General features: G+C 46.9%; 1 protein-coding gene across 3 annotated transcripts; it reads left to right on the top strand.

Moving 5' to 3' along the window:
* Nucleotides 1-535: 535 nt before the first annotated feature.
* Nucleotides 536-67,311, top strand: GAPVD1 (GTPase activating protein and VPS9 domains 1). Of its 3 annotated transcripts, none has more exons than XM_054007352.1 (26): nt 536-772; nt 23,911-24,126; nt 26,360-27,203; nt 34,242-34,328; nt 35,520-35,654; nt 35,787-35,976; nt 40,321-40,481; nt 44,989-45,055; nt 46,014-46,139; nt 46,902-47,075; nt 47,580-47,720; nt 48,686-48,820; nt 49,500-49,619; nt 50,221-50,298; nt 51,473-51,846; nt 52,403-52,490; nt 53,557-53,637; nt 53,920-54,042; nt 54,635-54,764; nt 56,929-57,038; nt 57,665-57,824; nt 58,640-58,827; nt 59,923-60,136; nt 60,847-60,919; nt 62,334-62,531; nt 63,266-67,311. In XM_054007352.1, exons 1-26 carry the CDS (start codon nt 588-590, stop codon nt 63,404-63,406), a joined length of 4,539 nt encoding a protein of 1,512 aa, XP_053863327.1. In that variant the 5' UTR covers nt 536-587; the 3' UTR covers nt 63,407-67,311. The 3 variants fall into 3 exon arrangements, with proteins under 3 accessions (XP_053863327.1, XP_053863326.1, XP_053863328.1); XM_054007351.1 differs by having other exon boundaries at nt 44,989-45,118; XM_054007353.1 differs by lacking the exon at nt 536-772 and adding an exon at nt 19,862-19,928 and having other exon boundaries at nt 44,989-45,118.
* The last annotated feature ends 54,585 nt before the right edge of the window (nt 67,312-121,896 follow it).

Genomic DNA, 121,896 nt, shown 5'->3' with positions numbered 1-121,896 from the left:
GCAAATTTGACTAAAACAACTCTCTTCTTTTGTGGTATCTACAAAAAAAAATCAATCGTGGTTAAGTAGATGGTTTGCCATTGAACATTGTTTTTGATGCTGACCAATACAATTTGTTCCCTTGAGCTTCCCACGCCAGTGCATTTTACTCACCTGTTTTCTGTAGTTTTACACTTAGATTGCAAGCTCTTTGGGACAAGGGCTGTCCTTTTTCTAAATGGGGGCACACTGACTAGCACAAAGGAGCCCTGGCCCCTAGGTGCTAATATGAATAAACAATAAAAGTAACATAATAAATGCTCCTTATGCAAGCAAGAGCTTTATTTAGTTTAGTACACGTGGCAGGTCCAGCATCTACACCCCATGCAATACAATAATACGAAGCATTACAAGTAGAAATACAGTGTAGACAGTCTGACTGCCCTGCCTACCCGTGCCTGTGGGCTAAGGCAAAGTGGGGTTCTGTGTCAGGCCCCCCTCCATGTATGACAGTATATTTCTGAGCTGGTAGCGGCTGTCTGCAATTTCTGTTCCCATTGCTTCCAAAGGCAGACCTAGATGTTCCTTTTCTCTCGCCTCCTCTTTCCATGCCCGGACCCCCGCCCGTCTCTCTCCTCCTGGAACTACATCTCCCAGAAGGCCTGGCGCCCCGCCCCGCATGCGCAGTGACGGGCCTGTTCGTTCTCGCTGAGGGAGAAAGACGCAAGCAGCCGCGGGGTCTCGGTGGAGCGGCGGCGGCTGGAGACGGAGAGCGACGGCGCCACATGCATAGGTTGGGCCCCCTCCCCTCCCCTCCCCTCCCCGACGTGCTCCCTCCTCCGGCGGCTGCTGGCCCCGGCCCGGCGCTGCCGCCGGAGCCTGGCGCGAGCGAGGAGCGCGCGCCGCGGGGCCCGGCCGGGGGAGCCCAGGGGCCGGAGGCCGAGTCCTCGCGCCCCCTGCTGGGGCGGCGCCGGGGGCCGCGGGGCCTTTGCCGGCTCTTCCCCGCCACTCCCTGGGCTCGCGGGCGGGCGGGCGGGCGGCCTGCTGCTGGGGCGGGGCCAGGGCCCCGCTGGGCCGGGCAGCCCCTGCCCCACGGAGCCTGCACCGGCGCGAGCGGGGGGTCCCGTCCCCCTCCCCCTCCCCCTCCCCCTCCCCCTCCTGTCCCCGGCACGCGCGGGAAGTGGGCAGAGACCAAGTGCCCAAGGTCATGCAGGGGGCTAGTGGGGGAGCTGGGAGCAGAGCCCGGGGGGGGCTGTCCGGTGTTCTCAGCGCAGACCCATAACCGGCCTGCTGCCCCCCTCGGGATTCCTGGGCTGGGGGGTGGGCGAGAGAGAGGGAGAGAGGAACAATGGCAAAGCAACTTGCACTCCCTTCAGAGCAGTGCCAGGGCTGCTGGAGAGGGGAGTGGGGGAGCAAAGAGAAAACTGGAGCAAGAGCCAGCTTTTCTTGACAAGTAGTGCCCTGGGCTACTGGGAGGACAGGTTTAGACATGGGGGAAAAAGAGGGATGGAAAAACAGAAATGATAACAATGTGTTTATTGTGATGTATGTTACATTGAATCTTAGTAGCTACTTTTGTTTCTAGACAGATGAATGTAGCTCTCAAAAACATTCAGCATTTGTAGTGCAGAACCATTCAAGGTCCCATTTGCCTTCTCAGGAGCCATTGTTACCTGGCATGTCAATATTTAGCAAACTGCAGTCATTGAAGTATTAATGAATCTTTTCCTCCCATGGCATTCCAAAGAGAAGTACTGCAGGACCAGAGCCCTGTCTGAGCTAAGTCACTGTGACAGTACCAAGGTGTTTTAGAATCAATTTGGTTAGCTTTTATTGTAGAAGTTTTGGGTGTATTCATAGATTAAAAAGCTTTACATGGAAGAGCATTTTGACTTTCCCACTTCTTGGTTACTGCTGGAATGTATCTGCTCAAATTGAATGCTTTTTTCTTTGCTAAGTCATGAAATTGAGTTCTTCTTTATAGGACCAGCTTTTATGGCATTAAGGAAAACGCCACTGTAAAAATTGCTTATCTTTATAACTGAACAGATGACCCTTTGTTTACTAATGGGTTGGTCACTTTTTCTTCTTGAAGGCTAAAACTGGCCTGCCATGTGTAAAAGAGACAATCTGAAGATGATAGGGAATGAATTAATTATGGGACAAGTATGAAAGTTTTGAGAGTGAACCTCAGTATACTAGGTAAGAAGTTGGGCAGGAGTCTTCAGAAAAGAGACTTGTATATTGTAAACTGCTGTTACTTCACAGAGAACTTTAAAATATTCTGCCTAGGCATCTTTTTACACATCCCATTTTCATTATTTTATTTGCTCTTTGCTATATTTTCATACAAAGAAACTAATAAAATGTCTTAAGAGTTTTTCTGTTCCCTAATTGAAATTAGTTTTCACTTCATCTTTGGTTATAGTACCAATCATTTCTAGAGACTTCAGATAGGAAATCAATAGGTGAATTCTTAAGACAGCCATCTTAATTCTTTAAAAACCAGCATCTCAAACTTTCAAACCTCAACTTTAATAGATAGTGTGGGACAGACACACAAATTTGTTTCAAATAGCATGTTTTTCAAAGTTTTCTGTGAGGCATGGGTCTCTAACAATGATCGTGATTTTTTCAAACTGTACAAATGTGCTAGATATCAAGCTCATGTGTCATATATGCATTATTGTCAAAAAGTACCATGGGAAAAGACTGCCCAGTCGTATTTTGATGGAATCTGAGGCTATGTCTACACTACGCACCTCTTAGCGACACAGCTAAATGATGGGGTCTAAATTAGCTGTTACCACTCAAGAAAGAGATCTTGGAGTCATTGTGGATAGTTGTCTGAAAAACATCCACTCAATGTGCAGGGGCAGTCAAAAAAGCGTACAGAATGTTGGGAATCATTAAGAAAGGGACAGATAATAAGACAGAAAATATCAGATTGCCTCTATATAAATCCATGATACGCTCACATCTTGAATACTGTGTGCAAATGTGGTTGCCCCATCTCAGAAAAGATATATTGGGAAAAGATTCAAAAAAGGGTAACAAAAATGATTGGGGACATGGAACTGCTGCCATATGAGGAGAGATTAATAAGACTGGGACTTTTCAGCTTGCAAAAGAGATGACTAAGGGGGATATGATAGAGGTCTATAAAATCATGACTGATGTGGAGAGAGTAAATAAGGAAGTGTTATTTATGCCTTCTCATAACACAAGAACTAGGGGTCACCAAATGAAATTAATAGGCAACAGATTTAAAACAAACAAAAAAGTATTTTTTTCACACAACGCACAGTCAACCTGTGGAACTCTTTGCCAGAGGATGTTGTGAAGGCCAAGACACTAGATAAGTTCATGGATAGGTCAATCAATGGCTATTGTCCAGGATGGACAGAGATAGTATCCCTAACCTTTGTTTGGCAGAAGCTGGGAGTGGGTGACAGGGGTTGGTTCACTTGATGATTACCTGTTCTGTTCATTCCCTCCTGGGCACCTGGTATTGGCCACTGTCAGAAGACAGGATACTAGGCTAGATGGACCTTTGGCTGTACTGCATCAGACCATGGTTATGTTACAGCCACAGGTGCACAGTGTAGGCTCTCTTTGTCGGCAGGAGAGAGCTCTGCTGCTGACAAAGTATTGTTAAATTAAATAAATAAAATAAATTAATGGAGATATCCCATCTCTTAGAACTGGAAGGGACCTTGAAAAAAGGTCATCAAATCGAATCCAGCCCCCTGCCTTCACTAGCAGGACCAAGTACTGATTTTGCCCAGATCCCTAAGTGGCCCCTTTAAGGATTGAACTCATAACTCTGGGTTTAGCAGGCCAGTGCTCAAATCACTGAGCTATCCCTCTGTCCCTGTTAACACTGGTGCTTTTTGTCTGTAAAGCTTTTGTCGTTTGGGGGGAGGGGTGTGGTGTGTTTTGTTTTTTTCCACACCCCTGAACGACAAACGTTTTACTGACAAAAGTCCAGTGTAGACAAAGCATGATAATCTGGCTCTCCCCTTTATCTGCATCTTCTTTAATCGGACTGTGACAACTGCCTGTCTGTCTAGCCAGCCTGCCTGCATCAGTCTCCTTAAAGGGGACTCCTGATTCAGACCTGTACCTCTTTATATAGCTACAGGCTTTCTTACTAATTTTAATTTGAAGCATGCCATCAGAACTTGTCTCTCACTGAATGCTTTCTTAAAGAAACTTTGCCCACTTAAGATCTCCCTGCTTTTTGCCCTGCATCTTGGTAGGACTGCAGGATGGTACTCATTTGTACATCTTCCTGTTCCTAGTTCCAAACTTCTTCAAGAAGATCTCATGATTCAACATTTTTAATACTTAGATCCAGTTTCTACTGTACAAGGCTGTCACAATACTTCTATTTTCCTATTTCATAGTCCTTAAGTATTTCAGCCTAATTGGATATTTTAAATCACCCTTTACTTGCAATTCTCAAAATGCAATACAAAACTCCTGAAGGGGTGTGTGATGGGGTGGACTAGGCCCAGAGGCCCCTGCTGGAGGCCTCAGGGTTCTGCCACATCCATCCCAGGGAAGGAGCAGTGGAGAGGTCCTCCAAGCAGGGTAGAGTGGCTGCAGAGGAAGCAGCCAAAGAGGGCCCAGGAGGGCCATATAAAAGGAGTTGCAGAGCAGTAGTCAGTTGCTACTTGGAGAAGAAAGAACTGCAGGCCTGGCAGCCTGGAAGAGCCACAGGGCCACGGACAGTTTGCTAGCAGGAACCGGGGGAGCTCCTGGCTGGTTGCTAGGAATGAATAAGAACTGAGCCTGGGGAGGGCTGTAGGAGGATAGTGTCTCCAGGGAGGAAGCCCTGGCAGTACAGCCCCATACCAGGGCTGGACTACTTAAAGACCAAAGCCCCGGGAGGGCTAAAGAGAGAGAGACACCACCAGAGGGGTACTGAGATTGGCCCCAGTGGACCATATACCCGGAAGGGGTTTGTGCTGGTTAATATGCAGACAGTGTGACTCAGCCAGAGCGCTGTGTCACTGACAAACCCGCATGAGAAGCACCCAAAGGGTCACCAGCACTAAAGAACGCAGATGCCCAACCAGAAGGGGGCACTGGGGGTGGGTGCCAACCCCATTACAGGGGGTTAATCTTAACAGTGTTGCTGGGAAAATAGATCACTTTTATTGGGTGTGTCTGAGGGTATAGTCACATTAATTAACAGTGATCCTGCATGCTGTTCCACACGAGCAGACCCCAGTGCTCAGAGTTCCACACTGACTTCAGTGGGGCCACCCATGCAAAACAGCTTACAGGATAGGGCCCTAAATTTGCATGATATGAAAAATGATTTTAACATTTTGTTGTATACAGCCTATTTGCAAATACACACTTTTAAATAGATTGTCTATAAATATAGTTTCTGTTTCCAACAGATGCTGAATCCTGCTAATGTGAAATAAGCCCTTCTTTGCTTAATAACTTTAAGAACCTCCCAATCTCTTATATTTTTGGGGGAGAGTGTCACTTAGTAAAATGTTCTAAAAATATAATCATGTATACACATTAGAAATATATTAGCAAGGAAGATATTGCTGACCCTTTATTAATGGGCCATTTTTAGCATCTGTTGTCTTTGTTATTACTTAAGACACAAACAATTGTAGTGGTTATTTTTTTGTTTTTGCTTATGTCATGACAAATTTAAATGTGGTATGTGGTATTCACAGAGTTATAAAGTTTGACGTGGTTTAAGTAAACAGAGTTTTGTAATGTTTGTCTAAAACAGGGGTGGGCAAACTTTTTGGCCCTAGGGCCACATCGGGTACAGAAATTGTATGGAGGGAATGGTAGGGAAGGCCAGGAGAGGCTATGCCTCCCCAAACAGTGAGGTGTGGCCTGGCCCTTTCCCTCTATCCAGCCCCCCGGAACCTCCACTCAACCCGCCCCCCCCCCGCTCCCCACCCCTGACTGCCCCCGGTGACTGCCGCATCCTATCCAAACATCCCTGCTCTCTGCCCCCAACCATCCCCCCGGGACACTCATCCCCTATCCAACCTCCCCTGCGCCCCACCCCTTGACCACCCCCCTATCCAACCCTCCCAACTCTCCCCACCCCACGTTACCTGTGGGGTGGGGGAAAGGGGGGCTCAGTCCTTTCCCTGTGTGTTTCACCTGCTCGTTTGGCTGCTCTCCCTGGCAGTCGGGCAGGGCTCGCTCCTTGTCTGGGGTTGGCTGCTGGGGACAAGGGCCAAGCTTGCTCTGCCCCTGTTTCCAGCAACAGGGCCCAGGCCCCTTGACCGCCCCCCTGCTCCTCACCTCTCCCCCTCCCCCCGAAACTCCCTCTGACCATGCCACCCGAAGCACCAGGTCTGGCAGCCCGGCCGGAGCTGCAGCCATGTTGCCCAGGCACTGGGGGAACTGTGACTGCAAGGGAGGGGAGCAGAAGAGGAGTTGCCAGGGGCTAGCCTCCGCCCTGCTCATCACGCTGCCGGGAGTTGGGTTGGCTCCTCCGCAAGCCTGTCCTGTCCCCGCTCCCTGGCCCGAGTTCGGGGGCCAGAGGGAAGGGTCCTGCGTGCTGGATGTGGCCCGCGGGCTGTAGTTTGCCCCCCTCTGGTTTAAAAGTTCACCTGGCTTCCCCTTGTCAAATATTTCTTGTGAACTTATGTTTTTCTCTGTAAATTTAAGTACTGTAGCCTGTGAAAATGGCATCTTTACAAATGTAGTTTTGGGGTGGGGTTTTTATTCTTTTATTGTGTTTGGTTTTTTGAGTAGGTGAAAGTGATCTTCTGGAATTAAGCTAGCAATTGTGGAGTCTGAAAGTTTGGGTTCTGTCTTGTAAATATAGACAATTTTAAGTTTATCTGTTCTTAAGTGTTATCAAACCGAAAGCCTTCATGCTGTTTATTTACGTTTCGCAGATACTGTTTATTTATTAATAAGTATAAAAAAAAAAAATGGTTGTAGCAAGGGACTAATTCCCCACAACTACGTAGTTGTGTGTGATGACAGCATTTCCACAGACTTTCAAAGCTGACTTTCTTTGAAGCTGAGATGATAGAAAATAAATTGGAACTGTGCTACAATGTACTTTGGGACTAAGATCCGAGTACAGGGCTTTACATCTGTAAATGAGAGAGAGATAGTAATTGCAATGAGTCTTACTGGTAATCATATCAATATTTATTTAAATTTATAAAATATAAAAAGATGCCATTCTTAAAACAGTGGGTGTGTTTGACATAAATTAGAGGCAAATAATGCTAGCAACTAATAACCCTGAACTCCCAACCATCACACCATCCTCAACCCCTATCAAGTTCCTCTTACTCCAAAGGTCTTGGCAAATAGATATGCTTTGCAATGTGTCCTGGTGGTCAACAGACCTGGGATGCTTTGGACCAGGGAAAGGAGGTTGCAAGCTGCTCATGGAGAACAACCTATTGCCTCCTTTCTCTTAAATCCAAGGGATTCCAACTTGTGCATATCTGCTGTTGCAAGTGTGGTAGGATGGTATAAGAAGAGAGACAATGCCTTAAGTAAGAATGTTCAAGCTGTTGGGTGAATGATCATTTTCTAGTAGTATCTCCACTTTTTATTTTTTGCAGCACAAAATGAGTCATCTGAAAAATAGCTATGTCTACACTGCCCATCAGTGTCAGCAGTGGGTAGGGTTAGTGTAGAATCATGCAGCAATGAAAAGCAAGTTGCATCCACACTGGAGAGTGTAGCTACCCATGTCAATGAAAGGCTCCATCAACTGGAGGCAGCTGTTAAAAATAGAGTAGATGTGGAAGGTGCTGCTTGGGCTGCAGAGAGTGATGTAGGATATATACCCACAGGCTTCAGGCGTACCTTTATTTGCCCAAGCCGTGCCTCACTCTCTGCCCTGGTCTTTATCCCCTTCATAGGGGGGCTAACAGTGTATGTACTTTACATGCCGCCGTAAATGGTGTGCTGTGTAGACATATCTTTAGACACTGCATAAGTCCATCCATCAAATGATTGATGTACTCTGTAAAGGGATCCTGAAAATTAAGGGACTTCCTACCCCGCACAAAAAAAATCCCACCTCGTACTTTAAACTATAAATCATTACACCTCTACCCCAATATCCCAATATCACGCCACCTGATATAACACGAATTCGGATATCGTGGTAAAGCAGTGCTTTGGGGGACGGGCTGTGCACTCCGGCAGATCAAAGCAAGTTCGATATAACGCGGTTTCAACTATAACGCGGTAAGATATCTTGGCTCCCGAGGACAGCATTATATCGGGGTAGAGGTCTGTTATCCTAGATTTCAAGATGGGTTGAGGCTTCCACCGAAGACAATACTTGGGGAAAAACAAAGCATCTATTCTGTAGGAAAAACCCTGGAGATACATTCACGTCTAAGCACCATGTATAGACATTTAGTCTTCTGTTAAAGAAAATATGCTATCTGGATTTAAAAACATTGTTTAGATAGATATGTTGTTCTCGTTGTTTGTTTTTTTTAAAGTAACTCCTGAGGTAGGGTGATGAAACTAAACTAAAAATTTGTTACACTGTGTGGTTAGTAAAGGAGGAAAACATTTGCCTTTTTGCCTATAGGAAATGTATGCAAAAGGTCACCAGATTAAAAAAAAAAAAAAAAAAATTCTGTTTCATCACACTAATGTGGACACACTTGATTACAAACACCACTGTATTCTGATACTAGTTGTGTTCGCTAATCTTCTTTCCCACTCCAGTTGTGCTAAATTGTGCCCAGGAATAGTAATCCTGTTGAATAGACAATACATTCAGTGTTGCAGTGCAGCCAGTGGGCACAAGTAAATTTATAATGCAAAGTTGGGTTAGTCTGCTATTAAAGTTGAGGTTTGAAAGTTTGAGATGCTGGTTTTTAAAGTTGAGAACTCAGTTCATATAATTTATTTAGCTATCTTTTATTTACAAGTGAAATTTTCAGCTTTTAACTTTTTAGCTAGCTCTTTGAGACACATGGCATTTATTTAAATCCAAATTCTGTTGCTTTTTAGCTGTTACTGTAAATGTTAATGAGACAGGAAACATTTTATGTTTTGATATGGGACAAGTTAACAGGGAAACCAAGCAAGCTTGCTTAGGAGATATTTTGCAGTTTGACGGAATGGTTCCAATTTTGTCTTGGTTTGCCCTGCCTAGATTTGACCTGTCCAAACTTGCTATGGAAGCTGAATCCTGTGTGAGTGCCATGCTAAAAAAATAACCTGAAGCAAGAAATGTTCCAAGTGAGAAGAAAAGAAAAAAATAAAACTTACTAATGATCTTTACCACTTTGGTAAATAATCCTTATCAATTTTGTTGAATGTTTTTTTTTTTTTAGTGAAGCACGTAAGTATTTTATAGAGCTGGTGGTTTCTTTACATTGCAATACAAAATCAGACATGTATTTTGTATTAAGCATTAGTTAAATTTTCAGTCATCTATTTCAGTATAATGGTTTTTAGGATTTTATTGCTTTTAATCTGTCTGTCCTAGGTATTTCTAAGTCATTTATCACCTTGGTATCTAAGCACCATATCCCCTTTTTCTTATGTTGTGCTATGTTGTGACAACAGTTGTCAAATGTCATGTCAGACAGGTATGTCAAAACATTTCAGCTCATGCTATCCAAGAGCATCCTGATGTGTTGTATATTATTAACATTAATCATTGTATTACAGTACATTTTTGTGGCTTGTCATTCTTTTTTAGTAGTGTTTAAGCAGCCTCATAATAATTTACAGCTGCAATACCAAAAAACCACTTCAGCGTATCTACATTGAAATTATGGAGATAGCAGGAATTTAATATGAAAAATCCAGATACTTGCTTAAATTCTATTGTTTCTGCAGCCACATGGAATTTAAAAAGCAACAGAGGGTCCTGTGGCACCTTTAAGACTAACAGAAGTATTGGGAGCATAAGCTTTCGTGGGTAAGAACCTCACTTCTTCAGATGCAAGGGTTGATGCAAGAAGTGAGGTTCTTACCCACGAAAGCTTATGCTCCCAATACTTCTGTTAGTCTCAAAGTTGCCACAGGACCCTCTGTTGCTTTTTACAGATTCAGACTAACACGGCTACCCCTCTGATACATGGAATTTAAACTTCTGTTTGTCACAGAAGTGATTTAGATATTTGGATTTTATAAACCTTTGTCCTTTGGACAACTGTAAATAATCTCTCACCTCTCCAAGTTGGTAAGTTCTTTGTCTGGGACCATAAGTTGATTTCATGAGCACTTACAAGCTAACACAGTTGGGCAATTATGACTTTTTGTATTCCATAGTAGTTAATAAGAACATTCTTTAAAATTCTTGTCCTGAATGCTGGAGTGAATTGAACTGCTCTGCAGTACAGGAAGGCTACAGCCCATACAATTGTTTGCTTATCATGATTTCTTTAGATAAATAAAGTTCCTCCCTTCTTACTTGATTTGTCTCTTTTTCCAAGTAGCTGGGTGTGACAGGTTGGACCCCTTAAGGTGCCACCTGATGTGCTGGGATATCACTGAACCTGCCTGTTCTGCCAGCCAGGGCACCCTTTTTACCTGTCTTGCTGAGCCAGGCTATTATGCCTCCTCCAGCATACACACCGGCAGGGCCACACCCAACTGCAGAATGAGGCAGACACTGAGATCAGCTCTGGGAAGCCTCAGCTTAAGGGATTTACCCCAGCAGTCAGGTGTCCACCTCCCTTGAAGTGCAGACCCAAAGGTATATTATGAAATCCGCCCCCTCCCTCAGTGTGGAGGAAGGTATGCATAGCCGCTTACCCCCCCCCCCCCCGCCCCCATTGTGAATTGCTCAAATGGAGTTTATATTCTAAACAGGAAATACATTTATTAACTACGAACGGTGAATTTTAAGTGGTTAAAGAGATAGCAAACGGAACAAAGCAGATTACTAAGCAGATAAAACAACACACACATACTAAGCTTGTTTCACTAAAGAAATTGGTTACAGATAGTCATTTCTCACCCTAAATATTGTCACAGGTAGATTGCAGAAAGTCTTGAAATGCAGCTACACTGGCCTGCAGCTTGAGACTTCAGGTATTTCCACTCACAGACTGGACACCCGCTCAGCTTGGGTTCAACCTTTCTCCCCTCAGTTCAGTTCTTGCTTCCAGGTGTTTTTCAGTGTTTCTTTGGGTGGGGAGGCAGAGGAGAACCATGATGGTGTCACTCCCCTGCCTTATATAGCTCTTGTGTATGGCGGGAACTCTTTGTCTCCCAGTGGCATTCCAAGGGTGGGTCCAGTACCAGGTGACTCAGACCCATGTCTCTGCAGGGCTGTGGCAGCCGTTACTCGTAGGCTGTCTGGAGCGTCCACAGGAAGACTACGCTCTTTCACATCCATTGTCTTTGCTAATGGGCCATTAGACCTGTCTGGATTTTCCATTGTTGTACCTGAAGGGCTAGTTGGGGGGTGACACCCAACGTGACACATTTGAAATACAGATACATAGTCAATATTCCTAACTTCAGATACAGAAATGGTACAGGCACACACATTGGATAATCACATTCAGTAAATCCTAACCTTTCCAATTATATCTCACATGAGCCATCTTGCATAAAGTATATATCAGTTATGTCGTATTCATTTCATAAGCATATTTTCATAAAGAATATGGAGTGAAACATCACACTGGGTGTTTCAGAGCAGGCTGTATTCCTAATATTTGTATTTAGAGCAGTGAGACTGAGCACAGTCATTTATTGACATTGTTTTTCATGTGCTTCTCTTTTTGCTGAATTGGAGTCCGTTATTTTGGTCACTTACGGAATTTAGTAATGTTTTTTTATGCAGTAGTTTGAAGCCTTCCAACATGCCATACCTATCAGATGCATTCCTTTACTTTCGTAAGGACATGTCTATGCTACAAAATTAAGTCGACCTACCTTATGCTGGCATACAGCTGCTGCAGTAATTACATCGCTTGGCCTGTCTACACTTTGCTCCTTGGATCAGCGATGTGCTTCCTCACCAGCAGCGTTTGTATCGATTGTACTGTCAGTGTGGGACATTGTGAGATGGCTCCTGAAAGCCAGTAACAGTCGGTGGAAGCAATGCAGTGTTTACACTGACACTGTGTTGACCTAATTACGTCGACCTTGACTGTACGCCACTCGTGGAGGTGGAATTATAATGTCAGAGTAGCAGGGCAGTTACATCAGCGGGAGCAAAATTTAAGTGTGAAGACTTCCTTAGTTAGGTTGACGTAAGCTGTCTTGTGTCGACCTAACTCTGTAATGTAGACCAGAGCCAAGGTTCACAAGCTATACCTTAGGGCTAATCTACAGTGGCAACGCTAAAGCGGTGCTGCGGCAGTGCTTTAACGTGGCTTGTGTGGTTGTGGCAGAGCACTCCCAGCGCTCTAAAAAAACCACCTCCACGAGTGGTGTAGCTATCAGCGCTGGTGCACTGTCTACACTGGTGCTTTACAGTGCTGAAACTTGCTGCACTTGAGGGTGGCGGGGTGTTTTTTCACACCCCTGAGCGAGAAAGTTGCAGTGCTGTAAATTGCCAGTGTAGATAAGCCCTGAGTCTTCCTCTTCAGTTTCCAGTCAGTTTGCCCTGTTACTCCAGACTTCCACATGACTTGAGAAGCATTGTTGAAAACTGGTGAGTGGGAGCAGTGCCTCTCATTGGCACAGTGCTTTTTCCAGAGGCTGAGTTCAATAGCAGTCATTAGCAGGCCAATCAGCTTAATTTATGGAGGACTATAAAACCATAAAAGCTTCTGATTCTGCTTTCTAGATGAAATAAGATTGACTGCACCATGTGAAAACCCAAATGAATTAAAACTTTTTGTCAACACAGTTGTAGTGACTGGCAACCGACTCACCAGTTCACAGCTTAAGGCTTGTACACACTAGTGCTTACTTTGATATAACTCAAGTCACTTAGGGGTGTGGAAAAGCTACCCCCGAGCGACGTGAGTTATACCAACCTAAGCACCGGGGTGGACAGCGCTTTGTCGGCGGGAGAAGCTTTCCCACGACACAGCTACTGCCGCTTGGAGCGATGACAGGAGAGCTCTCTCCCATCGGAATAGAGCGTCTGCATTGGGAGCGTTACAGCAGCGCAGCTACGTCGGTACAGCTGCACGACTGTAGCGATTCTAGTGTAGACTAGCCCTTAGGGCATGGTTACACTGAAAGCACTGTCGTGGGAACGCTCCCGCAGCAGCGCTCTGAAGTGCAAGTGTGGTTGCGTGCGAGCGCTGGGAGAAAGGTCTCCCAGCGCTCCTGGTAATCTACCTCCACGAGGGGTTTAGCTCTGAGCGCTCGGAGCCTGTCTATGCTAGCGCTTTAAAGCGCTCTGACTTGCTGCGCTCAGGGGGGTGATTTTCCACCCCCTTGAGCCAGCAAGTTAGAGCGCTATAAAATGTAAGTGTAGCCAAGGCCTGAGTCTCACGCATCTTGACCTTGAATGGTCTTTTATTGTGTTTGAATTTCCACCACAAAGAGACAGATACTTTTTGCATGTTCATTTCAGGAATCATAATGCTAGAGCCCATGGGCCGTAGTTTGCCCACCCCTGGGCTAGAGTATTTATCAATACAGATGCTCATAAGTGTCATTATTCAAAGTTTATATTGTTTTAGTATTGAAGTTCACAATAGTAATAGCTTAAAAAGCTGCATGACAGTGGAGAACCTCTCAACTATTCTGTGCCTAGATGGTCTGTCTCTTGATTTGATGGGTATAATACAAGTGATGCAGACATCTGCTGATGAATGTAGTATGTTAGGGAAACGACAATTTTTGTATATTTATAAATATCTTTTTTTTTCTCTTGACAGCATAATACAGTTTAAAAGATTATATTGAGGTAACCTGATACGTTCTGCCATGTTGTGGCACTCTAACTTGTCAACTTATTTTTAGATATACTGCACTCATGTGTCAAGATATTAAAAATGTGTGTGGGAGTATTAATTTGGATTCTGAGCATCACCTGATATTGAGTCACTCCTTTGTGGAGCCTTCTTGGAGTAAAAACATGCTGTGCTTTTATTCTGATAATCAGAATTAACTCTAAATTGTCTCTAACCGAAGCCTGTCCTGTATTTTCAAATGAATATATAAATGCACCAATGTCACTTGTAAAGCCTTACGTCCGTAATAAACTTCCCATCCAAATCCTCTCCATAGTCACCAATGATGAATCCTACAAGTAAGAAAGCAGACTGATTCGGGGCTTAAGTATATTGAATCTTCTTTCTAGCCACACAAGAAAAACTTCTACAAGATCACCTGTAGGACCATGGCTGGCAAAGTTTGAATTCGTATTTTCAAATCCAAATCTCCCAAGTCATATTTGCTGCAGTATGTCAGATGATTTACTTGAGTTCTGAGAGTGAATCTCCACAGGCGGGTTAGTCTGAAGCTTTTCTGATGCACGTCAGGTGACTCTCAGTATGCAAGTTGCACCAATAGTATGGACATGGAACACCTATTCCATTTTCAGTTTGCATCATGTGAACATAGCATAGCATTCTCCAGGAGTATCCCTTGGTCCTTTGCTTCCTTGCTCAGCAGTGTGCATCCTGGGATTGTTTTCACTGGGAATTGTGGGAATTTTAAAATAAAAAGAAACATTTTAACTATTGCCGGAGTAGTTGAGTGTGCGTGTGGTCATTGAAAGGCAGATAATGTTTGTTTAGGATACAGTTTGGAAGCAGAAGAAAAAAAATGGTTCAGTCATTCTAACTGCATGTTGTTTTGCATAATATTTGTGAGGGGGATGGGGAAAGCCTTGCTGATGGGTGGGAGGCTGAGGTCCAGACACTTGCTCAAAGGTTCAAACAGCCAGCAAGACATCCCACGGAGAACACAAACACCCAGGGGAATGCTGTCTGGGATGCCTCTTGTTTGTGTTTTGAATTTTATGCCTGAACATGTTGCCCATGTAGGGGTAGAGGGGTGTTGGGATGCAGACATTTTGAGCACGGGGGTATTTTGTGTGGGTGATTGACGTTTAACATTCCCTATGTGCTTTTGTAAAAGCTTATGAATGTTCAGCTCTATTTAAAGGATTTTCTGTGTTAAAATCAATGATTTCTCATAATGGATGCATTGTAAACTGTTTTATTAGGAAATAACAATAAAAAACAAAGTTTTAATGAAACCAATGGAAAAATATCTGTATTTGGAAATGCCTTGAACTAATCTTCTTAAGTAACTAGATGCACACACACTTTTAACTACTGCAACGGGGCAAACAAAACTCCAAGTGCAATAGTAAGGACATTTCAAATACAACAATTTGGAGCGTTGGGGGGGGGGGTGCATAAAGTTAAAGACAAGTATACACCTTGTTGCTGGTGGTTCTTGTCCGCATGGGTTCTGGGATTGAGTGTCGTGGCTCAAAATTCTCATGGGCATTGCAAGGCTCAAAAGAGCTGGACACAAGTGCAAGTGTTCTTAGTGTCTACAGCAGTGGTTCTCAACCTATTGACCGTTGTGGGTCACATATGCATCTTGTGGGCTGCATCCACACAATCTATATACTACCTGTATGGCCCTGAGGATGTCACGTGAGCTGCAGCTGTGGGCTTATTGGGCCGCTAGCAGGCCGTAGGTTGATAACCACTGGTCTAGAGCTTGCAGCTGAGAGGTGAATGGGAGCCGCTGGGAGCATTGCTGCAGCAATGCGGAGGTTAGGAGTTGCTGCTTGTCCCAGTAGCCAGCATTGTCCAGGGCCAGAAGGACCTGACTGGATCCCAAGTTAAGGGACTGCTGGCCTAGCAGGCGCATGTTTTCCAGGAGGGCATTCTGGCTCGGGATAACATCTATTAGTTGCCTCTGCATTTCTGTCTTTCCATGCTCTACTTTGTCACGGTGATGCCACTGCATCGCTGTCTTTGGTCACTGCCACAATCTCCTAGGAGAGCTGCATTCCTCGTTTGCAGCCTCCACATCTCACTAGCCTGCCTTTCCTCTGTGACTGTGCCAGGAGTTCTACAAACATCTCATCCTGAGCTTTGCTTTTTCTCCCCTTCAGGTTGGCCAGCCTACTGGAAGTAAATAGAGGCCCAGGCCTTGATGGTCTGGCTGCTGCAGGCATTGTGGTTGTGGGAGTAGGAGATGGAAAGAGTCACTTGTTCGTATCCCAGACAAGTCATGGTAGCTTTTTTTTTTTCTCAGTATGTATATGTGGCTTTACCTCTCTGAGCTTCCTCCAAAGAATGGGAAGTGATCTGCATGTATAAAGGGTAGTAGGTACATTTGGCTTTGTCTATCATATCTGCTTTCAAGCTGTTTGGGGTGGGGTGTTTGGAGCTATGTTCCAGGTTTGTTTTTGTGGTTTGTGTGCTGGTGATGCTTCTATGGCATTGGAGCTGTAAAGGGCAGAGGTTATGGAAGGTGAGCTGGATAGTAATCTCCTTTGGGCTATCCTCCTTCTCGATGATGTTACACAGAGGCTGGTGACTAGGAGGAGAGAATGATCTTATTCAAAAAGACAAAGAGCAGACCAGTGAGAGAAGCTCAAAAGTTAGTCACCAGGACATTTCCCCAAGAAGTGCTGCAAGAGTGGAAGGAGCTTGCAGTCCACAAGGGTGGGGGTCATGGACATGAGGCTATTCCCTATAATGTGCAAAACAAAATCAAGGTATTACTTAGTCTTAAGTTCTGCTGTATCTCCCTTGCAGACATGGAGAGAGTGCAGAGAAAAATAGAAGGTATCCTATAATAATTGTCAGCTACAATGCATTTTACAGGGCATTTGTTCCTCAGGGGGGAGCAATATTGTTTGTGCCTTGACCGGGCAGGCAGCGTGCATTTATATCTCATGTAAACTAACCAAATTTCTTTTCCTATAAGCACTGTCTCAATAAACTGAATTTTGCACAAATGAATACTTTCGTTATTCAAATCTGCTGCAGAAGTGGGAGTTGAGAACACATTGTAATTCTGCCATGCGGGCAGGCACCATTTTGAAGTAACAGAAGGAGGGGGGAAGGAGGCAGAGGCTCTTAGCTAACATCTGTCAACAATAATAATGAATAATAAATTGTAAAGATAGGTACTTACATGCTGAAGTTCCCACCAGGAGTCTGACTTCCTACCTGGCCTGAGTTTCTGGTGGGGATTCAGTCTCATCCAACACAGGGCAGAAATCGTGGTCCCATTGTGACAGGGCAGAACTGGGGCTGGCTTTCCAGGTGGCCGTTGTCAGGCTACTGAGTCCCAAAAGGATCCTGGCTCTCAGGGGACAGCTCATCTTCTGATGTGTCGAGCTGGTCATCCTTGCTGTGGGGGACAGTGCGGCAGCAGCTCCAGATAGTGCCTGGGTTGGGTTGTACTATAGCAGAATAGGCAACCTATGGCACGCGTACCAAAGGTGGCATGCGAGCTGATTTTCAGTGGCACTCACACTGCCCAGAATCCTGGCCACCGGTCCAGGGGGCTCTGCATTTTAATTTAATTTTAAATGAAGCTTCTTAAACATTTTAAAAACCTTATTTACTTTACATACAACAATAGTTTAGTTATATATTATAGACTTATAGAAAGAGACCTTCTAAAAACATTAAAATGTATTACTGGCACGCGAAACCTTAAATTAGAGTGAATAAATGAAGACTCGGCACACCACTTTTGAAAGGTTGCCAACCCCTGTACTATAAGTAGAATCTTGTCCAGTTAATAAAATAAAATTAAAAAAAAAATGGACAGATCACATTCCCCTACCGGATTGTCTCCTTTTATCCCTGTCAACATACTTTCTTGTGAGCGTCTAAGTCTTTATCCAGCACTGGCATCTTGGCATCTTGTGGATAGCTGCTTTGCAATGTCCATGAAAAGGTCCTTATGTGTGTGGCTGGCCACAAGAGTTTCCTGAATTTATGCTTCACTCCAGATGGTGAGGAAGTCCAAAGTGTCAGCACAGCTCCCAGTAGCTGCATGCAGCATGTTGTGGGGCTTTTGGAGTGCTATTGTGGGTGGATCACCAGTATAATGGTACAATGGGATCCAAGAGCAAATTGGAAACATCGGGCTCTGCACCATCTTTTCAAGGGGAGAAAGGTCACCCTGGAAACTTGGTATCAGGAAAGGGAGGGCACACAAGTAAATTGACAGGTCAGCAATGGTCGACCTGCAAAGCATTGTGGGGTAGCCTTTGAAAGCGTGCAAAAAGTAGTGCACAACAATTGTGTGCGCATAAAACACCAAACAAAATCCATTTAAAGTAATCCTAGTCCACTATGCAAGAGGGTTCCAGTGTTCCTGATAAATGCAGAGGTAGTGCTCAGTGATGGGTTGTGTCATTTGTATGCAAGCATTTTCAAACTGGATTAACTAGATTGGATCCAGTTTAAAACTCCAGTGTTAAACAAGCCCTCTGAGAAGGCAGTAGCTATTATCTGAAAGACTTTTGTTGGCTGATCTTGTTGGCCTGATTTTTACTGGGAAAAGAAATGTTAATGTAAGTGAGCTAACTTGAGGTGAAAACTAAATGAAGATAAGACCGTTTATATGTGTGTGTGTATGTGTGTGTGTATATATATATACCTGCCTGGGTTTTACCTATAGAACTCCAGTGTCTTCAAATGGTACTGTACATCAGGAGTAACTTAGGTCAGAAGTTGATCTTGAAATTGGAATTTAGTTTAATAAGTCATGAATGTATGAGCCAGAATGAAATTCAACTTTCTCTCCCATTGCTGTATTGGCTCTGAAGAGCTAACCGGAGTTGAAAAAATGATTCCCAAATGACTTCATATTAAGTGATAATATGGACATCACTGGAAAGAAAAAGCGGGCAATCTAGAGAAACATTATGTAGAACAGTAGAAAAAGAAGCCGGAGCCATGAATATGGCACTCAGAAGCCTGACTGACCAGCACAAGACCAAAATAAATAGTGGAAACTGGTAGAAATCCTATGTATCTGAGGGTGCAGGAGGATAAAGAAAGGAGGAGATAAATTTTCCTGTTTTCTGAAGTATCCACCTCGCTCCTTCACCCCTCCCCCCCAATCAAATAAATAAGATATGACCTGTTTCATATTGATTAACTTGCAGTCCTGGCTTTCAAGCTGTGGACAATGAACTTTGGTAAATGCTTTCTTTTCCTGCCCCATAACTAAGCTAGTGGGGTTGGAAATATGCTGTCTATCTTTTATGGAAAGTATGTTTGAAAGCTCTTACCCTTGAAAGCATTCTGGGTCCAAATTCTGCCTTCCTGTATGACATGCAACTCCAGAGTGAATAATTGGAATTGGGCCTTAAGTCCAAAATATTATTTGTTTCCTATATTTTTGCTGTTTATTTTCCAAAGAATTTACACTTCCATCTTGCTGTCTGCTTCAGCTTTCAGACACCCTGGGCCAAATTCTGTGCTGACTTGCATCCAGTTCAGGAAATCAAGTTGGCACTGAATTTGGCCAGGTATGTTTCTGGAGAAAATGTGGTTAAATAGTCAATTGGAACTCCAGCTCGCCTTGTGCTTGAGTTAATTAAAATTCTGTTGTCACTTTGAACTCCAAGTAGGTCCTCTGTTCTATATCAAGGGATCCCAGGAATCTAGGACTGTCAGAAGATTTTTGTATTGTATGCAAATTCTCAGAGTTGCCTTAAAGTTATTTAACTGCTTTGAAATCCTTACTCACCTTTCTAAAGCTAGTTTAAGGATATTTCTTGCTTTTTTTTAATACAGTTTTGTGAAGGAAAGATGAGTGCACTGATCTTTTAGCTTTTTAGAGAGCTATCATTGGCAGTCTTTTCTTCATAAATAACTTTCTGGTTATACTTTCTCATTTCCTCCACAGTTGAAGGTAATGTTATGACTAGCAAACAAGAGGAGCGTGTGAAGAAATAGCTGGCTTCCTTCTTACCAAAGCTGAATTTGCATTGTCTCCAACTACTAAATCTAACTGCTGCAGGGATTTTATCATATAAAAAAATCGTATGTTTTAGTCACAAAAATAAAACTCTTATTCAAAAGGTGAGCAAATTAAGTCCTTAGAATAATGAATAGCTTTCCAAATAACATAGCAAAAATGTTTAGTTTAATAAAAAACATTTTAAAAGTGTTTTGACCTACTCCAGGTTCCAAATAGTATGTCTTTACATAATTGAAAATGCAACTTTCAAATGGATCTCTTTATCCTACAGTCTTTAATACTAAGTAAAAGCATACCAGCCCCGTTTTTAAATTATACCAACTATTAATTAGTGGTGAAAAGCATTGAATAGTCTTCCTGTATTTCAGTTGCCATTGTGAAAGAGGTTGCCTTTGCAAAGTAAAACTTCTCCCTAGTAACAACTTGTAAAATCTAATGAAAATGTTCCTTATTCTTTAATGCGTGCACACACACACTCTTGCTGTACAGTCCCCTTTGAACAAAAAAAACTTTTGTAGTGCATGTGCAAGGTTAAAATGTACAAGCTCAACAAGAGATTGTTTTCACTATTAAAAACAGAGACTTTGTGAAACCCTATGCAAGTATTTGAGATGTAATTTTACTTTAGGGATCTGAAACTCATCAGATGCAGGTTAATTATAAAATGTCATGTATAATAGGGGAACTTTGCAAAACTAGGAACTTGCCTCCCCTCAAAACGTACACAGTGCATTGTCTCTCATCCAAAATGAGTTAAAATGAATTAATAATTCTACGCCATGGTGCCTGGGTACTGTAGTGATGAGGGCCATAAAAGTACCTAGGCAGCTCTTTAACTCATCCTGATGTGGTTATATATATCAAAATTTGTATGTTATAGCTAACTTGTTTTAGGTCCATAGATGCAATATTTTGTATTTTAGATGCAATATCTTGTAAAAACTGAGGAATACAATCACGTATGTCACTATATACATCATTTTTTCTGGTCACCTGGAAGTTGCTTTAACATAGGTATTTATAATCTATTTCTTGATTTTTATTGTAAGAATAATTTGTTGCAAGAAATCATTTGTTAGAAACCTTATGTTGCTGGCACAGTTCTGTCACATTAATAGAACTTCTCCATTCGTTTAAAGAGGCAGTCACTTTTAAAACTTTTTGTAAAGGTACCATGTATTCTTCTTGAAGTCTTTTTTTTATTTATTTTTTTTTGGTTTAATATATCAGAGGAGTAGCCATGTTAGTCTGTATCCACAAAAACAATGAGGAGTCCGGTGGCACCTTAAAGACTAACAAATTTATATTGGCATAAAAAACCCCCACTTCTTCAGATGCAACTGAAGAAATGGTTTTTTTTTACCCACAAAAGCTTATGCCCAAAGAAATCTTAGTCTTTAAGGTGCCACCGGACTCCTCGTTCTTTTGATTTAATATCACCTTCAAGTGGAGAGATGATCTCAGCATGAACTACAGCCTTTGGATTGATTTTTGTTAAGGATACTCTGAGTCTCCTTTGCAAGCTTAGAAAATGCTTTGTAAGTTGAGGTGTTCCGACATTTCTATATATAAAGATTCTATATGACAGCTATTTATGGCTTATCTTCCTTTGGATGATAGGGTTTTGCTTGTCAAGTTGAACCAATAGGTGAGGGAACTTGGGTAAGGAGTTGTTGGTGAGCCATGCTTTTGAACCATCAGGGTTTCTTTTAAAAATTCTGTGCCCAGTTAGGGAAGCTAATAAATATTATTTGGAGAGGATCCTGTGGTTTAGTGCCTGGTGTGGCCGGAAAGATCTTTAAAGGAGTACAAAGAGGAGAGTGATATGCCTGCAAATCATAAATCATATTCGCGTTCCCCGAGTGTGGGAGCAAGGAGCATTGCGAGATCAGGCTTCACTGAAGGTGCTAGAGCTGATAGGGAACAGACAGGCATTCCATTTATTATTGTATTTAAGTACCCATCACCATAGTATTTGGGTGCTCTACCATATACAGGGTGGTGGAGCTGGTCATAATTCTTCCTACCATACTAACACTCAAGAAGGCCTACATCTGATGGTGAGGAAATGCGTGGTCAGCTAAGGTAATTTTCTTTGTAAGAAATCAGGTGAGGTTAATGGCTGCTCAGTTTTCTTCTCTGTAATTGTGCTTACACAAATTATATTGTCCATGTTAATATGGTTTTCACAAATGATTCTTTAACATCTTAATTTAAATAAATAGAGGAAAAAGGGAAATTTCTTTTGAATAACTTGACCATTTTATCACAGGTCAACTGCAATATGCCTTATCTATCTAGATGTTTTAATTGGATAGTTATGACATGTTAGTTAACAGGTGCAAAGATCACACCTTTAAATCCTAAACTAGACAAGTTGCATCTGATTAATATTGCAATATCTGATTATATCATCATATAGTTACATATTTGGCAAACACTTCTGACCAACCTTCATTTTTAATTAATGGAGATATCCCATCTCCTAGAACTGGAAGGGACCTTGAAAGGTCATGGAGTCCAGCCCCCTGCCTTCACTAGCAGGACCAAGTACTGATTTTGCCCCAGATCCCCAAGTGGCCCCCTCAAGGATTGAACTCTCAACCCTGGGTTTAGCAGGCCAACGCTAAAACCACTGAGCTATCCCTTCCCCCCTTTATATTTCTAACATAATGAAAGATTTTAAATACTATGATACTTTTTTGGTTTATTTAGCCATTAAGAAGCAAGTAAGTCGTTCACTAAATACTTAGCTGCTGTTGTACTGTAATGGACTGTGCAGATTTCCTTTCCAACTTGAGGTTTCTTCAGTTTGTTTTGTCATTTAGAGAATTTCTGGATCATGGTCTGCAAGTACATTCCTGTGAGTTGGGATGTTCGAGGAGACATTGTTGAATGAGTTCTACTATTGAATAGCAATGCATTCTGTGCATGTTTATGTATGGGTGGTGCTAGTTATGAGAGTCTCTTTAGCAGAAAAGGCAAATTGAATAGTGTAGAAGACAGAATCCTCTTTATTTCGCATAAAAGCAGGAATTTCTGTCGGTCATGGGGCTACTAGACCCAAACACTTATTTTAAACTGCAGCATAGCTTAGTATGTGTTCTGATAAATCTTATTCACATGTACTCCTTTGCTCACTGAGCACTGACCTGACCATATAATATGTCAAAATGGGACTCCTTTCCCCCTTCTACCTCCCTGAGTCTGAGTGTCATCATGCTGGCCTCCACCATTAGAAATTAGAAGGGTAATCCTGAGGGTGTTCTCCCTCCCCCACGTCCCCTCACCCCAGTATGGCACTTTGGGGGAGAGCTTTACTGTTATTAGTGAAAATAGAGTAATGTTTAAGTTACCAGAGCTGAGGGCAGCTTTAATGTATGTGGAACTGGCCAATATGATGTCACTGAACCCTGCAAGTGCATGTGAGAAATTTTGAAGATGACATTATCAATTTGAAGTGTTTTACAGTGATGAAGGATGGCCCAATAACTAGGCATGTTGCCTGGGGTTTGGGAGGTGGGGCTAGATTTAAAATTTTTATTAAAAGCTAATGTTAAAAAAAATTATAGAATACAAAGGTTCAGAAAAGAGTATCTGTACATCTGGGTATAGTGTTTAGATTGTCCACAAATACAAAGTTTGTTTTTAAAGTCATGAGATACATAGAGTACATAATCAGCAATAACCCAACTTGAGGTGAATAGATTTAACAATACAGTTTAGATATTAGAATCCGAGTACTCGGGTACATCCCTCATGAAAAGTTGTACAGAGATTTGGTTGTGGAAAGCAAAATATATCAATGAGTGGAGATTGTCCTTCAGTAACTGAGAATTAGGTTGGTTGTCCATTTAGAAAATACAGTCCAGGAAGAAAGTAGGGATCCATGAGGAAAATAGGGATCAAAGATAGGTACTGTAAATACAGTAAGTCATAAACTTACAATTATCACTCGTTCTTAAATTTTATCAAGAAGTTTTTGATAACTTTTCAGTATTCAAATTCTTTTTGTCAGTTGGAGTTTTAAAAAATAGCAGCTCTATATAATGTGAAATTCTTCATGTATTTTTCCTTTTGCAGTGAGTACTGTGTAGTCCTCTCACCCTCAAAGATGGTGAAGCTGGATATTCACACTCTGGCTCATCACCTCAAGCAGGAACGGCTCTATGTAAACTCAGAAAAGCAACTTATTCAGAGATTAAATGCAGATGTATTGAAGACAGCTGAGAAACTGTACCACACAGCGTGGATTTCCAAGCAGCAAAGGATTAACTTGGACAGACTTATCATAACAAGGTGATAAATGCTTTGTGGGAAATTGAACTCCTAAACTCTTGTGATTTAAAAGAATTCCGTGACTCTTTTCATACTGTATATAGAACACAGCAGGTGATTCTAATGATAAAATTTTAATGGCTATAAAACCATTCTAAAAATTATTCTAAAACAGGAAGTCTGAGTTGTCAGATTTGCTCTTAAATATGATGTGACTACTGGTAGTTCAAACACTCTACCTTTTAAAAAAATTTTTATTTATTTTTGGCCTTTGTGTGTGTGTGTGTGTATATATGTTGCATCTCTTCTGATTGGTAGTTCGTAGTAAGAAATTATGTTTTTATTATTAAACACTCAAATTTGTTGTTGTAATGAAGCTCATACATTGACTAATGTTCAAAATTTTTTTTTTAAACTTACAATAAAGATTGTAGATGTTAACTGCTATCATTTTTTTTTTAAAGGAAAAATTCTTGCAGTGTATTTTTCACTCTATTGTCTAGAGCAGCATTTTTCAAAGTTCGGGTCGCAACCCAGTACTGGGTTGCGGCATGTAAGGGACTGGGTCGCTCTGGTCAGCACAGCTGAATGGGACGTTAAAAGTCCCGTTGGTGGTGCTGCCCAGCTAAGGCAGGCTAGTTCCTACCTGTTCCGAACCGCGCTGCGCCCTGGAAGCGGCCAGCAGCAGGTCCGGCTTCTAGGTGGGAGGGCCACGGGGCTCCGTGCGCTGCCCCCGCCCCCAAGCGCTGGCTCCAAACTCCCACTGGCCAGTTACCAGCCAGTGGGAGCTTGGGGGGGGGGAGGGCACGGTGCCTGCGGGCGAGAGCCGCTTGCGCACCTCTGCGTAGGAGCCGGACCTGCTGCTGACTACTTCAGGTGCAGCGTGGCCTATGGTGCCAGGACAGGTCGGAAGCCTGCATCTGCACCCCAGCTGTGCCGCTGACCAGGAGCCGCCAGAGGTAACCCCATGCCCCAACCTTGCGCCCCAATCCCCTGCCCCAGCCGTGAGCGCCCCCCGAAACCCCTTCCTGTACCCCAAGCCCCTCATCCTGAGCCTGCACCCCCAGAGCCCTGACCCGCTCCTGCACCCTGCCCCACCCCGGAGCCCCTGCTGCACCCCAAAACCCTCATCCCTGGCCCTACCCCAGAGCCTGCACTCCCAGCCCAGAGCCCTGATCCCCTCCTGCACCCCAATCCCCTGCCCCATCCTGGAGCCCCCTCCCACACTCCGAGCGCCTCATCCCCAGCTCCGTTGGGTCGCAGGCATCAACAGTTTTCTTCAGTTGGGTCCCCAGAAAAAAGTTTGAAAACCATTGGTCTAGAGCTCCTGGTAATGGATTCAGAATGCTGCTGCTTTTAGATTTAATTGTCTATTAAAAATTAGGGCTGTCGATTAATCGCAGTTACTGCATGCAGTTAACTCAAAACAAATTAACAGGTTATTTTTTTAAATGAGCCTTAATCTTACATCTCTGGAGATGGGATGCGGCGGTGGCGGGAAGGTAGGCACTGCCTGTGCCAGTGGGCAGAAGGCAGACAGGGAGAAGAGACTGCTGGCAATTTGGGAGAGCTGGTTAAACACCTTCCGGGGGAGGAGGAGAGAAGAGCCCGGCCTTAGGAGTGTGCAAGGGAGGCTACCACCCAGGGCGCTGTGCTGAAAGGGGTTAGGGAGGAAGCTGCTACATGCCTCTGGGACAGGGATACCTGTGCTCCACTGCTGCTCTTGGCCAACCTGCTCCGGACCGGGAGCCTGCCTCCTGTCTGCTGCACAAAGTGGGGGTGAAGGGCCTATGTTGGGGTATCCCCCTCCTCCTGCCCGTGTACCCAGTCGCCACTGAGCTGAGGTGGGGGATCAGAGAGAGCCTGTCTGCTGCTGGCTCAGGGGTGAGCGCTGCCAACAGCAACTGCAGCTGGCTGAAAAAAGCATTAAAGTTTCTGAGTGCTCCGTTTAAAGAGAGAGTGCTCCCCCAACACACACACACGCAAATATTTTTAATAAAAAATAATACAAAGTGAGCACCGTACACTTTGTATTCTGTATTGTAATTTAAATCAGTATATTTGAAAATATAGAAAACATCCAAAAATATTTAAATAAATGGTATCCTATTCTATTCTATTATTGTTTAACAGTCTGATTAAAACTACAATTAATCAGGACTTTTTTTGTCTTGTGATTAATCGCAATTAATTTTTTATAGTTTGACAGCCCTGTTACAAATAATTGAATTATTTCACTGTTTTTTCTCTGAAGTGCCGAAGCTTCTCCTGCTGAATGCTGCCAGCATGCCAAAGTCTTGGAGGACACACAGTTTGTTGATGGGTACAAGCAGTTGGGATTTCAAGAGACTGCTTATGGAGAATTCCTCAACAGGTTGAGAGAGAACCCTAGGCTTATTGCTTCCTCTCTGGTTGCTGGAGAGAAACTCAACCAGGACAACACACAAAGTGTTATTTACACAGTCTTTACCTCCATCTATGGCAATTGCATCATGCAGGAAGATGAGAGCTACCTCCTTCAAGTTTTGCGTTACTTGATAGAATTTGAACTAAAGGAAAGCGACAATCCCAGACGGCTTTTGAGGAGAGGCACCTGTGCATTCAGCATTTTATTCAAACTTTTTTCTGAAGGACTCTTTTCTGCAAAACTCTTCCTCACTGCAACATTGCATGAGCCAATCATGCAGCTGCTGGTGGAAGATGAAGACCACCTAGAAACAGATGCAAACAAATTGATCGAGAGGTTCTCTCCCGCACAACAGGAAAAACTCTTTGGGGAGAAAGGCACTGAAAGGTTCAAACAAAAAGTCCAAGAAATGGTGGATTCCAATGAGGCTAAGTTAGTGGCTTTGGTGAACAAATTCATTGGTTATCTCAAGCAGAATACATACTGCTTTCCGCATAGCTTGAGATGGATTTTATCACAAATGTACAAAACACTCTCCTGTGTAGACCGGCTGGAGGGTGGGGAGGTGCGAGCAATGTGCACAGATCTTCTGCTTGCATGTTTCATTTGTCCTGCAGTTGTCAACCCAGAACAGTATGGAATAATTTCCGATGCCCCAATAAACGAGGTGGCAAGATTTAATCTGATGCAGGTATGACTTTCTTTTTTATGTTACTCTAAACAAATGAGACCAGATAAGAACGGCCGTACTGGGTCAGACCAGTGGTCCATCTAGCCCAGTTTTTTGTCTTCCATCAGTGTCCAATGACAGAAGCTTGAGAGGGAATGAACAGGGCAATTTTGAATGATGTATCCTGTCATCCAGTCCCAGCTTTTAGCAGTTGGAGGTTTAGGGACACCAGGAACATAGAGTTGTGTCCCTGATCATCTTGGCTAATAGCCATTGATGGACCTATTCTCCATTAATTTGTCTCATTCTTTTTTAAGCCACCCAGCAGGCTATCAATTGCCGGGCAGTTCAGCTGTTCCTCCCCCCACTGTCGTGTGCTGCTCCTGCCCTCTGCCTTGGAGCTGGTCCCAGGAGTCTCCTGCTTGCTGTGCGGGGGCAGGGGGAGGAGAAGAGGGGTGCTAATGTCAAGGTGTCCGCCCACTCCTGCCCCCCATCTTCACAGAGCGGGGGGGACATGACAGGGCTCAGGACTGAGGGAGCTGGCTGGCAGCAGCTGCTGTCTCAACTTGTTGATCTACTTAAAAAGGTAGAGTACTTAGAGTGGGGTCAGCGTACTTAAAGGGGCAGTGCGTGTGTGTCTCTCACACAGTCACTCACTCACTCTGTGTCTCTCTCTGCCATGCTGTTTCTTCTCCCTCCATTCCTGCTGCCTTGTAGAGTGTGAGGCTACATTAACAACAATGTGTTGTTAACCCTTGTGGGCTCAGACGAGTGCTAGTTCATCATTTAGCAGTAAGGCATTCCCTGGGAAATATCCCACTCTCTGATTCCACCATCTCAACCAAGCAAAATTTCCCTCCCCCCCCTTACATTAATTCTTATGGGGAAATTGGATTCACTTAACATCGTTTTGCTTAAAGTAGCATTTTTCAGGAACATAACTACAATGTTAAGTGGGGAATTACTGTACTTTTAGCCTTCAGAGCATCCCATGGCAAAGAGTTCCATATGTTGACTGTGCGTTGTGTGAAGAAATACTTCCTTTTGTTTGTTTTAAACCTGCTGCCTATTAATTTCATCACGTGACCCCTAATTCGTGTGTTCTGCGAAGGTGTAAATAAAACACTTCCCTGTTCACTTTCTCCATGCCTTTCGCAATTTTATAGACCTCTATCATATTCCCTCTTGGTTGTTTCTTTGTTCAATTTAGAAATCTGGAAGATGTTGGATACCCCAGTCATTTTGGTTGCCCTACTCAGTACTTTTCACAATTCTAGTATGTTTTTTGAGATGGGGCGACTAGAACTGCACCTAGTATTCAAGATATGGGCGTACCATGGATTTATAGGATCTATATTCTGTCTTACATTTCCTAACATTGTTAGTTGTGTTGTTTTTTACTGGCGCTGCACACTGAGTGGATGTTTTCAGAGAACTATCCATGATGACTCCAAGATCTTTCTTGAGTGGTAACAGCTAATTTAGACCCCATCATTTTAATGTATAGTTGGGATTATTTTTTCCCGTGTGCATTACTTTTCACTTAGCAACATCAAGTTTCATCTGCTATTTTGTTGCCCAGGCACCCAGTTTTGTGAGATCCCTTTGTAATTCTTCACAATTGGCTTGGACTTCACTATCTTGAGTAATTTTGTATCATCTGCAAATTTTCCAACCCCACGATTCACCCCCTTTTCCGCAGTATAGGTCCCAGTACAGATCCCTGGGGGACCCCACTATTTACTTCACACTATTGTGAAAACTGACTGTTTTTTTTCCTACCCTTTGTTTCCTATCTTTTAATGACTTACTGATCCATGAGAGAACCCTTCCCTCTTATTCCTTAACTAGTTTGATTAAGAGCTTTTGGTGAGGGTTATTATCAAAGGCTTTCTCAAAGTCCAAGTATGCTTATCAGCTGGATCCCCCTTGTCCACATGCTTGTTGACCCCGTCTGGTTGTTCTAATAGAATGGTGAGGCATGATTTCCCTTTACAAAAGCATCCATGTGTCCAGGGCTTTGGAGCGGAGCCCGGAGCTGGAGCGCAGAGCAGCTCCGGAGCAGTGGAGCTGCAGGTTTTTGCCTGGAGCTGGAGCGGAGCCGGAGCACAGCTCCAAAGCTCCTGCATATGTCTGATAATTCTGTTCTTTACTATAGTTTCAAGCAGTTTGCCTGGTACTGAAGTTAGACTTATTGGCCTGTAATTGCCAGGATCGCCTCTGGAGCTTTTTAAAAAATTGATATTACGTTAGCTACCCTCCAGTCATCTGGTTCAGAGACTGATTTTAAGTAATGAGTTATGTACCACAGTTAGTAGTTCTTCAGTTTCGTATTGGACTTCCTTCAGAACTCTTTGATAAAATGAATAGTAATAAGTCACCAGGACCAGATGGTATTCATCTGTTTGTTCCAGCCTCCTCTATTGACAACTGAATCTGGGACAGTTCCTCAGATTTGTTACCTGAAAAGAATGGCTTGTGTGTGGGGATCTCCCCCATATCCTCTGCAGTTAAGACAATGCAAAGAATTAATTAGCTTTGCTGCAATAGCCTTGTCTTCCTGGTGCGCTCTTTTAGCATTTCAGTCATACAGTGGCCCTACTGATTGTTTTGGCAGGCTTCCTACTTCTGATGTAGTTAACTTTTTTTGTTGTCTTGAGTTAGTTGCTCTTCATATTCTTTCGTGGCCTGCTTTATAATTGACTTGCCAGAGTCTATGCTCCTTTCTATTTTCCTCACTAGGATTTGACTTCCAGTTTTTAAAGGATACCTTTTTTGCCTCTTATTTCTTTTTACTTTGCTATTTAGCTATGGTGGCATTTTTTGTTATTACTGTTCTATTCTTTGTTTTTCAAATTTGGGGTATACATTTTGTTTGAGCCTCCTATTATGGTGTTTTTAAATAGTTTCCCTGTAGTTTGCCGGTGTTTCACTCTTGTGACTGTTCCTTTTAATTTCTGTTTAACTATCTTCCTCATTATTGTACAGTTCCCCTTTTTGAAGTTAAATTCGATTGTGGTGGGTGTTTTTGGCATTTTTTCCTCTACAAGAATGTTAAATTTAACTACATTATGGTCTCTATTATTGAGCAGTTCAACTATATTTAACTGCTGTCCATATCCTATTCTCCACTTACGACTAAATCAAGACTTGCCTCTCCCCTCGTAGGTACCAGGACAAGCTACTCCTTGGTGTCTAGAAATTTTTCTCTCCATTCCTTCCTGAGGTGACATGTACCATGTCAATATGAGAATAATTGAAATCCCCCATTATTATTGTGTTTTCTGCCTTTATAGCCTCTTTGTAACATCTCCCTGAGCATTTCACAATCACCATCCTGATCAGGTGGTTGGTAGAATATTCCTACAGCTATACACTTATTGTTCAACCATGGAATTTCTATTCAGAGAGATTCTATGGGGCAGTGTTATTCATTTAAGATTTTTACTTTGAGTCTGTGCTTTCTTTCTTTCAGATAGAGTGCCCCACTGGTATGACCTACTGTCATTCCTGTATATTTTGAATCCAGGTATTACCATGTCCCGTCAGTTATCCTCCTTCCACTAAGTTTTTGTGATGCCTATTTATATCAATATCCTCATTTAATACCAGGCATTGTAGTTCACCCATCTTTGTATTTAGATATCTAGCAGTTGTATATAAACACTTGTACATTTTGTATTTAAATGGGGCTCTTTTGCATTTGACTGTTCCTTACTAGCTCCTGTCTATACTTTACCAAATTCTTTCCTATTGTCTTTACTAGGACGTAGAGATCCCCCTTTAATAAATTCATTCCAAAGGAATTTTTCTGCCTGAACTACTTTCTGCTTCACACCTGTCAGCTTTCCTCCAAACCTTAGTTTAAAAAATCCTTTACAGTCCTTTGCAATCTATCCTCATATCTGAGATCTTCTAAGCATTTATTGGGGCTATTGTTAAAGTATTTTTACTGGTTTTACTAGGAATAAGATGATGAATACTGATATAAAAATATTTCTGCTATTATGATTCTGAAGAGGCAAATTTTAAAGCTTGAATACCCATTTGTTTTAAAATGTTGAGTTTTAAAAGACATTTATTGATGTTTTTGATTGCTGCTGTTGAAGTTGAGAAATATATAGCAAACATCTAAACTCTGCTTTAAAAGGCAATACACCTGCTTTTATAAGGGTGAGAGCTGTAAAGTATAAATATTTGTAAGACTGGTCTAGCAGCGCTTGTGAATTTTAATACCCTTCCACTTTTGCTAGCATATTTGTATTTTTTGCTAATCTGGACTAACTGAAATAATAGAATTTCATACAGCTGTAGGACTGGAAGAGACCTCGAGAGGTCTTCTAGTCCAGTCCCCTCTATTCCAGGCAGGACTAAGTCTTATCTAGAACATCCCTGACAGGTGTTTGTCTAACGGGCTCTTAAAAATCTCCAATGATAGAGATTCCACAACATCCCTAGACAATTTATTTCAGTGCTTAACTACCCTGACAGTTAGGAAGTTTTCCTAATGTCTAACCTAAACAGCCCTTTCTGCATTTTAAGACCACTGCTTCTTGTCCTATTCAATCTCTCCTCATAGGTCATGTTTTCTAGACCTTTAATCTTTTTTGTTGTTGTTGTTCTCTGGACTCTCTAATTTGTCCACGTATTTCCCAAAATGTGGCACCCAGAACTGGACACAATACTCCAGTTGAAGCTGTATCAGCGCAGAGTAGAACGGAAGAATTACTTCTCACATCTTGCTTACAACACTCCTGGTAATACATCCCAGAATATTATTTGCACCCCCCACCCCCCCTTTTTTTTTTTTTTTTTTTTTTTTTTTTGCAACAGTCAACACTGTTGACTCATATTTAGCTTGTTATCCACTATGACCCCCAGATCTTTTTCCACAGTACTCTTTCTTAGGCAGTCATTTCCCATTTTGTTGTGTGCAACTGATAGTTCCTTCTAAGAGGAGTACTTTGCATTTGTCCTTATTGAACTTCATCTGATTTACTTCAGACAGTTTCTCCAATTTGTCCAGATCGTTTTGAATTTTAATCCTATCCTCCAAAGCACTTGCAACCCCTCTCAGCTTGGTATTGTCTGCAACTTTATAAGTGTACTCTCTGTGCCATTATCTAAATCATTGATGAAGATATTGAACAGAACTAGACCCAGAACTGATCCCTGTGCGACCCCACTCAATATGCCCTTCCAGCTTCACTGTGAACCCCTGATAACTACCCTCTGGGAATGGTTTTCCAATCAGTTATTCACCCACCCTTATAGTAGCTCCATCTAGGTTGTGTTTCCCTACTTTGTTTATGAGAAGGTCATGCGAGACAGTATCAGAAGCCTTACTTAAAGTCAAGATATACCACATCTACTACTTTCCCCCCATCCACAAGGCTTGTTACCCTGAAGAAAGCTATTAGGTTAGTTTGACATGATTTGTTCTTAACAAATCCATGCTGACTGTTACTTATCACCTTCTAGGTGTCTGCAAATTGTTTGCTTGATTATTTGCTTAATTATCTTTCTGGGTACTGAAGTTAAGCTGACTGGTCTGTAATTCCCCAGGTTGTCTTTATTCCCCCTTTTTAGCTTGGCACTATATTTGCCTTTTTCCAGTCCTCTGGAATCTCTCCCATCTTCCATGACTTTTCAAAGATAATTGCTAATGGCTCAGATATCCCTTCAGACCGCTCCGTGAGTATTCTAAGATGTATTTCATTAGGCCCTGGTGACTTGAAGACGTCTAACTTGTCTAAGTAATTTTTAACTTGTTCTTTCCCTATTTTAGCCTCTGATCCTACCTAATCTTCACTGGCATTCACTATGTTAGATGTCCAATTGCTACTAAACTTTTTGGTGAAAACTGAAACAAAGTCATTTAGCACTTCTGCCAAATGTCTGTCTCCTTTATCCTCTGAATGGATGTACACCATGTTGCTTATTGGGCAACTACTCGCTGTATTAACACTTTAAAATATGCCTTGAGGTGACAGAATTTATTGTCTTTGTGCAAATGTTTTGGGAACTTAATATTCATTAGTGGTATTAAATAGCATCCACTTGACTAAAAAACTACTGCATGCTCCTTGTACATGAGGCAAAATATGGCATCAATGTATGTAAGTGTAACTGGTATACTGACTGATGAAATTTATTTCAGTAAGTTTTGTAGAGCAGGGAGATTGTTTTATTATGTTTGCACAATGCATAGCAGAAGGGGGCCTTAATCCTGACTGGGTTCTTTAGATGCTGCTGTAAAACAAGGGATCACTTATACACCTGCGATATCATTTTTTGTATATTTTTATAGGACTCACAATTTTATAAACCTCTTGGTGACAGGTTATGGAGGGTTATTTTTCAGGAAAAAGATGTTAAACAGTGTACAAACTGAGTCAGAGGTTTGTGTTTTTTTCCATGTGTGTCTAGCAAAATTTACATGGCCTTTAAAAATCTTCAGGTCTAAGACCTCTAGGCTCAACCCTCATCCCTTCCATATTTGCTGGGAAGAATCAGAGCCTAATACTCCAGCATAGGCTTAAAAACATATGGAAAATAACGGCTTCGCGTGCAATATTCAAACAACTGGCTAGGATTTCTTTTACAAATAATGAAATAATTTCAAATAAGGTACTATTATACATTCATTGAATGAAAGATGGAATTAAAACAAAGCAGCCTTTGAGTTGGGAGCAAAAAAAGTACACAGTTTTCTTAATAGAAGAAAATACTCTTCCTGTTTAGATAACTCAAATAGCTTTTAGTTAAACTTTCATACAATCATAGGACCGGAAGGAACCTCGAGAGGTCATCTAGTCTAGTCCCCTGCACTCATGGCAGGACTGAGTATATTTCCACATAGAACATTTTACTTCGGGCCTAAGAACAAGTGTGAGAAATTTTAGCCCCAAAAGTAACCCTGGGAAAGTTTATATGTAAATTAAAAATAGTAGTTTAAAATGGAAGAGCTTTCTCATTTGATTCCTGTATTACGATCTATCTTGTTGTTCTGTTATGGTTTCTGAAATATTTGCCCAAAGTGTTCTTTTTCCATTTTAGGTCGGGAGACTTTTGCAGCAGTTGGCAATGACAGGCTCTGAAGAGGGAGATCCGCACATGAAGAGCAACCTTGGCAAATTCGACAAAGTAAGAGTCACAAAACAGTACATCTGTCATATTTGACACTTCGCCTTTCTGTAGCCCCTCTCATCTGAGAATCTCAAAGCACTTCACAAACAAATAAGCTTCACAGCCCTCTTATGAGGTAGGTGAGCAGTACATCTAAATTATGGGTAGGCAAACTGAGGTACAGGTTAAGTGACATCTGTATGGTCACATACAGTCAGGGTCAGAGCTGGGAATAGAACTTGGAGTCATGCTTCCTGACTACTAGATGCACACTACCTTGTTGCTTAAATGACAACATTAACAAAACGTCAAAATATGGCACTTTCTAAAACAGATACGAAGTGATTTTTTTTTTTATATATAATTTTCTCTGCTGAATTTAGCATAAACTACTTTCATTTAAGGGGACACCATGTAGTCAATTTAAAAAAAAAAAAAGGCACACCTGCCCATGGATCTTCCTGTCAGTTTTTTGCCTCATTTCCTCTCTCTTCCTCCTCACCCCCCCACCCCCTGCCCTTTTTAGTAAATTGTTTACTCTCCTTTCTTAATGTATGAAGGATGCACACACAATAGGGGAACTGACTCTACGGAGGAAACAGTGATACTAACTATACGCAATGTGCTGTCAAATGCAAAAAGCAAACTAACAAACTTTTTTGCTCATTTCTTTCAATCTCTCTTGCTACTTGTAATGAAACCTAGGTAAACATTGAGCCAGATGTGACTTTTAAATTGACAGTTCCCTTACTTGCCTATCCTTGTCCCCTATAATTTTGTTTCACTTGTAAGCTATGCTCAGCTGGTTCCCGAGGAAGGAACAATTTAAATACAAGTTCATTACCGTGAGCTAGTTTAAGTCATCTAGTGCCATTGCATGACAGCATTTTTAAAACTGTACTTAAATATTGAGGACTACAGAATCTATTTAAACAAGTGAGACTTTCAAATGCAGACATGGAGTGAAGGGAACTCCTAAATTTTTTGCATAATTTTGTACTTATTCTTCATTGGCTAAAAGATGTTTGATTTGCTGTGTGTGTGTGTGTGTGTGTGTATAATATATATATATATATATATATATATATATAGCAGCAAAACTGATATTCCCATGTAAATTATGTATATACCTCTTGTACCTTTGTGTTCTTCTGTAGCTCTAAAATTTGAAACCATTCACTAAAAAAAACCTACGTCTTCTCCTTGCAGAGCTGTGTTGCTGCTTTCCTGGATGTTGTTATTAGTGGGCGTGCTGTGGAAACCCCTCCGATGTCTTCAGTTAACCTTCTAGAAGGGTTGAGTAGGACTGTGGTTTATATGACATACAGCCAACTTATTAATCTGGTAATATCCTGGTTCTTCAATAGGAGTAATATTTTCCTGCACATACTTGCAGGAGAGAGAGATAAGTGGGTGTAGTAAGTTACTATGTAGCTTCATGCTCCCTTCTTAATTATACAAACTCTAATTTTGTAGGTTGGTTTTATGCGAAATGTAATGTCAAGTGACCAACTGAAGGAAGATCGGATGGCTCTGGAAAACTTGTTGGCAAACTTACCCCAGAACAAACCCGGGAAAAGTAGCAGCCTTGAAATGACTCCTTACAATACCCCACAACTCTCCCCTGCAACTACCCCAGCTAACAAAAAAAATCGACTGCCTATAGGTGAGGAAGATTGAGAGAAATTCTTACTGCAAAAGCTTTTTGTTCATAGGCTTTCCTGCACCCTGTATACACTTCTTCAGCATTTCGTCAGTCCTCTTGTAGTATATGCTTAAGTTTTCTTCACACCACTTCCACTGTGTGTGAGTTTGTGTGTAGCATAGTTGTCATTGAATCAGACTTTATGTAATGAAAAAATCTGTTGGATCATCTTTCTGGTGTAACCACTCTAGCAGGACTGTTCTTTTATCATATTTTTTTTCTAGTACCTTGTCTAGTCAAGTTTGAAATTTCCCAAATGATTTTTCCACCACTTTCCTTGGAAGAATATTCGATAATCTAATAGTTCTAATTCATAGTGTAATTTTTCCTTTACTCCTACTTACACCTCTCAGACCAGACTGAATTTTAGTGTATTCATCTAGGAAATGAAGTTGTAGGGTTCCTAGTTCACATGTAATGTAGACTTAATCTAATCTAATCAGCATATGTTAGTGAAATGGTGCAGGCCAGTGGATAGGAGAGAATGAGTGGTGGTGAGGATAGTGCAGATGTCAACATTGATACAGAGAGCATTTGGATATGAGGAGAAAGTAAAAGGAAAAGACGGATGTTCAGATTTTGCAATATTTAGAGAAGTGGCAGAATCTTTGCAATAAAATGCTGGAGAGACAGGAAGAGATGGGAATCTGGTCAGTTGGGGAGAGGTTAGGCATGGGGAGGTAGATTTAAATCATCACCGTGGAGGTGATGAGAGTGGAGATGATCACTCAAGCGATGAGAGTGGAGTGGGGAAGAAAGTCAGGGTGCAGACATTTGGCAACACCAATATGGAAAATGGGAGGAGGGGGGATCCATTGAAGATAATGCTAAAAAAGTGCGAAGCAGTGTAAGAGGGGAGATTGCCTTGTAATTATGCTGTCTTAAATCTGGCTACTGATATAATGTAGCGCATTCTCTTCTGAAGCATAGAATTTCATGATCTTATACCTTTTCAGCTCAAAAATATCCCATCTCAAAATGTGACACTTTTTCCCTCTAGATCCTAAAGTATTGCACTCTGTTCTAGTGTTTACTTATATGATTGGAATATTGGTATTCAGTAGAAAAAGAGCTTGGTATTTATCATAGGGCAAAAATATTTATACTTAAAATAGTAAATTAAAGGTAGCAATTACTAAAACCTCATTTTGGTACCCTGAGTTATCCTTACCTCTCTGTGCACAACTGCTATTCTAAGTTTACATTAGTGAAGTAACAACTTGTTTGTATTTATTTTACAGTTTAAAATATTTTTGTTGTTCAAAGGCTTGATTTTGTTTCTATTTAATGCTGTCGAAACCCAGGACAACAGTTGGCAGCCATTACTGCCTGGGATACTTCTACCACCAATCTCTCAGCTCACATTAATCTAGTAACCCCATTTGGTGGGTAATGGACTCTTTCCCTTCTTCATCTATGCAACACTTCTATTCACTTCATAAAACCATGCTTCTCATGCTTGTCTTTAATTTGCTTTGTGCCAGGCTTCTTTGTTTGTTCCATTACGAAGGCCAATTCCTACTTCAATAGCTAGAAAAATGTAGTAACCTAAAAAACCTACTCTCCCTTTGATGCATGATAATTGAAGGTAAAAATTTAACTCTCAAGTTTCACATTTGGCCTCAGCTCCCATGTTTCAACTGAGGAAATTGATGCCATGCTGCCAGCCCCTAGATAAGATAAGGAACTTCAGGTCCTTGACTCTTTCTCCAAGGTGTCCAGAATGAGGAGAGGAAGAGAAGATTATATTAAAAGGAGTTAGAGAACCACAAAGTAATCAGGATGGTGTTATGAGTTTGCTTTGCCATGTGTTTGTCAGTTCCTGATGATGTAACGTCGGGTCTTCAGGTTTGTGATTTTTTTGTGTGTGGCTTCCTGCAGTTCTTCTTGCTGAGTGGCTCTCCAGTGCAAGGTGTGGCATACCACTGTTCTGAATGACTTATTTCTGTTACCAACACCTGCTCTGAACAGGGGAGAACCATCCTAGGCCAGGCTTAGAGTGGCATTTTCCATTTTCTTTATGCTATCACAAAAATTATAAATTAGCATGCCCAAGAGGTAAAAAGAATAAGGGCTTACCAGCTTTTGCTTATAAGTGTTTGACACATTCCATCTAGTGTACACTGAAAAGGACTTGCCCAATAAAGTCCAAAACTGCTTTAAAAGGTTCACTCTACAAAACATTGAAAGCCTTCAGTAATGCTGCTTTAGAAGCTAGTCGTGCAAGGGGCTATGTGCCTCTTGCTTCTGTTGACTGTATTGGCAAGTGCTTAGCAACTCACGGGATGCAGGGCCTTAATTCTTTTGTAGAGCTGTACATTTGGCTAGAAAGTTTTATTTGTTGGTTTGTTTTTAAGTAAGAGTTCAGGTAGCTGCTCTAAACAGCACTGTCTGAATTGCTGCCTGTGTGCCTTCCCTTACAGTGGGAGTTGTGCGTCTCCTATGAATTCTTTACCTATTCTTGCAGGCATTCCGGGATGGGCACCAGTTAACATATGTTGAGTAACTATCACTGATGTCTGGATGTAGTCCAGAGAGTTTGCTGGTGAATGCTGAAGGAATACGCTTTATTTATTTATTTATTTATATGGTGTCCCTAGCCTCCGTTTGGCAGAAGCTGGGAATGGGCAACAGGGGATGGATCACTTGATGATTATCTGTTCCCTCTGGGGCACCTGGCATTGGCCACTATCGGAAAACCGGATACTGGGCTAAATGGACCTTTGATCTGACCCAGTATGGCCGTTCTTATTAAAGTAGTGCTCTAACCGTTCTTATTAAGGATCTGGGCTTTAGGCACTATACAAACATGTTGTAGCAGATGATGCCCCAAAAAGCTTAATTTGTAATCTAATAGTTACTTCATGGCCTAGTGCAGGGGTTCTCAAACTGGGGGGTCAGGACCCCTCATGGGGTCATAAGGTTATTAGGTGGGGGGTTGTGAGCTGTCAGCCTCCACCCCAAACCCCGCTTTGCCTCCAACATTTATTATGGTGTTAAATATATAAAAAGTGTTTTTAATTTATGGGGGGGGGAGGGGGCGGCGCACTCAGAGGCATGCTATGTGAAAGGGGTCACCAGAACAAAAGTTTGAGAACCACTGGCCTAGTGCATAGCATTAAATAATCAATCTTGTCAGAGGTCTTGGAGATTAGAATTTTAAATGGGGAGCTGTTTTTTAGACCTTCAAGTTTAATAAATAAATAAATAAAAATTTCTCTCTCCATTTCATCTTTCTCCTTCCTGCCCCCATATCTACCCTCTACATCAGTGGTCCCCAACGCAGTGTGCCCACGGGGGCATTTATGTGCGCCCGCCTACTGAGAAGGACAACCAGCCGCCGAAATGCCGCGAGAAGCAGCAACGCCAAGAAGCGTTGCCACCGAGAACAGTGACATTTCGGTGGCATTTCGGTGGCGGCGCTTCTCGATGTCACCGCTTTTCGGCGGCTGGTCGTCCAGAGCCCGCCACACTCTTCTGGGAACATGAATGTGCTATTACAACAGAAAGGTTGGGGACCACTGCTCTACATTGTTTCTGAACAGACCTCTTAGCCATAAGAAGCTTGATGCCCTTCTAGCTGGTAACAATAGGTTCTTTAAGTTTCCATGCCTGTTGAATTCAGCAAGGGTCCAGGCAGAACCCATAAATGGTTCATTGTACAAATGCAAAAAATTGCTTTTCCAGGTGTTCTTCATTTGTTTGTCTTGGTCTCCTGGTGCTTTTTGATGAGCATTTTCCTATTATTTAATGCAATGAAGATCTCTTATCAATGTAAGGTGCCTTTAGGTCATGAGGCTGTGAGGTTGGCATGACTGCAGTTGGTAGGAAAAAAACCCACCACTACTTAAAAGGTATTTTAAACATGGGAACTAAAGTGCCTTTGTGGTGGTGCTCTGTTTTTGCAATGGTACAGAAGCAGAGGGGAGCCTCTCTTGCAAAGGAAGAATGTGTGCAGAGAACCTAAAGGGAACGCTGTCCTGCCCATCTCGGGCAGGAATATCTGGGGGTTAATGGAGAAGCATGGTACATTATATGCTTCTTAAGCCACTATGCTACAAGTCTGATATTTTCACAGTAGTGCAATATTTAAATAATTACATAGCCCCAGTGTCAGTTTTGCACATCCCCAGTATCAATTTCCACCTTTCCAGAAAGTTGTAAATTGTACTTTGCATTTTGCCCATTCTTTGATATGCATGCGCTAACATCACACTTGTGTATTTGTATAGCATTTGTAGATACTCTGAGAGTTTAAATATTGAAAACCTTCATAACACTCTGTATTTTAACATGCATCATTAGCTACCCGTAGCAGAAACAGATCAAATATTCCGATGGACCAGCATGGAGACCATGAAGGATCCTCCCAGGATTCTATACAGGAAGTTCAGCCAGAAGAAGTACTGGTTATTTCTTTGGGAACAGGTCCGCAGCTTACTCCGGGGATGATGTCAGAAAATGAGGTATGAACAAGGTGTCAAATATAAATCACATGCTTTGAGAAATGAAGAATGTATATTCAGACCATGAAATAATACTAAGTTTGTGACAAACTAAGACAAGGTTTAAATTGGAGAATTAGGGCTAAAACCCTTTATTTGTTTCGCTGTATTTAGGTGTTGCAAAGGTTCTCCAAACCACAACTGATTTCTATTTGTAATGATTAATACAGCATCCAGATTAAACAGGTAGGTGGGTGTGCCAGAGCCTTCCATTCAGATTCCAAGGCCAGAAGGGGCCATTGTGATGTAGATTGACCTCCTGTATACAGGCCATAGAACTTCCTCAAAATAATTCCTAGAACATTTTAGAATAACATCTGATCTTGGTTTAAAAATTGCCAGTGATGGAGAATGTACACCCGTTGGTAAATTGTTCCAATGGTTAATTACTCTTACTGTGAAAAATTTTATGCCTTGTTTTCAGTCTGAATTTGTCTAGTTTCAACATCTAGCCACTAGATCATGTTACATCTTTCTCTGCTAGATTGAAGAGCCCATTTTTAAATATTTGTTCTGCATATAGATATTTAGAGATTGTAATCAAGTAACCCTTTAATCTTGGCTGTGTTAATCTAAATAGATTGCTCTCTTTGAGGCCATCGCTATAAGGCATATTTTCTAACCCTGTAATCCTTCTCATGGCTCTTCTCTGAACCCTCTCCAATTTATCACCATCCTTGAATTGTGAGCATCAGAACTGGACACAGTACTCCAGCAGCAGTCACACCAGTGCCAAATACAGAGGTAAAATAACCTCTGTCTTCCTAATCAAGATTCCCCTGTTTATCCATCCCAGGATCCCATTAGCTCCTTTGCTCACAGCATCACATTGGAGCTCATATTCAGCTGATTATCTACCATGACCCCCAAATCTTTTTTCCATCTCTGCTTCCCAGGATAGTCCCCCATTTTGTAAGTATGGCCTACATCCTTTGTTTCTAGATGTATACATTTACATTTAGCTGTTTTAAAACACGAATTGTTTTCATGCACCTAGTTTACCAAGCAATCCAGATAATCTGACTCAGTACCTATCTTCATTATTTACCACTCCCACAATTTTTGTGTCATCTGCAAACTTTATCTGTGATGGTTTATGTTTTCTTCTGGGTCATTGATAAAAATGTTAAATAGCATAGGGCCAAGAACTGATCCCTACAGGACCACACTGGAAACACAGCCTCTCAATGAAAATTCTCAGTTTACAGTTACATTTTGAGAGAGCCATTTTTAATCCATTTAACATGTGCCATATATCGTTCTAGTTTTTTATTAAAATGTTGTGGGGTGCCAAGTCAAACACCTTTCAGAAGTCTAAGTATATTACATCAACGCTATTACTTTTATCAACCAGATTTGTAAATTCATCAAAAAAAATATAAATTTAGTTTGACACAATCTATTTTCCATGAACCCATGTTGACTTGCATTAATTACATTGCCCTCCTTTAAGTCTCAATTGAGACTAGGATCAGTGTCTGGCTGGCAGGCCTGTAATTGCCCAGGTCATCCTGTTTATTTTTTTTTTTTTAATTGGCATAACATTACCTATCTTACGGCCCTTTGGAGAACTGGGGAGGTTTCAGGACATATTGAAAATAATCATTAATGGTCCAGCAAGCTCCTCAGCCAGCTCTTTCAAAACTCTTGCATCAAAGAATTATCTGGACTTGCTGATTTAAAAATGTCTGACTTTCGTAGCTTCTGTTTAACATCCTGCAGAGATACTAGTGGAATGGAAGGAGTCATATCGTGACCATATGATGAGACCAGGGCTTTAGAGCTGTGCTCCGGCTCTGCTCCAGCTCCAGGCAAAAACCTGCAGCTCCTCTGCTCCGGAGCTGCTCCGCACTCCAGCTCCGCTCTAAAGCCCTGGATGAGACTATATCATCTTCTTTTTCACCAAATAAAGAACAGAAATATTTATTAAACTATCTTGTCTGTTTTTTTTGCATTATTATTGACGATTCTACCATTTCCATCTAGTAATGGACCAATACTTTTGTCAGGATTCTTTTTGTTCCTAATATGCTTTAAATACTCCTTATTGTCCTTAATGCTGTTTGCCATATATTTATTCTTGGGTTCCTTTACTTCCCTTATCAGTTTTTTACAATTCTAATTTCTGATGTATATTCATTTCTGTCAACTTCCCTTTCCTTCCATTGGTTATATATTATTATTAATTATTTTTTTTATAGCTGCCTTCACTTCCCCTCTGAACAAGCTCACTTGTTTAACTAGTGTGGTGTTCTTCCTTAATTGTGAGTTTTTGGGCGTCCAGTAAGATGTTCTTAAATGATTCCCAATTATCATTCACACTTTTCTGATTAAATTCTTCCTCCTAGCTGATTTGGCTCATAATTGTTTTCAGCTTTGTAATTTGGCCCTAGTAAAGCACCAAGTATATATATTGCTGGTTTGGACTTTATTCTGTACATTATAAATGTGATCAAGGAATGATCACTTGTCTCGAAGCTACCATTAATTTTAGTTCTGTGGTCACGTCCTCTTTATCTATTAAGACAAGATCTAATAAAGAATTCCCACGTCTTTCTTTTAAGTTAAGAAATTGTCATCTATAATGTTTAGAAATTCCAAGGATGTTTTAGTACTGGCAGCATGAGACCTTCAGCATATGACACTCAAATTGAAATCCCCCCTGATCATACACGGTTTTTTGCCTGCAATTTATAGATAGGCATGTAAGGAGGCCGTCATCCTGTTCCCTAGTGTGATTTGGTGGTCTGTAGCAGACACCAACTAATACCCCATCGTATGCTTTATATCTTAGGACATTGGTCCATAATCATTCAACATCACTTTCTTCCGAGTTATCTGTGACTCGGAAACAGGTAATGCCATTTTTGACATAAAATACCGCTCCCTCTCCCTTTTTGCCTACTCGATCCTTCCTAAATAGGTTATAACCATTGATTTTAACATTCCAATAGTATGGTACATCCCACCAGGTTTCAGTAATACCAAATAGATTGAATTTATGCTCACAAATGAGCAATTCCAATTCTTTTTGTTTGTTACAGGCTCCTAGCATTGGTGTATAGGCAATTCAGGAATTTCGTCTCTTCGTGTCCTTTGGTTCCTTGATTAATTTTGTACTCAACATCTTGATTTTGTGATGAGTTCTTCCCTCTTTTTACTATCCCCTTTTGCTGTTAGTTTAATGACCTCCTGATTACTCTAACCAGGCTGTCCCCAAGGAGATTTGTTTCCTTTTTATTGAGGTGGAGGCCATCCAAACTATATGGATCCCTCTCCCAAAAGAAGTTAGACTAATGTTTAAGAAAACTAAAACCTTCCACCACTTACCTAGCCAATGGTTCACTTCCTGAATCTTCTGCCTTTCTGCTGTTGTGGGACAGGAAGGATCTCAGAGAAGGTTGCTTGGACATTTTAAGTACTTAAGTAGTAAATTAAGAGTATTTATCCATCTTTCCTCCCTGATGGTGGGTGGGTGTGGGTGTGCGTGCGCATAAGGTGACACCTGGTCAATTTTAATGACTCTGAAGAAGCCTTGGAGGACAACGGTAAAGAAAGTATTGTGTTTTATATGGCTTTGGTGTGTCTCTGCTGCCAGGTAAACGTGTGATGTCTGCAGTTGGATTTTGAAAGCATATAAACACCACCTTCATTAAGCCATCCCTGCCTTGTCATTCTGTGCAGAGACATACCTCATCTTTCTTAGTAGGGTAAAACCTTCTGATTCATAGATCCAAGAGATATTAGTGTTTCCAAAGGAACTGGTTTGTTCTGTGCTTTGCAAGCATATTAAGTCTTATGCTAATCCTCTAGAAACTTTTGTATACTGAAGTTACTGTGCATGCCCAAGTTATAAACTCTTGAAACATAGTATTTAGAATGAAAGTGATGAAACAGACTTAACTACTGCAGCATAATAAATCATGAAGAATTAATTATGCCAAACCTGTGGAGATGTTACTTCATGATGCATTGCTTGGGAGCAAACCTGAGCTGCCATATCAGAGCTTGTAAAGGCTGAATATCCAAGTATTGCGTTATCCATCTGCAGCTGTTGGCATAATGTGTCCTTTGAATAAGAGGACAACATACTTCCTTAGTGTCTTGCCCAATAGTTCAGATTCCCTCCTCTTGGAGTGCTGTAATTATCGATTGCTATGTGATATTAAGGTGCCATTAGAGTAAAAAGTTAGTTGAGGTTCCATTTTCATGATATACTGCATGTCTAAATCTTGGCTCTTTTAAAATCGCACCAGGCTGTTACTTTGCAGAAATGTGCTCAGTATTGATTCAAATGACCTTTCCTCAAATGTGAAATGTTAGATATTGACGATGCCATTAAAGATCTAGAAAAGTTGGGAAAAAAATCTGGTTTCAGTTGTTAGACTGATTTGTAAATAAAATTAATTTATTTTTCTGGGTCAATTTAAACATGTTGATTCTCTCTCCCCCCCCCCCCCCCCCATAGGTCTTAAACATGCAGCTTGCCGATGGAGGACAAGGAGATGTCCCTGTTGATGAAACCAAACTCCACGGTAAACCTGATAAAACCTTGCGCTTTTCCCTCTGCAGTGATAATCTGGAAGGAATATCTGAAGGTGAAGGGTTACTTAAGTATTCAAAAAGTTTTGTGTGTCAGATTTTAATTCTAAAGGAAGCTTCTGTTATATACAGCATGTCATATCTGTCTTTGCAAAGGCTGTCTCATTTTCCCTTGAAAGCCTGCCTTCATGTTTGAACAAAACATGACTGTAGTTGATAAAAGGATTTTCAACTTGGTGCATGTTATTGGCATAACTGCAATCTAAATTGTCCGTAAATTTCTAGTTCACATACTGACTTTTAATCTTATTTTCATCAATATTTTTGTATGCCAAAATGTTAGGAGGCTAGAACAACAGCTCTTTTATATGAGTATCACACACAGCAAAGAGGGGATTCCCTGGGATATTGAATAGGCTTCTACAGGCCGTTCAAATGTTCCAGGTAATATGTTATTTTATTTAACTTTCCATGATTAGTTTTTTCTCTTCTTCTTGTTTTTCAAGATTAAACAAAATCAAGTTATTAGAGAAAACTAATAATTACAAAAGTTTGTATTTGAATTTTGGCTAAAAGCTAGTACACTAATATTGATGTCCTAACCATGTGTGGCAAGGTATCTGAAGATTAGTAAATGTTGTTGTGTGGCACTACAAAGTTGTAAAGTGTTAATTACTGGAGTGCTAAGTGTTCCAGTTTACATTTCTACAAGATAATTGAGATGTTGGTATTTAACACACTTTCTAAATAGTTCACCATATTGAGGAGAATTTTTGAGTTCCTCAGTTCAGTATTTCACATAAATTGCTAATTTGTATTGAAAATGACAGGCTTCAGCTCATTTTTTTGCAGTCTTGCTAGTAAGTTGCATCTTGTACTGTTTATGCTACGAGTTCAGAAAACAAATAGTCTGATCTGAACAAATCTAACAGGAAAATCAATTTTCATCAGGTCCTTCAAATCGCTCCAATTCTGTGTCCTCTTTGGATTTAGAAGGAGAGTCTGTGTCAGAGCTTGGTGCAGGGCCTTCTGGGAGCAATGGTGTTGAAGCCCTGCAGCTGTTAGAACATGAACAAGGTAGGTGCAGATACACAGTTCAAAGCAAGTAGACTGTTACAATTTCTCTAAGTCCATCAGTTTTGAATCTCTAAATTGGGTATGTCTGAGATGAATAAAGGGGCTTTCTACATCGTTTAATTACTTTCACACTTTTTTGAATATCTCACATTTTCATTTATTTTTTCATTAGCAAGCTATTGTTGTCCACTAAAACAATGTTAACATCATTCTTAGAACATTGACCTTATATTGTATTTTGAAATCTTAGTCATTATAATAAAATATTTTTAAATTTTTGTTTTATGATGCCTTCCTCTTCAAGAGGGAAAAGAATGATTTGAATTGTAGCAATTGGAAATGTTAGACCGTAGATATTTTTGTAGTTACCGACACCTGAACTAGAGAGGGCAAAGTGTTCCAACTGATAGGAATTCAACCTCTTCCCTTCCACAAACTAATCTCCCTTCCAGTCAGTTTTCACCATAATTTACTCACTCCTTGATGTCTGTCATTCATAGTTGTAGACAGTTATGATAGCTCTATGTTTGGCAAATATATACACTTTTTTTAAACGGTCTCTCATAAGTAAATCTCTAGTGTTTCTCAAATATGAGTAAAGAATGTTGTCACATTGCATCTATTTGAATATACAAATTATTGTGATTATTATTAAAGTGCTGTACAGATCCTTGTTATTTAAAACTGCATTTTACTTGACAGAATTAGTTTCCTGTCATATAGCATATTGAAGAATTTTTGAGACCTTTTATTTTTACGTAGCTACGACTCAGGATAATCTTGATGACAAGCTCCGTAAATTTGAAATTCGTGATATGATGGGATTGACTGATGATAGGGACATATCAGAAACTGTGAGTGAGACCTGGAGCACAGATGTCTTGGGCAGTGACTTTGATCCAAATATTGATGAAGACCGTTTGCAAGAAATTGCAGGTAACTGACAGCACATCCAACATGAAAACTACTTTAAGCTTGCTGCAAAGCAAGGAGGCTTTTAATCATAGATTATTAGGGTTGGAAGGGACCTCAGGAGGTCGTCTAGTCCAACCCCCTGCTCAAAGCAGGACCAATCCCCAACTAAATCCCCAGATAGCCCCCTCAAGGATTGAACTCACAACCCTGGGTTTAGCAGGCCAATGCTCAAACCACTGAGCTCTCGTTCCCTCCCCCCCCCCCCCCCTCCCCGAATGAGCTCTTATTCAGTCTCTGTGTAGTTAGGAATAAATGTGTTGTTAAATCTAAGTTTCTTTGTAGGAAAACTTTAGACATCTGTCCTGCCTTTGTTATGATACTTTCTTCTGTTGTTTCTCCCCTCCCCCGTAGATGTTGTGTGTCTTTTATAATTACTTAATACTGGACACCCAGTTTATGGTGTCTGTCTTACCAGAATCCTCTCATCTTTCCTACCTGATCCTTTCTTCCCTCTTGGTTGTGCAGGTGCAGCTGCAGAGAACATGCTTGGCAGCTTGCTGTGTTTGCCAGGTTCAGGATCTGTGCTGCTGGACCCCTGCACAGGGTCAACCATCTCCGAAACCACCAGTGAAGCTTGGAGTGTGGAGGTATTGCCAAGTGATTCAGGTCAGAATCCTGCAACTCATCTTTAGTTTGGTCTTTGACATGAACTGCAGAGCATTATTTCATAAATATTTTTGGATAAGTGCTTCACTTGAAACCATTACTTTGAGAGGGAATATTACCTGCCCAAAGACCACAAGCTATTTCAGAGGGCAGGTAATAATCATAGTGGTCCTTTTTCAAACAAAGATGATTTCTTATTATTCCAAAATAAAACTATGAGAATTATGGAAGTCTTTAAGATTGACATATTGTGAATACAAATACCCATATAGCACTCAGGATACACAAAATAAGCTGGTTTGTAGCCGTTCCCTTTGGCTGGGTAGCATGCTGTGAGGTGGGGAAAGGGTGTATGATGAGCAATGACTAGGAAGATGGTAGATGTGCTGTGGTATATGTCTTGTTTTTAATTCGTTTGGGTGAGTTACGTGTAGTGCACAAAGATTTCTAATGCACAGGAGGGGCTAACCTTTGTGACTCCATTAATCTTACCAGGATGGACAGAAGAATAAATTATAATGTGAGAGCAGATCTAGCATGGCTTGGTGACTGTTTGCAGTGTTCTGGAAAAACTAAGAATAAAAGGAGCACCGTAGAACTATGGGAATCTTTCTAGGCAGAATTTTTACATACTCTCAATGTTTTCATGAGCATTTAATATATCATTCCATAGTCTCTGACTAGGAAACTCAATAATTCAAATTTTGATTTTTGTTAGAGTAAAAATAGATGTAGCAAAATGCCCCTGCAGATATAAAGGACTATCTGCATTGTTTTGCTTGCAGTACAGCAAAGTAGAATCGGCTGAAATAGCTCAAATTATTTGTTGCCATTTCAGAGTACATTTCACAAAGTTAGCTAGACTCTCTTTACATTAATCTAAATCCCTACACCGTCTTTTTGCATGTGAATTGTAAGAGACTATAACATCAGGCAGTAATGCATGCACACCATTTCCTATTTAGAGGCCCCAGACCTAAAGCAGGAGGAAAGACTGCAGGAGCTGGAAAGCTGTTCTGGGCTGGGCAGCACCTCTGATGACACAGATGTGAGGGAGGTCAGTTCTCGTCCCAGTACACCAGGCCTCAGCGTCGTGTCAGGTGTGTTTTTATTTTCAGGAACAAGTTTTGCTTTATTAGATGGTAACCAGTATGTTTTGCCATGTGCTTAGTTTCATCATATTTATTCTCATCCATAAAAGGATTTTTTTGGTCTGGTGCTCATACTCTGATTTCCAGAGTAGTAGTACCATGCTCTTCATCCTACTAAAAATAGAGTGAAAGCCAAAGAATCTGTTGTTCAGAAGCAGAGACTTGCAATAGGGTGTTTTGAATCTAAGAAATCACCTAATATTTCCTTACATCTCACTATGGACACCTGCCTTCAGCTTCTCTTCATCCCATTTTGTGTAGCATACCTCTGTCGTCTCTGTCTCTGTATCTTACTTACATTTCCTGTCATAGGTTGGTGCAAATTATTTGTCTGTCTTAAGGTCCTTTATATTGCCAGTCATAGCATCAAAGCATATATATATGCGTATATTAAATAGCGGAATAAACAGATGGAACCCGAAGGTTACAAAACCTTATACCAGGACAGATTCTAAAGTCATGGCTCTCAGAATGTCAAGCTGCCATTTCTCTTGAATTCAGTGTTAGGGAGTTGGCAGCAAGAACACCCCAGCTCATTGCAGCTGTCACAAAAAAGTTTAACATTTTTGATTTCTGTGTCCTTTTTGTCTCAAAGACCCTCACAGATCCTTCTTTTGTTATTTGTAAGGTATTAGTGCAACCTCTGAGGATATTCCTAATAAGATCGAGGACCTTAGGTCTGAGTGTAGCTCTGACTTTGGAGGGAAAGATTCAGTGACAAGTCCTGATATGGATGAAACAGCTCATGGTAAGTAAAGCCCTTGGATAGTAAGTGAAAAATAAACTGCATCTTAGATGAAAGCTCATCAGGAATTGTTAAACTTGTGACTGTAAAACCTTTTAACACTGTACATCCCAGCAAGAATAAGTGGGTTAAACGCTGCGTAGAAAAAAAGTTCACTTCTATTTAGAAAATGTATTTTCTGGTTTTTGAGAAACCGCTTACAATCATTCTCTCCATATTTGTTCAGCAGATGTGTTTATGCTTATGAATAGAAAGAGGAGGTGATGAAATACTGCAGAGTCTGAGATTTAAGTCTTTATTCTATCTAATTCTACCAAGTTAGGTTGACTGCTCTTTTGCACTTGAGATTTACTCCCCTCACTGTGCTCTGTGTGGTGTTTTACAGTTTTTATAATAATTTAACTGTTTAGTCCTGTGAGTGCTTTTCAGGTGCCTTCCTGTCAGTACGTTTTGAAGTGTGTTAAGCACTTATTAACATTGTAAAAGGATCTAAATGCTGCCTGTTTCATAAGCTCTGTGAATACATTTGTATGGTGCAGCTGTCTAGCTAAGAAGCAGTGAATAGTGCATGGCACATGCAGACCCACTTTCTGTATTGTTTCAGGAGCCAGTCAGTTGACTTCTCCCCCTTCTCAGTCGGACTCTTTGCTTGCATTGTTTGACCCTTTGTCATCACACGAAGGTAAATTGTAAAGAATGAGCTATTCTTGTTTTTAAGATCAATACAGTAACTCCTCGCTTAACGTTGTAGTTATGTTCCTGAAAAATGCAACTTTAAGCTAAATGATGTTAAGCGAATCCAATTTCCCTATAAGAATTAATGTAAATAGGGGGGAGTTAGGTTCCAGGGAAATTATTTATATTTAAGTTATAAGTTTTTTAAAGTTTAAAATTTAAACAAACAATTTAATACTGTACATAGCAATGATGATTGTGAAGCTTGGTTGAGGTGGTGAAGTTAGAGGGTGGAAGAGGGTGGGATATTTCCCAGGGAATGCCTTACCACTAAATGATGAACTAGCACTCGGCTGAGCCCTCAAGGGTTAACACGTTGTTAATGTAGCCTCACGCTCTACAAGGCAGCACAAATGGAGGGAGGGGAGACAGCATGGCAGACAGAGACACACACCCTGTGTGTGTGTGAGAGAGAGAGAAGCATTGTCCCTTTAAGTACGCTGGCCCCACTCTGAGTACATTGCATTTTTAAATACATCAGGAAGTTGAGAGAGCAGCTGCGGCCAGCAAGCTCCCTCCATCCTGAGCCCTGTCGTATCTCCCCCCGTTCTATTGATGGGGTAAGTGGGGGACAGGAGCAAGGGGGGAGGGGGACACCCTAACATTAGCCCCCCTCTCTCCCACCCCTGCACAGCAAGCAGGAGGCTCCCGGGAGCAGCTCCAAGGCAGAGGGCAGGAGCAGCACATGGCAGTGTGGGGAGGGACCGCTGAACTGCTGGCAGTTGATAGCCTGCAGGGAGGCTGCTGCACAGGGAACTTAGGAGAGCGGGAAGCTGATAGGGGGGCTGCCGATCCACCCTGGTTCCAAGCGCCCCCCACCAGCTAGGTGCAACGGGCTGCTCTTCCTGCAAGCAGTGGACAAGGCAGGTGGCTGCCAAACAATGTTATAAGGGAGCATTGCACAATTTTAAATGAGCATGTTCTCCAATTGATCAGCAACGTAACAACAAAACAACGTTAACCGGGATGACTTTAAGTGAGGAGTTACTGTACAACAAAGGCTGCTGTCCATTTTAGTTGGGGAAAAAAATCTTACCCATTTGAGAAATGCACGTACACACATAACCACCACGGTATAATCCTAATGTTTGGTTCAATGATGTAATATTTCATTGCTTCAGGTGTATCAGCAGTGGTTAGGCCTAAAGTGCACTATGCAAGACCCGCTCATCCGCCGCCAGATCCCCCAATCTTGGAAGGAGCGATGGGAGGTAATGAGGCCAGATTACCAAATTTTGGCTCCCACATCTTAATCCCAACTGATTTGGAGGCGTTCAAACAAAGGCATTCCTACCCAGAAAGGCTGGTCCGCAGCAGGAGCTCTGACATAGTGTCATCAGTTCGGAGACCTATGAGTGACCCTGGCTGGAATAGGCGGCCTGGTAATGAAGAAAGGGAGCTTCCTACACAAACACCCAACGTTGGGGCAGCTGCTTCAGTGCCTGCTCCTCAGTCCTCTTCGTCATCCCCCAGTAAAGACTCCTCTAGAGGAGAGGTAAGACATTCGTTGTGAAGCTGAACTGATTTTGTATCTTTGTTCTTTTTCTCACATGTCATTTTTGAGTAGAAATGTGTCTCTAGTGTTGTTAGCATTAAATATATTAACTAGGGAAGCCTCGTGCAATTCTGGCACCTTCTGAAAGGTGGCGTGTAGTATGACTTATAAAAGTCAAAGCTTAAGATGTGGTGAATGGCCCAAATAGACAAGGTCCCTTTTCCAATTTGTGACATGCTTTAGTTGTAGGACCCCCAAAATGAATCTCTAACCATAAAGTCTTGTAGTGGTAAATGCGTCAACATAATGAAAACAAACATTGCCTTTTTTTTGAGAGATTTTCTTGGATTGTTGTACACTAACTTTTAGTCCAGAACAAATGGTTACACTCAAACTTACAAACACCCCTCCAAGGGAGGACTTAAACTTTCAAGAGCAGGTTATTTTACTTTGTTGTAGTGCTGTTTTGCGGGTAATGTGATATGATCTGTTACTGGTAATCAAGAAAATATTTTTCAGTCTTCCATTTTACAAAATCATGTCACTTTCCCTATAGATTGAGGAACGAAAAGATAGTGATGATGAGAAATCTGACAGGAACAAACCCTGGTGGAGAAAGCGTTTCGTTTCTGCCATGCCCAAAGGTAACAGAGTCTCACGTTTACACGTTCTTGGCGCCTTTAGAAATGCTGTACATTGCTTTCAATAAATCTGCACTTTGATAGGAAAACTTCTGTGACTAACTCTCCAGTTACTGTGAGATCATATATTAAATGGTCAGTCTGGATAGTTGACTACATGAAGGTTGCAACCAGTCCAGGCTCACAGTACTATCTGCCCTTTCTATATTGTTTTAATCTGAGGTTGTTATGCTAATTACTTAACAAAATCAGATAGTGCAGAGTCAGAGGTCTTGTAAATGATGACATCTGGCCGGTAGCTCACAAAAGAGTCTTTGAATTTATGGGTATTGGTACCATTTTAGAAGTAAAGGAGATTAGGTATACATTCAGTCTAAAAGATAATCTCTAGAATTTAAGACTTTGCATATGTGAGGTATTATCTAAATGTTAAATGTCACAACACCCGTGTGAAAATAGAACAGTATTGTCCCCAGTTTGCAGAGGGGTAACTCTTCTTAGATGAATTGGACTTAAATTCAGTTGTATAAAAATATTTTGTTTTTCTACATATTTTAGTATTGCACAGTGGATTGTGACTTTTATCAGGAACCATTAATTGGAAGTAGTTTCCAGAAACAGCTGACAGCACTATAATCAGTGCATGACTCTGGATCTGTGGACATATGTCTAGAGTAAATTTGTGAAGCCAGCCAGTTTCAATTCCTAATCCAGTAAATGAAAATACTGAATTCAGAAGGCACTGTGCTTCAAGGCTTTTTGGGGGTGCTGATTGTCTGGCTTAGCTTAGTAGCTGTTAAGGACATAATTTGTAATATGATCACAATAGGCTGCCTGTTTCACCCCACAGGCTTGGGTATCATTAATTTTTGTATTTAAAGAGGACTTGTGTTACTGAGAAGCTTCAGACGTCACCTTTGCAGTTTCTTACACATCTAAATACCCTTCATGGAGACTTTATTTGATGTTAAACTTACTGTTTCTTACAGTTTCTAAATGTAGTTTGTAATTCCATGCTTTATTGTCTCCATGTATAATGTGTCTTATACAGACTTTCTGTAATTTCCAGCTCCTATACCATTTAGAAAAAAAGAAAAACAAGAAAAAGACAAAGATGACTTTGTGTCTGAGAGATTCTCAACACTTCAAGGTTTGTATATTGCCCTTGCAGCGCCTTTACTAAGCATATGCATCCCAAATGCTCTCCTGGGACAGCCAAAACGTTACCTTTTACAGGAATATATATACTAGTATAGAGAGAAAATTTTGAATATTAAAAATTAGCTTCCTAACTGGGAGGTTATTGTGGTTAGTCAGTACCTGCCCTGAAGACTTAATGAGTTTTAAACTTGTTATGCAGTGTTGTTTGCTCTTAGCATTGAACTCAGCACCACATGGAGCTAATTCCTGTTATATTTTCCTCATTGTTCAGATGATCCCAATCCCAGACTAAGTGCACAGGCACAGGCTGCAGAGGATATCCTGGACAAATATAGGAATGCTATTAAGCGAACCAGCCCAAGTGAAGGAGCTATAGTAAATTATGAAAGTGCAGGTAAGAACTTTTGTAGCGCTACTGCCACAACATTAGAAAATGGGCAGCAGAAAACCTCTTGGTGATAAAGTTGAACACCCCTTAAATATTCTAGTCAAATGATAGTACTAACATCTGAACTGTATTAACACTCTCTCTAGTGCAAGAAACAAGGAGGTTTCTCTTTGTTTAATTTATAATTGCATCTGCGCTGATAGTGGGAGCTAAACAATAATCTCCAAGGCCAGAACTCCTTGATTGAATCAATTGGGAGTTCTCAGTGTTGTTAGTTTATGCATCTCATTAGTTTATGCATCTCATATTAGCAATTTTTTTAGAAGAATTGGAAAACAATAAAAGGAAATTGAGACCTAAAACAGAATTATACAGTTCCTTTTAAAAGCAAATTGTACATTACATATTTTGAATCTTTTTAAATCTACTTTAAAATTCTATTTATTTATATTTTTGATGGCTGGATTGACCTAGGTTTCTTTTCCATATAATTAAAAAATCTTCTTGGAAATTTAAAAATGAGAAAAAGAAAACAAACAATATAGTACTAGACAGTCAAGTTCCTTTCTATGAATTCTCTGTTGGAATGTTTGCTTAGATGTAATTGGAGATGGTGAGAGTATACACGACTCTCCACGTGATGAAGCCCTGCAGAATATGTCAGCTGATGACCTCCCAGATTCTGCAAGTCAAGTAGCACAGCCACAAGACTCTGCTTTCTCTTACAGGTAAACGTAATCTTTGTGTGTGTAACTTTGATTTTGGTGTTGGATTAAGACAAAAGCTGAAGCCATGTGGTTGATCTGTAGGTATCCTAAATTGTATAGTGGAAAAGAATATTTCTCTTGGGGACCAGTAGTATTGTTTCTTACTGTAGACTTCCAGATATTTTGTCCAGTGTAGTTTAAAATATGTAGTTAAATGGTAGGATATCCACCACTTCTTCTGAGTGTATTTTTCAGGCTGTTCGTGCACATTCTCAAGAAGTTTTTCCTAATGTTCCACCTATATTTCCCTCTGCTTAGTCCCACTCTTTTCCTCCTACTCATACTTTTTAGTATGCCAAATAATTTCTCTCTCTTTCTGGGTCTCTTTTTTGTCCTTCTTTCCAGCTCCCTGATCATTTCTGTTGCTCTCTGCCAAACTTCCTCCTGTCTCTTTGGAAATTAGGGGCCCAAGAACTGAATGCGGCTGCCCGGGTGCAGTTGCACCACAGCTGTATAGAGAAGGACCTACACCCCTTTCCCATGATGTGATGCCTCCACAAATGCAGTCCAAAGTTTCATTGGCTTTTTGCGGCTATATCGCCTTACAAGCATATGTAGCTGTATGCCCTTTTTCACCTATCATCTATTTTATTCAGCTTTACTCCATTCTAGGTTTCTCCTTTTTGTTCTACCTCCCGTTTCTTCCAGCATTTAAACCTCCTGTGTTAAAGGGTCTCATACTTATTTTAATGAGCCTGTATAACTTTGGAGTGAAGCAGTTGGTTCCATCTGTCTCTGTGCCTATACCATTTAGGATTGACACTTAAAAAAAACCCTCCCATAATTGTATACATTCATGTGGATTCGTGTTAGCTAAAGGAATTAAGATATTTAGTTTGTGTTGGGAGAAAGCACTGAAAGGTAATTCCCTAATGAAGATCCCAGACATCTGGGCTGCATGTCTAAAATAGTATAGGGTTGATGTAGAGATGTTTAAATATTATGCACTAGCTAATAAATACACAAGGTGACTGGATTGCTCAGGGGGTTGGTACTGGGATATTGCATCTATGGCTTCTAGGTCATTGCTCTGAATTCAGCCCTGCTTAATAGTAACTACATTCAGTTACTATCAATATCTCTTCAGTAAACTACATGAGTTTTTGGTATCGGTCCAGTTATTTGTGGACTTGTGCCTACATAATTAGGGCATCCTGTATTGTAAGTTCTTTGGGGCAGGGACTGTTTTCTTATGTGCCATCTTCAGCTTTTCCAATACAGTTCTGCTGTTTTGGTACAAACATCTCTGGCACTTTGGAACTGAAAATGCTCTGTTGCTTATGTAGGCCAAGCTGTACTCCCAATGAGAGAGAGCTGTTGCGTGTGATATCTCTAGGCAGCAGTAGCACTAGAGAGATTCTTCTGCCTGCAGCACCAAATGGGCATTGTGTGGGCCTGATTTTGTGAAAATCAGGCTTCTCTAGTTGTCCATCTTTTGCCAAAATCAGTAAGATTCTGTTCATTAATATCTAGAAAGTTTCCTGAAATTCGGGAATTGATTGAATGCAGTGTTCAAAAGTTACTGGTTACAGACAAACAGAAATGCCCGTGAATTGAATGTAGGGCCTCACTTCATTTGTCCAATTATTAGCAACCTTGACTGTCCCAGTGGAAAGGCCAAAGATTAGTGTTCATAGTCCGAGCATTCTGGGAGGCCACTCCAGATCAGTGTTGAGGAACATTGTAGAAGAAGCGTGATGAGGTCTGTATGCTGTGCCTGTTATGGATTGAGAATGTCAGTCTTCAGGGTTGCTAAGCTGGACACCTTTCACGAGCATGCAATTCATTGAAAAGATGTCATTAATTTTAGTTGGTAAAGATTTCGAAAGAACCAAGGTCTGGACTAAGTTTCATGAAGTTGCATTCCAGTACTTACTGAAAGATACCTTTTCAAAAGCTAAGTGTTAAACGGAAGCATTTTGTTTGACGAGCTGAACTAAGTGGCGTATCGTCAAAAGCATCAATGCTGTTGGCACTATTTGAAAATATTAAATCTTTACCGTCTGAGTCTGTTAAGATTGCATTAAAAAGTTTCTAAGAGATTTTAAAAGATGTAAATACTTGTCATTGCAAGTGTGTTTTAAGCAACGCTGTATTTAGAGAAAATAACACTTGTTCTCTTTAGGGATGCAAAGAAGAAACTGAGACTGGCTCTTTGTTCAGCAGATTCCATTGCCTTCCCAATGTTGACCCATTCGACAAGAAATGGCCTACCAGATCACACCGACCCTGATGGTAAATCCTCTTACATGTACAAACCCACGTTTCTCTATTTGACGTTTTTCCTACTCCTACCCTCATCTTCATATTTTCTTCCATGCTTCTCCCACGCATGGGACAACCTGACAAATCCCAGTTTCCAGTGTGTTGTAACCAGGTACTTGGCAAAGTTGTGCTGTAACATAGTGTAGGCAGAACCCGAGTATCCCAGGGAATAGCCTCCTGCTAAAACATTATAAAATGGAGCGGCAGAGAAACGGTCGGAAATTGAGAGAGGCTGCACTAGATGAGTTAGTGTCTTTTCAGATTAACTCCGCTTTTTGCTTAAAGAAAGTGTGCGTACTGCACATGTATGTAATATATGTATGTGCAGTTCTACATTTTTTACTTGCAGATTTTCCTTTATTTATCCCTTATCTAGGGCATTTAAAGGCCCTTCTTAAATAATTATGGCAAATGAATATCAAAATAACACGAGTGGTGGATATTGCTTAACATGCATCAGTGTAATGGTTTGAAAGTATTATGTGCACCAGCTTTTCCATGCAGCTCTCTCAGATAAAAGCACTCTTTCACCTGTTTTCTGTCTGTGGGAAAAACCATGTAGGCAATAATACTAATTCTGTCATGTTTTTGGTCAGATAATGAAATTGTGTGCTTCCTGAAAGTTCAGTTAGCTGAAGCTATCAACCTACAAGATAAGAATTTGATGGCCCAACTGCAGGAGACAATGCGCTGTGTAAGCCGCTTTGATAACCGAACATGTCGAAAGCTACTGGCTTCCATTGCAGAGGATTATAGGTAATTTGTTTTGTGTATCGTTATTAAGCAGTTGCCATGTGCAGGTTTTTATCCATTAGCAGATTGGAAGTGTCCAACTTGGCTTAGCAAAAGACAACTTTTGACATCTCCACTTTCCCACCAAATGCTAAAATTCTCCCTCCTTTCTGGGAATGAACCATAAAAGGCTTGGTATCAGAGAGGTAGCCGTGTTAGTCTGAATCTGTAAAAAGCAACAGAGGGTCCTGTGGCACCTTTAAGACTAACAGAAGTATTGGGAGCATAAGCTTTCGTGGGTAAGAACCTCACAGAACCTCACTTCTTCAGATGCAAGTACTACTTGCATCTGAAGAAGTGAGGTTCTGTGAGGTTCTTACCCACGAAAGCTTATGCTCCCAATACTTCTGTTAGTCTTAAAGGTGCCACAGGACCCTCTGTTGCTTTTTACATAAAAGGCTTGAATCTTAAATTAGCCCAACTAGTAACACACTCCAGTAAGAGAATGTTGTTAGGCCAGTCTGAGGGTGCTGCTCTTCACTGGCACACAGGAGACCTGCATTTCGATTCTGCTGCAGTCTCTCACTTCTTGGAGTGGGAGGGCTGTGGAGTCAGCGAGCCAGCATTGGAATTTGGATAGTTGTGTCTTACTGCATACATAGTCTGAGGCACTAAACAGAAGGTTGTCCAATAGCTTGAATTCAGGATTTGTTATTCTATAAAACCTAGGAGAGTTGAAGACTCCTCTCATGCCTTTCTGTAACCAGGTTTAGGTAGTGAGTGTCCTACTTCTGTCTTTATTGTGGAATCCCTAATGAGAAAAGCATTTTTAATTTTAGGAAAAGGGCTCCATATATTGCTTATTTAACTCGATGTCGCCAAGGTCTGCAGACCACACAAGCCCATCTGGAAAGGCTCCTGCAGAGGGTATTACGTGATAAGGAAGTGGCCAACAGATATTTCACCACAGTTTGTGTGAGGTTACTTCTGGAAAGCAAAGAAAAAAAGATAAGGGAATTCATTCAAGGTAATTTAATGTAGAGTGTGGGTCATCTGTACCTTTTTGTGTTCAGTATTTAAAAATAAATAGACTGTGCCTCAAGTTAGACTCCTAGAATAGATTTTTTTACTGGTTGAAACCAAGTCTGACTGTGTCTCAGAGGATACAGGGAACAGTTGGTGTTTGGAAAGCTGTATTATGCTTATACATGGGATTCATCTTGGCACAGGGTACCTCAGTCTAGAGAACTACTGCCTTAAAATAACTGCTTTTAAAAATCTATCCATATATAGAATCTGAAAGTAATCCAAGCAGAGAAACTTAGAGGAAACAAGCAATGCACAGTCACTCCATGGTTTTGGGCTTTGCTGTGCAGCAGCTTCATAAACATTTTCACTGGGCAGAAAGGAGAAATTTGGTCCTGAAAGAATGTCTGAGGTGCTAGGCTTGGAGAGAAGAATTAGTAACTGGCTGCAGGGAGGTGGAATTGATAGCTGTGCTTCCTAAGTGGGAGGAACCAAGAGAGATGGCCAGTGGTCCTGTTACCCATTGCATTACCCTGGCTGCATTGCATGCCCTGTATTTTAGTATATGTTTTGTTACATTAATATGACAATAGCAACAATGCATATTTAATCAAATACAAGACTGGAAAATGGTACACATGGGCTTTCTTAATCTCCTCCCTTCCTAGTGATAATGTCTGGCAGCCTTAACGATATTGGTCCCTATTGGTGACCTTTACAGTAATTACACTTCGTACTTTTCCTCTTCCTAGTGCCCAATGAGGGAGGCAGAAAAGTATCTGTGTTTGGGGGAGAAGGGGTGAGTCATGAGAATTAGGTAACTTGCAAACGGCCTCAAATGAAGTGAGTAGTGCAGTGCCAAGCAGAGTGCTTAGACCACACAGTCTGCAAAATGTATTCTCTACTTTTTTCCAATTTCTTCATCGGAATGACCATGTTCCTCCCCATACTCCGTCCCCACCACCCCACCCCCAAAGCTACAAACAAGAACCCTTACCCCCATTGACCAGTTTCTGGCTCTACTTTCTGGAAGTGCCATAGAAACTGCTTTCATTTGCCTTTTTAGTTGAATTTCCTCCTTTCGCTTTGTATTCAGATTTCCAGAAACTCACTGCAGCAGACGATAAAACAGCCCAAGTAGAAGACTTTCTTCAGTTTTTATATGGGGCCATGGCCCAGGATGTCATCTGGCAAAATGCCAGCGAAGAGCAGCTCCAGGACGCACAGCTTGCCATCGAACGCAGTGTGATGAATCGCATTTTCAAACTCTCATTCTACCCGAATCAGGATGGAGACATTTTGCGTGACCAGTAAGTGAACAAGATTAGATGTACCTCAGTTATCTCGCAGTGTGTAGAGAAAGAAGCACTGCTCTTTCCAGGAAACAAACTTGAGTGCCTAGGCAGATAAGCCAGCCTTACCACACAACCTCTTTGCTTTGCCTTAATTAAGTGTTTACATTAAATAGGTTTTCTGTATGAGAGAGAGAAACTATTTTAGGCTTTTACTTTAGCATCCTATGCAAAGATCTGCAGTCGCAGCACGCTACTAAAACCAGAGGAAAATAATCCTAACTGTCTGATGTAGGAACTAGATGATAAACCCTGTAGTTTTGTGTTGCACAGTGGATAATTAAAACCTTCTTAAGGGCGCTCACACCCTCCATTTACAGTTTTAGTGCAGTTGGCCATGTGCCTCCTGGGTCTTTCATCTTCCTTAGGGCACCAGGTTTTTGACCGCTGCAGCCAGCATGGTATTGGATTTGGTGTACCATAAGACACATCCCGCTGTTAGTGAGGCCAGTGCAAACTGACCATGGTTACAATTTGTACCTGATGTTCCAGTTGCTCACTCTTATGTCTGCAGTGTATTGTTCAGATAGGTCTAATTTATAAACTCGTCTTATTGTCTGGGAAATCCAAAAGGGGGTTTTGCCTCTTCTATGAAAACTACATTTGGTCTCTTGAGGTGGCTGGCGCTCTCCTTTTCTCACTTCACTTTTGTTCCCCCTCTTTTTCAGGGTCCTTCACGAGCATATCCAAAGGTTGTCTAAGGTAGTGACTGCAAACCACCGAGCACTTCAGATACCAGAGGTAACAACTGCTTCTTCCCTCTATTTTTTGTATTTAAAATTAGAGGAAATAATAGCACTTCTCTTCTTAAAGCAGGTGACGTAGCTGTACAATTTACTCCTTGTCCTTGGGTGATACTGTTTGTTATACTCCACTGATGCAACCACAAGTTTGAAGGTGTATTTAATATTAGTCAGTGCACAAGTGACAAATGGTAAACTAATATGGAGGGTCCTTCATTTAAAAAAATGCCACTAACAATATCCAACCCACCTGAGCTGACAAGCAGTAACTCTGTAAAAACACCTTTTTTTAAAAGAGGTGGCTTAGCTAAAGGGCTCAAGACTCATGTACATCATTGTTGTGGTTTATATTCACCAGGTAAACTAAAATCTTGTAGTATTACCTAGGTTGGAAAGTACTTCTAGTAATCTATATCCCCACATCGAGGCAGGGATAATTCTATTATTCCCAAGCAATCCCTGATGGACAGATGTCAAGTCCAACCATCCACTCTGAAGCCTAGAATGTCTGTTGAATCAGTAAAAAGCAACAGAGGGTCCTGTGGCACCTTTGAGACTAACAAAAGTACTGGGAGCATAAGCTTTCGTGGGTAAGAACCTCACTTCTTCAGATGCAAGTGTTGAATCAGTGTGAAGCAATGGAAATAGCTACAAATGGGTGAGAGCCAATTTTGTTTAGAATATCACCAGCTTCAATCATCACTGGGACTTGCATTTTGTTACCATCTAATTTTTTAGTTCTCAGCTATTTTCAGCTTTTTTACACACATGACTTTAAGAATTATACCTGTGCGACGGCACAGGATTTCAGCAACTAGTCCTAGCATAATGGTTTTTAACCTGGATAATACTTCACCCTTTATGCAGCATGTTTCTTCCTCAGATTGATTTACAACAGTAAATCCTCACAGCGCCCCCATGCAGGAGGGAGGAAGGAACTTATTATCCCTATAAAACAGGTAGGGAGATGGAAACAAAATGAGGTTAAGTGAGTAGTCCAGTGTCACAGGAAAAAGTCCATGTCAGAGGCAGGTCTAGAACTCATGCATTTCTGGCTACCAGTTCAGTTCTTGGTCTGCACCTCTGAACAGGTGAGGGTCAGTAAATCATTTTATATGGAAGCTAGAACTTTATGTCTCGGTCTTCTTCTGAAACACTGTCTTGGGGAAAATCAATGAAAGAACAAGCTGATTGTGTGCTAATCGCACCATTAATATTACTTCCCTTCAGTGTTGTTTATACACAGAATGAGGGAGGCTTCCTGATGAGGTGTACTGTATCGATTTTGTCCCTTAATTTCCCATTCCTCGGTGTGCTGCTCCCACCTGTAAGTCTCCAGTATTAGAGTGCACTGCAGAAGATCCTTAATCGCTTGGACTGACTAGAATTGGAAATGTTTTTCTTCTCTTTAGGTGTATCTCCGGGAGGCACCATGGCCATCTGCACAGTCCGAAATCCGCACAATCAGCGCTTACAAAACCCCACGGGACAAAGTGCAGTGTATTCTGCGAATGTGTTCAACCATCATGAACCTGCTGAGTTTGGCCAATGAAGATTCAGTCCCTGGGGCAGATGACTTTGTTCCTGTTTTGGTGTTTGTTCTGATAAAGGTGAGACTTCTAGCAGAGAACATAGATACTTTATAGATAGATATAGGTATGTTTCCTTTAATTCTTGTGGTAAACCATCAAATCCTCTGAAGAGATGTTATGCATTCTGTTGACTGTATATCTGATTTAAAGTGCAGACTTCATCTCTATGGCACAACTTGAACCAGAAAGTTAGTCACAGATGGGACATTGTTCTGATTATATGCAAATCTGGGAGTCAATCAGCTAAAGTGCTGTACCTCAGTATTTGCCTGTGGCTCAGTTGGTACTGAGAACAGCCTTGCCTAAGGCCAGGTTCCTCATTAGAACTCTGACTTACACGCATTTGCTGACTCAAAAGAACTAGGAATTGGAGGCTGCTCTCTCCTGTGTGAGCTGATAAAATCATAGTCCTTTGTACCAGTGGAAGTCACAGGTGACTGGATGGAATTTTAAAGATCCTGGGACTCTTTCTGGCGAGAATAAGTGTTAACCTTAGTGCGTTGGCCAGCATGCCTCCTTAGCAAAGCCAGTTCTTGCATACGGTGCTCAAGGAGCTGCTTCTGTGTGTGGAATGGTGTCTGTATTTGTCTGAACAGTCACTGCCCTACCAGTATGTTATATTCAAAACCTAGGCTGAGGGGTGCTTATATACATAACATTCCATTTCTGTTCTATTATATTTGTAACACTTCTCTTTAAAACATCGGTCTCAAACTTAATTGTGGCATGTACCTTTTCTTTTTCACCCCCAGGCAAACCCACCCTGCTTGTTGTCCACTGTTCAGTACATTAGTAGCTTCTATGCTAACTGTTTAACTGGAGAAGAATCTTACTGGTGGATGCAGTTCACAGCAGCAGTTGAATTTATTAAAACCATTGATGATCGTAAGTGACCCAAAAGGGCACCTATGTAGACAGACTGTTAGCAGCAAAGAGCCTGTAAGAATGTATATCAACTGTTTCAAAGGCTGAAGAAATACTTTCCTTGTATAATATTGTACAGAGTGGAAGCGTTTAAAAAAAATTTTACTAATCAGATTAATTAATTTAACAGGTTTTCTTTCCTCTCTGTTTTGGTTGCATCTTTCCCCCCTTTAGGGATTAGCACGGGAAAAAGGGACCACATTTTTCAGGTATTGTGGATTCTCAAAATCGTTTAGGAAACTCTGCTGTCACTGCCCCTTTCACACACACTATTTTTCCCCTAGACTTCTGTTGATGTAAATTTGTTCATTTTCTTTGTTTCCAACCAAAAAGATCATGGCAAGCACTTTTAAGAACCTTTCTAGCTTAATACACCTTTTGTAAGAAAACACCAGCTGCACTGAAAGTTTGTAGCAGTTGACATAATTATAAATTGTACTTCACCTATGGTAAAATTAAAACCTGGGGACAATGTAAATATATTATATAATATTTAATAAACTGCAGTCCTCTTTGGACTCATTATCCTTTCAACCAGCAAAGAAGCAGTTTCTCTCTCCTACAGCAGGTTGTGACATACTGTATTGGGTAATGAGATGACTTCCTCAATAGGATAAGTTTAAAAAGGGCAAACCTAAATATTTATTAAAATTTAATAAAGTTTACAGAACTTTCTGAAACTGGAATTTACAATTCACAGGGCTCTCACTCGAAAGTTTAAAATTTTTGGCTCGGGAATTAGAGCATTTTAAATAAATAGTTTGGATTTATAGAGGAGAGGGGCTGTAAGTTTCAATAGAGAAGTTCTAATATAAAAAGGAATAGTATATACCTTATTGTAATATTTTTCATCTGAAATACTGTGTATACTGTACAAACCCCAAACAGAATTCCTTACAGAACCTGAAACTGTAATATATATTTTGATTATTCACATTAAATACACATGCCAGGGGTTTCAGTGAATGTTTTTTTACTATATGTTCTTTGTATCGTCTTCTCTAGCAGTGCAGGTTTTACTATTCATATAAAATATTTTAAAGTACCTATAAAACACATCATGAAATCAGTTCACGGAATCTTTGCAAATGTCTCTCACCCCTCTCCCATTTGAAACTGACAATTACGAGAAGAGCAGGTGCACTTCCTTGACCAGCAAAATAATAGAGTTCCCAGAGCTGGCCCAAGCCATTTCTTATATGCCTGTGAGTGGTCACTGGCCTTTGTTCTTGTAGATCTCTCTAAAAAAGGATGGCGATCAATTTCTTTTGTAAAAGGCACACTGCTTAACCCCTTGATGCTGGCATTACTCCTCGCTCTCTCCTCTTCCTCCCAGTGCACATCTCTTTGCTGGCAGTGAGGTGAGCCAGATGTGCTGGCTTTGAGCGGTAAAAGAAATGACATAATCTGCACCCCTTCTTTAAATAGAAGAACAGTTTATATTTCTAAACACTGCTTAAAAATGGGTTGAAGATTTTTTTTGTGTACTGGAAAAAGCCAACATACCACATGTTAGAAGCCACGTGAGTTTTTTAAAAAGGGAATCCATAAAAATCTAAGTAACTATTACTTCTGAGAGTCATTAACTGAAATTAGAACAATCTATGTACAGTATTAAGTGATTGAGATGTGATTGTGTTACCCATCTAGGCATAATTCAGTGAAAGAAACCTTTGTTTTCAAGGACTTAATCATTAATGTGTAATTCAATATATCATTTTTATCGTGTTAAATAAATCATGGGGAATCAAGTGAGATGGTATTTTTTTTTTTTGAAGTTTTGTTTATAGTCTTTCTCCTCTATTATAGACTTACAGGGTACAGCAATACTTTCTAGTAGCAATGGAGTTGCTGTAGTCTGCTTTACTGTGATCTTGAGTCTGAATGGCATTGTTAATACTCTAGTTGTTTAGCCGTCATGGTTTTTTGGTGCTAATGTATTGCATTCACCGCCCTAACCAATAACATTCAGCAGCGAAGCACAATACTGCCCTTTAAGAGAGAGCCAGAATTACATCTAAAAGCAACGTACATTTGTTATGCCACAATTCAGAAGTGTTCTGTTGTGTTAAATTATCACTGAGAATTTGCTGTGTTGATATCAAACTACTGACGTACCCTTAATTCTGCAATTTTTGGTTTTTGTGACAGAGAATATTTGGTCTCTAAAACCTGTCATTTTCTTATATTTAACATTTGGCACAAAGCTCTCTAAGGGGGAGCAAATGATAGTCAATGATTATCGTGCATTTTACCTTTTTATTATGAGCAGTCTGGACACAAAGGAGTTGATCTATGATTCTGTGATCAGCTTGATCAGGTCTTCAGGATTTATTCTCTCTACTGGAAAGTTATTTTCTCCTGGCAAAAACCATTTTCTTCACATTTGTATCACTTCGCTGCTTTTCTGTATAGAAAAGTTACTGAAGAACTTGAACAATTTTTTAAATGGTAAATATTTGTATAAGCCCCAATATAGGTGAGAATCTTCACAGCAGGATGGTCCTTTGCTTCTTTTTTAACCTGCTGTAAAAGCCTTTTATACACTGTTATAAATGTAGTAAAAGAATTAGGCTTTCCAAAGAATTAGGGATCTTATTGTAATGTGTGTGTCTATTTTTTCCTGGTGTCCTGATTTTGTTTTAAAATGTTAAATTATATGTACAGGAAGATGACTTTACGTTTTCTGTTGTGCAATAGTAAGAAAACAAAGATGGAAAGCACATTAAGGACCAAACAGTAAAAGAACTGTTTTGCCAAAAGGCTCCAGCCAGCCATGCACACACATTGCATTGAATCAGTACTCAGAACTTCAGTGCTTGCTGTTAGAATTACTTCAGCCACTTAACAGTGAACTGAAAAATGTTTTGGGAGGTGGGGAGTGGAGGTTATTAATAGCGATCATATATGCAGACTTAAGGCCCAATTATTGAAGTTCAGGACTGTACTGCCTGTAGGAGTAAGGAGTACTCACCTGTCTGTGATTTCATATGATTGGGCACATACATGTTACAAAGGCATTATTTTTCTTTCTTGGGATGGGGAGCAGGAGGGAAGAGGCTTGGCTCTTTCATCTGCAGGGGAATCCCCTTTTACTTCTAACCCCTGATGATTTTTCTTTTTAAAGCTTGTTCTTCAAGAGGAATTGCAATGTATGGCTTTTTTTTTTTTTTTTTTTTTTTTTTTGTACTACCAAATACTGAATGTAACTGCCATAAATTTTAGGAAGAAGCCACAAACACAATCTCTTTACTGTAGGTGAGTTTGTGGTGAGCACCAAGTGTTGGATCAGATTTAGTTTGAAAATGTTGATGTTCTATTAAGCCAAATTCTAGCAGAAATTTGCGATTTCGTTGCTATGTTAATGCTGAATAGTTTGTAGAGGGAAATTAGTAGACTAAGAAAGGGGAAGCAGTCAAGAGCAGTCCCACTTCTCAAAGCTGCATGAAAGTGAAGCATATTTGTCTAAAGTCTAGTAATTTATGTGGCATATATATATATATTTTTATATATATAAAGCAGCCTTAGGCTAGCTGTGTGGCAGGAGAACCTGGAGCAGCAGAAAAAATAGTGGACCATAGGAAGGGGAAAGTACTCCTTTTATTTGGGTAACAGCTGATAGCTTGGTTGAGCCTGTACTACTTGAGAATTAATTGCTGAGTTACTATTGTGTGTTCTGTACCTTTAATTGTGCTTCACCTCTATTTAAAAGCTTTGTACTGCCTCTCTTGAAACTGGTAAAGCCTTTAACATTTTAAATTAATGAGCTTGCACAATCTTGTATACAGGAAACCCATCTTGTCTCTACTGTGATTATTAATGTATTATATCATTCTGTAAAAACTGATTAAAAAGGAGAGCAGTTTAACTGTGACTGGGTTTCGCGTCTCTGCATTGTAACATTCATGTCATGTTCTGTATATTCAGCAATGGCACTGAAGCCAGCATTGCAAGCTTATTTTATTGTAATATATACAACTTTGTTTCCACTAATTTTTGCACTTTGTTTTCAATTCAACACTGTTCTGACATGTTGCATATGTAGACTCCTCCCATCTATGCACATGTACAGCTCAAAGGATGTGGTGTGAGGAAGAGCAGAAAGGAAACAAGACCCCAGTGACAGAATAAGGAGCTTTCCACTTCTAGGGCACTGGTTAATAGTGATGGTAGTTACCAAGTGGCCAGTTAGTGGCATATGGGAAATGAGTTTGGGGACTTGCACTGCAGTGTGATGGACAGATTTCTGCATCACTGTTTGTACAGTCCTGAGCACAGTATTGCATTCCAAGTCTCACAAAGTCCACCATCACTACTGAAGCTAATTGGCCCTGTTGCCATCTCAACATGGAGCAAAAGATCAGCTACGTTTGTAGTGAAGTCATTTCTAGCCCTGTGCAGGTGGTGGCTCCAGGACAGGGCTCTATAACCTGGGCAGGACACTGGAGGAAGAGTTCTGTGGCTTGCTGCCTGTACTGTACCTGATCCGTGGATAGAAGAGTTCATTCACCATGGCTGTCAAGTCCATAGCACTAAAGTCACTTAAGTTTTTCTTCCCTTTTTAAAAAAAGTCTCCTGTTTGAAAACTGAAGACCATAACAAATGGTTCAGATTAACATGCTGCTGCCTAAAAGATGAATAGACAGACTATCTTAAACAGGTTAATCTACTAGTAATCTCATTTAACATTATCTGGCAGTTAAAGGGTAGACTTTGCTAGGCTCTGTCCTCCATTTAATTTGGCTAGCAGAGTGGAATAAATTTGGCAACAGCCCAACAGCAGATCTTCTACAGCAAGAATCCTGCAGCTCTTACGGATCATGAGACAGTGCTGTGGTTTGCTGAAAACATGTACATGGGAGTATTTTGGGATGGGAAAGCAATTCAATACCATCCAATGATCTCTCTTGTCTAGTGTTTGAACAGCATCTACCTTGGCTGAATGTAAAAGTTTAGTGGGAATTGTTTTTTTTCCCCTCAGTCCATCTGGTCTCATTCCACTTTGATCTGTTCAAAAGCAGCAATATGTCAAATTAAGCTGTCATACATAATCTATATTTTTAACTGAAAAGCTTCTTTCAACATGCAGAGTCACAATAGGGTTAGGAGAAAACCATCTGTGTTTCAGTCCATTTCAGAGAACATTTTCCCAGCAATATAATTTAACGTTAAAAGTGAAGTCCTTAGCTTAAATGAGAGTTCAGCAGGAGTTAATTTTGTTCACATTTTGTCCACTTACAGCAGCCTCAGTAAGGGATCTGGTTTCATAAAGCCTTTATTAACAAAAATGAAATTCACAACACATCCTCCTGTCAGAACAGAAATGAGTAGGGAATACTTAGCACTGCATTTCTCCGGCATTTTTCATACAAGGCTCTCAAAGCATGAACCACTTCTGTCAGATAATTGTGGTTGAGGAAACATACACAGAAGGGTGAAATGACTTGCCCATGGTCACTCTGACTAACAGCTGGCAATGGATGCACTACTTGGGTGCTACCTATGCCACAGGGAGGGCTTCTCTCATCAGCCTCGGTAATCCATCTTGAGAGGCAGTAGCTAGGTCAACAGAAGATTTATTCTAGTGACCTAGCACTGACTACACTGGGGGTGAGGTCACTATAACTACATCTTTCAGGACAGTGGACTTTTCACACCCCTGAGAGCAATTCCTAGACCAGGACAGTGGAAGTGAGTGTTCACAGCTTAAGGCTCTCTCAGACCTACCTCCCCTCCTGTGTCAGTGGAAAGGGTTTACTGTACATCTATTGGGGCTATTCTGCTCCCTGGGCTTGAGGCTGCTGGAAAAGCATTCACCCCCACCTCCACGCAGCTCTTCTCTTGCCACTTGTCTGCAAAACCTTTTGGGAACAGTCAAGAACCTCTCTTTCCAAGGTGGAGTGAAAGACCCAAGTTGTGCTGGTTTCCTCTGGCAGGAGATCTCTCTAGGGGAATAGCAGCTGGGTTGGAAGATCAAGCCAGGGCCATAGTGATAGGTAAGAGAAATGGGAACTAACTCAGCAGTTTGCCCTTTGGGGAAAGTGGGGTGGCTGCAGGTGGGTACAAAGGTGTGTTTGCTCATAGGGTGGGCTCGTGAGGCGAGAGCTCGAGACGTGCCAGTGAGACTTGGCTGTACTGGGGTGAGTTGGGAGGACTGTTTTGGGAGAGGGGCATAGCTGGAGCTCTATGTATGTCACTCCCGGGCAGGGTGAGATTAACTGTGTCTCTCGCCGCTGCCTCATTCCATCCTGTTCCGGTAAATGTTCTCCTGCCTGAGGAGGTTCTATTGCAGACAGGGCTGCGCACTCCTTGCCTCGGGGTGGTCGAGCAGGTGCAGGTCTTCGAGGGTCACATGTACCACCTTCAAACAGGATGATGCACATAGTTACAGCCCGCTGCGTGAGTGGTAAACCCATCTTCCCCCACACACACACACACACCACTGCAGACAAGTCCCACACCATGATTCTGACACACCAAAGGGTGCCCTTGGTCCGGGCCAGATCCCCAGCTGCTGTAATTCATGGCTCTGGGGGAGAGAGACAAGGTGGGGGAGGTGTAACATCTTTTACTGCACCAACATCTCTTGGGGAGAGAGACAAGCGCTTGAGCTACCCCGAACTCTTCTTCAGGAAGATAAAGCTTCAGGAAGAGCTCGGTATAGCTCGAAAGATATTACACCACCTCCACCCTGTCTCTCTAATATCCGGGGACCAACAACCCCACCAACGCTGCACGGCTCCATGGGACTGGGTGAACTGCACCGCGTTACACTAGTGAGACTCTGGCCCTTAGATGCTGATGGTTTAGCTGGGCAGGGCAGTGGGGGAGAATCACAAAGCCCCCTTGTCCCATGTAAGCACGAGCAGGGGCCCTCAGTGCTACCACAGAGCAGAGGATGGGAGCCAGGCCGGCGGGGAGTCTTCGGGCTGGGATGCTGGTCTCTTGCAGCCAGGCTCACGGTTCCCAGAACGGAGCTTTCTGCTCTGCAGCTTCAGGAGCCAGGCTCAGGCCTCATGGCGCTGAACTGCCAAGAGCCGGAGCTGGCATGCCCCTCGGGAGGAGAGGGAGGATCCGGAGCACAGCCCACGTGCGCTGGAGGAAAGGCTTCGCAGAGATCCTGAAAAGGCAGCTGCCTTGCCTACCTCGGCTGCAAGGGAGTGGCAGGCGAGCAGCCCTTCGCTTCTGCCTGGGGTGCAACGTCCCCTTACCCCGAAGAAGAGGAGAAAGAGAGTCACTCTGGAGCCAAACTGGGATTCTATGGATGGCCTGAGCTCTGTTGCTCAGGGAAAGCAAGGGACTAGAAGCCCACTGGTTGCTGTGGGGAGCCAAATCCTGCCCCAAGCAATTGACAGGCCTGGTCCTGCCTGTTGCAGCTGCAGCGCAGAGGCACACGGACTGCCAGGATGGACTGCCTAGAATTGCCAGGGTGTTAATTCCACTCTAAAGAGAGCCAGGCCTGGATTGTTGCAAGAAACGGCGGGACAGATTCGTCCTCAGCCCCTGCTCTGAGTGGCCACTGTGCTTTCTCATCACAGGCATCTGCACTAATTGGCTGTGCAGGCAGAAAATTATTAGTACAGGTACAGGATGATGTCCCTCCCTGCCTGATTTGGGAGCTAGGACCGATGCAGGCATGAGAAGCAGGGTTTTTTTTTACTCTCCAGCCCTGGTCTATTAGCTCTTTGCCTCCAGCCCCAAGCACAGAAATGTGAGATGACACTTCCCTTTCTGTGATGATGAACCCTCTCTACTGCTGTGATCTCAGAGAGGCTGCCAATGGCTCTCCTGTCGCGTACCTTGCTGTGGTCGGGGTCGGGATAGTCGCAGACCCCTGCTGGGAAGGCAGATCTCATTAAATTCTTCAGCTCCTTTGGGTAAATGTAAGTTGGATACTTTGTTTTCTCCAGGCCTATTCTTCCTTCCCACTTTAAATCCAAGCAGACAGGTTACACTGGACAATGCTACAAAATGGGCACATTGTACACAACCATTTCCTCCCCAGAGCCGATGTGAAAAGGGCCCATCACAGGCCTCTTTGCCATGAACTCTGGCACCACGCGTAGGTCATGGCAATCACTGCAGCATAAGGCTGCAAAGCGTCCCCGGGGAAGAGGTTCACGGCTCCTCTAGCACCGGGGCTGTGGATTAAGGTCTAGTGCAAGCTGCCTTGACGTTACTGCAATCCTGCTGCCCAGGCCCTAGCCAGCCATGCAGCTCTGCAGTGCTTTGGAAGTCCCTTGCGCCCCACACATCCCATGTACTCAGTAACACTAGAGCCAGGTTTACCCATTAGCCTCCCCTTCGCTCTCAAGGCCCCTCTCTTTGAGGGGAGCCTGAAGCGAAAGGCTGGGCTCCTTCCCCACCTCCTTTGCTCTCACCAGTCGCCTGCGGATGAGTCTGTATGCCTTGTGCCTCCTGCTCTTATCACACTTCATTGTTGCTGCTTGCTCCAGGACAGGTGCCACCCAGAGGGGGATCCTGCAATAGACCGCTCCTGAGAGCCCAGCAGGGACTGGCACCCGGGCCTATGACACAGCTGTTGCTGGACATAGCTTTATTGCCCGCTTGCTTTTCCGCTGAGGACCCCCAAGCATGAACTCACCCTCCCAGACACCAGAGCAGTAGATAAGGATTCTTATAGACGTTTTACAGGTCAGGAAACTGAGGCCTGTGACCAAGCTGCAGAAATCCAGTCATCCCTGCTTTAATCCACTAGACCCCACACTCCTCCCAAAGCCAAGAATGCAGTCCAGGAGCCCTGACGCCCAGTCCCCACTGCTCGGATCCCTTAACGCTCCCCTCCCATCTCCAGTTCTTAGCTGGTTTCTCTGGCCCCTGAATAGAGTTCCACTGGCTTCTGCTATGTGCACAGCATATCTGGGTTTCCTCCCTAACCTGGAAACAAACCTTTACAGCCAAGTAACAGGCTGATGGAGCAGCGAGAGGAGCCACGTGGTTGGGAGGAAAAATACAGGCACGTTTCTTGGCTTTGTGTGTGCTTACGAGGGGGTGCCTGTGAGCACACCCCTGATGCTACTGGCATTAGCTTCAGGCAGGAGTTTGCCACAAAAGCTTGTGTCTTGGTCCAGGGCAGGGTCCTTCACCTCAGCATGCTCTGGAGAGCGAGGGAAGCTGGCTGGGCATGGAAAGGGCACTGTGATGCCAGCCCTCCCTGTGGGTGTCCCCATGGCACTGAGCTACCAGCTGCCTCGCAGACCAAGGGGCTGAGCCCCCCGCCTGCCCACCTGGGTTCCTAGAGCCCTGGAGGACGCAGGGGGCACTTACCCATACTGCTGGCAGAGCCGCGCCATGTTCTCCATGGGAGCTGACCTCTCCAGCCCGGTGACGCTGCAGCCTGTGGGCATGTGAGACTCCCAGCTGGAAGGGGAGCTGCCGCTGACCTTTTCACCCCTCGGGTGGCTGGACAACTGCCAGTAAGTGACTTGCACCAGCCCTGCCTCTGTCCCCCGGCTCCAGAGCCCGGCCAGCGCCGCACCAGGCAGTGCAGAGACAAGGCCTGGCCTGCCAGGCACTGGCCCATTCAGCGCCGTGCTGCCTGGCACTGCCCTGCTGCACAGCCCCTGGCCCCAGGTGAGGAGGGGACTGGAGCAGCGAGGGGCGCCCTGCACCCACCACGAGAGCATCGTTTGCAGAGGTTACACCTGCCTGAGTGGGCGGGGGAGGGGAGATGCTGGCAGGCAGCACATGGCTGCAGGCCCAGGCCCACACCCGGCTTCTCTCGTTCCCTTTCCAAGGGTGACACCTAGTGGCTGAGAGCCCCAGGCACATCCCCCAAGGCCCTTCCACCCCCACTAGCCTCCTGGTCCGCAGGAGAGCATCACCCACCCAGCTCCCTCCAGAGACCGCTCTAGCAGAAGCATCCGGCAAATGCATTTGTCCCACAATCTCTGACTGCCCCCCCATCCCCCTGCAAGGCTCAAAGCTTCTAGCTGTCACCACGGCTTATCGGAGAGCTGAGAATGCAGGAACCGTGCAATGAAAACCCGCCCGCTCCCCCTCCTCCTGCAGCCCGCGAGGTTCCAGGATGCCCACCCCAGCACCGTGAGGCATGCAATGCCTGATTGCAGAGCACTTGCTGGTGCCCTAGGGAGAGCGGGCTGGACGCAGGGGGCTGGCTTCCCACTCTTCTGTCCAGCTGCTGACTAGCCAAGAGGCTCCGCAAGGTCTGACGATACTTTCCAAAGACGGCTACGGCAGAGTCCCCAAGGAGGCTGTTCTGCCACCAGTGGGCGAATGCCCCCATGCTCACCATGGGAGGGGCTGCACGGGAGCCCAGCTCTCTGGCCAGATGCCACCTACACTGACACTATGCTGGGGAGGGTCCCCTGGGAGCCTGGACAGAGCGCGAGATCCTCGGTCGGGCCAGGAGGGGCCCAGGTAAGTGCCACTTCCTGGGGAGTAGCAGGAAGGGGCACCAGTCAGACAGCAGCGTGCGACAAGCACCCTGCGGCCACCCTTCCCGGCACCCTTCCTGCCTGGCCCTTGGGCGGCGCGGGGCTGGTCCAAGTTCATGCAGTGACAGCTCTGCACCTTCCTCAGACACCCCAGGAGGGCTCTGCAGGCATTCAGGGAACAGGACCTTCATTACTCCCACATCCACACTTGCACTGGGCTGATCCAGAGCCAAGCACATCCTAGACGGTGGCTCCGAGAGGGCCTGGCCTGAGGAGAGCCTCAGGAGATAGACAACCCGAGGGACCATCCCAGGACAGCCGGAGCCCCTGAGGGCGGGGGGGGGGCAGCGCATGCTGCCAGCAGAAGGGGGCTGTGGAGACGGGGCCTGTGACAGGCTGTGAGGAGAGGCAGCTCCCCCACCGGCATGTGAATGTTGCTGTAAACAGGAGAGAACAGATAAGCGAGAGGCCAGGGGCCCGTGGTGGGTGGCGCGCTGGCAGACCATGGCCACCACACGCTGCAGGTTGGAGCCATGATGAAGATAAATGGGGAGACGATTCCTTGAAACTCTGTGACTGATAAAGCCAGGCACCGGCCCAACAGATGCTGCAATCTGCAGCTGCAGAAACGTTATGGTGGGACGTGCCAGCTCCAGCTACTGCCCCAGGGAGAGGCAACATCAGCCCCCACCCCTGGGCCTGAAGCCCCTCTCCTATGAGGGGGGTCACTCGATCCCCCATCTCAGACAAGGGGACGAGGAGGGAGAGGCAGCAGCTGTGGGATCTAAAGCACCAGCACTGGGTCAGCTGCCAGGCTGTTAGTGATGGTCACTGACCTTTGTCCAGGCCTGTACTGTCAAGAGGTTGAGTCTAGCAGCTTCTAACAGTGGGGGGAGGCTGCCTGGCCTGTGGTGTCCTCCACCTGTCCTCCCCTCCCTCTGCTGTGTTGCTAGCCCCCAGGTGCAAGCAAGACAGCCCTGATCACCCTGAGTCTGTCTGTTGGGCCCCATGCCGGGCATTTCCACCACAGGAAAACCTTCTCTGTCCCAAGCAGCACCTGGGTCTTGGTCAGAGGAGCTAAGGAGCCCACCTGCAGGAACCTGTGAGCCTGAGCCCTGCCCCCTTGGCAAGGTAAGAAGTTGGAGTTGTGGGGAGGGGAGGGGGAGGCGTTTCCATTCCCAGCCATTTCCATTAACAAGAAACCCAACCCATGCCTTGTGGCGGGGCAGCCATATTTCACTGACCCCTGCCGGGCTGCAAACCTCGTGGCCAGCTCCTGGGCCCCTGCTCCGCTGTGCGTTGAGTGACACTCCCTGAGGCCTGGAAAGAGCAGGGAAAGGGAGGCACCTGTGGGCTGCCCATGCCCAGGGAGTGTAGCTCAGGGGCTGATTGTGGTCACTGAAAGCCCAGTGAGTCCCAAAGTGGAAGGTGTGTCGGGCCCAAGGGGACATGGCGCAGTGCAGAGCCATTCCTGCAGAGCTGCATCAGTAGGACTGGGGCTCAGATTCCTGCGAGTAACTGATAGGTGCAAAGCACCTGCGGACCCCAGATGGTCGCTGCAAAGGGGAGTCTGAGTCATTAGTGCATCAAGGCCTGCGGCTTCCTCTGCTGCATTGGCACGAAGGCCCCAGCCTGCAGGAGTGGACTCAGCTCCTCCACGTCTGCTGCCAGGGAGCTGCTGGCCGGAGAAGCTCCTTGCCCTGAACCATTTCTGACTGGAGAGGAAGCCATGCTTGGAGTGACCCTGGGCCTTTAGACACCACCTTGGGCCGCTGAGTCTCCCGCTCGCCCTCCCCTGGCTGGTGGATGACCCTGCCTTGCTCTTCCTTGGGCTGCACCTGCCCTTTGGTGTCATGTTGGCTGCAAATGCCTCTTTCCTCACTAGCTGCCTGGACCAGCAATTCCTGCCCCCCACCAGACGGTGGGAGGGTCAGAGTCCATCCGCCCTGGACAGACCAGCTCAGGCAGGGTTTTTCAGCCATTTCTAAAACACACAATTCACCCCGTTCAGTTCTGTTAGTTCATTAGCTGAAATGCACACTTGAAAACAACAAAGGCTGAGGTTTAAAAAGCAACATGCAATTTTTATTATCTGTATCCAGGCCCACCATTAGCTCAGTCCCTGCAGTGTTATTGACCTTGATTCTCGCTCATTTGCATCCAGCATTTTTCATCCTTTGGAATATGGTGTTTGGGGACCTTTCCATCATTAAGTGGATTTACAGCAATTTCCTTATGTGTTTTCTCCAAGGGATTCTGTTATGAGAGGCACATTAAATCTCCATTAATACCTCATTATCCGACTGATAAGATTACCATGATAATGAGGCAGAAATTCTAATTGTTTCACTTCTTATTGTGCCTTTCATTAAATCATATACCTGGAAGTTAGCATCAGAGAGATTTTCAGCCTGCAGACCGTGGGAGTTGAGTGCCTTTCCCGAGAGTGCTGCATCCAGCATGTGCGAGGAATTTCACGGGACAGTCCTGTGTGCAGGGTGTCCTGATCCAGGAGGCCTGTAGCCAGGGAATGCTGGTTATCGATGGCTCCCATAGTGCTTCTATCAGAGTCCTGCGCAAAGGCTGGGCTTGCCCTTCCTTGCCTCCATTCTCCCATTGCCTGTGATTCTGAGCAGACTGCCAGGATTACACCGCATTCGGTTCACCTGACTGCCAGGCCCGGGAGGAGCTCATTTGAATGGTTAAAAAGAAAAGGAAAAGCTGTTGGGAGGCCTTTGGTTAGAAGGTTTGTGACCCCGCCTAGAGCTAGAACGAAAGGCCGAGGAGAGGCTCTCGTGTGCCTGCAGAAGTCCCTTCAGACCAGCTTAGTTCTTGTTACACGTGGAGCCCAGCCTCGCCCTCATCACAGTCCTGGGTGCAGCAGAAACTGGGTCCTCACTCGGTTAGACAGAGCCCAGTGCAGACAGCAGGTTGCATGCACTGGAGCTCAGACCTGCCTGTTTCCTGAGAGCGTCTCTCTGTGTTTCACTCACTGGCTCCCCTTTCATGGACACTCTGAGCAATGGCAGCTAAGCCTCTGCAGAGTCCCTGACAACCGGAGGCAGCAGGAGCCGACACACCCAGAGAAGAGTCCTGGCTGCTCGGGGGGCTGAGTCTACCCCTCCCCAGCATGTGTCTGGGAAATAGCCAGGCCCTTCGTTCTGGCCACGGGGTCAGGAGCAGTTTATTCTGCAGCCGGCTGCCTTTCCCGAGGGGCGAGCAGGACGTGCTGGGCCAGCTGGTGCTTTCTGCTGGGGAGGCTACTCCCTTGGGTTTTTCATAGTTTAAATTGTGTGTGAAGCTGGTGCTGTTGGAAGAGAGACTTCCTGGCATCAGACCCAGCCAGAGACGGGGGGTCTCCCCCACAGCCCCCAATATGGTTCCCCCCATAGCTCTGCCAGTACACCTCAGGCCTGACTGCAGCACCTGCCCCTGCTGTCCGTGGGCCCTGCTTGGGCAGAGACGGTCAAATCTGTGGTGGTTCTGTGACTGGCAGAAATCTCCACTGAACTCAGCGGAGTACCCACTGAACTTACTGCTCACCACATCCTCACCCCAGAGAGGAGCTCAGGTTTCCAGAGGGATCAGCCCAGTGCCCCATTCACTGGGTCACCCAGTCCTGTTGCCCTTTGAACCCCTGAGGCTTAGAACATCAGAAAACAGCCTGTTCCCAGGTTTGCACTTCAGATTCAGGAATTGCACAAAAGCAAACTGCTGGAGTCTCTTCCGCTCCTTGCTCACGAGGGCTGTCACTGCCTGGCAGCTGTGCACGCACCGTCCACAGGCCGGGAATTACCGAGGAGGCCTCATGAACGCAGCTTGTCAGGAGTCAAAGTGCTGGGGCTGGGTAGAGAGTGGGCTGGATCTTTGAGGCTTTGTTCTCGAGTCCCCCTTGTTCCCCCTCCTTGGCTAAAGTTTGTGCCGTGTGGGGCTCAACAGATGCTAATATTAATCGTGGCTTTTCAGCTGGCGGAAAGAGGCGGCGGTTTGGAGATCACTATTCTTCACCCTGGCCCTGTGGAATGTTACCTGCTGGCCCAATAATGAGCGCTGTCATTAATGACTCGTTCCCTATGGCTTATGCAGCGGCAGCGGCAGAGCGCATGCTGGGCAGTCTGCTGTATCTGCCAGGCTGGGCACAGGGCTGCTTGACCCCTGGGCGGCTTCCAGAACAGCCGCATGAAGCAGGCGGCGGGCGTGCACAGGAGTCTGCTCAGAGGTGTCGCGCTCAAGCAAGAGCCCCAGAAACTCTGCCCCAGCTGAACTGCATGGCCCCAGTCTGGAGCGCAGGCGGCCCCTTTGTCTGGGCTCTCAGGAACAGGCAATAACAGTCTGTTGAATTCCTCTCCTTGGCAGAGTTAGCGCTGCGTAACCAGCAGTCCCTCAGTCCTGACCTGCAGCCTCCCTGCTATTCCAATCAGGGTCCCCTCTCCCCACCTCTGCCCCTCCACCCTGAAGCAAAACCCCCCTGCTACTCTGGGCCCTGGGCTCCCCACACTCCACAGCTCTGTCCCAACCTACAGCCCTGGGCTCCCTCACACACAGCCCTGCTGGTGCCCCTCAGGCCTGACCTGTAGCCCCCATCCCCTGCAATTCTAGTCCGGGGTATCCCAGGCAGTTCTGCCCCTGCTCCTGAGCTAGACCTGCAAAGCCCACCCTTTGCAAGGTTGATACATAGTCAGGAGGTTGGGGTTAACAGACTCATTTCACTGGGGAGCCTCACTCGGCTGGGGTGATTGGCTGTGGCTCCAAGCACACTGCTCCCTGCAGCCCGGCTCACCACTGTCCCAGCACTACCCGCTGGGGACAAGTCTTCTCACACAAAGGGATGTCTCTGCTCTGACGCTCACCTCTTCTTCCTCTTGATCCCACCGTCTTTCTTTCCTTCCCCTTCTCTTTCGCAACTGTGCCCATCCTCCCCTCTCTGTTCTCGGGGCCCATGCTGCTGGCTGGGACATGGCTCAGCTCTGCACCATCTCGGGAGCAGTGATTTCCCCGTGGGCAGAGCTCATAGAATGGTAAGACTGGGAGGGACCTCGAGAGGTCTCTAGTCCAGTCCTCTGCACTCCTGGCAGGACTAAGTGTTTTCTAGACCATCCCTGACAGGTGTTTGTCCAGCCTGCTCCTAAAAATCTCCAATGATGGTGATTCCACAACCTCCCTGGGCAATTTATTCCAGTGCTTAACCACCCTGACAGGTAGGAAGTTTTTCCTAATGTCCAATCTAAACTGCCCTTGCTGCAATTTAAGCCCATTGCTTCTTGTCCTAACCTCAGAGGTTAAGAACAACAATTTTTCTCCCTCCTCCTTGTAACAACCTTTTACACACTTGAAAACTGTTATCCTGTCCCCTCTCAGTCTTCTCTTCTGCAGATTAAACAAACCTAATTTTTTTAATCTTCCATCGTAGGTCATGTTTTCTAGACCTTTAATCTTTTTTGTTGCTCTTCTCTGACCTTTCTCCAATTTGTCCACAACTTTCCTGAAATGTGGTGCCCAGACCTGGATACTATACTCCAGTTGAGGCCTAATCAGAGTAGAGTGGAAGAATGACTTCTTGTATCCTGCTTACAACATTCTTGCTAATACTTCCCAGCAAGATGTTTGCTTTTTTTGCAACAACGTTACACTGTTGCCTCATATTTAGCTTGTGATTCACTTTGACCCCCAGATCCCTTTCCGCAGTACTCCTTCCTAGGCAGTCATTTCCCAATTTGTATGTGTGCAACTGATTGATCCTTCCTAAGTGGAGAACTTTGCATTTGTCCTTATTGAATTTCATCCTATTTACTTCAGACCATTTCTCCAGTTTGTCCAGATCATTTGAATTTTAATCCTATTCTCCAGAGCACTTGCAACCCCTCCCAGCTTGGTATTGTTTGCAAAACTTTATAAGTGTACTCTCTATGCCATTATCTAAATCATTGATGAAGATATTGAACAGAACCGGACCCAGAACCAATCCCTGCGGGACCCCACTCGTTATGTCCTTCCAGCTTGACTGTGAACCACTGATAACTACTCTCTGGGAACGGTGTTCCAATCACTTTTGCAGCCACCTTATAGTAGCTCCATCTAAGTTGCATTGCCCTAGTTTGTTTATGAGCAGGTCATGCAAAACAATATCAAAAGCTTTATTAAAATCAAGATATACCACGTCTACCGCTTCCCCCCATCCACAAGGCTTGTTACCCTGTCATGGCCCCACCTGGGTTGACGTGTTGCCGTTGACAGGCCAGCTCAGCTCACCTCAGTCCCTACACATAGGGGACAAGAAAAAGCTTTTCTTAGGGTTAAAGACACTGAAGAATAAGCCCCCGACAAGCAGTGGCAGGCCCCTGGTGCATCCCGATGCGTCTATCTTCTGCCTTCCCCATGGTGCTGAGGAAAGTTGTGTCCCCGTTTAACGATGTAACTTCCACACTCGGTCCCTCGGTTTCCCATGGAGCCCCAGGCCTCTGGCCCTGCTTTGGTGTCCTGCTCCCGCCTCCAGCCTGGGTCACAGGGGCTTGTGGTCTTTCCCTGATGGGAGTACTTCCTGCTCCTGGTTCTACCCTCCAATGTCTCCTCCTCTGGGTGGAACTTGGGCGTCTCTGACTGTGCAGTGAAACTATCCAGCTGCCCTGCGTGGCTTCACCCCAGCCCCATCGTCCAGCCCCGCCAGGCTCTAGACAGGCTGATTCAAGATAGCTGGCCTCAGCCCAGAGCTCCCAGCTCCATGGCAGGTGAGAGGAGCAGGGCCTGAGTCCTGTGCCCTACAGCAGCTGTCTGGATGGAGAGTGGGGCCCAGAGGCGGAAGCCTGGGGCTGTAGGGAGCTGTGGGCCTGAGTGGCTAAAGCCATGGCACATTAGTTGCCATTGGAGAGAGATGCTGGCCTTGTCTGTGCTACAGCAACGCCCTCCACGCGGCTGCCAGGGAGGGACGTCTCTGAGGATCTTTACCGGCGAGCGGCTCTGGGGGCGAGGGCTGGGGTGGGGGTGGGAGGAGGGTCGGTTCCTCAGCGTTGGCACTTTTTGCTCCAATAACCTCGCTTCCAAAGAGGCCGAGAAACAGAAGCTGTTCCTGGTGATTCTCCTGTCAGAGGGTGACCAGGCCTGGACGTGTGTGGGGCGGTGCGCATGCCGGGACTCGACCCAGCCGTTCTTTCCTAAGGGTGTTTAAGCACAGGGGTGTACAGCGCATTTCCAGCCTCCTTCAGAGCTGTTACGGCCCATCAGGTCAATGATCCGTGAACTAAAAAGTCTCTAAGCAGGAGCAATTATTGTCTGTCATGTGTCAAAGGCGCCCATATTGACCCCGATAGATGGAGCCATTATGGTCTGTTGAGTCAATGGTCCGTGAACGGGGGAGTCCCTGGGAGTGAAGGTCTCGACACACTGGGCCATAACGGCCCCGTTGATCGTGTCTGGTGTGTCTGTTACGTATGAGCTACCAGAGAGGCGCTGGGCTCCAGGCCCGGCCTCAGCTCAGGGTCCAGCTGGGCTGGGATCGGCAGGTTAGATGGCGCCAGCTCCCGCGTGCTGAACTGGCCAAGGTAAAATCACTGCGGTTGCAATGGGACTAGCTGTGTGCCGGGCCGGTAGAGGGGTGGCTGGCCGGCCCTGCCACGCGTCCTCTATCCCTCATCTGGCAGAGCCCTGGGGGCTGCAATCTGTGCTTCCAAACACACTCTGTGATGCAGCTGGGCTCCTGGACTGAGCCTGAGGGACCTGCCCTGGCGCACTCATTCCAGGGGGGAAGAGGCGGCAGCACCAAACTGCTCCAGCCACTTAGCACTGGGTTGGGGCAGAGCTTGGGGAAAAGGCTGCAGGGAGCTACCCTGGGCTGGGTCCAAATAGCCAGGCCTCTTTCCTCTACGGGCATCTCTGCACTGCACACCGCACCCGAGTCTGTGGGACCCAGCCTGGTAGACTTGGTATTTCCAGCTCCAAGCTTGAGCGTCCACACTGCATTGGAAACCTGGGCTTACAAGGGCTGGACCCCGGTCTCACAGCCATGCTAACACATCCACACTGACTCGGGTCTGCGGCTTGACCTGTGTCCACACTGCACGACAGGCTTGGACCTGAGTCCAGCAGGACTTGGGCTCTGATGCACTAGCAGGATCCCCGGCCCTGCGTGCTGGCTGACCCAAGTCAGACTGATTTGTGTGTGGACTGGGGGCTGGGGCTGAAACCTGAGTCAGAGGCTGGATTTAGGGTGCAGAGTAGATGTGCCTTATGGGTCTGATACAAACACTCGCTTCCAATAACGGGTCAGCCTGTGCATCTTCTTGCAATGAAGTCATATCGCCCAGCCAATCGCATCCTCCTCCTCCTCCTCCTCCTACGGTGCAGCCAATCAAATCCTTCCTGCTCCCGGGGCATTGAGTCAACATGCAGCCCTGGTGCCCCTTCGCCGCTCTGGCCTCCCCACTGGCTCTGGCTTTCCTTGGTTGCTCTTGCTCCTTGACGTGCCTGACAGATGGGACACTCCTTGGGGCAGGGCCCGTCTCCATGTGGCTTGGGTGAGGCATCCTGGAGGCTGCCAGGTGCTGGGCAGGGAGCAGCCAGGCGTGGAGGAGACGTCACGTGGCTCTGGGGGTCCCTGCCCACTCTCTACCTGGCTGCACAGGCTGAGGGCCCAGCTGCAAATGGACGTTGCACTGATTTAAATGAAACTGGTTTAGTTAAACCAGAGCAACATTCGTGTGTGAACTCTCTCGGATTGGTTCAAATCTGGATCTGTGGGTTTAGCCTGTACACTTACCAATGCAGGCTAGAGGGCTACGAGCCAGGGTGACCCAAGAGGAGGGTCCACACACAGAGCTGTGCAGGTTCGATTAAACTGGTACAAAGCCTCCCCTTTAGCACTCGCTGCAGTGCTGTGTGTGCACCTGGCCTGAGCCCAGGACAGACCCCCACGGCCACTGCCGGCGCTGGCAAGGGCACCTGGCTCCGAGCTGCTTGACAGCAATGCACACAAGGGCCTGTCCTGCTCCTGAGGTCTCTGTAGCTTGTGCTCCTCTTGGGCGGGTCACCTAGCACGGAGAGCACAGCCCCAGCGGGAGGAGGAGTTGTGCCCACGGCGTATAGCCAGGCCTGTTTGCACTATCGGCAAGTGCTGGAGCTGGGGAGAGACACTGGTGTCTCTGTGGCCTTGGGGGAGGGAGAGCGAAAGGGTGTGCATGTGTGTGTGTGTGTCTGTGTGTCTGTGTCTGTCTGAGTGTCTGTACATGTGTTTGTGGGTGCGAGTGTGTGTCTGTGCATGTCTGTGTGTGTGTGAGAGAGTTGCATGTGTGTATGTGTGGTCTTGTCCCTCCCGACCCACACCTGGGTCTCCCTAACCAGTTTTGGATGACAGGTTGCTGGGATTTTTGTTCCAGGCGGTGTATTGGCCCCAGCCTGTATCTCTCCATCCAGCAGCAGCAGCGTTTGCTGCCTGTAGACTAGAATGACCCTTTTCAAGTGTGTGATTCCACCCGGGACCAGCAGGGCCAGGCCCGTTATAAAACCAGCACATGGGCTGACCCCACGCTTGCGGGACGCTCTGTCACCTGGGTTGAAAACCTCTGTGTATGCTCCCTCCCTTGGCGACCCCCCAGCAGTCGGGGCTCTGTGGCTAATTCCAGCCCCTGGGGTTGGGGGCTGGGAGAAAGCCCAGAGCTCTTTGGGAGGCAGCCAATCAGAATGCCCTCTGCTCGCCTCTAGGTACCAGAGATGCCATCGGCAGCCATGGCAGGCGTGTTGAACCTTGAACTTGTGCCCTGCAGGCCCGTGACAGTGGAGCTGCCTGAAGGTCCTCTGTGATAGAGCCAATATATTTCCATCGCGTCAGGGTAACATTGACTCTGAGCTGGGATTTTAAGCAGGCTTGCTGGGAGTGTGGTGAGGACGATCTGCAGCTCCCTTTCCCGGTACCCTGCACTGGGTCCCATTGCATTAGTCCCCAACACCCAGTGGCTGCTGGTCTGGCCAGGAGCCCTCCTGCTGCCATTCCGAAGGTGGTCGTGTTTCCATTCTCCCTCACAGCATGTTCTCTGCCGGTGCCGCTATCTGATCCCAAAGCCTGTGGCTCGGAGGCTTGGGCGTTGGTCGCATACAAAGCCACGCTCCAGCAGCATGCCGGCTTCAGGGGCCTTTCCGTCTTCTCCGGCTTCTTTTCTATCTTTTGTTCGGGGGAGCATGTTCCTTCAAGCTCCTGGCTTCCCTCGAAGCCATAATCGGTTGAGCTGCTGCTCCATCGCTGTGCTGGGGGCAAAGCAACACAGCCTGACTGCCTTGGGGACCTGCTCGTTCATGCCACGGGAGACTCAGCAGCCCGGGCACCTTTCCATATGGCTTGTTGGAAGGCACAGGTGCATTCAGGGCCTCCTCAGCTGCATGTCGTTATCCAGCCGCTGCTGTGGAGCGCTAGTGATTAGAAATGTCGGGGCTTCTGGGAGGATCCACTGCATTGTCGCTCTTCTCTGTGTGGGTCAGGACAGCCCCACGCTCTGGGTGCTGGGGCACGCTGAGAGCTACGTGGACAGGAGGATACCCTGTGTCTGACACCTGCTGACGGGAGGGAGCCAGAGGGCAGCCCTAGGGAGCTATCAGGTCAGTATCCATGAGTAGCTCCTCACCGCCTGACCCACTGCTTTAACTGCTGCAGAGCGCCAGGCGTGGGCCCCCACGGGCCCGGTGTTCTGGCGGGAGGGTGAATTGAGCCCACAGGGCAGGCAGACAGACAATGCAGCGGGGTACCTGGGGTGGAGGGCCCCATGGGGAAGGGGAGCAGAGTGGGTTCTGCCTGGTTGGTTGTTCTTTCCCTGTCATCGGACACCAGCCATTGCAGGGACTGACTTTCCCACGAGAGCAGCCTTTGCATCGCCCGGTTAGCACTGCCTTTGCCAGGCTAGGTGGGATGCGAGTCTGGGGACTGACTGACACTGGAGCGTCACAGGGCCATAGGCGCCGACTTCCCCTCTGCCCGGTGGGTACTCGACCCCCAGCCGGCCCTGGCCCCGCCCTTGCCCCTCCTCTTCCCGCCCATGCACTGCCCTCGCCCCACCCCCATTCCACCCCTTCCCCAAAGTCCCCGCCCCTGCCCTGCCTCTTCCCGCCCGTGCACTGCCCTCACCCCACCCCCATTCCACCCCTTCCCCAAAGTCCCTGCCCCTGCCCTTCTCTTCTCCGCCTCCGGAGGGGAGGTGCGGGGACGCAGCATGCTCACGGGGGAGCTTGGCTGATGGTGGGTGCGGAGCAAAGTCGGCGCCTATGCACAGGGCGATGCAGGGTGAGGAGAAGCCCAGCCAGGCCTGGGCCTGAAACTTTCTGCACTTCGATGCGCTCTAAAGCGCCACACAGGACTCAACCTCTCCCTGGCTTTTATTGCTCTTTCCTGATGCCTCATCTTAGATTTTCCTTCTTCCTCATCTTCTGTAGTTCCTCCTTGGATTATAATGCTTATTGTAGCCATAAGGCCGCTGAGAGCTGCTAACAAATGTAAGATGCAAACATTGGGGCTGCAGAAGGGTATAAATTAATCTAAGTTGCCATCGTACCTTTGCCAAGTCATTGCTGTAAATGCTGGTAAGAGCAGAATGTAATAACACCGAGATACACTCGAGCCACCATGCCCAATAATACGTTATTGCTGAAATCAGAGGTTTTACAGCATCCCCTCTGAACTAGAACAGTGAGTTTATCCCTGGCTGGGTATGGGTACAGCGTCTCCCCTAACTAAGGGGGTGTCTGAGGCACAGCGCACGCACGCCCTGCTCCTTTTTCAATGAAAAAATGCCATTTTGTCAAACTTGCAGCTGTTCACAAAATGGGGTCAGCGTCACTTAATCTCCCCATTTGAAACAATTTTGGGAAAACATGTTTGGAAATTGTCAAACTGTTTTGTTTAGACATTTTTTAAACAAACAATTCTGTTTGTCTGACTCAGCAGGAGTTTGCATTTTGAAATATAAGCTAATTAGACTGAATAAAAGGTTAGAAAGAAAAAAGGTCAAAAATCAAAATGAAACATTTTGATTGACCCAAACTAAAAACGTTTCAGTTTTTTGGTTCTTGAAAATTTTCAATATTTCTACTTTTTTTCGTCCTGAGTCAAGATGGGGAAACGTTTTTCAAACTCTTGAAAATCTTCACAGGACAGACAAATTGTTTCCTGTCCAGCTATGCTAAAGCCGCCATCTCTCCTGCTGCCACCTCTGAGCTCTGGACAGCCCCTTTGCCGTCTGCCTCCATGTCCCTCACGCCCTCCTCCAGTTTGGTTTCGGTTGTTCCCTTTGGCCCCTCCACACTAACTGTTCCCGTGTTCGTCTGTCTCTAGGGTTATGTTAGCCATAACTGGATGCCAAGTGTGTCCTCAGGATTAGATTTGGGCTAGGTCCTGTCACTGGCTGGGCCCATGCTAGCAAAATCCCCCCTGCGCTTGCCAAACATGGGCAGGACACTCAGGCTGCCCCTCAGAGAGAATGAACAGGGGAAATATTCAGGAATCTTGGTGTCTAAAACCAGACATTCCCAGGCCTGTGGCCTGGGGTGAGTCACAGCGAGAGCTGGGTGGCATATTGGTGCATGTGGGGCCAGGAGCTCTCACCAGGGAGCGGCCGGTGCTAAGTGACCACCCTGAGAACAGCCCAGGCCAGGGGACCTCAGCATTGAGGAGAAGAGGCGGCCGCCAGGCTTTCCAGTGTCACTGGTTCCCCAGGGACACTCACACAGTCATATGGGGAAGCTGTCCCGTGCCCTTCTCTGGTGGCTGCGAAATCCCATCTCTGCCCTGATGCTCCTGGAACAGAGACTGAAGGGAAAGGCGGCACAAGCCACCACCTGCTCCCTGGGGCTCTGGAACGGTCCCTGGGGGGATGAGTTACCTGGGACAGAAATCTCATTCCTGCCTGCTCTGACAGCAGGGTCGGACTGCCAGCCATTCCCCAAAGGCCAAACCTGGCCCATTGGAGTGGGAGCAACACGTGGCTCTCAATGTCTGGGCCTCGGGGGAAAAGCTCGCTGCACCCAGGTCCCCATGCCCGGAGCAGGACGTGCAGGGAACTCTGCAAGCCGCTGGCAATAGCCTGGCACATTAGTGCTGGCTTCTGGCCCACGTCTGACTTCACAGGGAAAAGCTGTGGGGGCTCCGCTTGGCACCAGCCCCATCTTCCAATCTGTGACTGGCCACTGGGGCACCTGGCCGTGGGCCCTGCGCTCTCGGCCCGGAGCTACACACGGCAGCAGGGCAGCAGGAGGGGGCCGGGGAGGGAGACGAGGAGTGGGGGCCGCGGGAGTCAGTATTTGTATGGCCGCACAGAGGTGTGCTAACGAGTGCAAATGTGCTTAGCAGCCATCACGGACACTGCCCCAGCGCACGTGGGTCCCCTGTGCCGTGTGCAGTGGGTTGGGGCCTTTATAGCTTCATGGGAGGGGTGGGCAGGCGCTGGGTGAGCGCTGCCTGTGAGAGGCAGGACGGAGTCAGCAGAGACCTAAGGACAGTGCTAGGCATAGCGGGGGCATGGGGGGGTCTCCCCTCTCTCCCCCACCTGCTCTCTCTGACTGGGGCTGGGATTTGAATACGCCTCAGAAATTAATTTTATACAGCACTAGTGGACTTCACAAAGCTCCTCCCAAACTAATTATGAGGTTGTTTCCATAGTAACTAATGGGGAGGCTGAGGTAGATCAAAATGACAACAAGCACACTGCTGAGATAGAGCCCCGGCTGGGCTGATCCCGGGCGTGTAGCCGTCAGTGGGGTGGGGCGAGGCAGCCCTTGAGTGGGGAGTGTCCCTGGGAGAGGGGCTGGCACCATGATGGGCTTGGAGCGAGTCGGCTGATCCCCGGGGGTCACAATGCCAAGTGGTTTGCTGTCCCTTTGGCCATCTGTCCATGATCGAGCCCTACTTTGTGGCCTCTGGGGTGGTGGAGAAATTGTGCTGCGTCTCCGGGGCCATCATGAAAAGTGCAGCCGCCCAGGGCAAAGTTACTCGTTAGGTTTTTAATTCAACGAGCCCCCTTCCGGTCTGACTAAATGTCACAAACTTCTCCCTGCTGAGCTGGAATCTCCTGGTGACTTGTGGGGTTTGTCCTTTCACGTTGCACGGCCTCCCTGTGTAACGACAGACGGTGAATGCCCCGCAATGCTCTGCTGCGTTGGGCAGCACTCTCCTGGCTGTCTCTGGTCAGACACATTTTTCTCCTTTTTTGGGTTGAATCTTTTTGTTCCAAATGTACAGAGCTAAATGCAAGGATTGCTGGTCTCCCAGTACACTAGTATTTCCTCTGTAGCTGCACCCCAGAATAGCAAGACAGGCAGGAAACCAGCTGGTAATGCGACAGTGAAATGTGAGCAGAAATGGGCCAGCAGGACCTGGAACTCCGCTGCAGGGGGCAGGACGCTGCTGTCTCTGTAGGGATTTAACCCTGGCACTTCACACAGCAGGATAAACTGGACGTGGGCACAAGAGCCGTCGTGGAGGCTGCAGGAGGTGGGTGTCTGTTGGAGATGAACGCTGGAGCGCCGTCCCCGCAGCTCTTGAGCTGGTCAGTCGCCGTCGCAGCAGGAGCCTCGCACCCATTGCAATGGCCAGTCCCCGCTAGACTTGCCTGGCGCTTTCCCACCTGTGCCCTGCGCGCACGTTGCAGCACCTGCGCCTTGCAGGTGTGTTTGACGGCTGTAGCAAGCCTGCTTCCTCCTGCCAGCCCGCGTTAGCAGCACAGTCACTTAACGAAATCACGGACAGAATCATTGGGCTGGGGTTAATCAACATTCATTCATGTTTCCAAGTTTAAATGGAGCATTTGTTTAATTATGTGTAAGTAGCAATACATTCTGGCCATTATCTAAATCACTATTTTATTTCCTGGATGTGGTTTCATAATGCTGGGTTTGTGCTCCAGCCTCTGCATCATTAGCAGAGAAGAGTTAATGAATATCAAAGCGTAAAGGCTAATTACATTTTAATTTACAATCATGGTCTCATTTTGGGACCACATGAAATCTGTTTTGAAAACAATTTAAAAAAAAGCCCAGCTCAGGCCTGGTAAATGGAAGGCTCCCGCTGCAAAGTGAGCCGTGAGCTAGCCAAGGGGCCGCGCTGCATCCCAGCCGCCCTTGGCAACAGATGGTCCACAAGGATGGACACGGCCCATCTCTCCCCTCTGCCACAGGGGAGTCGCTAAGGCCTCCTGCATTTTTCCAGAGCCTCCACTCCGGCCCTGTGGCTGGGGAATTGCTGCCTCACAGCGCAGACCTGGTCATCACAGTGAACGCTACACGGTGCTGGTGACCGCCTGGGAGAATCCTCTGTTCAGGTCCATCACCGTGGTCTGGGCCCCTGGCATCCTGCCCTGGGCTCAGCACAGCCAGGAGGGGCTGTCAGTTCTAAACAGTTTGTACAACACAGCAAACTGGCCTGCGGTCCCGACAGCAGCACCTAGCGCTCTGCAGGCATCCGATCTCGCAGCGCTGCAACTTGGCGCCGTTTTGTCAGCCCCATGAGAGCAGAGTGTAGGAAAATGGGACTGTTCAGGGGGCCATCTCCCTTCCCCAAGTGTTTGCACCCTGCTTTGGCGACCCCCCCGTATAGACAGGAGTAGAGCTGTGGGGATCTGCTCTCCTGGCTGGCGTCTCTGAAGTGCAGCATACCTGGGAGCGTACGGGGACGAGCCCAGGTAACATTCTCCCGCGGGAGGTTACAAACCAAGCGGCTGTTCAGGAGGGCGGTGACCCCCTCGGGGGTCAGACACCGCTCAGACTGGCCTGGCAGTGCTGGGAGCGGTGAATGGGAGCCTGCGCAGAGCACAGGGAGCCTACAGGTCACCTGAAGGAGACAAAGATTTATAGGGTTGCAGATGTTGAAAGCAAAATCCAGCAGGACTGCTGACTTAAGCACTCTGCAATATATACAATTACTGGAGCTATAATGGCATGCTTTCCAACGAATGGGGCTTATTCAGGAGTAGATACCGATGCCCAGTTATTCTGGGTGATGGTATCTGAAATCGAAGCTCTCAGCAGAGGAGGCGATAGATAGTGGTTTCAGATCCCATTTTTGTAATGACATCTGCAGAGGGAGAATGTGTGTTTGGGGTGGGGGGTGGGGGTGACTGTGCAGTAGAAATTTGATCATCTAAAATACAGTGTTTGGAAGCCCAGATTTGCTTCCTGTGGGATGGGATATGGCAGAGTTTACAGGTCTGGCAGCAACTGTTCATGGCGGAGAGATTGTAGCAAAGGAACCGAAGGAGTTTTGTGTGTGAACGGGTGTAACCTGGAGCCAGAGCCAGATTGCTGTGTACTGTTGTATGCCCTAAGTGCATTGTTCTCCCGTCTGTCGCTGACTCCCACAGGCTCGGGCCAGGCCTAGAGCTTTCGGGTTGCTGGCGAAGTTTCCTCCCTTGTACACAGCAGGAGTCCCAGAGGAGTCAGGAGGCGTTCTCATGGCAGGAGGTGAATGCAGTGATAACTGTGTGTCCCATCAATGGGCTGGGTGGTTACAGGTCCCAGTTGATTCAGCTCAGCTGCTGAATGGTTGGGTGCGGGCAAAGGCAGGTGTCTAGGAGAGAAAAGCTCTTCACATGTGCATGCAGGTCTGGGCCCTTTCTACCAGGCTGTCTCCAGAGCCTTGTCCTTCCCAGCTGCAAAACTCAAGCCTAAGGTCCTTCCGCCGGTGCAGCCAGGCGTTGGTGGAGAGTTGGCGTCGGTGGAGGAAGTCCTTGCTGGTAAGACAACGCCATCTATCCCGTACCAAGAGGGAGGCCTCTGGCACGCCGGGCAGGGCTCCGATGGGGCATTTGAACTGGCGTTTGAAGACACACGCACCCTTTTGTTGGGGAATCTTTCAAGTGCGCTGCTCCCTCTCCCTGCGGTGTCCCTGGGCTGGGAGAGGCGTGTTGTTCAGGGACGGATCCATGGCTGTATTTACACACCTGTGGTCTGGCCCCCACCGATGTGGCAGGAATAGATTGTGCGCGTATATTCAGAAGGGAATAGAAACGACAATGCTCCTGCATTTTCCCCTTCAGGGGGCAGCCAGGATCACTCATTATGGACAGCTTGTGGCAAAAGGGGAGTTGCTTCAGCTTTGGGAGGTTTCCCCAGAGCCTGTGTGCTGGGGATGGGGGAGGCGTAACCCTGGGGACAGGTAGTAATAGGCTGGGAGATTCTATGGGGGGCTGATGGCGGATTGTGTGCAGGGGCACCGATGGCTTGGTGAAGTGGCCGTGGGAGAGAAAAGCCCTTCCGTGGCGTTTGCAGAGACTTGTCCTGTATGGTGCCCTCAGGAGAGATGGCTGGAGCAGGGTTATGTGTCCAGGTAGCACCCACCAAAAGTGCGTCTGCGTGTAACTTGGAGAGTGAAGAGCTGCAGTCTAGCGAGCCCTGGGGAACAGGCTTGGGGAGCAATCCCTGGCCCACGGGGCGAGATGGACGCTAACCGTTCATCAGTCTCTGTGACTAATCTCCCACTCGGAGTAGCGCCTCCCAAAGGCCAGGAGGCTTATCCTGATCTGTTCCCTGAAGAGTTTGGCAGGATGTTGTATTCCACGCGGCAGGAGTAAGCGCTCTCTGTGCAGCAATGGCTGCAAAGCTTCGGTTACATGCCATCTCTGCCCTGGGGGGGCATAAGGGAGTGGCCCCCCAAGTCCCTCTGCTCATCTACCAGCCCCTGTGCAAGAGGAGCACGTTGCAGGGGATCTGTTCCCTTCTCCTCGTGCGAGCGCTATGCAAGGTAGCAATTGGCCATTTCTCAGCAGCTGGTCCTTCCCTGACTTGGAAGCCAGTCGGCGATGCTGTCCCCAGACAGGCTGCGGCCTGGCCTGAGTGCATCGGAGCCCCGGAGCTGCAGAGCCATCAGCGTGCTTGGCTCTGCTCCACAGGGTCTCTCAGGGAAGGGTCTCTCCAGGAATGGTGCCTGGTGTGGTGGGTAACTCAGACAGTGGGTGTGAGAGGACCTTGGGGTTCAGCCCCTGTGGTGGTGAGTGCTGTTTACACAGGTTGCAGGTATAAATCAACTGATTCATCGTGTCTCGCTGGTGTATAACATGGGAGAATGCAACACACCAGCTCCGCATGGAGCCAGAGGGCACAGTCTGGCCTTTGATGCAGTGTCGCTCCCAGCATGTTGGGTGCGTGTGGGAGGGACAGGGCAGCAGTCTCGAGAGATGGTCAGTGTTACATAAGAACATAAGAACATAAGAAAGGCCGTACCGGGTCAGACCAAAGGTCCATCTAGCCCAGTATCCTGTCTACCGACAGTGGCCAATGCCAGGTGCCCCAGAGGGAGTGAACCTAACAGGCAATGATCAAGTGATCTCTCTCCTGCCATCCATCTCCATCCTCTGACAGACAGAGGCTAGGGACACCATTCCTTACCCATCATGGCTAATAACCATTAATGGACTTAACCACCATGAATTTATCCAGTTCTCTTTTAAACTCTGTTATAGTTCTAGCCTTCACAACCTCCTCAGGCAAGGAGTTCCACAAGTTGACTGTGCGCTGCATGAAGAAGAACTTCCTTTTATTTGTTTTGAACCAGCTGCCTATTAATTTCATTTGATGACCCCTAGTTCTTGTATTATGGGAATAAGTAAATAACTTTTCCTTATCCACTTTCTCCATATCACTCATGATTTTATATACCTCTATCATAACCCCCCTTAGTCTCCTCTTTTCCAAGCTGAAAAGTCCTAGTCTCTTTAATCTCTCCTCATATGGGACCCGTTCCAAACCCCTAATCATTTTAGTTGCCCTTTTCTGAACCTTTTCTAGTGCCAGTATAACGGGTGTTGCCGACCCGTGTGACTTAAACAGCAGCTCTTGTGAGACTCCTGATAGTCTTAAAGCCCCAGCACCTGCAGCCAGGTGATTATTTGTGAATCTCAGCTTTCATTTCAACCAGCAGCGAGCGTCAGGCCCTCCGGGCGGCAGAGAAAAGCTGGGAAACGTGCCCTGCTTGCCCCCTTGTGGCTCAGAGAGCAGAGGAGGGAAAACGAGCCCGACGTTTATTATCTGTAAAGGACTCTCGTGTGCGGCGCCATGATTTTGGGGGCTCAGACCCAGGGTTTTGGAGCAGTTGGGGTTGGCCGTTGGACAGAGCTGTAGTTTGCTCACTAGCCAATGGGGACAGAGGAACAGGTTAAACCGCAAGAGGAACGAGCCAGGTTAAATGCTGGCGCGAGTCTCCGGACTGAGCTGCCGGAGGGGCTGTGCAGTCCCCATCACCAAAGGAGGGTCCCGGCTGAGGCTGGATCCCGTCTCTGAGGGTAGCTCAGGGCTAATGACTCTGTACCGCCCCCGGCAGGACTGGGCTGCATAACTCACGAGAGGTGCCCGTCAGAGCAAAGGGTGTTTCTGCTGAGCATTTAACTGGCACGCAGGCAAAGGGAGAGATTCAGGGCAGGGGATCCCATTCCCAGCAAGACCAGGTAGTTTGTGCTCGTACCTATCTTCAGAAAGCCGCCATATTTCCAGTCTGGCACAGAGCTGCATGTGGACTCAGGCTTGGGCTTCATTAGTTTATGCAGCTTCCCGCTATCATTGAATTCATTCCAATGACACAGCTGCTGCCGAGCATGGACGCCTTCCTACAGGAGAGGGTCCAGCTCCGCCAGAGGTTCTGGGCTGGAGGCAGGAATCACTCGGTGCGGTGAGATTCTCAGGCCTGTGTTCTCGTAGAATCATAGACTATCAGGGTTGGAAGGGACCTCAGGAGGTATCTAGTCCAACCCCCTGCTCAAAGCAGGACCAACTCCAGCTAAATCATCCCATGCCATAGGTGAGACTAGATGGTCACCATGCTCCCTTCCGGCCTTAACAAAGTGCTAGCCCCTGCCAAGCCAGAGCCTTCCTTCCTCATAGAAACAGCGGTTCCCTTCCACCAGTTACCTTGTCACTCGCTAGCTGTTACTCGGCTGTTGAGAACGGGCTGGGGAGGGGAGGAAAGGCCCATTTGGTTGTAACAATACCGTGAGGTTGGTTAGTTTACTGTCCTCACTCTGTATGAACATGCGCCCATTGATGTGCTCTAGCCCCTAGATGGCACTAGTGAGCTATCTTTTAAACCTCTTTGCACATTGAATTTGATATTTGATTTATAGGTCGAGTTACTGTGTGTAACATGGCCGTAGACAACAATACCGCCCTATCTGTTTCTGTGCTCAGATGCCTGGGCGGTGTGTGTAATTATCCTGTTTATCTGCATGGTCAAAACTGCGGACAAAAGCCACCAGTTCGAAGGGTAAATTAAACAGCCACCAACTTCCAGAAGTTCCTTCAAACACCAATAACCCTCAGCTCCTTTCGAGCAAAAATAAAAACAGAGGAAAAACTTTCCAGTCACCCAGCTGCCCAGCCAGCCAGAGAGAGCTCAGCCCTGAGACACCACTGAGCGCGCTGGACATGACGAGATAGTTAATGGCAGCCGGATGTTCCGACTGTGATTTTTTTCTGTACTGTGTAGTGCCCAGGTCCCCGCTGGGCTTGGGGGCTTGGTGGTGCTAGGCGCTGCACGGCCACATATGAAAACAGGATCCCAGTGGCTCTGTCTGCCCTGCTAGGAGGATTTTTTTTTTAGCCCCTTGAACATCCAGCTGCTCTCTCCAGCAGAGCCATTTGTTTTCTTGCCCTGCCCAGTAACTCTGTGGAACCCAAAGTGTGCAGCGTCTAACCGCAGCAGCCTTGGCTGGTAGGTCCCATGTCCAGAGGGAATGGTGGGGTTTAGCCCACGCAGTTTCGGATGGGGTGGGATCTGTTGAAGCTGGGTTTTTTTTGCTGGATCTGTTTCTTCCTGCCCGAAGAAGGTTATGCCCACATGAATCTACATTTACACTGAATTGTCTTCACACAGCATGTTGCTCCCCAGAGGCACCTGAGCATACACACAACAAACCAGCGCAAATGGGCTCATGGCAAAATAGTCAATTCCTGACAGAGAACAGAAAATCAATGTTCACTGGTTCTACTCATGATTGTTCTTGGACTGGGAATGTAATTACTTCCCTTTGATCACGATGTATCCCCTCTCTCTTTACCACCTTCACTTTGCCTTTGTGGAGTGAGCGGTCTAGGTTGATGTTCTGAGAGGAGAGGTGTGCGCAGGGCTGGCTGCATGGACCCAACTGGAGAGGTGCAGTTTGCATTCTGAATTCTGCCTAGAGTGACCAGATGTCCCAATTTTATAGAGACAGTCCCGATTTTGGAGTCTTTTTCTTATATAGGCTCCTATTACCCCCCACCCCACTGTCCTGTTTTTTCACACTTGCTGTCTGGTCACCCTAATTCTGCCTGGTAGGATGGTGGGGGGTGGGAAGGAAGTGTCTCTTACCCCATGGAGAGAAGATAACATGCTGATCGAACTCCCTTTGTCCCTCTTGTGCTGTAACATGGGTGGATGCGGGCTGGAAGCGGCTCTGTGCTTCGCATCTTCCCAGGCTGCAGCTGATCAGTGGCATCCCTGTGATTCCTGGCCACTGTCTGTGCACGTAGGGACAGGACAGCCTGCCATGCCCGCAGAGCCGGGGCACGCGCTGAAGGGCTGTCTTGAGAAGATTCTCTCCACGGGGCAGCCTGGCCGTTGGGTGCAGCTGGGGATTCCTGAGGCCTGGGTGATGCTGAGAGCTGCTTGGTTGGGGTTGTTTACTGAACTGGCTGAAGAAGCCTCTGCCTGAATCCTCTTTATCAGTTTGGGGGACAAATGGCAGGTGGTGCTGACTCATCCGTCCCTTCAGCCCCTCTCCCCCTGGGACTTGCTGGGGCTGTGTCGTCTGCCTGGCATAGTGTGACCAGATGTCCCGATTTTATAGGGACAATCCCAATATCTGGGGCTTTTTCTTATATAGGCTCCTACTACCCCTCACCCCCCTCTCCCGATTGTTCACACTTGCTGTCTGGTCACCCTAGCCTGGCTGCAGATTTAGAAGGTGCTTTGACAGCTTGTTCCTTCGTGGTTAGATTTTCCAGCACTCTCAAGCCCCCCTAACATTCGCTGAGCGCAATGGGCCCCAACCCCCTGAGAGAGCGGGGATCTGGCTGAGGTTCAGGAACGTTCCCTCGTAATTCAGCATAAGCGGAGTTTTCGTTTGTTGACATTTAAAATATTATAACAGCTGGTCCTGCGTTAGCCCAAACAGTCCTGTCGGTGAGTGCATCAATCACAGCCAGGCCTGTAACTCTTCCTGCAAACGCCAGGTAAACACATCTCCTCCTCCCCTGCTAACTGCCCCCAGGACACCGCAGAATATTGCACGGCTCTTAGATCTGTCACCAGGCTACCTAGCACCTACTTTTAAATCAATCCTGCCCGCTCTGACCCGGCTGCTCCTCTCTCTCCAAGGGCGCTTCCTGCTCAGAACTGATACATACAATCACCTCTCTCCTCCGACCAACCATTGTTAACCCTTGGGCTGCTGGGTTCAGCACCGGGCTGGCTGGGAGTTCAAAGCAGCCCAGGAGGCATGTGGGAGATCCGGCAGCCTAGCAGGTGGGTACATGGTACCAGGGCAGTCAGCGGGTGCGCAGACACGACGGCGGGTGGCAGAGGAACCCGTAGAATGGACGATGGCATCTGATGTGATCCTGGCAAGTGCAGCGTCTGCCCCCGGGGTCCTGCGCGCATCAGGACCAGCTTTGCCTCACAGGCCTCTGGTGTCAGGAGCTGCACAGGGGCTTCTGTCTGCTGCCTTTACTCTCCGTCCACGGCCCTGCCTGTGGCTGGGAGACTTGACGAGCAGAGCCCTGGGGCGGCTGGGCAGTGGCTGAGCCTGTCCGCTGCCCCTCTCCCAGCCCCTGCCGGTTCAGAGGAGGCAGAAAGGGGCGCTGACTCGGGGAGCCTGCAGGCCCAGGCCAGACCCGTCCATGGCAGCCAGGCCAGCCATGGAGCCAGAGCCAGTGCCTGCCGGTGAAGCCGGCTGCTGCTGTCCCCGACCTGGCTCCAGGTGGCTGGTGGCCGGGATGGTAGAGCTGAAGTGCTGGCTGGGGTGTGCCTGGCGTGCAGCGGGAGAGCGGGGTGAGCCTGGGCCGCAGGATGCCTGGGCCGGGTTAATCCTGCGGTGGCAGAGTGAATGTCTGTTTGCATTGGCTTGATTGTTCTGATTCCCTTGCAAAGGAAATAAACCCCGGCCCTCACCCCACCAGCCCGGAGTGAGTGAGCTGCTCGCGCTTTCTGCTGGGCTGCCTGCCTGCAGCGGAAATAAATCTCCCGGAGAAAACCACTTTGCTCACACAATTTCAGTCCAGCGGGGCACAGGGGCATCACTCACTTCTTGTTTTATTTAGCTGATAATCTTTTATTGGACCAGTAGAGGCTTCCGGCAGCACAGCGTCGTTAAAGGGCTGTCACAGGCCGCAGAGCTAGAACTCGCCCAGGCCATCCCAGCCACGAGCCCGGCCAGGCAAACCGATATTTCTGCCCCCCTCCCCCTTCCAGACAATGACTGATGCCACGGGAGGTAAATCTTCCTCGCAAGGCTGAGCCCAGGTAGCTGAACGCGGGCAATACCACGGCTTCTCATGCCGCTGCCTTCGTTCTTTGCACATTTCCCGATCCCGCGGTGCAAAGCAAGGCAGCTCGTGGGCATGTGCTCTCTCGCTCGGGGGCTGGTTTTAAGGACCCACAAAGCAAGGGGAGCAGCTCTCGAGGAAAGAAGAGCCGGCAATGGCAGGCTCTGAGCAGGCCAGGACTTGGGGGCAGGTCTTTCTCTCTGGCTGAGGCTCACTTTGCCTTTTAACACTGAGCCCTGCGAGCAGGGTGAGGGGGCTGTTGACTCCGACAGAGAAGCTGCAGTCTGGTTGGTTTTGTTTCCCCCACCTGCACAGAGTTAAATGACTGGCCGTGTCCTCCGGCACGCAGGTGTATCTGAAGGTGGCTCCACGGCCATCTGTTCAGGCTGGATTTCAAACATCAGCACTCGCCAGGGCCCCGAGAGACCCAGTTCAGCGTGTTCTGCAAACGCGGTTCCCCATTATGAATGTGCTGCGCTTGAGAAGGAAGACGGACTCCCTGGGGTCTGGCTCTGACCGGCCTCCAGCCTGAGAGACGGCTTCTCCTTCTGCCTGCGCTCCCTCCCCTGCATCCTTAGCGTCCGAGCCAGGCTGGGCAGGTCGCAGCCCCTTCCCCCTGGGTTTGGGTACTGGTGTCAGCGGGAGCTGGGGCGGCTCAGCACCTCTGGATTCCACCTCTTGGTTATTTCAGGTGTAAATTGAACAGGATACTCCCCTCCCATGGCTAATTCCTGTCAGAGCTGGGGGATGGGAAAGCCTCTGCCTGGGAGAGGCGAGACTTTAAAACTCTGTTTCTAAAATGTCCCTCTCCTGCAAGTGCCAGGGTGGGCAGAGAAGGGAGCCCCAGGCTTCCTCCTCTGCCAGCTGCGGATTCTCCCTTCCTCGCCTTTTTCTCCTGAGCAAACGTTTATTCTGCTCTGTGTGCAGCAGCTCTGCTGAGGGAAGCCGGGCCCAGAGCGGTGCCGCAGACTTCTCGGGGTCACCATCCTGGCTACGGGATGGACATTTGGAGGCAGAGGAAGTTGCACAGTAGCTTGTTTTGAAGCCCAAGAATCAGAACTGTGTTGAATGGTTCCCAGGCAAGGTCACCGAGGGGGAAATGCTGAGGTCAGTCAGGAAACCGTTGGGTGGCGTCCCTGGGCACGGAAGTGCTCGAGAAAGGAGTCTGTTCCCGGGACTTGGTGCCAGGAATGGACGTGGCTGCTGTTCTGTGGGCCCGCCTGCCGCCTGCACAGAGGTCAGGCAGGAGTGTGAATGTAACTAGAACAGCCCTCCTGGTTGTGTTTCTAAACCCAAATCTCCTGCTCCTGAGACCTGAGTAGCCCTTTGGCTTCTATTTTGACAATCACAATTCTCACCTACCTCCGGGGCTGGTTCTAGGGCACCAAGGGCTGGAGGCTTCGTTTGCCCAGAGGTACAGGCAGGAGCATTATCAGCAGCTCTGAAAGCTCCAGCAGTCGGCTCATGTTCCTGTTTGTCTCCCTCCCAGCCTCCTGCCTGCCTGTGGTCCCAGACTGGAACCTTCAAGACTCTCTTCGACAGTCTTGTCATCCGGCTTGTCCCCAAATGACAAGGCCGTGTCACTATTGAACACATCTCGTGGTGTGAGCACCAGCGATCGCCAGTGGAAAGGGTTCACAGCTGGGTTAGATGCACTCAGCACTAACGAGGAGCTGCACAAGAGCAACTTCACCCATGACACCCAGGACCTGATTCTCCCTGGCACGGCCTGGGGGAGTCGGTCACACCAGTGCATGGTGGGTGTAAAAGCTCCACTCTGCTGGGGGTTGGGGGTGTCTTATCCCCACTCTGCACAGCATGCAGGGCCCTGGAGAACTGGAGTCACAGTCCCCATTGCTCTCTACAGATGGTGATCCTGAGTTGTGTGCGCGCAGACTCAGAACAGGCGTGAGTGGGTGTCATTCCACTGGGTCCTTCTGTGCCGTCTTTGATCGCCATAGATAGAGGTTTATCTCATGTTGCACGTGCCTGGTTCCCCCTGGGGCTTGGGATGTGTCTGCACTGATAGATTGTCAGTACAATTCCCTCTAAATCTTAATTGCATTTTATTTACTGCTATATTGTTGTGCATTTTCTCATCGGTGTGGTCGGGGTCTGGGCAGTGTCTGGTTTTCATGTACATATAAACTCTATTGCTGTTGTATCCCGTAGAACGCCAGCCCCTATCTATCAGGTGGAGTCCGTGGTGTCACCTGGGAGCTTTAGAGATGTTTGCAGCAGTACTTTATAAAGTGATTTCAGTGCTTAACCTCTGGGCCCCAGCCACTCCTTGGCCTTAAAACCAATGTGGTAAAGAAATTCCAAAATAACTCTCCTCAACAACTTTCATTAAACGGCACTTTTAAAAACGTGCCCAGTAAAAATTGGCCTTGGTGATTTAGGCTGGGAATTTCCAAGTAGTCGGAGGGATTTAGGTGCCCAATTCTCTGAATTCAGGTGCTCAGCGCCCTGAGGATCTGCTGGAAATCCCCACCGTATTTTAAACCCCACCAGACCGGAGGCGAAAGCTTGTCACACCCTTTGCTGTGCTCCCAGCTCCCCTGGTTCCTGGAGGAGTCGTGCGGGGGCTGGTCGTTAGGAGTAAGAGCCTAACGGCCCTGCCCCTTCCCCCCACGCTGACACACTAGACCCCACAAGGCTCATCAGGACTCACATGATGCTGAAACTGCTTTTCTGCTGCATGTTTTTGTGTGAGTCGGCAGCCGTGGTACCGTGTCCAGAAATACCCGACCTACATTTCCATATGCAGCCTGCTCACCAGTGTGTCGGATCTGCCCTGAATGCCATCCTGCCCTTGTGCACAGGTCAGAGCTGTGCTCCCTGCTGAAATCAGCCTGCACTGCACCAGGTAACCAGTCCTTCCGTTGTTCCTCACAGCCTCGGTAACCATGCCTTCCCTCTACTTCCCCCAGGCTAACCCACCCTGCCTGCTGTCCACTGCGCAGAACATTAATAATTCCTGTGCCAGCCGGGTGAGCGCAGCCCCTTCCCATTGGCTGAGGTTGTTCGTAGCAGCAGCTGAATTCATTAGAAGTACTGATGATCTCAAGTGATGCAGAACAGCACCTGCATGGGCAGCCTGTCAGGCAAGAAGGGCAAGGAACATACACCAGCTGCTTTGGGAGCCTCAAGAATCAGACATATTTTTTCTCTTCGGTGGTATCTGCCCAGAGCCCAGGCACTTTGTCTATTAAACCGAGCATTGAGTTTACTGAAGAGGTGTCGTCTCTGTCCTTTAATGTCAGCAGCTAACACAGGCAGCCTGACGTGGCGCTACTGTCATTTCCTTTGCGTGGTAAGAAACTTCAGCCAATTCGCCGTAGCCCTGGCAGGGGCAGGGGCTGTGCCATTCTGAACGTGCTGCGGAGGGTTGCTGGCCTACGTGAGCCTACTAAGGTCGTCTAGAGAAGAGGCCTAAAAACCCTGCTGTTGATGAATCGTGGACCCCAGGCTGGGGGAACGTGCAACGTTTTGCAAGTGTCAGGCCAATGGTGCGAATGCAGCAAGAGTTAACCTGTAAGAGCCGGCTCCCAAGGATTGTCAGTGCTGCTCTGTCTTGTCCACTTGGGGCTAGGGTGACCAGATGTCGCGATATTTGGGGCTCTTTTTATATGGGCGCCTATTACCCCCGCACCCCCGTCCCGCTTTTTCACACTTGCTGTCTGGTCACCCTCCCTGGGTCAGCCCTGTGGCAGCGGCTGGCTCTGAGGTGCTTCCGCCCTGTGCGTGATGGCAGAGTCCATCTCCAGAGTTCTTCGCAGCTGGGGCTGTTCATCTTCTCTTGGCCCCTCTTGACTTGCACTTATAGGTGGATTCCCCCCCGCACCCGCTCTCATCTCCATGCTGTCTTCCATGCAACCCTGGACACCTACTACCCCTCCGTGAGCAGCTCTCACACCTCATCCCTCCCCTTCTGCCACCATGTCTTTAAGCATCTCTCCTCGCTGCTCCCTTCAAACAAGTGCAAACACAATAGATCACGTGAAATGAAACACAAATATAGTCCCGTGGGGACGCAGCCCTTGTCCTAAGCCTCTGGCTCAGCCACACTGCTGAGTGTTGTGTTCCACCCCCACCTTCCTCAGCACTGCAGGGGGCTCTCGTGAGGCTGTTCTGGGAAACGACCCGGTGTTAGACTCTGCCCAGCACCCACCATGCCTCTGGGTCGTGCGTCGTTCCAGGGCTGCTCTGCCCAGCACTCTGGCTAGGGGCAACTGGCAGATTTCCCTGGTGCTCTCAGGCCTCTCCCTGCAGTGGCAGGAAACCTCCTGCTCTGACGTGTCTTCACCTTGCCATGAATCTGCAGTTTACCTGTTAAATGTCTGCAGCACGCGTTCCCTGGATGAATTCGTGCCTGCTCCCAGTCAGAGAGCTGCACAAGGCTCCTAAACCACCACCTGGAAAGGTGAGTGCCTGTCACAGCCTTGGCCCCCAGCTCACCTGAGCAGCCAGGTGGGGCTCTTGTCAGAACTTAACCCCGCCCCCAACAAATCTCTAAATCTTCTCAAGTGACTCAGCAAGCGCATGGCAACCCCCTCTCTGTGCCTGCGGGCTGCAGCTGGGCAGAGCCCCCGGACGCTCTGCTACAGCTGGCTGGTCCCACCCTGGCTCACCTCCCTGGCACCAGCACCCGGCTGCGGCACTCAAAGCCCACTCTTGTAAAAGATGCCGTTTCTGTTTGGCAGCGAATGCTGCAGCCTCCATCGAGAGACCAGCGGTTCACAGGGCATCTGGGAGATCTCCTGGCACCGGCTTTTGGGGGCCTTAGAAAGGGGGACGGCGAGACCGCGAAGCTTGTGCAAGGGACGTTGTGCAGGCTCCTGAATGCAGCTGTGACAATGAACAGCAGGACTCTGAGCCCCCCAGAACCTCTTCTAAAGGGACTGTGGGGCTTTCAAAGGGCCAGTAACAAAGGAGCTTGTCTACAGGAGCATGTGCTGTTATTGGGGCAGCTCCGGTGGCGATGGTAGAGACGTGGGGGCCTGGTGTAGACAGGCTCCTGGGGTGTTAGTCACTATGTTGCCCACACGAGCCCGGAGCAAGGTGAGATGACACGGTTGCTAAAAGACCGGAGATTGGCTTACATTGGCACTCCCCCCTCACTGCCCCAGCGCAGCTGTCCCATGGGTAATGCAGGGCTGGGAGAGCCTCAGGGACTGACCCAGCCCCTTGGTGAGCATGGGATGAGCGAACTCGAGCAGACCCATAGGCCCCTCGCTGCTCTCGGAAGCAGAGAATGAAACACGAACCACTTCCCAGTTAACGACCTGTTGGGGAAAGCAGAGACTTTGCTTGTATTGGACACAATGTCTGACCTGAAAAAACCCAGCTCAACCTCTCGTGAATGTAGCGCAGGAACATGCTTGCAAATAGGATATGACAGCGTAACACGCAAATATGGTTACCAGCTGTCTGGGCTTCATGGGGCAGCGCTGCTTTAGAAGGAATGTCCCAGCCACAGATGCACTGGGGGAGATGGGGGGAGAGACTCGCAAGCACATGCAAAACAATGAGACTAGGATGAGCTATGCAAGGGTGTGAAAATGCCACCCCCTCACATACCCGTGCACACGGCCTCACAGATGCGTGCACACACAGAGACCTACAGAGGGACCCTTCCCCACACCCCCCTTGTGCACATTGGTTTTCCCTCACTCGTTTCTGTGAGGAGATGTATGATCAGCTTTTATCCTGCAAAGGAAGGAGGCTCTTGGGTGACTCTGGCAGCACATCTATGCTGGCCCCTGCACCCCCTGTTTTTCACATAATAATTACACTAAAAATGTCATGTTAAAGTCTCAGTTACTGGATCGTCTCTCTGATATCTGCATCACACTAATGCAGGGCCAAACCCCGCTGTCCTCACTCGGACTAAGCTCCCGTTGAAATCCACTAGAGTTCTGCAGGAGTTAGGACTTTAGGATTTGGCCCAAAGCCAATTTGGGGGAATGCACCAACTCTGGATCTCAATGGGAGTTTGAAACTGACTTATCTCCAGGGCCCAGATTCTGGGAGCCTGCTGCCATCTCCTCACCCTGTCTGAGGCTGTTGCACTGGTGTCTCTGGGGGTATGAGGCAGGCTGTGCTTTCTTATCCAGGATAAAGCACTCAGTGTGTTCACAATCGCACCGAGCAAGACAGTACTGTGCTGTGCACGCAGAGGGGGGCTTTTTCCACCCAGATTCTGGGCTTAGCCACGGCCATGACACGCGTCCAGTCCTTGGCCAAACGTCCCACCGAGTCTATTGGTTCCTCTTTCCATCCTGCAAGGACTCTTGCTATGCCTCACCCTTTGACCTCTGTGTGATTCAAATTCACGCGCCTCGAACCAGAGAGTCAGCCCTTTGCCACTGCAGGCCTTGCACAGGCCTCAGTCTTTGGGACGTCTGATGGGTTGGCTGTCGTAGGCTTAGGCTGCAAGTCCGATTAACTTGCTGCACAGGGACTTTGGCGCTGGGCTGTTGCCACTTTGTTAGTTTAGCCTCTTGTCCTTTGTCCTGTCTAGGTAGCTGGAGGCTGCACATGGAAACTCTCATTGCTTTGGGACATGGAACATCTGTAGAAGCTTGGCCCGCCCCATCTATGGATGCAGGTGCAGTAGCATGCGTGACCTGCCTTCGGTTGTCGGCAGCCATGAGTAGCCTTAGAGAGCTTTCTCTGCCCCATCATGCTCCTGGAGGGAACCCCAGGCAGCAAACACTCAGTGCCTGGGATGCTTACCTAGCAGCGGATCTCCCAGCTGGCTGGGAACGAGCCATTCTGTACAAGGCAGCTGGGCCTTGTCTTTCCTCTTTGCACAAGCCACCTTCTGTAAATCTAAATTAATCAGATTGCACAGCTATAGACGTAGGAACACGTCCTGTATCTTGTCTTTGTCGATCAATGCATTATATCATCCCATAAAACTGATTAAAAAGCAGAGCAGTTCATCTCACCGGGGTTTCATGTCTCAACATTATAAATTTCATATTATGGTTAATGATTGTCAGTAAAGACTGAGTACATGCAAGCTGATCAGTATTGTAGTTTGTAATTAATTATTGGAGCGTCGCTGCAAAGGACGCAGGAGAGGGGGTGGCTGCTGATTAGTAATTTATTATTTTTAAAACGCCAAAGGAGCAATTTGAAATTGAAAACAGTAAATTTCATTTGTTGTTTGAAGTTGACTTTTGGGGGTCCTGGGTGCAAAGCAGGACTGTCAATGTCTTCCCCAGGCTCCACGTTGCTATGCTCAGAGCAAGGGCCTGCGCCGAGCTCGAGCAGCTGAAGATCAGGATGAAATGTCAGCTGGGGGCAGGTTGCCCAATGTGGAGTTGTTGCACCTTCACTGAAGCAGCTGGTGCTGGCCACTGTCAGAGACAGGACACTGGGCAAGACAGGCCCTCGTCCAATCCAGTCTGTCGGTTCCTATGTTCTCAGGATAGTCTTGGACCCACAGCAGTAGAAAGACCCATAAGGGTGCCGTCCCTGTGGCCACCAAAGAAGCAGAGTGCGTCAGCAAGATTGAACAGTGTGGTCTGTCTGGGCTACCCCCTGGAAAGGACACGCTCCCAGACTTCAGGCAGGGGGCGGCTGTGTGGGGTGACAGTAGCAGTGGAGATCCATGTCTGGGGGAGCAGGTGCTGCAGAGGCTGCCTGGCTTGGCTTTGGTCTCTCTACCCTTTCTGCTGTATTCCACCTCCACTTAAACTGGCTATCGCTCGCCCTCTGTCCCTGGGGTGGCCTGCCTGGCTGGGTCTCTGCCCTCTCTTTCAAGGTGTCTGGGCCTCCCCAGCCCCTTTGTCTGGGCACCAGGTGACTTCTCTGGGCTGGGCAGTTGTCTCTGAACAGTGTTGGGTTTCCCTAACTACGGCGTAGGAGACTGGGCAGCAGGACGCACTTGCTTGGTTCAGCAGCTGTGGAGGGGACGTCTGTGGGGTCTCTGCAGAGTCTTGGTTCAGGACTTCAGGCCTCCTAGAGCGAGGGGCTGCATCGGCCCTGGAAGCCTGCATGTTCTATAGGAGCGTCCACCTCATGGTTCTTTGGGCTGGCAGCTGGGAAAATGCCAAGCGTTAATCCTAGGCCTCTCACATCCCGCCTCCAGACACAGCTGATATCTGAGCATCCACACCATGGGCTGGGAGCCAAGGGCATCAGCTGGGGCCAGCATAGCCTTGCTGCAGCTCGCAGCCAGAACTGGAGGCAACTGTGCGGCCCGTCTTGAATGCACAGGAACACAGCCCTCAACATGCAAGTGCGAAGGTGCTTTGAGCCTCAGCCCGTGTGAGTTCCCTGGCAGGAGGAGACAGGAGCTGGGCCAGTGGCTGCTGTAATGAACCCACTGTCTGCTTCTTGTGGAGAGTAATGTCCACAGCCAAATCCCCCTCGCTCGCAATGTGCCCAGCTCCATAAAAACCCATCCGCTCCACTTGCTCGCCCTGCTCAGATACCTGCTAAGAGGGCAACGTTCAAGCTGGTTCATCAGAAGGCGGATGCATTAGACAAGCAATATTGCAGGCAGTTAGCCCGGGATGATGGTTTGTGTTCAGAGAGTGCAAGCAAATAACAATAATAGTAAACGGCACTTCGTTTAAACTCTGACGTGGAAAACGCTTCCCAAGTGTGCCCAGTGGCATGAAATCCGCAGGGGGAGCTGTGAGGAGCTGTTGGAGACAGGAAGGTGTTTGGGATGGGAAATGCACACAGCCAGGTATGGTGTCCTCCTAGCAGAACGGCTGGGCATGCAGTAATTCCCTGACTGTAAGAACAAGGCTGTACAGCAAGACTCGGCTGGCCCTGCGCCCTCCTCGCTGCCCTGAGGAACCAAGGCCTGTGTTGTGTAGGAGGAGCATTGCTGTTCAGTGGGGCCCTCTGGCTAGTCCCAGGGTGTGGGTGAGACTCGGGGGCCCCCAGCTCCCCAGCTGTACAGATAATACCCAGTGATTAGTGATCAGCCCTGACCTCGGGAACAACAGGTCAAACTGCCTGTGTGCTGTGGGAGCCTGGTCCCTCGCTGCAAGTCCGGTGGCTCCCATGCAGGTGATGGGAGCTGCCCTGGGGGAGTGGTGGGCAGATCTGGGCCAGAGGGTCGCAGCCAGACTGGTCCTGGGAGGAGAGGGGGCAGCGTGAGGCCATTTATTGGGCCCCCCATTATGAGAGACAAGCTGGGGCGGCTCCTTCAGGTGCTGGCTGTTAGTCCCAAGAGCGGAACAGGGCTGCTGCTGGTCCCCGCGTCCTCTGCGAGTGCCTGGCTCCCCTGAAGAGTTCGACCCTGATCATTAGCACTCAGGGAAACATCAGTGGGGTGCTGTTGGCTGAGTCTGCTCAGACCATTCACCCCGGTACAATACTGGGCTGTCAGTGATGGAGAACGATCCTCGGCGACCCCGTGAGGGCGTGGAACCGCAGCCTGAGAGGAGCCTGTCCGTACAACGCTGGCCGTGCTGTTTGCTCTAGGATCTCCTTTGGGAACATCCCTTTTTAACAGTACGGCTCGGGCACAGGGGTATTCGGGTTGTAATAAGCCATGTTGTCTATGGCACTGTTAGTCCCCACCTCCCTCCTGCCCTACTACTCTGGTGAACTGGGCCGTGCACCGGAACTTCCAAAGCAAGGCCAGCTACGCCGTTCCGATCCCACGCACTGTGATGGGGCGTGCAGCTGCTCCCCTCCAAATAATTCCTGCTCGAGAATGGAAACGCCAGGAATCCTGAGCCCTGCCATTTTTACTGTGCTGCATATAACATCGCCCCGTACCCCTGTGCCAGCTTCACTGCCGTCTCTGCAGCTTTTCCGAGTTGAACTCACTTTGGTGGGGCTGCTCTGTCTCTCTGGCATTCTGTTGGCTCCCATGACCTGTTGTTTGCAAGGAATGTTGTCCAGGATGACAATGGTCTTTTAACTCCCAACCCACTGAGATGAACAGATGTCTTCAATACCAACTACGGACATCAGCTGTTGGGTCCCTCAGGCTATATGGTGACCTGGTTGCAAATGAAGGAATAGCAACAGCTGCTCGGCGTGCCACTGGTGACACGAGTACAATGACTGTCTCCATGGGGAGGCCAGTAACTGCTCCGAAGCAGCAACTTGACTAAAGTGAAATGACTTCAGGTGTCCGTATGGACTCTCCTCCATATTAACCGGGAGGGAGGGCTGTGATCAGCTTGTCCAGGGCAGCCTGCTGTGGCGTGCACCTGTCTGAGAGCTGGGCAGAGACCCGAGTCTGCCTTTGAATGCGTCTTCTCTGTGCCCCACATGTTCCAGCGCCCTCGCTACCAGACTGCATGGCTAGCACGTGTGGGAGACAAAGCTGTTCCCAGGCTGTGCAGTTGTGTGCTGGAGCAACTTGCGAGGTGTCGATCAAAGACTGGGCTGTGCTGGACTAGCTGTAAAGCAACTAAATGCGGAGGCGGCCAGAGACACTCTGTGCTATGATCCAGAGTCCTGGTTCCACATCCTGTCTGTCACCACCTTGGCCAGCAGGGTTGTTAGCGGGACCCTTATATTGGTCTGTAGTGACTGGTCTTGGCCCATCCAGGAGCCGCATTGCCCAGCTCTGGGGGGGAGCCCTGACCAGCTCTTAGCAGCTGTCACAAGGTCACCAGCAGGGAGGGGATCCAAGCCCGAGGGACCCCTTTATCATGGGAACCCCAACAGAGGTGCTGAAAGTGGAGGACTCTAGAGATGGCCAGGTGAGTTCGGGCTCTGACCCATCTGGGATAGGGCTGGGAGTCCACAGTGGGCACATGTGTGCTGTGTCTCATAAGCGAACTCCTCCTGAAGGACACAGGTGGGTAAAGGAACCAGGTTTCTCAGGGTTGGTCCTGGCTTTGTGGTAGATGGCCCAGTGTGCCAGGAACTGCAATATCCCAGGTTTTCATGTAATCAATCCAAGCACTTGGGGTTTGCTTTTCCCAGCTGCCCAGTGCTAGTTCAGGGCGCAATGGGTAGCGCTGGCTGCCTGGAGCATGCAGGCTGGTGGGAGGAGTGCTCCCTGCGGCCAGGGGAGGAGCTGGGGGGAGAGGGTTTGAGAATGGCATTGCCTAGCCCCTGCAGGTAGAGAGGGTTTGAGAATGGCATTGCCTAGCCCCTGCAGGTGGGGAGGCTGCTCTGGCACAGGGAGTGGATTGACCTGCAGCAGGATGGTTCTTGTAGCTGCCCGTATTAGGGATCGAGTGAGGCCGCTGCAGTGTGGTGAGCTGGCATCAGCCCTGTCACAAGGACAGGCCCAGAGAAGCAGGGTGACCCATTCAGGGTGACCAGCCTGACACTTGAGACCTGGTTCCGTTCCTCACTCCATCCTCCCGGTGCCTCCTTTCCCTTCCTGATGGGGCTGCGAGGGAACGACACTAGAGACTGTGAGGTAGTGGAAGCTGCCGTGACGGGTCTGTGTGAGTTCCGTCAATAGGCCGCGTCTGCAGCATTCAGCAGGAAAAGACGTGCTACAAAATGTCAAGAGAGTCACCTCTGAGAGCGATGCTCGGGCGACTCCCTGGCAGGCTGGGCACCAGCTCAGGGTCTCCAACAAGCTCTTTGGTAATGCCTTGGAGCTACTGAGCCACGGACCCGGCTAGTGGGGACGTGGATGGAATCTGGGGTTTTAATTTGCTGTGAAGGTTGCGCTGAGGGCCCTGGCTGCGTTTTGCAGTGAGAACAGGACACGTCTCAAGAGACAGGTTATTCCCATGTCTATTGTCACGTGGTCGTTTTTTATGAAGGACGGGGGGAATTAAGTTGGTGCCAACACTAAATGGCACTTGTGCATATTGCACAAGTCTCCAGAAGTGAGTTTACAGTTGTCAAGTTCTTTGAGAAAGTTGTAGGACTTTTGTGGAGAACACCGTGGAGACACCAAGACTACTAGTGGCTCTTCGGTGCGGGTGGGGCGCAGTCTGTCTGAGGATGCTCAGACTCATGTTTTAGATTCCTGGCCTCCTTGTGCACAGGTCCATCAGGAGTTCTTGGACCAGGTCGTTAGACCTCTCACACTCTCCCAGTAACCGCTGCACTCTTGCTTTCCTTACGTATTCTGGGACCCAGCAGTGATAGCTGAATTGTTAGACACGCGCTGGGGCCGTAGCTCCTACCCACCCGAGCACAGCCTACAGCTGGGTGTATTGTTCAGTACAAGGATGTTTATGTGCCAATCTCGAACAAGGTGAGAAGGCAGGAAAAGAATGTTCAACGAAACAAAACAAAGCCCAGGCAATAACTAACTGGCCCTTTGGGGACGATGTTGGTTTTGGAAGATATATCAAAGGCACATCGTCCGCACAAGCACAAATTGTCTCGCAGATCATTGGGATAGGCCCGTGCTGGTGTGAAGAGGTGCCTCTCTTCTGCAGTCCATGGAGCAGGGATCATTCATGCCAGAGGGAAAGCTGGCCTGTCCGCTACTCAATCCTGAGCCGAGTCAATACCAAGCTATTGATCAAAGTTAGCTTTAGGCACTCACAGGCCTCAGGAACAACCCTGCAAACTCTTATTCACTTCACTGGGATGCTACAGCATCAGACCCTTCGCCGTGGCCATTCCCTCCACTGGGCTGGAATTCTCAGATTTCCGGCACTGTTTTGCCATCCAGACTTTCTCCAAAATAGAGCCTGGGAAAGATGGACGATTCTTCCGGAGAAGAACAAACAAAAGTCCCATTAAAACAGAAGAATACTGGGGAGCACGGAGATATAATTGGATTAGATCTTTATCTGATCTTTCTATTTGTACAGGGAGGCGTGAGCAGTCCTGGGGCTGCAGAGAGTTAATCAGTAAGGCCAGGGGGTGCCTTCTGTTCCTCCACAGGGGGTGTAATTTTATCTAAGGGATTTAACTTTTATTGACTAATAACAATGTTTTACAGAGAGAGAACCAGGGACCCAAGCCAAAGGAACGTGCCTGCGCTTCAGGAAAAGAGACCAGCTCACAGCGATATTTTGATTTTGTTTTTTTATTTGATTGCTTAGTACTGAGATGATTTTAATCCTCCAGCAACAAAGAGACTAAAAGAATCAAGCCAGAATGCAAATGGTTATGTTAGGAGATGGGTTTCTTTACAGCTCTGATTGTCTGAACTTTCACAAGAGAAAATGGACCCTGAAAAGGGAAGTGTTTACGAAAGAGTTTGTTGTAACTGCTGTCTAATGCTTCCCCTTTATCATTGATTACCCAGTCTATGTAGCTTATTTATCTGGTGGGAAACAGAAGCCCATTCAGCCAGCTCCTCCCAAATCATTGAGTTTCTAATTAACTTTAAGGTTTTTATTATAATCTCTTTTACTCGAGTGCTCCTGGTTGATGCATAGGATTGTCCCACACTGGACAGTCATTCTGCTGCAGAAATAGGTAAGTGGCAAATCCACACATGGTAGAACTGGAATAGCCGTGAAACTCATTTATTGTGTATGGGTTTGTCTAGTGGTCAAAAGAAAGTCTGCACGAGAACTCTCTGGGCACCCAGAATGCACCAGCCAATGCAGCAAGGGGTGTCAACAGTGCTTTGAAGTACCTAGCAAAATAATGAAAACACAGCAGTGCTGGCTAACTTTGTCTAGCTGACTTCTCCCGCCCCTTTACCTCCCAGCAATCTGCCGGCGAGCCCTTTTATCCAGCACATACAACTAATCCCTTAAAGTAGTCAAGTGCTTGAGAAATGTTGAAATTTTAATGTATGTTAAAAGGGTATTAAATTCTAAACCAAAATGTATATGGAAATATGACATTTAAATATTTTTAGCTTTCAGGAATCTGGGGGCTTAAATTTTATAATACAGACAAATTTGATCATTTTAAAAAGAATTAGCATTGAAATATTTCTTGTATCTCCATGTTGAGTTAATGCATAAAGATCTGAAAACAGCCTGGGGCAGTTATGCAGATGACACGGAAATCGCATACTGTAAACCAGCAACGCTCACATTGCGTGACTCTGAAGCACACGGCCAGCCTGGAAAGAAGGAAAGCGGGGTTTCCTAAACTGAAAGACAGCACGGTACATGGCATTCCAGTCCTGTCCGGAGCCCTGCTCCCTTCTAACATGACTGAGTATGGCTTTAATCGTCTGGGGTTTTTTAAAATCCATATTCATGTTGCGGGGGTGAGTGTGTTCAGTGTAACCATTAGCGGAGGGTGTTAAATGGATAGTTCTAAAAGTGTTCAGTGAAATCAGGTTATAGAGTTTTAAAAGGTTCATCTGATGGCAAGAGCCCCCTCTTGCTATGCTAGAAGAACCCAGCAGAATGAAAGCAGCTGTAGAATTGCAAACACATGGGAGTGCGACGCTTGATTGTTTTAGGTTTCTTGTTTCCTGGAGGTATTATTTCAGGTGTTCTGGGTGCTTGGGGGAAGCTGTTTATTATAGCCTGTAAACTCTGGAGGCCCCAATGGAAGCTTAACCTCTCAGATGCTGGAATCCTCTGGCACTGTGGCCAAAGGAAGTCGGGAGGACCTGCATGTACGATCATAGATTTTTAAGGCCAGAGGAGACCATTACGATCCTCTAGCCTATCCCAGGCCAGGGAATTTCTCCCAGTGATTCCTGCATCCAGCCCAGAAGCATAACTATTCTTTGTAAGAAAACGCCAAACAAGATGAACATTCCAAAAAAAGCCAGTAACCCGGACACCCGAGCAGGAGATACCAGAAAGGCTGTGGAGTGCATGGTATACACATCCCTGCCCATGATGGGCTCCTCAGGCCCATGTGGGTGCTGGGGGCCTCTCACACAAATGTGACACAATGTAAGCCCTCTCTGCCGCAGATTCCCCGAGGGACTCCTTCCGAGAAGGACGTGTCCCATTTGGGATAATGCTGACCTGCCCTGGGCTAGGTCTAGAGGCTCCTCTAAAGGCTTGCTGGGAACGCTCAGTAAACCCCAGCAGCACCGTTGTAATGTTCTCTTGAACTCAGCTAATCTCTTCCCCACGTCAGACAATGAGGGGTGACTGGGTGTGGTCTCTGGCCTATGTTTTATCTCAGAGTTTTACACTGATGCTGTCAGATCAGGGCTACCAGAGCAAGAGGGCATAGTTCAGGCCTGTAAGTCTGACTTGAGGGAGGATACCCCCGTCAAGGTGGGATGGGTTTGTAGCTGCCTTCCAGCCAACTCACCGTGCAGGCTGGTTCTTTGCCAGGCTGGTAGAACTGGGGGAGCTCGAGTTCTCATCTGCGGTTTATACTGTTCCAGTTGGTCAGAGACTTACGCTCCCTCTGCAGGATCACGGCAACATTTGATTTTCCCCCATTGCCTCCGGGCAGCCACCCCTCAAACCCTCTGCTCTAGAAGCTGGGAAGCGTCCTAGTTTTCAGTTGCCGGTGTATGGCCCAGTTGTGACATCTCTCCAGGCTTTTTGCTCAGTCCTTCCTCAGGCAAAAGGCCCACTGGTGCAGCACAGATTCAGGAGACCTAAACCCATGCACTAAGGTGATGCAGGGTGAGCACCCTGGCTTGTGTGAGGCTTTCAGCCCACCATCAGATGCAGGGGTTGTGTGAGGTGGGCTGTTAGTGGCACTTCCACACAGGTCCTGCATTTAATTTCTCTGAGGTGCTTTGTGGAATAGTGTCCTATGAGTCTGTCCCTGGGGGGCGGGGGAGGGATAGGCCAAGATCTGCACCCTGAAGAGCTGTGTTGGGAGACTGCGTTGTCTGGCCTCCTTGCTGGCTCTCCCAATTACTGCTTTTTCCCCACCCCCGGCAGTTCTTTATAAACCTAGCCGCAGAAATGCCTCCATTGTACCCTGCACATCAAGGCGGTGTGGGATTCCCAAGCAAACCAAAGGCAGGTGGGTGTCGAGGGCAGGAGATCACTTATTCTAGCGGTTGCATAATATGGAGGCTCCAACGGGTGCCAGTGCAGGGCTTGTAGGAGATAAATCTGAGGCGAGGGTTAATGGGAAGAAATCCTACTGTAGCAGCGTAGTGTCATGCTAAACAAGGCCTGAGATGGCGAGAGGGAGCGACTGGGCTAGATCCGCTAATGGGCCTCTTCGCATTCTTTCAGCACGGAGAGAATTAATACACGCCGGATGATAAATTGCAGCTAATCATCAGCTGTGTACAAACAAATTTTATAGCAGCTCCTCTTTGTAAGTAGCCCTCTGGGGCATTCGGGATACGGGCGTAAAGCTGGTAAATAGCAAAAGGAGGTCAAGTCCTGTGCTGAGCTCCAACTCTCCGAACAATTGAGGCTCAGAGTCAGGTCAGAGTGTTGTAACTCAAGAACAGGCAGGCTCCATTTGCAGGCTGTTTAGGGTGAGCAAAAGAGTTCAGTACTAAACCCCTCATTCTCCAAACGAGAGGCTGCTGGGGAAATCTGCCACTCCTGGGTCATGGCTGCCGTCAAATGCCAGGGGATTAACGTGCAGAGCCACTGCAAAGGTCTCCCTCTGCAAAGGGAGCATTGTGCGAATTCTCTCCTCTTTGGTTTGTTTTGACTGTAAGTAAATAACCATTCCGAATGCAGATGGGCTCAGAGCAAGCGAGTGCACATCAGCTGGTTTACTTCCCATGGCCTCAAGATGGCAAGCAAGGTATGTAAAGCAAGCCCGGCTCGGATCTGTTTGCAGAACAAAGACACATTAGCCCATCACCTCTGGGCTTGAACATACTCTATCCCGGAGAAACCAAGGCTTGCAGGAGCCCTTTCAAAAACTTTAATTATTGGGGCAAAAGCCTGACTCAAACAGCATGTTTATTTTTCATACACAGTGGAAGGAACCCCAGGTTCAGAAAGAAAAGATGCTATTTCATTATCGAATTCAGGCTTATTTCATTTTTCATCACCATACGACATTTAAATATTGCTTCCTTCAAGCAATGGAGTCAGACTGACATTCCCAAGAACACACTCGTTCAGACACCTTGGCAAAATGACAGGCTTAGAGTCTCCAGAATTTCCCTGCTCTTGTGTCGTGTCACACGGGAGCATGTCACATTAGGTTACTTTTTAAATGTAGATCCTCGGAAATTCCACCTCTTGCTACTCTAGACAACCACTGTTGCTGCTTGGCAGGAAAATGGTGCAGCATTGGTAACCAAAAGATCTGATTGTCCGAATGATATTAAGTCATACATGGGCTACATTAATACAATAAATACCAAGACTATTAGAAACTGTCTAGCATTGTCTATTATAAAATTGACTCCAAACTACTGAGGGCGACTCTAAGCAGCACAGAATCCATTTTTTCTGCTTGCACCACAATTTGTACTGTTACAATACTGAATTTAAACCCATCCTGTGTATACATCATCTCCAATGTGCCGATTCTAAATTACACTGCATATTAAAGGTGAGTTATTAGCTCCATAAATATCTCCTTATATAGCTAGTCTCTGAAAGGGCTTGCAGGATAGCAGGCCTTTGTGCATGGGGATTGCTTGCTCTGGCTCTTTCACTCTGAAGTTTGGCTCATCCTGTTATGATCTTTAGGGGGAAGATAAAAACAACTTATCCGTCTGACAGAAGAAGGGACTAAGTGCTGGTGGTTCGATTTCTTTCCCTTTTCTTTGCTGTCAGGGAGGCAAGCTGCTCTTTCTCTCTGCTGAGGAACGTCACAATACCACTGGCAGAACATCAGGATTAATTAGACCAAATGGAGAAGCCATAGCTGAATGGCGGGAAGGAGTGCTGTGAGCTCCAGAGCTGTCTGGCAGCCACACTGGGAGTGGCCAGCAAACGACCAACTTGCCAATGACTTATGGAAATAGCTGAGTACTAGACACAGCCAACCTGAGTGCTTTGGGGGGCACAAATAGGTTTGAAATGCAAACAAACTCGGAGCCCCCTGCCCTTCCCTACCACCGACATGCTTTCCTGTAAACACCACCGTTTAGAGAATTTCCCTGCTCTTGTGTCGTGTCACACAGGAGCATGTCACATCAGGTTGCGTCAGTCACGAAGCTCAGGGACGTGACAAGACTGATGTTATGTGTCATAACACGACGTGTCTGCAGGGACATTGAAAAAAAAAGTCATTGTCTCCCGAGCACCGTTCCTGGCGCTGCGAGGCGGTGGGGCAGGGAGGCCTTGGCTCGGGCCTGCTGACAATGCACAAGAGGCCTGGGGTGAGGGCCAAGGAGTTGTCTGCTCCCCAAAATGTTAGGGTTAATTGGTAGCCTGCAGCCCTTCTGGGAAAACTGCTTGTCCCCTCCCCACTACCGAATTGAACCAGCTGTAGGAAATGCTTTTGGCATGTTCGCCCTAGCGTGCTATGGTCCTGATTCAGCAGCCCGTCCTCTCAAGCAAAGCCCTTAAGTGAAAAGTGATTCACTTTAAGCATATGCTTACATGCCGTGCTGAATCAGGGCCTAGGTTAGATACAAATCCACCAAGCAGAGACTGGCTGTTCAGTTCCAGCTCATTAAAGGTGAGCTGCAAAGGACTAATTTAAACCAGACCTTGTGCCTTTTCTTGAATCTTTATGGTCCCTGAGGAATTTTTTTCTTATATTTACATTAGAAATTCAGGTCTCTTTTTCTGACTCTCTACCACTCCATGAGGCCCTGGAGAACTAGCCTCAGGATTTATAACCTTACTGGACCAGTGAAGTGAAACCTGATTCAGAGATCTGCATGGGAAACATTATTCCTGGCCTGTGAACATTTTGGAGATTTCAGAATTTTTCCTGTTACGCATGAGGCTGAAACTGTGACCTTTGGCTGCTTCGTGGGACAAGGTGTCTCTTGCTGGAAACCTCCCAGCTCTCTCTGCTGGTTAACTGAGGAGGAAAGGCATCACATTCAGATTGTTTTAAACACTCGCAAACATGCCAGCGCACACAGAGGAAAAGTTCTTTGGTAAGGAACCAGCTGTTTAGCCCTCCAACTCAGGGCTTGGCAAGGTCCCCACAGGTGCTCTGACTCAGCTGTGTGGGACTCCAGCCAGAGAGAAGCCTTGATGTTCCTGATACTGCTAAGGGAAAAGACAAGCCACAATCACTCTTTTTAGAGAGAGAAAGAGGAAGAGAAACCTTCCTGGCCTGTAAAGATGAAGAAAAAGCCCGTTCCTTCCAGTCCCCCTTCCCATAACAGGGTCTCGGTTCTGGGCTCAGCCCAGGGTGGGGCTGTCATCCAGTCACACAGAATAAGGCCAGTATGGCCAAAACTGCTCCTGGATTAGGCTGCCCAATTGGAAGCAGTGTGGTTCTGATTTCTGGCAGCGCTCAGCACCCATCATTTGAACTGAAGTCATTAGGAGTGGTGGGTGCTCAGCGCCGCCGGAAATCAGGCCCCACGTGCCCCTGGTTGGGGGCCCAAACGCGGAGGTTGCCAAGCGCGTGAGCACTGTTGGAAACACAGCCAGCGGCTTGCAGCAGCCTTCCCCGGGAGAAGGGTGAGATGTGTGGCTAATACTGGCTTAACATTAATTTCTGCAGGCCCTGACCTACAGGTATTTAACAAGCCCAAAGCCAGCTGGCGGCTCAGTGACCCTTCCGGTGCCAGCTCCTCAGCCATTCCGAGACCAGGCACCAGACACAAGCAACCAGAGCAAAGCCAACTCTTCCAGCACACACAGCCACAAGGGGAGCCACAAACGACAACATGCATATTAATGAGCCCAGAGGAGCCCGGCAGGTTTAGCACACAAAGGCTCAGACACCTGAAATGTGCTGCTGTTTCTCTGCATTCCCTCTGAGCAGCGCGTGGATCTCACGCAGTTCACCTCCAACACCGTGCTCCCAGCTCCCGCAGAAATCGGCCGTAGGTGCCTGAGCTGGGAGCCTTCCCCAGAACTTGGATCCCGAGATGTGGCATGAACCTGGGTCAGGATGAAACATCCCAGCGAAGTGCGCGTGAGAGGTGTGCCTGGTTTAGTCTGTATTACACCAGAGAGGATGTCAGGACCAGCTCTAGTAACCTGCCGGTACCTGATTATAAGCCTCGCACTTAAAATTCATTTGGCTCCTGCAGGTGTCAGGGGGTTACTCTTAGTTCCATTTCCTCTTTAACAATGGCTGTGGTTTCTATTAACAGGTGACTCAAGGCGCAGCTGGCTTCCACTTCATGGGGCATTGCGAGAGATCCGACAGCCGATGGTCTTGAGCCAGCGTCAGACTAACGTCCTGGAATGGAGCAGCCCCACTTCCTAGCGAGCCATTCACTCTTGGTTTTAGCTCTTGTGGTCAGTCCCTTCATTCTGTGGCGTGCACAACTGTCTGTCTGGAAACCTCAGAGCATCTTCTACGAAACAAACTCTTCTTGGCATCCGTCCTGAGATGCCTCTTTGAGGAGTCAGGCCACCACGCGCGGGGTGCTTAACCTGTTTCCTTGTTGTTAAGTCTTTCAACCGTGGTGACAGCACTTTGTTAATTCCCCTGCCTGGCTCTCTTCCCTCTTTGTTAGGAGCCTAGAAGCTGGAACCTGTTTACCTCAGACCAGACCAGTGAGCCATCTATTAGAGGATCCTCTCCCTGACAGTGGCCGGTTCTAGATGCTTTTCTGGAAGACACAAGCTCCCCAGGGTGGAGGATTCAGTAATAACATGGCCAAGGGGAAGGTTCTTCCCAACCCCAGGGCTGGTCCAATGCCCCAAGCATAAAGGCTACTGATGATCCATGGTTAATTCCATCCTTGCTGCTGAGGCTGTGCAGAGCTGTATAAACAGCTCATGATTTTTGCCTGAATCCAGCTTTGTTGGTCTTTACAGCTGCCTCACAAGTGGATTTTTAAGTGCACCCTGTATCGCAGGGCCAGGGCGTTTCCTTCAGCGTCCCTGGAGGAGCAAAGGAAAGAAGCCGCGTGAGGTGCCCCTGTTGCTAATTAAAGTGTGGTGCAGAGAAACTCTCTCAGGTCTGACTGGCTTGACATTAAGCCCTAAATTTGCTGTAAAAGCAAATGGATATGCACACCCACATCCATAAGGCTTTTAGTTCAGCAACAAGTGAATCCATCAAAGCCCAGCACCTAATTTAATAGCAATAATGAAAGGTGTGCGTCACTATTAATTTAAGCACTCCAACATTAGCCTTGCACTCAGAAACCAGCAAGGCAAAGCTATTTACAAATGAATGTACCAGGGCAATAAATTGAAAGTACGGGTTTGACCCATGGTGGCTGCTTTTTTCACTTATACATAGATATATTTCTGTGGATGCATTTATTCCCCTCTCTTTAGCGAGGCCTCCCTAATTAAGTTGAAGTGGCAGTGAAAGTGCGGCAGTAAGTGTGGAAAGAAGCTGCTAAAAACATATTTAATTCATTATAAATAATCTTTGATACCATAAGGTTGGATAAAGGTTTACAGTATCAGAACAGGCCGCCAAGGAAGGCCAAGGAGATTGCTCGTAAGCAATGAAAGCATTTACATCAAACAATTTAACCTCTGGATAGCGGGGTTAAAAAGGACCGAGGCTGGTGTATGAAACTGTCTGCGCCTGCTGCAATGTCTCTTGGGAGCCACGGTGCCTGCCTCTCCCACACGATGGCCCTGCAAAAGGAAGGGCCCGGGGGGAGGCCGGGGGCTCTGCCCTCGTGGTGTCAGAGGGATTTAGGGGCCTAACCCTTGGGTGACACTCTGCAGAGGGGTGTGTGTCACACTGAAATGAATTTCCAAACATCTGGAGCAGCCCTTGCTTCATCCTGCTGGGCCTCGGCAGGTGGCTAAGCAATACCGCTGGGGGAGGAACGAAGTTTGCAGACCCCGCGGGGCAGCACAGCACAGGGAGTTTAACTCGGGGTAACAGACTGGAATTGAGGGAGGGGGAAATCCGGACTAAGGCTGGGGACAGACTCAGCTCTCTGGGGAAAGGACAGCGTTCTAAACTAGAGTGACTGCTAGAAAATAGGCTGTGATGGGCGTCTCTGACCCATGCCGGCCAATGCACCATGCTGGGGGCTTGGCATTGCACGGCCTAGCCACAGGGCATTACACAGTTTGGCACAGGACTTTCGCTCAAAAGCATACGTTGAGTGTCACGTGTCCCTGCAGCATCGCTTGGCTGTGCCCTAGTGTGTGTGTGTGTGTGTGTGTGTGCGGGGGAGCCTTGCACATCGTGGGTGCTACTGAAAGGTAAATGAGATAACACTGATGGACCCAGCCCCCTGGGTTTGGCATGAACCCCGACTCCGGGGAAAGCAGAGGACACTCCCAGCTCTTAGTTCAAGTGCTGCCCATCTGTTACTAGGCAAACGCTTGGCTTTACAACCCATCCCGTCAGCTGGTGTCTGAGGCAGAGTGCGCATGATGCTCCCTGCTAGGGCTAGTATGTCCGTGCCCACCTGTGAGGTGCTGGCTGCTGCGGGGTCCGGGGCTGGCTGAGAGAAGCGAACGTACAAGGTGTGGGCATTGGAGACGCTTGGTGAAAAGTGTACATGGCCCATGTGTGCGCCCGGGGTGTGGAGCTCCTGTGTCAGCGTGTGCGACGCGTGGCCCAAGGATGATAATGTATGTGAAAAGGAAGGTGTGTGTCACTCGCATTAAAGGAGTTTAATGTGCTTGGAGTCATGTTATTGTACCCTTGTAGAATATATTATCTGTCATGCTGCCTTTGCAGGCTGTCACCTCACAGAAAGGCTGCAGTGTTCCAGGAAACCATTACCCGACGCTAATGATAGTATCAAAATTGGCCTGCGCTGTGCGGGGAGGCTGCTGGAGAGCCTGGGAGGAGGAGCACTATCGTCTTGGGCATCATATCGCAGTGTCTCTCTTTCCCTCAAGCCCCCACGAAGGCTGGGAGCCAGCAGGGAAGGGCGACATTTTCCCCTTCTCTCAGGGCCTCCTTCAGTCCGGGGAGCTCAAAGCATGTTGCAGACTGGAATTCCAGGGCCCAAATGACTCTTGTGAGCGAGGGCCACGTTATCATCGGCATTTTACAGATGGGGAACCTGAGGCAGAGGGGTCGAATGACTTGCCTAAGTGCGACAGTAGCAGAGAGGGGATTGGGATCCTGGCGTCCTGTCTCCCCGTGTTTGATACTAATGCTCACCCTCCCTGTTACACCTCTGCCCAGGGAGCCTGGCCTGCAGGCAGCACCAAATAGCTCAGGTGTCCTGCCCAATGAGTCTGGTTCTGCTGCCTCAGGATCCGGCCCCCAAGGCCCGGCACACGGTGTGGCAGGCCCAGAGGGCACGGTGCCTGTCACAGCCTGGATGCTCCCCGGAGTAGGAGGTTGAGGAGTGGGCACAGCTAACGGGACCTTGGTCCCATGTCCTCCTATCAGCTTTTCCTGTAGCGCACTGAGCTTGCGGCTAGTTTGCATTTTGGCTGGTTCTTCCCCTTCCCCCAACGCCCAGGTGGCTTGCCAGGGCTAATGGCTCTGCAGGGGTGTCTCCATCTCAGGGTCACGGAGGCGTCAGGCGCTTCCCGGCCCAGGGGTAAAGCAGGACAGAGTTCACGACTGCCGAGTTCGCCAGTGGCAGGTGACAAGCGCCTCGTGAGTGCAGAGAGCTGGGAAAGTGCAGGGCGCTGTCAGTGTGGCGGTGGCATGATGTGGTCCATGGGCCCAGGAGACCCTTCTGCCCAGCCCAAGCTGTGTGCTTGGGGGCGTGTGCTGGCTTCTTGCCAATCCGTTCTGGGGTCTGGGAATGCCGAACAGACCAGCTGCTCTAACAGCGAGGCTCCCACTGGGTTTTGGGGCTGGTTCCTGGATTCGTTCTGCTGCAGCCGGCCGGGAAGCTGAGCATTTTGGACTCATGTTCCATGATCCCATTGGTCCATCGCTTGGGTTTGTGTCATCCTGGGACCCGGGTCCCACTTGCCCTGAGCCTTGTGCCCTTGTTGTGCCAGTACAGAGCGAGTGCCCAATGCTCCAATACTAACGTTTGGCCCCAGGTACAAGCGAAGCTCAAGGTGCAAGGTCAGCCGCCATGTTTCGTGGTCAAAGACAAAGCTGCAAAACCACTTGTGACCCCAGTAATGAGCCCGTCGAAGCAGTCTCCGGCTCCTGCTGCACCGCGCCTGCCCCGAGCCCGGTATCCTGAGGAGCGGACTGAACTTCCCCTCACCGGGGGTCCGGAGGAGCCGCCTGACCTACCCAGCGCTCGCTGCCCTGAGGAGCCCATGATCTGGGACACGGCGGACGAAGCTCAGGATGTGCAGGTATCCATGGAGGAGGAGATGGGAAGTGGCCCGCGGATAGCAGACCCCGAACCCATGTCAGTGTGTTGCGGTCAGGATCCCCACTGACCCAGCAGCAGACGGACTGCTGCGGATAGGGCCCTGGGCTGGAACACAATGGAGTGGATGGGCCTGTGTTCCCCCCCTGCCACCCCACGCCGGGGGGCAGTCTCCTCCTCCTCCCTGCCTGAGGGCCTGAGCTGTGACTGTTTGTGCCCCGCCCTGACCCAGGGTCTGGGCCTCCTGAAATAACTGTTTGTTTGCTCAGCCCGCCTGAGGGCCTGAGCCCCTGAACTTACTGTCTGTTTGCTCAGTCCCTGCCTGAGGGCCTGAGCCCTGTACTACGGTTGGCTGCCCGCCCGACCTAGGTCTGGGCATGCAAGACTGAACTGCTCCCTGCCTCAGGTAGTGAGGTGGCCTGGCTCCCAGCTGTCCCTGTGAGGGACGAGCCCCTCCCCGGGATGTCTACAGGGACCTTGGGCCATACTAGGGAGGCAAGGCCAGGAGTGTAGATAGCGA

This window comes from Malaclemys terrapin, chromosome 17 (assembly GCF_027887155.1).
Source record: "Malaclemys terrapin pileata isolate rMalTer1 chromosome 17, rMalTer1.hap1, whole genome shotgun sequence".
Taxonomy (NCBI): Eukaryota; Metazoa; Chordata; order Testudines; family Emydidae; genus Malaclemys; species Malaclemys terrapin.
Note: the sequence above shows the minus strand (reverse complement) of the source record. Positions and strands in the feature narration are given on the sequence as shown.

Coding starts and splice junctions, on each gene's coding strand:
- GAPVD1 (XM_054007351.1), top strand. CDS start 588: ATGCCCGGACCCCCGCCCGTCTCTCTCCTCCTGGAACTACATCTCCCA. Junction 45,119..46,013: donor TCTGGAAGGAATATCTGAAG/GTGAAGGGTTAC, acceptor AATTTTCATCAG/GTCCTTCAAATCGCTCCAAT. Junction 46,140..46,901: donor GCTGTTAGAACATGAACAAG/GTAGGTGCAGAT, acceptor ATTTTTACGTAG/CTACGACTCAGGATAATCTT.